The sequence below is a fragment of the Mustela lutreola genome, chromosome X (genome assembly GCF_030435805.1).
Source record: "Mustela lutreola isolate mMusLut2 chromosome X, mMusLut2.pri, whole genome shotgun sequence".
NCBI lineage: Eukaryota > Metazoa > Chordata > Mammalia > Carnivora > Mustelidae > Mustela > Mustela lutreola.
The window spans coordinates 21,439,896-21,554,266 of NC_081308.1; the positions used below are offsets into that span (position 1 = coordinate 21,439,896).

Consider the following 114,371-nt stretch of genomic DNA (forward strand, 5'->3'; position numbering starts at 1 on the left):
TATCTAGCACATTGTATAGATGCTAGAATTGAACCTTAATATAAATGTGAAGAATAATACAGAATTTTCTTAAAATAAGTCAAAGCTCTGAGTTAAATTTAGAAATACACATGTTTTAATTGAAGCACAGTAATCACATATGTGTTACCGTGTTCTCTTCCTTTGTCTCCTGATTTATAGGTTATAGGCTAAGTGTGTACATATTTTTCTTTCCTTTATGTCCATCTCATATATTTACAAAAATGCAGACTGCAAAGTTATCACCGTGATTAATGCAGAGTTTAAAAATTTCCCAGAATATATCCTCTCTCTTTTATATATTCAAATAGATCAAAATCTAGGAATATTTTAAACTTTGAAAATTACTGGAAAATATTTCTCAAATGCATCTGTCTTTAATATATGTGAAAAATACTGATGGCTGGCACATTTGGTTCTGCATCTAGTAATCTATGTATGAGTTAGTTACGTTTTCTGCACTGGTTGGAGGGATTTAATCCCCAACCTTCCATGAAACCTAGCAAGCCAAAAAGTCCAAATTCTGTCACACTACACAGTTGATTTTGCATAGGAATGGTCTTAAAATAAGAACATCTAGTAAGCATTTTAAAATTTGATAATGAAATATGCCACCTACAAATAAGAGCTACCATTTTTGAGCATAGCATCCATGAGAAGCAACTTGCATTCATTATCACATGTAACTGTCGCAATAAATTATCTTGCTTAATTATCACAGTTGTCACAAAGCAGTCATGAAAGGTGTCAGTGTAACTGTTTAAGGATGAAAAACAACTGAAGTTTAGATTCAAGGTCAACACAACTAGTATGTTGCAGAGCTAGGAAGTAAAGTCAAAGATAGCCCCATAGAAAAGTGAGTAGGATTAAATATGTTATTGAGTAAATACAGTTGATTGATTTTCAGATGTTATAGACAAATGCATAGCTATGTGTCATTACATGTCTCTTGAGAATCTACAGAATGTAAGCCAGGGATAATACCTCTGCAGCCCAGCCTACATTTCCTAGACTCCCTTGTCTCTAACCAGGCTCAAGCCATGGCCTGAAACCATTCATCTCCCTAGAGGCAAAGCTGCTGGTCCTAGACCTAGTCTTTCCTCTGTCTGTAAGCTAAAATTTGGTTGTGGCAGAGGCCAAAGTCTACCACGCAGAGGAGGAAACCAGCCCAGCAGGTGGCAAAGCAAGTTGGAAGGAACCTGGTCCCTGCTTGTGGCAATTCTGTCTTCCCAGCCTGGAAAACTCACTACTGGACAAATGTCTACATGGGACAGAGAAATCATTTCCCATCTTATTTGATTCAATGTAAACTACTATCAGTCTCTTAGAAAATTTAGCCTTAACAAATGCAATGTGGTTATTTGATTTTCTTTACTGTCACTCTGTCTTCCCCTCTATTTGAACCCTAACCCTGACCTCAGCCTTATACCCTTTCTTTCTGCTCTTAGATTGAAAAAAACCTAAGAAATGGAAGATAAAAATCACATCATAATATGGGACCACAGGACACAGTTGTGTATTCTATATGTTCACATAGTATTTGACAGTTCTCCTTGTTCTTACTCATTCACGCTTTAATTCAGGTTTCCTCCATTAGTGTTTCTCAACAGAATTTTATTAGTACCTGCTATAGACTAAATGTCTGTGTTCTCCCCAAATTCCCATGTTACAATTCTGTCCCATAAGGTGATGTTATTAAGAGATGGGGCCTTTGAGAAGTGATCAGGTCATAAGGACAGCGCCTCATGAATGGGATTAGTGCTCTTATCAGAGAGTCCCCAGAGTCTCTTTTGTTGTGTGAAGTTATACCAAAGAGACAGCCCTCCAGGAAGTAGGCTCTCATGACACACCAAATCTGCTAGTGCCTTGATCTTGGACTTTCCAGTCTCTACAACTATGCGAAATAAATTTCTGTTACTTATAAGCCACACGGTTTATGGGGTTTTGTTTTAGCAGCCTGAACAGACTAAGACAGTATCTACACCTTCCAGACATGCCATATTGTAAGGGAGAGGAAGATAACTAGAATCCTCTCTTATTCACAATCCAGTGGGATTTCCGACCTGCAAAGAAATAAATACCATCTCACTGTTCGGTAGTAGAGAAAGAAACAAAGTCTTGTGGGAGATTAAAGGAAAGTCACTTATTTATGCTAGGGATTTCAGGAGGGTTTCCCAGACTGAGTTTGTCTGTTCAGGCTGCCATAACAAAATACCATAGACTGGGTGGCATAAACAACAGGCATTTATTTCTCACGATTCTGGAGGCTGGGAGTCCAAAATCAAGATGCTGACAGATTTGGTTCCCTAGTGAGGGCCCTTTTCTTGGCTTGCAGATGGCTGCCTTCTTGATGTGTCCTCACATGGCAGAGAAACAGGGGAGGGAGGGCAAAAGCATGAGCAAACTTTGGTCTCTCTTTCTCTCTTTATAAGGATGTGAACCCCATTATGGGAGCTCCACCCTCACAACCTCATCTAGACCTAAGTACTTCCCCTGGGCCCTACCTCCAAATACCATCAGTTAGCATTTCAAGGTATAAATTTTGAGGTACACAAACATTCAGTCCAAACACAGATGATGTAAAAAGGTACTGACTACTGGAGGTTCACTGACTTCTAGCCTTCGAGTCCAGTTTGTTTTTAAGGACTGGGTGCAGGAGTACCGAAGGCCCCCGTGTTCTCTCTTCATTCTGCAGATATCGTGGTATTTGGTTTACTCCCTGCCTTGGACTGTGTAGAATAACTATCCCTTCACATTTATAAGGCTGGAAATAACTTACTCCAAATACCATCTTTTATTAGAAAGGGCTTTGTGTTAGTTTTGTGTGTTTTTTGTTTTGAAGTAATTACAGGGTCTTAGGAAGTTCCAAAAATAGTATAGTGAGATCGCCTGTACTTTATATCCAGCTGCCTCCTGTAATAAAATAGTGTAGAATTATGGTACAGTATGAAAACCAGGACTACCGAGCTTACCCAGATGTCACCACTTTTTCCAAACACTGTGTGCACGTGCACGCGCACGCATGTGTGTGTATGTGTAGTTCTGAATCTTACCACACATGTAGGTTTATGTAATTACAGCTACGATCAATATAGCAAACTGTGGGGTGCCTGGGTGGCTCAGTGGATTAAGCCGCTGCCTTCGGCTCAGGTCATGATCTCAGTGTCCTGGGATCGAGCCCCGCGTCAGGCTCTTTGCTCAGCGGGGAGCCTGCTTCTCTCTCTCTCTGCCTACTTGTGATCTCTCTGTCAAATAAATAAATAAAATCTTAAAAAAATATATATAGCAAACTGTACCTTCGCAAGCAAGGAACTTCCCTGTGCTTCCCCTTTAGAGTAGCATACTCCCCAGCCCTGAAAACAACTACTATGTTTTCCATCTCTATAATTTTGTTATTTTAAGAATGCTATGTAAATGGAATACTATGATATAAACGCTCCCCTGCCCCCACTTTTCTTTTTCAGGAACAGCAAGGATACAGTACAACACATGTGATCCATCTCAAGCAGATACAGTCTCTTATCTCGCTAGTTGTTGAGGCTTTCCCTGGATCCTTCTTTGTAATATCTGCTCTTGCTACCTCTCCTTTGTTTATGTCTGGCAACAGAAGCCAGACCATAGCTGGCCACTTTGTCTTGACTAAGAGACATGTAGGAACACATTCCTAACCAGAATCACTCTGAAGGGGCTTGCCAGAGTCCAGTCACCTAGTTTATATGTGAAGGGACACTTTTTCCACAGTGAATTTAAGGGGATGATGTAATATGCTCACTAGAAGGTTGGGGCAGCCGTTTGGGTTATTTTTCCACTGAAGGCTAATGATATACATTGACATCGGTGACCACTGTTGCATCTTTGGATGAAGTAAGAGTGAGGGGAAAGAAAGCCAACTGGCAACAAATACCAAGCATTAGCAGCATGGTGCTTCACTGGCTGAACCATCGTGAGGGGTCAGACTAGAACACGGAGACCAGGTTGGCAGTGACCATTGTTGTACCAGGGCTCCTAGTGAGTTGGCAGCAGGTATTTGTCTTACCTCTGATGCACGAAACAAGATGGCTTCTTTGCTGCTAATAGCGTGCTCCTCAGGGCCAAGACATAGGTGTGCTCTTGCTGTGGAAAGGAAAAAGACAAAGGGTGGGTTTTTCTTGACTGACTCCAAACAAACCTTCCTCACATCTTAGAGCTGTATCAGATGGGCTTTATTAAGTTAAAAAGTTAAGTTGTACCATTACTAGAAAAAACATAGACACGTATGTATGCAATTTAGTGTTGGAGAAAACTTTCGAAGTGTCATAATAATATAAAAGAGTGACATTTTCAAAAAGTTTATATAAAATAATATTTTTGGCAACGTTTAATACATAAGTTAAAAGACAAGTGACAGATGGAAAAACATTACATAGTATAACAGGTATATAGTAGACAGATGTGACACACACAAAGGAAAGGGTTAATATAGTTAGTATATAATTATATAATGTTTTATCTATTTCATTTATTAATGCCTCTTGATATGTAAAGAAAAAAGCTATAAATTCTCTAATAGACTAAAAATGATGTAAACAAGCATTTTTTTTAGGATAGCTGACACACAATGTTACATTAGTTTTAGGTGTATAACATAGTGACTCGACAAGTTTATGTATTACACTATGCTCACCAAGAGTGTAGCTACCATCTGTCATCATACAACACTATTACAGGACCATTAACTGTATTCCCTGCGCTGTTTCCTTTATTCCCGTGACTTATTCATTCCATAACTGGAAGTCTGTGTGCCCCCACTTGCCTTCACCCATTTTGTCCATCCCCACCAACCCCCCTGCCCGGCAACCATTATTCATAGGTCTGATTCTGCTTTTTTTAGAAAACAAATATAAGTATCTATCAGTTGCTACTTTGTGCCAGGTATAGTGCTATGTAATGAGAAAAGAGCAGTATATCAGAAATTTAACAATGTATTGGAAGCTTACAGGAAATTCATAGTTTAATAGGAATAATATTAATGGTCTATAAACACCAATAATAAATACAACCATACACTTAGCCAAAGGAGTACAATCCAAACAACCATAAAATGTAGTTTTCAACTCATTAAATTGCCAATGAATAAAAAAGGAGAATAGTCAGTGTTGATTTGAATGTTGGGAAATAGGCATTCTGCAATCTACTAACAACTTCTTGGATGTAATTACCAAATATATGAAAATTATTTAACATATGCACACACACACATATATACATACACCACAAGGTTATAGCATTGCTTAAAAGTGTGAAAAAATGGAAACAACGTCAATATTGTATAAAGGGGAATGGGCCAAGAACTTTATGTTACACTTCATGATGGAGTACTATGCACCATTACAAATCATGACATAAAACTGTTATTTATATACAAGTTTTCAGACCAATGTGCATAGCATTTTATCTGTGTAGAACTAAATACACACGTGCCATGAAAAATGGTGTTTTTCTCTAGGTGGTGAGTTTTCATTAGAACGAAATTACTTTTACTCCTACTCTGTATTTTCTTCTCCTTTTTTTTTAACTTAGAATTAATACTTATTACCTGTAAAGACAAAACAATGAAGAAGAAGAGGCAGATTAAAACACAGGGGTTATAACACATTTAATGTTAGTCCATTAGCATTTCCTTGAGCTCTATTTTGTGTTTTTAAGGCTGTTCAGGAATAGTAGCTAGTGTGACCCTCAAAACAACTCTGTGAGTTAAGCATTATTTCAGCTGAGCAAAAAGAGCCTCTAGAACACACTCACAGTAGGAGCGTCAAATCAAAGATTTATCACCAGTGAATTAAAAGAAAATTGTACACATTAATCAGTGTTGGAAGCCCAAGATGAGACAGACATTGTAGAAAGACCCTCCCACTTTGTTCTCTTTCCCCCAGGAGATGCAGTGGAGGCCCGTGTGCTCACTTCTTAAACCCAGTGGGGTAACTGCGAGCAGGTGGAAACTGCCAAAATCAGGTTCTACACACAAAGCATACTAAATAGGCCACATGGGGAAAACTGTTTCTTCCATAATAAAAGCTGAACTAGTATTGTGTGGTCACATGCTTTCTTCCACCTGCAGTTTGCTGTATAATGCTTCCAGCGAGGCTCCTTGCAGACTTAAATATCGTCCTCCAAATTTCAGGACAGTCCCTGTGATCTGTAACAGGCATTGCCTGGGTGCATATGCCCCTACACATACAGACAAAACACTTTAAAAAAGCAGGGTTTTTACTTTTTAAAATTTTAATCTCCTGGGACGGGTATTAATATTCTTCTTGTGTAGCTACTAAAGTCAAGACCATGTAAATGTGGTTGACTAGATTGGCATAGTGCTGTTGAGTTGCCCAGCCTGGACTTAAAACTGAGTTTCTTGGGGCGCCTGGGTGGCTCAGTGGGTTAAGCATCTGCCTTCAACTCAGGTCTTGATCCCAGGGTCCTGGGATGGAGCCGGCCAGTGTCTCGGGCTTCCTGCTCAGTGGGGAGCCTGCTTCTCCCTCTCCCTCTGCCCATCCCTTGCTCCTGCTTGCTCACATGCACATGCTTTCTCTCAAATAAAATCTTAAAAAAAGTTTCTTGGTTCCAAGGCCCATTAATGTCCTGCCACCTCAGGGGTCCCCAAAATTATTTTTGGCTCTGAAATTCTAAAATTTTGAGTCCTTGTAAGAAGAGAGCTTTAAATTATGCAGCATGTTGCCCTCAGTGAAGAATCAGGGCACGGTAAGAAGAAAGTGATTGGTCAGCCACGTGTAACCACTAAGGACACCATCAACCTTAAGAAATTGTAGGGTCAAGACCAGACAGACAGCTATGTCTGTTCACCATTGTATCTGCCTTAGCAATCCCATAAGTGAAAAACTTATTCTCCAGTTCAATAAACCATGGTTAGCATGACTATATATATACATGTACACAACACACACACACACACACACACACACACACACTCAAATGTGCTCAACTAAATTTTGTTTTCAGTTTTGACAAGTTTCATGTTGCTCCACCAGTAGAAACTGACAAAAGGACCTAAGTTTAGACTTGGCCAAAAGCACAGTATTCCTAATGGATAAATTTTAAGTTGCAGAGCTGTTTTTTCTATGGCAATTTTCTGAGTTATTCAATCACTGGAACTTCTGAAAATTCCTTTTCAGTAGAGCACCAAAGTAATTCTGTTGCTCTGAAATTCTTGATAACTTACTTAATATAGTACAGAGGATTTTTTTTTTTTTTTTTGAGGTAAAGCTTGATTTCTGTGCTCTCGCTGTCCCTGTGTTTTCCACTGTGAAGCTCTGAGTGGGTAGAGAACCCTTTGCTGGGGCTGTAGTGCTCTTCTGAGGAGCCAGGGACTTTCTGAAACTCGCAGGTTTCATCATAAAGAGGATTACAGTGGATTTATTGTACATAGGAAGTGTGTTATGAAGTGTTTTCTGTTAGGCATCGTTTTAACAGAGAATCTTTCTTGAAAATTTGGTGTTGGCAGAAAAGAACACTCTCGCCTGAATGAACAAATTATTTTCTTGAGCAGAGATTTTCCCATAAACTCAGTCTTCCTTGAAGAGTTATCGATTTACTTCTTGGCTTATGAATCACTAGTAAGACTAAAGAAATCAAAAGGAAAATTAAAAACATATACTTCCAAGTGAACAAAGAGTTGAATCTTTTTATTTTTCATCCTCTTTGTTGTGTACATGGTTAGAGAAAGCTCAGGAGCAGCTAAGTAGCCATTTTCTTAGTAGTTCTTGGCATGATCAGACCCCACCCCAAAAAATAACCATTATTGATTAAAAGACCAAATGTGGGTAATATAGACATCGATGCCTGCTGTATTTGTGGTATCTTCAACTTCTGTATTTAAATGTTAGTAATAATCAAATCAGGTAATAGATATTTTTAGTCATAAGGTCATGGTAAATGTGCCCAGAATGTGTTTCACAAGCCTGAAGAAATGAAGAAGATGACACATTCTCACATCCCCTTTCTAGAAAGCTTCAGTAACAAGTTTTATTTTTTAAACAGGATGGGAAACACATTGTTTGTTCTGTTTCTTGAATACCACATGCCCCTTGTAACTTCAGAATGTTTCTGTACATGCTTGTTCTTTGCAGGGAATATTTTTACCCACCTCTTCCTTGTCCTCAGATTCTTAAAAAAAAAAAAAATCATATATATATATATATATATATATATATATATATATATATATATATTTATATATTTTTAAGATTCTATTTATTTATTTGACAGAGAGATATCACAAGTAGGCAGAGAGGCAGGCAGAGAGAGAGGGGGAAGCAGGCTCCCTGCCAAGCAGAGAACCCGATGCAGGACTTGATCCCAGGACCCCGATATCACGACCCAAGCCGAAGGCAGAGGCTTAACCCACTGAGCCACCCAAGCGCCCCTTGTCCTCAGGTCTTAACTTAAATGACAGATACTTACAGAGGGAGGCTCTTTCTGATTCACTTTTACCACTCCCCCACCATTGTTCTCACAGTATTCATACTTACCCTTATATTCTAATATTTGTATGTATTCTACTTATTTGTGTGCTTGTTAAATTGTGTGGTTCCTTTTGTGATGTAAGGTCCTCTAAAGCTATTATATCTCAAGTGTAGGCTAACTGACCATGAACTCAGTGAAGTGTGAGCTTAAGAGGTACTTATATTAGTAAATTTGTATCATTTTCTTCCAGAGGGCTCCCAAATTTAATGAGTACTGCCCCCCAAATCTGCATTTTTTTTTTACCACTATAGCAGATACACTTTAAGAATTCAAAAATAATTTTTAAGAGGATGATATTCAGGCTCCTCTGGGCCCATTGTTGGATTTCAGGGTTCCTTTAAAGAATGGATCTACTGCATTGAAGCAATTTAACTTAGAACTGTTCCTCAATTACATTCTCTTGTTTCAGTTTGTCTCATTGAGCTAAAACTATCCTGAGTTTGGCTTCCTATTCATCTAGAGGACTTAAGTTCATTCATATCTATCACAATACTAGTAGTTTGTGGGTGTTTTTTTTCCCCCTCTTTTCTCTGCTACCCAGTTGTCCGTTATCAATGTTACTTTTGATTTCTGAACTATATCCTGCTTATTTCTTTCACATAGTTTGCAAGATAGAAGAGCAGATTCCCCCCCAAATGGTAAAAGGACTAGGATACGTAGGTTGTCTATCCATGACCTAGGGGAAAATATGAAATCCCTGAGTTAAAATACAGCAAGACCCTGAGGTGCAGGAAATACCATTTTTGCTCAGGTTGCTGTTCCCAAAATGATCTCACCTAGCTTCTCTGCTTGGCTGATTTTTCAATTCTCACAATAGCAAAGGGCCTCCCGAGAGTTACATCTGCTCCCCTCTTCCCACTCCATGAGTTAGGTATTTCTAATATGTAATTCTCTAGCTCTGTATAAAAATCTCCCTTAGAGCACTCTTCCCAACCATTCTTCCTTTTGTTTTCTTACTTGTCCCCATGGAGAGATGATCAGCAACCTGAGAAGTGGAAGAGTATGCTCCATTTCTCTAGCTTCAGCACCATGGAGAATGCCTGGCAGCTTGGATGGCTCAGTATGTACTGGATGACTAACTAGACGGTGAAGTCCATGAACTCTAACTAGACTCCAGTGGAGGATGCAGTGGGAAGGGAAGGCTGCAGGGAATATAGGGCTTGATCTAAAACCACCAAATAAGTTGACATTAACTTAGTGGAGGGGCGACACGATGTGCAGAGGACACAGTGAGAGAAGAGGCACGGAGGTGGGAGTTAAGCACATGGCGCTGCCAGGGCGACAAGGCAGGGTTATTTGGAGCTGTGAGATTATGTTGGCCAGTAGGAGACCACACAGGAGTGGCAATAGTTAAGGTCTTAGACAGGAAATACAGCTTTGTTTTGGATGCACTAGGCAAAAGGGGAGCTACTGCTGTTAGAATCCAAAGGCCAGGGGAGGTTGTAATTGTTTTCACTGAATTTGCTGAGCCTTGCTGTTCTTGTTGTTTATTTAATTATTTTTCATGAGAATGTGAGGCTATAATTTCTCTCTGGTCTTATGCTGTGTGACGTAACTAATATGGCTCATCGGGACAGAACTGCTGGGAGCATTAATTAGAATTATTATGTTATACAAGCATTTAAAGCCAGAGTCAAACGTTTGTAATTAGAAAACCTTGGAAGACATAAGCTTCAAACCATTCTTTATGCTTTAGCATCACATGAAGATACTAAATGAGGAAACCAAGAACTGATGTGATTAATGTCTAACATACTGATCCTGAGTTTAGGGGCAGCTATTATTTGAATCACAAAATGTGATATGTTGCAGGAAAAAAAAAAGTCTCACTTTCAAAGAAGTTTATTTTTCTCCCTTTAAGATACTAATGCAAACTTCAGTTGTCAACTAAAATATATGAGAGGAAAGACTCTGTTCAAACTCCTTTTTAAATGCTTTCTAGCATTAGAGAGTATATTTAGTTGGGGAAAGAAAAAAAGAAAAAGCAATCTTGTACTGAGCTGTCAGTCTTAGAACCACAACTTAGGAACCTGAGGCTTCCAACTATGTCTTCTGAATGAAGTTCTCAACTTGATACAACAGGAAAAGCTGACTGCATTCTACTGAAAATAGTTGGATTTTATTTAATCAAGTGTGCCTGCTTTCATCATAGAATTTGCCATTAAATGAAATTAATATTAAAAACACTTTTCAAGATGATTTTATTGTGCTTTTTACATTGAGGTTTGGGGTCATATTAAAATCATCAAGTACTCATCCCCAAGTGCTCTGTGGTAGAGGCCAGTATATGATCAAAGAGGACTGACAAGCAGGTAAACTTAGAAATTTGAAAAAGCCATGCATAGGCCTGAATTTCAGAAGTATCCTCCATGAAAAGTTTATTTTTTATACAAAGTATCTTAAATTATTGTGTGCTTTTCACAAGAGCAGAAACAATGACTGAGACAGCGGGATACCGCTCCAAGGAAGTAATATTCCTTGTCATCATTCTGACATCTTGGGAAGGAAACAGCAATGGTGAATTTAGCCGTAAGGCAGGCAAGGTATTGTTCCTTAAGTATTTCATTCCTCTAACAATTAAGGGTACTCATGGCTTGTTCTGATGAAAGGTAAAGTCACATCAAAACTTCTACAGATAGGTTTTCTCCCACAGGAGACCTAAGAAACTATACTGGAACTCCCATGAAGTTTCAGAACATGAATTTGCCCAAACATGCCTGTATTCAAGACAGTCAGCCGGGGCTTTGTAGTTGCCGAAATCTCCACCTTTGCCAAAACAAAATAGTCCCAGGTTTCCCTGTGTTTGAGTATCTGCTACTACTAGACAAGTCACTTAGTTGCTTAAAACAACAGCAATGTACTGTTGCCTAGAATTCTCTAGGTCATGAACTGATGCAGGGCTTGGCTGAGCATTTTGTCTGCTCCAGGCAACAATGGCGGTAGTCATGCTCCAGCTGCATTTGGCTGGTGGCTGAGCTAGTGTCGAAGATACAAAGCTCCACTCATATGTCTGGTGCCTCAGTGCTCTTCCACGTGGCCTCTCTATGCTCACGTGATTGTTCATCCTTCAGTTGTATGGCCCAAGTTTCCTTTACATCATGGAGACCAGGTTCCTATCCAGAGAAAACAGAAGATGACTCTTCTGTGTTAGGCCTGGGACTCACACTGTGGCAATTCTGCTCTGTCCTGTGGTCAGAGTAAATCACAAAGTTAGCTCAAATTCAAGAGGAGAGGAAACTAACTCCATCTCTTCATGATGTGCTTTCAAAAAGGGAAAGAACTGATGTGGTCACCTTTGGAGACAAAACCCTGCATATCTATGTGGGTGACTTAGAGTCCCAGACTGGCCTTCCTCCTGCGGGAATTTATAGTGGAACAGATCTGGCATAGAATCATGGTTCTACCTCTTCTCATTTAGGTAATGCAATACAGTAAAAGCTCACCTGATGGGCACCTGAGTGGCTCAGTGGTTTAAGCCTCTGCCTGCTGCTCAGGTCATGATTCCAGGGTCCTGGGATCGAGCCCCACATCAGGCTCTCTGATCGGCAGGGAGCCTGCTTCCCTTCCTCTGCATCTGCCTGCCTCTCTGCCTACTTGTGATCTCTCTCTCTCTCTCTAAAACAAAACAAAACAAAACAAACAAAAAACCCAAAACTAAAAACACCTCATCTGAGCAATGTCTTCTTTATCTGTGAAATTGGGATAATATTACTTCCTTGGACAGTTATGAGAATTAAGAGACTTACATATAGAGAGTGGCATATATCAGGTGCTTAAGAATGTCTGTTGTTGTTGTCATTATTATTTTTATTATTAGATAAATGTTGGGGAAAACCTTCTTAGCATACTTCTTCCTAGAATTCTTTCTAGTCAGAAGGCAAACTGAAAGACTAGAAGAAAATTGTGATGCTCTTCTGAGTGACTCCTGTGAGACACTCTAGCCTTTTCATGTCAGAAACCTCTTGAATGGAACGGAATCTTAGAGAATTAAGGATAAACCACACATTCAGAATTTTAGGCTGATCTTGAAAGAGATGAAAATTGCTGATTTTCACCCCAACATACAAATGGAGTAAAGTCCTGAGAAGAAAGATATAGGACAACATATCACAGACTTCCTATCAATTGCTTTGGTTATGTAATTCAAATATGTAATAGTAATATAATCATCTGAAATAGATTTTCCATTATGAAATACCGTATGTGATATATAACACACACAGATGTATATGTTTGTTTAATTTCTTATATATATTTGCACATACATATGCTAAAAGAGAGTCATTCTGTTAATCTTCCCAAAGACAGTAATTTATTATTTTTGTTGCATGAAAGAAAGAGCATTCTACACATGTAGTACATACTTCAGTCATGGGCACATGACCTGTGCACTTGAACAGGGGCCCATGCTTAGAAGTCCTCATATTTGTCACCATCTTGAGAACCTTAGTAATTTTTGAAGAAGGGGCCCTGCATTTTCATTTTTTTCACTGGGCCTGGCAAATTACTTAGCTTGCCCTGACTTCAATACACTGTTAACTATGAAATCATCCAATTTTGATTAGAGATTTTTAAAAAAATTAATGTTTATTTGTATGTGAATATCAGTAAGTAGATACATGTATAAAATATTCATAGATAAAATGTCTGTCATTCAGCAAATAGCTATTGAGGGCAGACTTTTATGTATGTGGACAGTATACTACTTTTATCATGTATCACTATATTATTTGATATATTTTTATCAGAAAGAGAAATCAAGAAGTTTTGCAATTCCTGAGACAGATGTTCCAAAGAATGTTACTAGAAGGCTCTTTATTAACTCTTCAGGGGTAAGGGGATGACAGATACATCCCTTCTCCTTAAGTGTCAACCCAGAGGTATCTCTTGTGATCCACTCAGTTTCCATGTGCTCACTCAGCCAAGAGTAGTAACCTTATTGTCACAAAAATCATTTGCATCGTGCAGAATAAAGTGACTCAACTGCCAAAAACAATGTTCATGACCAAAAAAATAGTTCTTTTTTCTCTTTTTACAAATAAAATTAAGTATGATAATGGCATGTTGAGCTTGAGGAATGGATGAAGCTCAGTCTTACTCTCTTTTTTCTATATGTGGTTTTAGAATGCCTTTGGCTATGAATTACTCATTCCTTTAAGTAGAAACAGTCTGATATAAAACATCAGACAATTTCCAGAAACTCTGTTATTTTGAAACTTTAAAAGATGAAAAATAAGCAAATGGCCAAATTAAGTAAGTCAATAAAAGCTGTGATAGTGAGGAAGGTCTCCTGGCTTCCAATGGCTTTGAAAATATAAAGTAGTAAATCAAATTTCATTTTGTCCTCATAGAAGCCATCATGAGAGCTCAGTCTCCATGCAGAACTGGCATTACCAAATGTCTGATTCTTAGTAATGATAGCCCTGGTAAGAAAATTGCCAATCTTCAGCTTATTCAAAAATCCCAAGTCCTTATTAAGCCTAGTCAACAAATGTGCAGTTCAAATTCTATTTTTGCATCTCCCTGAAAAATCTCTAATTAAAAATACAATGATTTTTAAGTATCACACTAAGGCAGTGGATTACAGTTTATTCCTTCTTATTTCTAAATGTTAATATGAAATTCCAGCATTTAGAGGGTCCTCCCCACTTTTTATAAATGTTAATAAAGAATTTCAGAAAAACTAAGACTATAAGCAAATCTCTGTATTTATGTGAGAGCTTTGATGACAAAGGCCTGTGGTACACAAATACACTCAAGTTTTTGCATTATTTATGACCAAGAGAAATCTTAACTGCTGACCATAAAATACTTTAAGCTACCTTACTATTTTCTTAGCGTAACAAGTAGAAGATAGTTTGTGTCCTGGGGAATCCATAATAAAGCCTCAAAGGCACATTGCATTTTGGTCAAGCAAATGTTCATTCCCAATATCTCCCACCCCCATCTAGGTGAGAAGAGTATATACATCCATGATCCCCTGATGTTGGATTTGGCCATGTAACTTGACATGACGTAACCTGAGACTTGAAATGTGCTTGTGTGATTCTGGGCTTGGGTTCATTCTGTTCTTATTGTATCACTGCCATGAGAAGAGGGTATAGGTAACCCCTGGTGCAAAAAGAATGAGAGATACATAGAGTGGACTTGGAGCCAGGCCCAAACAAAGTCAGCCAAGATCATAAAACCCCAGCCAGCCTGCAGAAACATGAGAGAGAAATAAGTTCTTGCGGTATGCATTGAATTTGGGTTTCTTCCTTTCTACACAACACAACTGTGACAACAGCAAACTGATTCAACACAATCTTCAAAGAACTACACTGGAATTTTTAAGCTCTTCCTGGACAAACTCTGGTTCAATGCATACACAAGCAAGACATTATATTCATTGCTAGAATTGTTAAACTGAGGCACCAAACAATATGAGATGATCTGAAAATAACATTCTCTACAAAAATTATCTATGCAAAATTACTAAGTGTTTATATTAAAATACACATAAATTTCAGTTATCTTATACTGTCAACAATATGTTCATCCTGAAATTCATCAAATATTTTTTAATGTCTTTTATGCATTACCAAGCACATGTGAGGATCATTTAGATTCCTAACCAGGAGTGCACAAGGAGTGGCCCAGAGTTCAGTAAGCACAGCATAAGATCCATCTAGGAACTTTCTGATATGTTCTCCTCATCACCTTCATCCCTTGTTGTCTCAGTTGGTGTCTCACCTCTTTCCTCCTGACTTGGCTATTTTCAGAAGTTTTACTACTATTACTGTTCAGTACATTTCTCTACCTCTTGTTTTTGACTTTCTGTTTTTACAGCATTTTAAATAAAAGGTCATCAAGAAGAAAATGATCCTAGGAAACCTACCTTCCTAGTTTAGAGCAATTTGGTTCTTGGGAATAGGAGAGAAGAATGGCAAGCTTCTCAAATTTTTACCACGATGCTCTGTTCTATCAGTTTCAAGCAAATCATGTAGCTTTATTGTATCTCAGTTTCCCTCTCAGCTGTCAAATGGGGAAAAGAATAATATATACCCATGCTCCTCAGCACTGAAAACACTAACCTAAAGCAAGCTGTTTCTTTCTCTTTATTTAGAGGCAGTTTTCAGCCATATCAAGTTTTCTTCTTATGAGAAAAGCAAAACAACAACAACAACAACAACAAAAACCTGCCTTTCACTATAATGAATCTCCTGTGTAGCATCTCCCACTAAATGAAAATGCATTTTCTTTTCATAAAAGCAAAGAAAACAATCTCATACAGAAAAACTTTTTTCTAAATTTTTCTTCTAGCATCGCTATTACAGATATGCTGTGAGTTTACTGCTACACAATGGTCCAAATGGCCCAAAATAGATCTTGCTATTGAACAGTTGGCTATTATGATTGATAAGCTCATACCAGTGTTGTGTTTCATAAAATATGTATGTTGTTTTGTTTTATTTGTCTTTGTTCTTTCTTATTTCTCCACGATGTTTTTGTTTGAAGTTGATGTGTCTTGATTCAGCTGTAGCTTGGTCATTGCCATATGACCTTTCTTGGTGTTTGTTTGTCTTTGGGCTCCTTATCTAGTTATCAGTCCAAAAACCAGTAAAAGGAAACAAAAACTGGTTTCATTCAAATAGTAAATGGCTTGACTTAGTAGATGTATGAAAGGGAACTGTTGGTTAAAACCATTATTGAGGGTTGCGTGGGTGGCTCAGTTGGTTAAGTGTCTGCCTTCAGCTCTGGCCATGATCCCAGAGTCCCGGGACTGAGTATTGGGCTCAAACTGTATTGGGCTCCCTGCTCAGCGGGGAGTTTGATTCTCCCTCTCCCTTTGTTCCTTCCCCGCAATTCATGCTCTCTTGCTCACCGTATCAAGTAAAATCTTTTTCAAAAGCCCATTATTGAAATTTTCAGGTATAATTTCTGTATCATATATTTCTATGTATTTTATTACCTATATATCCTCATTGTTATGGATATTTGAGAGCGTTCTTATTCCTTAAGTTTCTTTACAGTGTCAAATCAGGGTACCTGGATGGCTAAGTGGGTTAAGCTTCTGCCTTCGGCTCAGGTCATGATCTCAGGGTCCTGGGATCAAGCCCCGCATCCAGCTCTCTGCTCAGCAGGGATCCTGCTTCTGCCTTACTCTCTGCCTGCCTCTCTGTCTACTTGTGATCTCTCTCTCTCTCTGTGTCAGATAAATAAATAAAATCTTTTAAAAAATAAATAAATAAAGTGTCAAATCATGAAAATATAGTTTAAAAAAATTATCTAGGTGCCAAGATAAAACTCATATTGAATGACCTAGATTAAAACTAAAGTTTAATAGGAAATACTTATTTTTTTTAAGATTTTATTTATTCATTTGACACAGAGAGAGAGAGAGATCACAAGTAAGCAGAGAGGCAGGGAGAGAGAGAGGAAGGGAAGCAGGCTCCCTGCCAAGCAGAGAGCCCAATGTGGGGCTCGATCCCACGACCCTGGGATCATGACCCGAGCCGAAGGCAGAGGCTTTAACCCACTGAGCCACCCAGGCATGCCAATAGGAAATATTTATCTTGATTTAAAAGCCCAGTGTCTTTTATGAATAATTTTCTTAAAATGACAGCAAGTGTACATATGCCTTAATAGTTACCACAACAATAAGAATGCCATAGAACCTGAAATTTAATATTTCTCTAGAGAGTTTCTTCAGTTTTGCAAAGGCACTCTAATTAAGCAGTGAAGAAGTTAATTACTTTATGGCTTGTTGATTCATTCTCAGAAAATAAATTTTTAAATATCATACTCATGTCCTAAGGCTCAGCTCAGTGTTGCATTATACATAACATGGTTGCGACAGACCCCATAAACCACGTGCCACTGAAGATAGGAAAGGACCCCCCTAATGCAAATACCAAATATTACACATTAATCACAATATGGCTTTGCCATCAATTTCACATTCACATGCAGCTGCAATGCGCATAGCCATTTTCTTTTGAATGAATTTTAGGTGCATTTAAAAAATGCATTATACTTATAGACACTGACACTTTTAAAAGCTGTTCAAGTTGAAGTCAAATTAGAACAAACCAATTAATATTTGTTTTAATAGAAACACAAATGACTCAGTGTTGGAAAAGCCAGTAATAAGTTGTTCTACTTTGCTGTTGTAATGCACATTTAATGTGTTGTCCTTCACACAGCAACGCGATGCCACCATTAGCAGAACATCTGCTTTCTGCTTTTTTTCAAATGCGACAGTGAGTTTTTTCTGAAGCAGCTACACTATAGAACTTAATTTCACCAAATTCTCTAGATGCCTTAACTAGAGGTACTGAGTATAAAAGTTTAACTCTTTACAGAATCTATTTTATTCATTACTTTATTATGCTTGTACTTTAACAATATTCTTGAGTGGATTAATTTATTTGTTGACACTGAAGGAGAACTTACTATCTCTGTTAATTAAGAGTAAAAATATTTGGGATATTCATAGGAATTGTAAGCTCTGGTACCAAAATGTTAACAATGTCTATGTATATTCAAGAGAATTATGGGTGTTTAAATTATTTTCTATGTATTTTAAGTCTTCTGTAATGGGTAAGCTTCTCTACCCATTCCTGAAATGCTGGCTTGCCTTCATGTTTATCTGACTCTGTACTCTTTTTCTTGCTGATCTCCTTCATGTTCATTGCTTCCATTTTCAAATATTTGCTCATGACTTCAGATGTGCATCTCAAGGTCAGACCTCTCTGAACATTCGGCTTCATATATATTTCTGCTTGCCTGATACCTTCCCTTGAATATTTATCAAAGGTGCTTCACATGCAACCTTTTTAAAAATTGAACTCACAACCATACCCCCAAATTACATCCATTCAGGTGCCCAGTGTTGGTACACTGTACACTTGCAGATTCCCTAAACTCAGCAGGTAATGCAAGTATGAGTGCACGCCCCCTTACCATGGATATAGGCAGGCATTTGGGACACTGTTTTCTCCTATGCCATCCATATGCAAAGCAGCATGTGAGTCTTGCAGATTCTGTTCTGATGTGGCTTTCTCATCTGTGCAGTTTTCTCCATCTCTAGCATCACAATCCTGCAATACTGCACAAGTGTCCAGAATTCTTTTTCCTACATGTTTCTGTTAATCTGTTTTCTATATTGTGGCCACAGAGGTCTTTAGAAAATACCTATCTGATCAGGTCCTGTCCCTGCTCTAATCCCTTCAGTGGTTCTATTTTGCACCTGAAAAGAAACCCAAACTCCTTACTGTTCTTCTCATTGATTTTCGCATGCAAACAAGAGTGGTCTTCCTTCAGTTTGTTGAGTGCATCAAACTTATTCTTCTTTCGGACCCTTGCACAGGCTGGTCCCTTAAGGAACAGTCTTGAAACCCTACCCCACCTTTGTTATTCTAACTCAAATCTATCCTTTTCCTAGGTTAAAATACAAATTCTTTGGGATAGCCTTCCCAAACTTACTGAATCAAATAGTGTCTTACTATTTTATCACCCTGTCCTTTACCTTCATAATCTTGAACAGTTTGTAATAAATATGTGTGTGTGTGTGTCTGTGTGTCTACTGGATTTATATCTGTCTCTCCTACTAGATGATAAGCTCCATGAAGGCAGGTTGTGCCTTGTTCACCATTTTATCCTCAGTTCTCAGTACATCACATAGACAAATTCTTTACCAGTAAATGACTATTGAATGGAGGATTGTGATATTTTGTATTCAGGAAAATATTAAAGTGGGGAAGTGGGGGGAGAAATATACAAGGTCTGGTTGGTATTCAGAGTGCACAGAATCAGATCATGTTCACTTGCTATGAGAATGCATGAATTTGACTTTGAGATTCCACTTCCGACTTGAGTGAAAAAGACAACAGAATAGTTTCCCCTAAATAAGAGAGCTAAGCTAAGAGTGTATTTCCTAAGGGTCTTCTCAACTGAATGCTCAGGGTGATTCTATCATGAACAATGTCCTTGCAATAAATATCACATGAGTTTTTTGGTTATAATGACTTTAATTGTAGTTTATAGCTGAGATCCTTCGTTTTGATGATCAAAATTTTGAACAATATGACAAAGAGAAAACAAAAGAAAACGTGAAAAGAGAAAGTAATTGACCAGGGCTGATTACAAGATACGATACAGAAGAAAGTTGCTTGTTGCTTATCCACTGGCAAAGAATCTTTGCCTCTTCTGAGTGTAAAAAGAGCTCTTCCAACACCCCTCTCTGTCTCTTGCTCAGTCTAGACCTTCGCTTTTTTTTTAGGACTTTGATCATGTTCCTGGCTATAGTAAATAGAAATTAAATACATAAATGAAAGTTTTTAAATTGCATGAGCCTCCCTTTCTTCGCCTGTATAATCTAGTGACTAAAAGTGACCAGAGTTTTTGTATGATGAGGCACAGGGCACACTTGTAATGCCGGGGGTCCTCAGTAAATAAGGAGTTCTGATGATTTTCATTTTATGGTATTTGTCTTGCCTCCTTCCTTTTTCCTCTCCTATCCCTGTGACTCCACAGCAGACAGATATTTTAGAAAACAGGGTGAGAAAAGCTATACGCCCCATCCCACAACTCAGTCACACCTCAGTTGTAAAAACTGGGAAGCTAAGTTGTAAAAGTCTGGGGAGCTAAGTTAATGACATTTTTACAGTCACAACCCCTTCTTTCTTAGGACACATCTCACTTGTCTTGTAGTGGTTGCGAATTGGTTTTCCATGCTGTCCCTTCTTACCTGCCCCGTGAGTGCACACGCATGCGCTGAGATGCTTAGTTTGACCATGCCACTAAGAGTGAGCATATAAAGAAAACAAATGAACAACAAACCCAAACCTCTTAAACCATCAGATTATAAATGTTTGAAATACCCAATGTCCCTTCAGAACTTCCAAATGGTATTTTCTTTGCAGGTAAAAATCTACTCTCTTGACATATAGCTTAAATGACTGCTAATGTCTAAAATACCCAAACTTTTCTCTTTGCTTGGCAAGCATGCTTTACTTTTTTCCCTTCATTTTGGAAAGAGATTCCCAACAACCCTTCTGTAAAGATTAAATACATAGGCCTCTAGTGTTTAAGTTGACTGAACTTTTGCCTTTGTAGGCATTTTTTTAAATTTTATTTCCTTAAATCCTTGTACTTTTCCTATTTTTAGCCAAGGAAAATTTTATCAACTACCTGGTCAGAACTTACATGATTATGATTATGTATACATTGTTATTATATTTGTTTGGCAGATTACTCCTTTCCAAGTAAATTAATGACATTTCATTTGAAACTTTTATATAACCTACACGTTTCCTGTAGAATCTAAAATTCTTTTCCATTTGTAGTAAGCACCGGTAACAAACAGGCAATACTTGTGATAGGCTAGTCCACCAACCTGTCAGGATAGCATCTGAGGCCTAGACAGGCAAAGGTATGGTCAGGTTGAGAGGCATGCTGGCGGTGAGCCGTCACTGAAGCCCAGATGTCCACGTTCCAGTTGAATGGTCCATGCATCATTCCTCATTTTGTTATATGACCATTGCTACACCTTTGAAAATAGTAGAACATAAGAATAATTTATTGCTGCTTACATTTAAAGTTACTCTGATGGAAAGAAGGATGAATGAGTGGTAAACCTTGTGGATTTCCACGTAGTACCTGAAGACACAGAGGAGTGCTCATTCATTACTGCATACTCCACTCTTGGCATGGTGCTTAGCTTTATATGTATTTGCTAAATAAATGACAAGTAGAAAGAGAGTAGCTGCTGAGTTGATAAAACCTGAATACATTAATGATGAAACAACAGACCCCTTAAAGTTCAGTGTCTGAATGCAGCCTTTCAGTTTGGGAATTAGAAGCCTCAATTTTGCCTGTTGTGCCACATATCCCATTTGAGCAGTGGCCTGATGGATGCTAACAGCTGTGAAGCACAGTTGTTTCAAAGAAGGTAGAAAACCAAACAAACCAAAACAAACCACAGCATTAGAGACTTCAAAACCATTTGTTCTAAATTTAGTACAGTATATGCAACTTGGGAGTTCTAGCTACAGTTATGGTCAAAAATTCTGTAGTCATTTATTTTTTCTAGGCATGAGAGGCAGAATAATTAAGACTACCCTCAATAATTCACATGCCCATATAATCACCTCCCATTGAATGCAGGAAGCATCTGTGTTTATGAAGGGATATCACTCCCATAATAAAGTTATGTTATGTAGTACAGCTGACTTTAAGGAAGGGAGATTATTCTTGATGGACTGGACCTAATTAGGTGAGCCCTCAAAAAGGGCAGGTTTCCTTCTTCCTGGAGAAAGGGATTCAGGTACTGAGGATTCCACATAAGGGAGATTCTCCACTGATGGCTCTGAAAATGGAGAGGGCCAATGGCGAGGAATGCAGTCAATTTCTAGGAGCTGAGAGTGGCCCCTGTCTGACAGCTAGTGAAGATACAGAGGCCCTAACCCTGTAGTGACTGACAGATTAACTCGATTCTACAACAATGAGAATCTTGCAAGTGGTCCCTTCCCAAGAACCTCCTGAAAAGAATACAGTCCAGCAACAAGACACCTTGAGAGTGAGGACCTGAACAGAGAACACAAATGAGTTGCATCTACACTATTGACCCACAGAAATGTGAGATAATAGGTGTTATTTTAAGCCACGGTGTCTGACATAATTTGTTACGTAGAGATGAAAAGCTAAGGTATTGGGTATCTCAAAGGATGGATCAAGGCTGATTTTTAGGACTTTCTCAAAATTTTAATCCAAGAAATATTTCTAAACAGCTAGTAATTTGTGAAACTTAAGAAGTGTGTTTTCTCATATATACTTTTATCTCATCATCCCACCAATTCAGTAAAAAGAATATCCTTATTCTCTACTCTAAATGTTTTTAACATAGTGTCATATAGGGTAATTTTATTGCTCAAGATACAAAGGCAGACAGTGGAATGATGCCTAGAATTTAAAACAAGACCAGGTACAATTAAGTATTACTGCTCTTAGTGTGTGAAGACAGGATCAGTATTAAATCCTTAAGATTCATCAGAACTGGGGCTAGGGTGAGGCAAGTGAGGCTTGAACTCAAAATTTAAGGTCAGGGGTAGATCAAACAATCTCAGTAATCAAGATGAATTATGCTTTTATTCAATATTAAACAGAATAAGGTTAATGCCAAAAATCCATAATGAGAAAGTATCACACTTTTAAATAAAGATACCATCCATGGGCTGGAAATAGTCTTAAACAAGTGAGGCACAGACTGTCAGGGTCATCCATGTGTAGGGTCAGATCCCGTCTCTTTAAGACTTTAATATTTTATTCCCCACTCTCCTCACCTTAATCCTGGTCCTGACTCAATAACATGCACCCTAGATACTTCGTTGTCTAGGTGTTAACACCTCCTAGTAACTGGAAGACAAGGAAGTATCTGAAGGTTATTCAGAAATTTTTATTTTATTTTATTTATTTGAGAGAGAGAGGGAAAGAGGGAGAGATCATGAGGAGGGGGGAAGGGTAGAGGGAGAAACAAACTCCCCACTGAGCAAGGAGCCTGATGCAGGACTCAATCTCATAAACTTGGGATCTGACCTGAGCCAAGGGCAGCCACCCAACCGAACTGAGCCACCCAGGGGCCCCTATTCAGAAGCTTTCTAGTCAGTTGTTTTGGTTGCGTGGCAAGTGGCAAAGTAATGTGTTCAAAAATAGTTTTCCTTGGGGCACCTGGGTGGCTCAGTGGGTTAAGCCTCCGCCTTCAGCTCAGGTCATGATCCCAAGGTCCTGGCTCTCTGCTTGGCGGGGAGCCTCCCCCACCCTATCCCGCCTGCTTCTCTGCCTATTTGTGATCTCTCTCTCTCTCTGTCAAATAAAAATAAAAACAAAATATTTTAAAAAATCTTTTCCTTATCAAACTCAACACTCAAAAAACAAGTAATCCAGTTAAGACATGGATAGAAGATCCTTTTCCAAAGAAGGCCTCCAAATGGCTAACAGATACATGAAAAGATATTCAACATCACTCATCATCAGGGAAATACAAATCAAAACTATAATGGGATACCACCTCACATCTGTCAGAATGGCTAAAATCAACAACATAAGAAACAACAGATGTTGGCAAGGATGAGGAGAAATGGGAACCCTCTTGCACTGTCGGTAGGAAGGCAAACTGGTGTAGCCACTCTGGAAAACAGTATGGAGTTTCCTCAAAAAGTTAAAAATAGAGCTACGCTATTATCCAGCAATTGCACTGGTAGGTATTTACCCAAAGGATACAAAAATACAGATTTGAAGGGGTACGTGCACCCTGATGTTTATTGCAGCATTCTAAAAAATTGCCAAACTGTGGAGAAAGCCCAATATCCATCGCCTAATGAATAGATAAAGTAGATGTGGAATATTACTCAGCCACCAAAAAGAATGAAATCTTGCCATTTGCAGTGGAGCTAGAGTGTATTATGCTAAGTGAAATAAGTCAGTCAGAGAAAGACTAATACCATACGATCTCACTCATGTGTGGTATTTAAGAAAGAAAACAGATGAACATATAGGAAGGGGGAAGATTAAAAAAGAGAGAGAGCAAAACAAACTGTAAGAGACCCTTAATGACAGAGAACAAACTAAGGGTTGATGGAGGGAGGCCGGTGTGGGGATGGGCTAGATGGGTGATGGAGATTAAAGAGGGGACCTGTTGTGATGAATGCTGGATGTTGTATATAAGTGATGAATCACTGAATTCTACTCCAGAAACCAATACAGCACTATGTGTTAACTAACTAAAATGCAAGTTAAAAACAAATTTAAAAACCCAAATAGAGTTCTCTTTATCTGCCAAATTGGCCCCTGGCTATGTTAATCTGAGCATGGTGTCACAGGTATTGTGTTCATCAAAGACAGAGCATCCATTTCCTCTGAATTAGTAACAGATAGAGCCCGTGTCTCCTAAACATAGTTCTCTGGGCTGGAGTTGATGTCTAAGAGAATGAGACATGGGAATGAGGAAGCCTTCAGAAGTTCAGTCCTTCACTGGCAGTGTAGCCATTGAAATGACTGACATGGTATTGGAAGCAGCAGGTTTAAGAGTGGACAGTTTGTCTGAGTTGGACTGGAGCAGAACATATAGATGAACAAGGTCTTGAGCCACTGAAAGGCTAAAATCATTGTCAGGGGCCAAATCAATCTAGGTCCCTTCTGCTTGAGAACGTGTTATAACATCATTCACAGAGGAGCAGGATGGGTGAAGGCACAGGGGAATACAGTTCTAACTTACCCATTCTAACAGAATGGTGACAAACCGGGTTTTATAACCTGACTCCCTTTCCATGGTTTCAGTGTCTTTGCTTGACAACTATTTTGTATTGCCAGGCTTATTAACCTGGAAATATGTCTAAAAGTGACCTACTCAAGAAGTAAATATTCATTCAAAAATCTAAGTATTTAGTTTACTAACAAGTAAAATGAGAAGTTGGAAAGTCTTTTTTAATAAATTGAGAGTACATATTAGCATATTTATTCGAACAATTCAGATGTTTTTGCATTGGCTACAGTAATGAATCGCGCCCTGATTCTATTAGGATAGCCCTATATTGAATAAATTTGTGAACCCAGACGAGGGAGTATACAATTTTATCTTTTACGTACATGCACACAACCTAAGAGAGTAATAACATTCAAACAAGTTGCCATGTCTACATTAGAATTTATAAAGAAAAAAAAAATTCAACTGGCACGTTGACTGGTTAGCTATGTAGAAAGAACACGGAAAGTATATTCCTTCAAAGAAAACTAGCTTTGAGTAAATTATAGTAAAATTCTCTATTTTTCTGAAATTATAACTATCTGTAGGCACAAATAATCTGTAATGTGGCAAAGATTAGGGCCTGAACATGGATTATTTCACTGATGCCCATTAATAATTATTATTAATGGATGAATTATTCTTCCAGTTACTAACTGATTTAGTTCTCAGGCAATATTTCTCATTATTTAAAATTACAAAAAATATAATTCTGAGCTAAAGAGTTTACTGATACTGATTAGACCAAAAATCTAGCTTTCTTTACCTATCTATATATCTAGCTCTCTAGGTAGTAAAATGAGGCAACTCTAAGACTTACCTCAAGAAAACAGAATGGAAGATAACAGAAGATTCTACCTATAGACATAATTCAGCTAATAATCTCAGAAGAAATGACAGAACTCCAGAATTATAATTCAGCAGCCCCTAATGGATTAGTGGATGACACTGATGATCCTTAACAACTGCCAACATTACCACAAAGGAAACAGCAGTTGTTATGTGTCTCCTAATGGACTTAACTTAATGACACTTTGGGGGTGATTTTGCCAGCAAAGAGACAAATAATAAACCTTAATCTGAACAAGCTTCCTATAGCTATTGAAGATAAATGATACTGAGCATCAGGTATATTGAATTATTTTATCCTTTGTAATGTACGTGATGGACAATTTTCTATAATAAAATGATTTTATTAAAAATATGTCTGTAAATTTGGAAACCCAAGTAAAATGGAATCATTTTTAGCAAAATATAAATCACTAAATAGGTCCATGAAGAAGTACAAATCTTTCATTGAACAAAAGAACCCAAAACTGTAGTCCTGATATATTTCCAGGGCAAATTTTGCCCTCAAAATGTAACGGGATCAGCCAGGTTGAAAGGTCATTACACCAAATGATGAAGGAAAAGCTAATCAGCACATTAAGTAAGCGCTTAAAAGCCATTCAAGAAGATGGGAAATCACTCAACCACTTTAACGGGCTAACTCTCCTTGATACAAAGACCAGATGAGTATGCCCCAAGAAAAAAATATTTGCATCAAGCTCACCCATATACATATTCTAAATAAATTCATAGCCTATGCAGTACAGCAGTGAATTAAATGAAGAAAGAGGCTGTGTCCAAGGAATACAAAGATCATATGATATGAGAAAAATCTGTGAATTGGAATTCACTATGTTAACAGAGAAGAGAAAGCATTTTATCATGTTCTGAAAGTAGAGGAAAAAAAAACACCTTTGATAAAAATTCAACACCAGTTCATGCTAGTAACTGTTAGCAAACATATTAGAATAGAATTTCCATATTCTAAAATTAACAGCACACATACATAAGTATGAAATGTTAAAACATTCCCACTAAAGTCAGAACAGGGCATGGAGGTGTGGTATCATTTCTACTATTCTAAGCTCTACTGGTTGACAGAGCCAGCATATAGCCATACATAAGAATACCAAAATAAAATATATGGATTATGAAAAGAGATAATAAGATCCCATAATTAACAACTCCAAAGAAATTGACTGTCTAATATTCAAATGTATAAGGCACTTCAGGAAACTGATGTAGCCCTCTACAGCAAAATCAGAAGTCTATCCACACAAAATAAATGGTAGAATACATCATGGAGAGCATACCATTTGAAACAGTAGCAATATCCAAAATATACCCAAAAAAAGAACTAAGAAATATGTACATGATCTTTATGGAACCAAATGTTTAAAAAGGTTACTAATGGACTTAGGTAAAAGAAATCTCAAATAGAGCAATGCACCACGCTCATTTACAGTGTGCAGAATATTGTACAGATGTCACTTCTACTTAAATTATTTATAGATTTCTGCCTTACCTGATGGATTTGACTCTGGGTCAGCAGAAGAGACACAGCTCAGCACCAACAAGGTGTCAAGGTATGACACTGAGTGAGGACTGAGAGGAGAATCCACCCCAAAAGAAGGGGCAACAGAGAGATTTCCATACACCGCCCCACCCCCCCCCCCGCCCCCGGCTGTCAGTCTTGGAAGGTCCCAGTGATGGCTGCTCAGCTCTACTCCCACCTTACTTCCTACTGGGGGTTCTGAGGGAAATGAAAGCCTTGGTCTGATGTGAGCTAACTTCATCAGAGGAAGAAGTCCCAGACCCTGCAAGTCAGGAGTCAGAAAGGAACCCTGTTTGACTTCTGCATAGTTCTTCCACCACCAGTACTGAGGGGAGTCCTCCAGAAACCCACGCGAGATTTTATGCTAGGAAGGCCAGATGGGTGTGGCCGGAAGTGCTCACCCTGACTTCCGCTACATGCGCAGTGGAGCCTGAGTTCGTTTGAGACGTGGAGAGGTGTGGTCTCACACCAGCAAAGGAGGAGTGCCAGGAGTGGACAGTTGTCAAGGTGAGTAACTTGCTAGGCCTGAAAGGGGTACACTCCTTTCAGAACTGAGGTTCCCCAAAGAGCCTGGTCCAATTCTGGCACACCCCGCCCCCAATGTCCTGATCTTGTGGCCGAAGTACGACTGTTAGGCCTAAGGGCCCTCACTTCTGCCTTGCGCGTTTGTGGTTTGGGGGGTCTTTGGCTGAAGGGGCAGCCTCAAGTCAGCAGAGGGTGGTTTCAGAAGACCAGTTAGGAGTCAAGTTTAGTACTCTGAGTTTGAACTGAGTTCCCAAGCTGCCACAGAAGAGAGCAGGTGCATGGAGTCCTGCTCACCCCTGTTTTGTGGGTTCCTAGAAACAGTACCATTAAGGGAATAAGCAGAGGCAGCTTTTCTTGGAGTCCAGGTAGAATATCCTTATCGAGGCTAGACACACCATCTCTTCTTCCATATTCTAGGGTGACATCTTCATCAACCCAACTGCTTGCACCTAACTCCTGCCTGCCATCTCTGACCAGTGTCACCATGCCTAGAGGTCAGAAGAGTAAGCTCCGTGCCCGTGAGAAACGCCGCCAGGCCCGCTGTGAGACCCAGGCTCTGAAGGAGGCTCAGGCTACCGCAGCAGCAGCAGGAGAGTCCCCCTCTGCCTGTGCTCTCTCTGGGGGTAGACCTGCTGCTGCAGCTCCTAGGCATCCTCAGGGAGCCGCATCTTTCACTGGGGCCGATGCAGCTCTTTCAGGCACCGATTCAGATGAAGGTGCCAGAAGCCAAGATGAGGGAAGCCCCAGATCATCGAAGGGCTCCGAGGTCTCACACAGAGACCCACTAAACAAGAAGGTAGTTTTGCTGGTGCAGTTCCTGCTGCAGAAGTATCAAAAGAGAGAGCCCATTTCAAAGGCAGATATGCTGAAGTTTGCCGTCAAGAAGTACAGGCATCAGTTCAATGAGATCCTCAAGAGAGCCTCCGAGCACATGGAGCTGGCCTTCGGGCTTGATCTGAAGGAAGTGGATCCCATCCGCCACTGCTACACCCTGGTCAACAAGCTAGACCTCACCGATGGCTCCATGCACGAGGACGAGAACATGCCCAAGACCGGCCTCCTGATGATTGTGCTGGGTGTGATCTTCATGAAAGGCAACTGCGCCCCTGAGGAGGAAGTCTGGGAAGTGCTGAATATGATGGGCGTCTACGCTGAAAGGAAGCACTTCATCTACGGGGAGCCCAAGAAGGTCATCACCCAAGATCTGGTGCAGCTGCAGTACCTGCAGTACCGCCAGGTGGCCGACAGTGATCCTCCACGCTTTGAGTTCCTGTGGGGCCAGCGAGCTTACGCCGAGACCAGCAAGATGAGAGTCCTGGAGTTTCTGGCCAAGATCCATGATACCGTGCCCAGTGCCTTCCCGTCGTGGTATGAAGAGGCTTTGAGAGATGAGGAAGAGCGAGCCCGAGCCCGAGCCGCTGCCAGGGCTCGCACCGCTGCCATGGCCAGCGCACGTGCCAGGGCCTTGGCCAGCAGCTTCTCCCACCCTAAGTGATATCCGCGGCCGGTTGACCAGGTGGGTCAGCATTCGAATGGCGAAGGGTCAGGGCGGGGCTGGAGAAGCGGGTGTCCTCTTGTATATTGTATATATTGTATATTGTATATTGTATATTGTATCCTCTTTGTGTTCCTCTTGTATATCAGTAACGTGGAATTTCACCCCTTTTCTTTTTTTTAGGTTTTATATCCAATGTTGAAGTTTGAAGCAGATTCTTTTCTCTGTGGAACGAAAAAGCAGTCTATGTTTTAAGTAACCGACGGCCAGGGTGGATCTAGAAGAAACACAGTGAATATTGTCTTTGTGTTCTTGTTCTATCTCATAAACTTAGAGTTGTTTTTTCTCTTTTCTTTTTTCTTTCTCTTTTTTCTTTCTCCCTTCCTTTTGCTTTCTTCTTCTTTTTGTTATATTTCAAATGTTGTTTCTTTAACAGAAAGTTTACATAATTTTCATATTTAAGTTTAGTCATAATTTTAGTTGGTTATTTCTCTTTAATAGCTTTAGGATTAGGAGTTTTGTTAGTTAGTAAACCGAATTGGGAAACCTTTCATATTTACCAAAACAGAACAAGAAGACATGGCATTGTAACAGGCTTTCCCTTGGAAATGCGAAAAAAATTGAGCGGTAAAATTACCAGGATCAGAAAATGGAGGGGAAAGAAGCAAAAGAGGTTCCATTCTCAGTTTCCCCTATACGTTTTAGTTTGTTGCTCTGTAAGGATAGAAGATACATACATGGATTTGTTTGGCTTATTTAAAGAATGGAGGAGAAATAAAATGTTTAAACAGTAGAATTCATGCTTGCTGGCTCGTTTATTTTCCAGATACTAACTGAGCGTCTGCTCTGTAAAAGTCAGTGTTAGAAATGGGGAAGTCACAGGGTGCCTGGGTGGCTCAGTGGGTCAAAGCCTCTGCCTTCAGCTCAGGTCATGATCTCAGGATCCTGGGATCGAGCCCACATGGGACGCTCTGCTCAGCGGGGAGCTTGCTTCCCCCTGTCTCTCTGCCTGCCTCTTTGCCCACTTATGATCTCTATCTGTCCAATAAATAAATAAAATCTTAAAAAAAAAAAAAGAAAAGAAAGAAAGAAATGGGGAAGCCAGGGTATAAAACACTCCTGGCCTTAGATTGTGCATTTCAGGAACAGTAATCATATGAAGAAGTTGGGGAAGGACCTTCTTAGACCCAAAGCACCGGTAAGAAGGAGTAAAGAGGTAAGGAGGCAGGGGGAGGGTTGGAAGAAGTGGGACAGGGAGGGGTTCTCACTGAGTCATAAGGTATAAATTCCCTGAAGAAAGGCAGTTTGGGGTTCTTAGGAAACTGTGCCCCTCTCGGTGGGATAGACTGTTAACTGAAGCTGCGCGGCAGGCCACACGGGACTATGGGACTGGTGAGCAGAGGCCAGACAGACAGATGGTTTCTTGGTGTTGAAGGACGTGAAATGCAAACCTGCTCTTTAGCGTTACTTTGGTACCATCAGTAAACCGGAGGAAAACCTCCACAGGCAGAAATGGAAGGCATCCTGTGTTCTTGTTCACGGCGGCTGGACAAGGAGCGCAATCTCATCGTAGGCACAGCATCATCGGGGAGTATCTAATAAGGGTGCTACTCCTTGAAGGTGGGATGCCGTGAAGATACTGTGTTGGCTGTCCGTGCTGAAGTGGGTGAGGAACCAGGTCCCAATGCATTGAAAGCCCGGTGGTGGGTATTAAGGAGGGCATGTATTTCATGGAGCACCGGGTGTGGTCTGTAAACAATGAATCTTGGAACACTGAAAAAATAAAATTATTTTTTTAAAAAGGGCATTTTAAGTAGATTATCATGAGTGCAATTTTGCAGAGTGTAAGGGGGGATTAAATTTTGGGTGGTGGTGAAATGGGTGAAAATAAGGGTGGTTTGGATGGAAAGGGCACCTGGGAGCAAAGATCTTGGTCTTTGACACATTCTGGGACATCTGAGATACCTCTGGCTTGGGGGGTGGGGGGAACTCTTCTACTCCCAAGTTAAGTTAACTTACTCTGAACTGGGTAAAATCTTCTTTAGTTTTACTTGCTGAGAAGCATTATGGGCTAATTTGGTGTTATTTGTCCTAAAAGTTGCATATTCTGTGATATCTCCTCAATTTAAAAAATCTCAAAAAATTTTAAAAATAAAATAAATTTCCCCAGAGAGGAGGATGGTGTATCATCAGCAGGTAAAAAGAAAGAAAGAAAGAAAGAAAAAAAAAAAATCAGTTCTATGATAGCTACCATTCATTGAAGACCTACTATTTTCCAATTATTCTGCCAAGCGCCTCATTCCTGTTACATTTATTCGAACAGTCCCATAGGATGGGGCTTCTCAGACATATTTTGCAGCTGAAGAACTTGGAATTTTCTCAAGTTCACATGGCTGGTAAGTCGCAGTGCCAGGACTCGATCCCTGGTTCTATTTGACTGGGCCCCATACTTTTCCATTCCTCCAGCTTGAGGCGACCTTCTGGCTCTTAATTTTCTATCCTTCTCACTACTCCAAGGTGTATCACAGGTCATTAAAAACCCAAACGCTTTAGCCACATGCTAAAAGCAGTCCTGGAGAAGGAAGGTGAATGGGAGAATAAAGCACGATTTGGCGGTTATGTGTGAGGCTCCTGTTATCCCGGCACTTGTCTGCATTATAGCCCTTGTCTCCTGAGCGTTCCCCAGTGTGTCCTCCGGTCCAAACTGGAACCTCATTTGCTAACCAGCTCTCCACAGTCTGCTGGATGCTGCACCCAGCTTCCGGCGATCCAGACAGTCCTGAATCACCTGCCCTCCCCTAAGAGCCTTTCAGCTCCCAGTAGGGGGACCTTGGAGGTCCCAACCCTCAGTGGAACCATAGCCAGCGGAGTTTAGATACTGGATTACCACAGCCCCCTCACCCCCGCCAATCCCTACAACAATAAGGAAGTGTAGTCTAAACAGGTGTTTAGACTCTTACAGAATAGATGGATCTCGGCATGTAACTGAGGTTAGGTGGGGGTCTTGTAAACAGCACAGATATTGTCAGTAGGGTTTTGCAGGAGTGTGGAGTCTGAGACTGGCACTGAACATACACTGAGGACTGAGCTCACATAGTTGGTCGTCAGCAATCAAAGCCTCCCTCGTAATTGGTTAACTGTGGAAATCACTGGGCAGCAAACATTTACTGAGACTGAATTCCTCAGAACCTGGAGCTTTCCTAAGCAGGGGATAAATGGTTTCTTGACAGACACACTTTCTTGGAACAGCAAACACTAAAATAATTTGCCATTCTTCTGCTGCCTCTTATCTCAGTACTCGCCCCAGAGGAAAATGTTGGTTTGTCTTTGTGCCTAATGGCATCTGTCCAAGTGTCCTGCACATTCAGTCATGCTAAGGATTGCTCAGTCTCCCAAGTTTTGATCATGCTTCCATAAAGAGACCCTTCTCATCCTATAGAGAGTCTAGAACTCATTTAAAAGGTGAGTACAGAAAGGTGCCATTGAGTGCAAAAGGTGAGCCCTCTTTACTGAGATTTTACAGGATCCTTTTGAAAATTAAATGTGGGGGCACCTGGGTGGCTCAGTCGGTTAAGCATCTCCCTTCAGCTCAGGTCATGATCCCAGGGTCCTGGGATCGAGTCCCGTATTGGGCTGCTGGCTCAGCAGGAAGCCGGCTTCTCTCTCTCCCACTCCCCATAATTGTGTTCTCTCACTTGCTGTGCCTCTGTCAAATAAATAAATAAATAAAACCTTAAAAAAAAATGTGATCCAGTCTTTGAAAGCACCTGTCACATAGCAGGATTGGAAAAAACCAGAAGAACTGCAAGGCAAACTGGCCTACTTAGAAACTCCAAGAAGAGGGTTGTTTTCATAACAAATTCTAAGAGTTGCTTGTTATTGAGCACCTACTATGTTACAATTAATGGGAGAGGCCGCAAGGGCTTATCACATCATGTCTTGGTCTTCCTGGGCTGATGGGGAGACTATATTGCCTCCCTGCTTAAGAAGGGTGGTGCAACCACTGTCTTGACACTGAAACAAGAACAGACACAATGTTTGTCACCTCCAGGCCAAGGTATTTGGGAGCTAGTACAACTCTGTTTGATTCAGCAGCAAACGGAGACCCTTGTTGAGAAGTTGAGCCATTTGATGGGAGTTGCCTGGACCCCTGGGTTATCTGACAGAGGGGGCCCTCAGCAACCCACATCAGACCATGTGTATGACAAACAAACTTTTGTTGTTTTAAGCCTTGGCAGGTTTGTTCTCAGGATCAGACATTGGTCACTTTATCTGATTAATGCACAGCTACTATCCTTGTGGTGAGATGTATTTAAATATTTTAATAACAAAGGTAATAGTACATATGTTCTTATAAAGGCTTCTAACAATGCACATAAATTACAGTCTCCCCTCTCCTCAAAATTCAGCCTCCTCGGGCGCCTGGGTGGCTCAGTGGGTTAAGCTGCTGCCTTCGGCTCAGGTCATGTATCGGGCTCTCTGCTCAGCAGGGAACCTGCTTCCTCCTCTCTCTCTCTCTCTGCCTTCCTCTCTGCCTACTTGATATCTCTCTCTCTCTCTCTCTGTCAAATAAATAAATAAATTAAAAAAAAAAGATTAAAAAAAAAATTCAGCCTCCTCCTTAGAGGTAATCACAATGGACAATCTGATGTGTGTCATTTTAAAGCTGACCTGAGGCTTTTTCTTATGTAGATGTGCTATAAAAATATATTGAATTTTTAAGGATTGTCATTAACAATGTATATATTGTTCTGCCTCTTGTCCTTCATGTAATAAAGTGAACACAAGGTATTTCCATGACAGGACATACAGACCCAACACACTCTTAACTGATCCCTAGAATTCTTTTTTCTTTTAAAATAGGTTTATTGAGGTTCACAAAAATCAGTTCATACTTAATATGTGTGGTCGGATGAGTTTGGACATATGTATACATCTGTGGAATCATCATCACAATCAAGGTAAGACGTATCCATCACCTCCAAAAGGTTCCTTGTGTCCCTTTGGTTATTTTTCTAAAAAACACGTTACATGAACTCTCTTAAGACTATTTAAGTGTGTAGTATGGTACTGTTAACTGTAAGCCGATCTCCAGAATTAATTCATCCTGCATACCTGGAACTTTCTATCAGTAGATCAACTCCCCATTGCCTCCTCCTCCCAGCCCCTGGTACCCACAGTTCTATTTTCTGATTCTGCAGGTACGATGACGTTAAGTACATCATAGAAGTAGAACCACAGGGCATTCATCCTTCTGTGAGCGGCTTGTTTTACTGAGCATAACGTCCTTCAGGCTTGCCCGTGCTGCTGCAAATGGCAGGATTTCCTCTTTTAAGGCATTTTGGGTGTTGACCCCAAATGAACAAATCTTTTTTTTCTTTTTAATTTTAAAGGAAAAGGGTTTTATTCGAGCCCAAGTTAGGACAACTGCCCTGGATATACAATCTTCAAAAAGAAGAGAGCGCTTCAGGGAAAGAACATTTGGTGTAGGGTCAGATAATTTTTTTTTTTCTTTTTAACAAAAAAAGTTACAGGGCGCCTGGGTCGCTCAGTGGGTTAAGCCGCTGCCTTTGGCTCAGGTCATGATCTCGAGGTCCTGGGATCGAGTCCCACGTCGGGTTCTCTGCTCAGCAGGGAGCCTGCCTCCCCCTCTCTCTCTGCCTGCCTCTCTGCCTACTTGTGATCTCTCTCTGTCAAATAAATAAATAAAATCTTAAAAAAAAAAAAGTTACAAATCATCACAACAAAGGGCATTACAGAAAGTTACAGACTTTATCTTGTGTTTTTAGTATGTGCAAGGCTGTAGGACCTCCATCTTATGGGAACGAGGGAGACTTTTTTTTATCTTTGTTTGGAATGTTCCTTTCCTGGTTGTTTTCATGAAGCAGACAGACGTACTGTGCCCGGGGCAGAAATAGAGCTCCTGTTTCAAGGTCTGGCTGAGTCATTTTGACCTTGGTAAATGGTAAAGCTGCTGTGGGATCCTAGCAGCAGGGCCCGCAAACATAACAAGTGTGAAAATCTTTATCAATGGTGTGTATGAATGTGTATATATTTATTAAAACAGATGGGGCGCCTGGGTGACAGTCGGTGAGGCGGCCAGCTATTGGTTAGGACTCAGGTCATGATCCTTGGGGTCATGGGATTGAGTCCCGCGTGGGGCTCGGGGAAATCCATGCTCAGCAGGGAGTCTTGAGATTCTCTCTCTCCCTTTGCTCTTCCCCGACTTCTGAATGTGCCAAAGACATATATATGTGTATGTATACGTGCACACACACACACACACACACGCACATCACATTTTCTTTATCCATTTCTCTTCAGTGGATATTTAGTTTCTTTCCAGAACTTGGCTATTGTGAATAGTAATTACAAAGAGGGTAAAAATGAATTACTAAAAATAGTAATTACAAAGAGGGTATCTCTTTGAGATCCTAAATTCCATTTTTTTGAGTATTTATACCCAGGAATGAGATTGCTTGATCATATGGTATTTCTATTTTTAATTTTTTGAGGAACTTCCACACCGTTTTCTATAGTGGCTGCACCATTTTACATTCCTGCGAACAGTGTGCAAGCCTTCAATGTCTCCACATTCTTGCCCACGCTTTTTTTTTTTTTTTTTTTTATATTAACCATCCTAACTGATATGAGGTGATATTTCATTGTGGTTCTGATTTGCATTTCCCTCATAATTAATGATGTTGAGCATCTTTTCATAGACCTCTTAGCCTATTGAAGGAGACCTCGTCAGGAAGAACACAGGAGCAATCAGGGCAGTGCAAGTCTTGATTACACGGAGACGTTAATCATGTATTATTGGCAACTCCAATCATCTAGTCCCAAGCTCTCCCCCCAAAAAAAGAATAGGTAAAGATCATCTTACTTATGTTTGCGCAATAATTAATTTAACCATTCTCTTCCTAATAGACATATAAAGTGTTTCCCATTTGTTGCTATGATTAACAGGACTGAAATCAACATCTTTGAACATGAAATCTTGGGCAAAGGTGCATGCTTTCTCATAGGAAAGACATAGCAAAGTACAAGCCTGATGTAAGTGGGTGAGTGTGAAGATTGGGAAGTTTTAACAAGTATTGTTGAACTTCTGCTCCAAAAGTGCTCTACCACTTCATAGTCTGACCAGTGAATGTGTGTGACTGCCTTACATCCTCCTAGGCATTTTATTCATCACACTTTGAAATTTTGGTCAAACTTTGGGGTGAAAGATTTTATTTCCTTTTTTTCTAAAAAGGTTGAATATAAAATTCAGTGACTCCCTTAGAGTGGCACTTCTGCATTAATGTCTTGAGTGCCTGGATTTTTCTCAGCATACTTTTATTTTATTTTATTTTATTTTTATTTTTTTGTTAAGATTTTATTTACTTATTTGCCAGAGAGAGAGAGCACAAACAGAGGAAATGACAGGCAGAGGAAGAAAAAGAAGCAGGCTCCCGCCGAGCAGAGAGCCCGATGTGGGACTCGATCCCAGAACCCTGGGACCATGACCCGAGCCGAAGGCAGAGGCTCAACTCTCTGAGCCACCCAGGCACCCAGCATACTTTTATATTTTGAAAAAGACATTCCTCCTTATAAAAGCAAGGACTTCACAGAAGGATCAGTTGCTGAGCCGTGGAGTGAGGCAGGACACTCTTAGCTAATGAGGGTTGGAGGTCAAAGCAATTGCGAGGGCCCATAAGGGAGAGAGAGACCATGTGTAAAACCTCATCGAGAGAGCCCAGGGCAGGTTGGTGGTCAGCATTCTGGATCGAGAGTTGAGCACAAAGTGGGCAAAGAACCATAAGGACAAGAGCGAAGAATGTGTAGTGGGTCCAAGAATTTCTGTTAGTAGGCTTGGCAAATCTCTGAATTGCCACCACCAGTTGAAGTTCTGAGGTGGTCTCAGTGGGCAGGTCTGCTGGTGGAGAGGACACCCTGCCCTGCCTCTAAAGTCTCCATGCCCAAAGTCAGGCAGACCACAGATGGCTTTCCGGCATCACATGGTGGTGCTGCCTTCTGGATCCCGGGAGGGCCACATCTCTTGGCTGCTGTGGTAGCTCACAGCGTCCTCGCCAGTGTTCCAGGTTGGGCAGGTTTGCTAAGTGATGACAGCTGAGATGGGCCACGAGTACCAGTGAGCAGTGCAAGGGGCCTACCGCTGCAGGGAGGTGGAACTGAAGGGAGATATGCTTCGGCCTATTGCCTCAGTGATTCTACAGATAAAGGGTTGAGTGTGGACATGTCTGCAAGAGATGATCTAGATGGTATTTGCAATTCACACTGTCCTCCCTGGTTCCTGACCTCCTGGCACACCAGAGGCCTGATGTCCTATGGCTTTATCTGGTGGCCTCTATTGCCACCAGCTACTTCCTAGGGTAAGAGGTTGACTCAGAATGCAGACATTTGTAGGATGGATGGAGAATCCGTGACGATGGGACTGTTTATTAAATCGACCATGGGTGACAGGGATGCGTGGAGTCCAGAGCTGTATCTTTCTGGTTATAATAACCGAGACTGGATATACTTGAAAAAAAAACAAAATCTGTACTAGTCCTCTCCAGGTTATCACATGATCTGTAGTGCAATGTAAATCACTACTTACTGTGTAGTATGGGGAGGATTTGTGTTTCTAAGAAAGTTGCGTTTATTGCCTAAGTGACAGCTGAGTGAGAATAATGTACAGTGAACAGGACAGGAAATAAGGTTTATTTCCCTGTATTAGAAATTTAATAGAAGTTGTATATCCTCCCTTGAGCAGGTTTCCCCCTTTTATTTGTGACTGCTGCTTTATCTCCTCCACCAGTCATAACACAGATTACTCCTTGCCTCTCCTTCCACATTTGCATAAGTAAGTCTCCTATCCCACACTCTTTGTAAAGTTCTGTATTTTATTTGAAATCACTACATCTATCAGAAGCATATTATTATCATTTGGCTCAATAAACTGCAGTTAGACCCCAGCAATTATGGCCTAGAAGGACAGAAAAGTGGATATTGGCAAACACTAATAATTGTACAAGTTACGGCCTCCCTATTTAAAGTCTTTCATTTTGAAATAATTTTATACTTACACATAAATTGTAAAAATAGTACAGGGAATTCCTGTGGCTCTTACAACCAGTTCAGCCAAACAAGTCTGTTTACATTGTGATAGTTCATTTAGCAGAACTCATAGACTGACATTGGTAAAGTAGTATTTAACTGCAATCAAATCTGGATTTCATCAGACTTCAAGTAGACAGGCAATCAGTGCTTTTTGTTATGTTTTGTTTTCTTTGGTATATAGCTGGAGACATTTTTATCCCATGTATAAATCTGTATAGCATTCAGACACACAAATTTCCCCAAGCCCCAGAGAAACTCCCTATGTTCCTTCTCTTTTGGGGTTTAGTATTTTTTTTCATGTTATGTGCAGTCTTTAATCCGTACCCTATTTCACCATACCCCCACTCGGCTCCCCTCTGGAACCATCCGTTTCTTCTCTATCGTTCAGAGTCTGTTCCTTGGTTCTTTTTCTCCCCCCTTGCTCATTTGTTGTTTGTAATTCCACATGAGTGACATCATAAGGTATTTGTCTTCCCCTGATTTATCTCATTTAGCATTATACTCTAGCTCCATCCACTCATAAGAAATAGCAAGTTTACATTCCTTTTTTATGGATGAATAATATTGCATTGTGGGTATGTACACATGAATATACATACATGCATGCATCATGTCTTTATCCATTCAACAATTGATGGACACTTGGGCTGTTTCCATAGTGAAGTTATCGTAAATAATGCATCAGGGTGTATCATATTTGCATTATTATATTTGTATATTTTTGGTAAATACCCAGTAGTGTGATTACTGGATCATAGGGTAGTTCTATTTTTAATGTTCCTTCTTTATAATCACAGCAGATGGAATCCTTGGCAACCATTGATCTATTCTCTATTAGTATAATTTTTCTTTTCTGAAAATGTTATATAAATGGAATTTAAAATTACATAATTTTATGAAATGGGCTTTTTCAGTCGGTCTAATGCACTTGGGATCCTCCCAAGTTGTAAGGACAAATAGTATGTCCCTTTTGACTGCTGAATCGTATTCCCAGTTTATCCTTTTATCCACTGAAGGAGGCCGAAGTTATCTCTGGTTTGGGGCAATCACAGGTACATTTGGGTATGCTGTTTTGTGTGAACATCTATTTTCATTTCACTAGGGTAAATTTTCAGAAGGGGATTGTTCTGTCATCTGGTAAGTATATGCTTAACTTTGGAAGAAACGGGTAAGTTGATTTCCAGCGATCCTGGACCATGTTACACTGTCACCATCACCGAGAATCAGATCTACTTGTTCTGTACCCACAGCAGCACTTGCTATTTTCAGTAATTTCTGCTTTACCTATTCTAGTAGGTATGTGGCAGTATGTTGTTGTGGCTTAAATTTACATTATAGTAATGGACAGCGATGTGAATAGTTTGCCATCTCCTTATTTACTATCCATACATCCTCTCTGGCGAACTGTGTGTTCAAAAGCCATATGCTCATTTTCTATGTAGATTGTTTCTTGATGTTAAATGTAGAGAACTTTTTTAGGGCAGTGGGGGATGGTATACATGTGATCAAAGCGTCGTTAGCTAGATACCAAAGAAAACACAACCCAAGTCTTTGATCAGAGAGGTGACTGGTAAGTATTTCTCACCGGTACATAGTGGAGGTGAGCTGTGTGCCTTAAAGCTTGGGGTGATCCTGTGGCCTGCAGTAAATGCATAGGACATCATCAGTGGAGGGAAAATTTTAAAGCTCTGCCCCTGAATCTTCCCAGTGTGCCTTGGGACCAGCAGTTTCTACTGCTTCATCGTGGGACCCTGAGAGACCAATGCTCTTGGTATCCATGCGGTTATGGAAGGACAGCACATCTGAAACCTTACAGGTAAGTACGAGCCTTTATTATTATTTGAATTTAGTGTATGGCTTCGAATTAGCAAATATCACAGTAAATCACATTGGTAAGGCCAGTATTTCTTTTCAGTAACCCTTGAGCATGGATGCGTGCTCGCAGACCACATGACTGGTAGATGTCGGTGTGCATAGTCACGCCGAGACCTTCCCAGCAAGAAGGTAACGTTGTTGGTATAGTCCCTCTTGCTCAAATATAAAATGAACAGTCATGACGAAGGCAGACATGCTGAAAAGAATACAAAGAACTCTTCTTTGTGGCCTTCTGAATGCCTCTGAACACTTGGCAGGTAGTCTTTTGCCTTAAGTTCAAAGACATGCACTCTGCCAAGCATTTCTATGGCCTTGTCAGCAAACTGGTTGTCACCAGTGACGGGAGCTTAAATGGTGGCAGCAGCTGCCCGAGACTGGTCTCCAGAAGACTCTCCTGGGCGTGACCAGGAAGGGCTACCGCTCTGCTGAGGAATAGATTGAAGAATTCCTGAACATAATGGCGCTGTAGGCTGGGAGGAAACTCTTCACCTGTGGGAGGCCAGGAAGCTCATGACCAGACATTTGATGCAGGAAAAGTACCCCAGGACCACCAGGCACCAGATGGACATCCTCCATGCTCTGAGTTCTTATGGGGCCCGAGAGCCCATGCGGAGACCAGAAGGAGTCAAGTCCTGGAGAAAGGTTTGAGAAAAGTCACTTAGAATGCCCACAGTTCCTTTCCTTACCAATATGATGAGGCTTTCAGAAGTGAGGGAGAGAGAGTAAAAGGGATGTGTCGCAAGGGTTGGCTGGTTTCTTTAGTTTTTTTAGTTTGTGGTTGAAGACCACAGTCTTGGGAGTCCCTCCCCACCGCCCCCATACACAACTGCACACTCTTTGCCCATTTTCTCCTTCCCCTGCACCACACACAAGGCACCATCCCATTTCTGCCCTTCTCTCAGCCACACCCACACTACACTACCCCTGCCCATCTTCCCCTTCCTTTCCTGCTCATCCCTACTACTCTGTGCACATGCAACTACACTGGAAAGTTCCATCTTCTTCCTTCCCTGTCTCCACCTGTGCTGTGCTTTCCGTTTGTTACCCACACTCTTCTCACCCTTACCCCCCGCTTCCTGTTGACCCCCCCCCCTCCTCCGCACACACACTCACTACGGCAGCCTTCCCACCCTCACTTTATCTACCGGTGGGCAGGCTCCCTTGTCTTCCCTTACGCACTTACACACATTGCTTCTCCTCTTGTTCTCTTCCCTTTGTTTTCTGTACACACACTACACTGGACTCTCCCTTTCCTTCCCACCTCCACACACACACAATAGAATCCCTTCCTTTTCCTTCTCCCTACACACTACGCTTTCTGATTTTCTCTTCCATTCCCTCTTCCTCGACACTACCATGTTCTGTCCCTCCCCCTCTTCCGTTTCTGACTCTGCCATCCTTCTCTCTCACACACACCGCAATCCTTTGCCATTGGCCCCTTCCCTCTTCCACAGCCCACACCGCCCCGTTCCCACCCCCTCTCCCCCTCTCCCCCTCTCTCTGTCATCCCCTCCTTTACCTTCCTTTTTTTCCCTCCACACACACTGTACTCTAACTGCTCTTCTCATTTTTTTCTCCACACCCTACTGTTATTTCATTTCCCTTCCATTCTCCAAACACACACAACGCTACACCAGTCCTTTTCTACACGCACTACACTGTTCCTTCCCCTTCCTTCTCTGTACCAACATTCTACAGGATCCTCTCTCCAAACATACACGCTACTTCATTCACTCCCCTCCTTTGTTTCCGTGTTCTACAAACACACGCCACCCTATCCATTAACTTCCCTAGCCACAAATTCTACACTATTTCCTCCCTTCTCCAAATATGCACACATTACCATATCCCTACCCATTCCATCTCCACACACACACACACACACACACACACTATATTCTCCATTTTCTTCTCTTCCCTCAGCCACACAAGAACACAAACTACTCCATTCACTGCCCTCCTGTGATTCCCTGTTCTACATACACACACTGCCCTATCCATTCTCTTCCCTAACCACGAATTCTACAAAACTTCCTCCCTTCTAAATATGCACACAGTATCCTATCCCTACTTTTTCCTTCTCCAGACACACTATATTTTCCCTTGTCTTCCCTTTCTTCACACAAGAACACAAACTGCTCCATTCACGTCCATCATTTGCTTCCCTACTTCACACACACCACCGATCCATTCTCTTCCCTATGCACAGATTCTACAGTGTTTCCTCTATTCTGCAAATATGCACACAGTACCCTAACCCAAGGCTTTCCTTCTCCAGAACACTATATTCTTCGTTTTCTTTCCTTTCCTCAACAAACACACATACATTATTCCTTCTGCTTCCTCTCTGTGCAAACATTGAACACGATCCTTCTACAAACACACACACCCCATCCATTCTCTTCCCTATACACAAATTCTAGACTATTTCTTCCCTTCTCCAAACAGACACACACTACCCTAACATTACCCTTTCTTTCTACACACACACACACACGATATGCTCCCTTTTCTTTGCTTTCCTCAAAGACAGTAGCGCACACACTACCCTCCCTTGCTTCCCTGTTCCACAAACATTCACCCCTATCAATTCTCTTCCCTATACACAGATTAGAAACCATTTCCTCCTTTCTACACGAAGATACATACTACCCCATCGCTACCCTCTCCCTGTCCAACACACACGATTCTCCACATTCTACACTATGGCTTCTCCAAACACAGACTAGACTATTCACATCCCTCCTTTGCTTCCCTGTTCTACACACAGACACCACCCTATCCATTCTCTTCCCTACACACAAATTCCACATAATTTCCTCCCTTCTAAATATACACGTGGTACCCTATCCCTAATTGTTCCTTCTCCAAACACACTATATTCTCCCATTTCTTCACACAAGAACACAAACTGCTCCATTCATGTCCATCCCTTGCTTCTGTGTTTTACAAAGACACACCGCCCACTCAATGTTCTTCCCTATACACAAATTCTAGACTATTTCCTGCCCTCTATGTACATATCTTTCTCCAAAAACACCATACTCTCCTTTTTCTACCCTTTCCTCAACCACACCAAAACACGTACTACACTATCCATTCCCCTTCCTTCTCTGTGCAAACCTGCCACACTATTGTTTCTGCAAACACACACACAACTCTCTTAACGTGACTCCTTTGCTCCCTGTTCTGCAAATACACACCAGCCTCGCCATTCTCTTCCCTATACAGAAATTATACACTATGTCTTCCCTCTCCAGTTATACACAGATAACCCTGACCTACCCTTTCCGTCTCCACACACACAATATATTATCTCTGTTCTTCGCCCTCCTCAACCACACAAACACGGACAATAAACTTATCCCTGCCCTGTACCAAGATTCTACACTATCACGTCTCCAAACACACACAGTGCACTTACTCCATCTTTTGCTGCCCCATTCTAAAGACACATAAAAATCGATTCATTCACTTCCCTATAAACAAATTTAAGACTATTTCCTCCCTATTCCAAATGGACACATCTACCTATGCCTATATTTTCCTTCTGGAAGCACAGTATAGTCTGCTTTTTCATCCCCTTCCTGACCCACACAAACACACCACTGCAAATTCATGTCCAGCCGTTGCTTCGGACTAAAAAACACACCACCCTGTCAAATCTCTTCCCTATACATAAATTCTACCCTATTTTCTCCCTTCTACAAGTATGCACACATGGATTGTCCCTTTGCTTTCATCTGCCACACACTAGCACTGTCTTCTCTCTTTTCTTCCCTTTCCCCATACTCACAAACACTCTACTACACTATACACGACCCTGCTTGGCTTCTCTTATCTAAAAACACACACCACCCAATCCATTCTCTACCCTACAAATTCTAGAATATTTCCTCACTTTTCCAAATGGATACACACGTACCTATGCCTCCAATGTCCTTCTCCAAAAACACTGTACTCGGCTTTTTCTTCCCCTTCCTCAAACACACAACCACACAATTCACGTCCCTAATTTGAATTCCTCTCTTGGAAACACACAACCTCTCAGTTCTGTTCCCTATACCCAAACTCTACTCCATTTTCGTCTTTCTCGGAAAATGCACACACGACACTTTCCTTTCCCATTCCTTTGCCACACATTGCACTGTATTTTCCCTTTTCTACCCTTTCCTCATTCTCACAAACACTCTGCTACACTATTTACGACCCTGCTTAGCTTCCCTGATCTACACACACACACCACCCGATCCATTCTCTTCCCTATACACTAATTCGAGACTATTTCCTCCCTTTTCCAAATGGACACACACTATCTATGCCTCCAATTTCCATCTCCAAAACACTATACTCTCCCTTTTCTTCCCCTTCCTCAACCACACAAGCACACAACTACACTATTCACGCCCTTCCTTTGCTCCCTATCTTAGAAGCACAGCACCCTGTTAATTCTCTGCCCTATACACAAATTCCACCCTATTTTCTCCCTTCTCCTAATATGCACACCTGCCACTATCCTTTCACATTCCTTTGCCCCACACATGTGCTGTCTTCTCCCTTATCTTCCCTTTCTTCATCGTCACAAATACTCCATTACACTATTCATGACCCTGGATGGCTTTCCGGATCTACAAATACACCACTTGCCATCGATTCTCTTTCCTACACAAATTCTGGACTATTTCCTCCCTCTTCCAAATGCACACACAACCTATTCCTCCAATTTCCTTCTCCAAAACCATTTTACTCTCCTTTTTCTTCCTCTTCCTGAACCAAATAAATACAGAACTACCCGATTCACGTGCCTATTTGCTTCCCATCATAGAAACACACCACCCTGTCAATTCTCTTCCCTAGACCCAAATCGTACCCTATTTTCTTCCTGCTCCAATATGCGCACTTGGCACAATCCCTTCACTTGCCTTTGCCACACTCTTGCACTGTATTCTCCCTTTCCTATTTGTACAAACACACTACTATACTATTCACGACCCTCCTGGTCTTCCCTGTTGTACAAACACACCACCCTGCCAATTCTCTTCCCTATATGCAACCTCTACCCTATTTTCTCCTTTCTGCAAATATGCACAGACGACTCTTTCCTTTCCTTTTCATATTCCACACACTTGCACTGTCTTCTCCCTTTTCTGCCCTTTCCTCATCCTTACAAACGCTCTCCTACACTAACAAGACCTCTTTGGCTTCTCTGATCTACAGGCACACAGCAGACGATCCATTCTCTTCCCTAGACACAAATTCGAGCCTATTTCCTCCCTTCTCCAAATGTATCTACACTACATATACCTCTCATCAGCTTTTCCAAAAACATGATACTCTTTTTTTTCTTCCCCTTCGTCAACCACACAAACGAACTACACTATTCACGTCCCTCCATTACCTTCACTCTCCTAGAAACACACAACCTGTCAATTCTGTTCCCTACACAAAAATTCTAGGCCACTTTCTTCCTTCTCCAAATATGCACGCACGACTCTATCCTTTGCCTTTCCTTTGTCACACAAATGCACTGTCTTCTCCCTTTTCTTCCCTTGTCTCATCCTCACAAACACTCTACTACACAATTCACGACCCTGCTTGGCTTCTCTGATCTACACACACACATGACCCGATCTATTCCCTTCCATATACACAAGTTCGAGACCACTTCCTCCCTTTTCCATATGCACACACACTACCTATGCCTTCAATTTCCGTCTCCAAGAACAGTATACTCTCCTTTTTCTTCCCCTTCCTTAACCACACAAACACACAACTACATAATTCACATCCCTCATTTCATTCTCTCTCTTGGAAACACACATCATCTCAATGCTGTTCCCTATATACTAATTCTACCCCATTTTCTTCCTTCTCTGAATATGCACAGACGACACTCTCCTTTCCCATTTCTTTGCCACACAAGTACACTGTCTTCTCCCTTTTCTTCCCCTTCCTCATCCTCACAAATACTCTACGATACCATTCACGACCCTACCTAATTTTCAAGATCTACAAATACACACCATGCGAACGAATTTCTTTCCTATACACAAATTTGAGACTATATCTTTCCTTTTCCAAATGGACACATAGTACCTGTGCCTCCACTGTCCTTCTCCAAAAACACTGTACTCTATTTCTTCCCCTTCTCACCCTCACAAACACAAAACTACACTATTCACATCCCTCGCTTGCTTCCATCTCATAGAATCATACCTCCTTGCCAATTTTCTTCCCTATACATAAATGCTACCCTATTTTCTCCCTTCTCCAAATATGCACACATCGACTGTTCCTTTGCTTTCCTCTGCCACACACTTGCATTGTCTTCTCCCTTTTCTTCCCTTTCCTCATCCTCTAAAACACTCTACTACACTATACACGACCCTGCTGGCTTCTCTTATCTAAGAACACTCACCACCCGATCCATTCTCTTCCCTACAAATTCTAGACTATTTCATCCCTTTTCCAAATGGACACACAGTACCTATGCATCCACTGTCCTTCTCCACAAACACTGTATGCTCCTTTTTCTTCCCCTTCCTCAACCACACAAACACACAACTACACAATTCACATCCCTTGTTTGATTCCCTCTCTTGGAAACATACAACCTGTCAATTCTCTTCCGTATACACAAATTCTACCCCATTTTCTTCCTTCTCCGAATATGCACACACGACACTCTCCTTTCCCATGCGTTTGCCACACACACTTGCAGTGTCTTCTCCCTTTTCTTCCCTTTCCTCAATCTCACAAACACTCTACGACATTATTCAGGACCCTGCTTTGCTTCTCTATTCTACAAACACATACCACCCGATCCGTTCTCTTCCCTACAAACAAATTCAAGACTATTACTCCCTTTTCTAAATGGACACACACTATCTATGCCTCTATTCTCCTTCTCTGAAAACACTATAGTCTCCTTTTTTCTTGCCCTTCCTCAACACACAAACACACAACTACACTATTCACGTCCCTCCTTTTCTTCCTTATCGTAGAAACACACCACCCTGTCATTTCCCTTCCCTATGCACAAATTCTACCCTATTTTCTCCCTTCTCCAAATATGCACACAATATCATATCCTTTCGCTTTCCTTTCCTTTCCATTTCCAAGGAAAATGGAGGCATAGGTAGTGTGGGTACAGTATTCACGATCCTGCTTGGCTTCCCTGATCTACAAACACACACCACCCGATCTATTCTCTTTTGTATATACAAATTTTAGACTATATCCTACCTTGTCCAAATGTATGCACACTAGCCTATGTCTACATTTTTCTTCTCCAAACACATTACTTTCCTCCTTTTCTTCCCTTTGTCCCTATCCACAAAAATATGTAATTTACTATTCACGTTCCCTCCTTTGGTGCCCTATTCTACATACGCACTCCAGCCCATCCTTTCTCTTCCATAAACACAAAATCTACATGATTTCCTCCCTTCTCCCAATAGACACGCAATACCCTAACATGACCCTTTCCTTCTACAACACAGAATATATCCTCCCCTTTCATCGCTTTCCTTAGAGGCACTAGCACACACACTACTCTTTTCATGTCCCAACACTGCTTCCCTGTTCTACAAACACTATCCATTCTCTGCCTTACAAATATATTCTATACTATTTCCTCCGTTTTCCAAATATACATGCACTAACCTATCCTTTTACACTAGTACATTAGTGCACACACTACCCTTCCCTTTCCTCAACCACACTGTCGTGTCTGCAAATCACAGAGTACTCGATTCATATCCCTTCCTTTGATTCCCTGTTCTGGACACACGCCACCCTATCCATTCTCTTTCCTATAGATAATTCTACACTATTTCCTCCATTCTCCAATTGTATACACACTACCATATCCCTACCCTTTCCTTCTGCACACAGACACTATCTACCTTTTCTTCCCTTTCCGCAAACACATAACCACACAGAATACACTTTTCCTTCCCATTCCTTCTCTGTGTAAACATTCTCCACTATCCCTTCTCCAACACACACCACTCTTTTCAAGTCCCTCGTTTGCTTCCCTGTTCTACAAATACACATGACCCTATCCATTCTCTTCCCTATATACAAATTCTACAGTATTTCCTCCGTTCTCCAAGGGTAGTCACTAGCCTATCCCTACTTTTTCCCTCTCTGCACACACTGTATGCTCCTTTTTCTTCCCTTTCCTCAACCACACAACTACACTGTTCACGTCCCTCCTTTGCTTCCCTCCCAGAGAAACACACCTCCCTGCCAATTATCTTCCTTATACAAGGAAGGAATACCCTATTTTCTTCCTTCTCCAAATATGCACACAGGACACTCTCCTTTCCCTTTCCTTTGCCCCACACTTGCACTGTCTTTTCCCGTTCCTTCCCCTTTCTCATCCTCACAAACACTACTACGCTGTCCATGACGCTGCTTGGTTTCCCTGATCCACAAACACACACCACCTGATCGATTCTCTTCCCTATACACATATTCGAGACCATTTCCTCCCTTCTCCATATGCACACACACTACCTATGCCTACATTTTCCTTCTCCAAATACCTTATATTCTTCATTTTCTACATTTTCCTCAACCAAACCCCAAACACACACTACACTATTCCTTCCCCCCTTCCTTCCTTCTCTCTGCAAACATGCCACACTATCTCATCTGCAAACACACACACAACCCTCTTAACATGACTCTTTTGCTCCCTGTTCTGCAAACACACACCAGCCTATCCATTCTCCTCCTTATACACAAATTCTACACTATGTCTTCCCTCTCCAAATATAAACACTCGACACTGTCCCTACCCTTTCCATCTCCACACACACAGTATTTTCTCTGTTCTTCCCTCTCCTCAACCACGCCAACACATACAATTCACTATCCCTTCCCTTTTCTTCCCTGTACATTCTACACTATCACTTCTCCAAACATACACAGTATACTTACTCCCTCCTGTGCTTCCCTGTTCTACAGACACACACCACCCGATCCGTTCTCTTCCCTAAACACAAATTCTACAGTATTTCCTCCCTTCTCCAAATATACACATACACATACATATACCATACCATTTCCTTCTCCACAAAGACACTATATTCTCCCTTTGCTTCCCTTTCGTCAACCACAGAAACACACAATACACTATACCTTCCACTTCCTTCTTTGTGCAAACATTTTACACTATCCCTTCTGTGAACACACACTACTCTATTCATTTCCCTCCTTTGCTTTCTTGTTTTTCAAACACCTACAACCCTGTGCATTTTCTTCTCTAAACAGAAATTCTACACTATTTCCTCCCTTTCCCCTATAGACACACACTACCCTATTCCTACCCTTTTCTTCTCTACACATACACTATATTCTCCCTTTTCTTCCCTTTCCTCAACCACACACAGAATACACTATTCCTTCCCTGTGCAAACATACTACACGATCCCTTTTTTACACTACTCTGTTCACTTCCCTACTTTGCTTTCCTGTTCTACAAACATACTCTACCTTATCACTTTTCTTCCCAATACCCATATTCTATGCTATTTAATCTCTTTTCCAAATATACACACACTGCCCTATCCCTGCACTTTCTGTTACCCCCCACACACTATATTCTCCCTTTTCTTTCATTTCCTCATCTGTACAAACACATGCAATTCCATTCCTCCCCTTTCTCTGTGCAAACATTCTACACCATCCCTTTTCCAAACACACACACTACGCTATTTATTCACGTCCCTCCATTCTTCTAACCACACACATACACACAAGATACTTCATTAGCCCTTCCCTTCTTTTTCTGCTCGTTCACACTCCACTGTCCCTTTTCTTCCCTTCTCCCCTCCCCATCACAGAAACATTATGTTTGCCTTTCCCTTCCCTTCTCTATGCGAACATGATACTACGCCTTCCCTTGTCCACACCCAGCTTCTACGTTATGCTATACTTGCATGCTGTCCCTTCCCTTTACCACAGACACACACACAGTCCCTTCCCTTCCCACACACAAACAATAGAGTACCTTCTTTTCATCTCTCTTGCCACTCTCTTCATGGCCTGTCTTCCGTTCCGCAGAAGGTGTTCAGTCAGCACTTAGTTCGGCTCCAGAAGGAATTGTTCTATAAATAGGTGTAGATTTGGTATCTCCATGGAGGAGGGGACTTCAGCGTCTTCCTCCATCACCTTCTTGGACCAGAGCACTCTTATTTCTGTGTGTCGCATTTAAGAGTAGGAGATATGTAGTTTCAAAAGAAATTTGGCAACACTTCCCTCTGATTTTGTGATATGGAACAGGGTATCACTGCACTGAGTAGGTGTTTCAAAGACAGTTGACTCATTGCTTTCCTAATACTTTCAGTCAGTCACTCTCTAAAATTAAGATACATATGTGAATTTGCTAAACTTATCTAAGAATGCAGGAGAAAATAAAACTTAAATTAGATAACATGTTCATTGGTTCACTTATTTTCTGAACATTAGCTGAACATGTGCTCTCATGGAAGATATTCTTGAGGATGCTATGGATTTTTTGTCTAGGAGCAGCTGGAAACTATGAGGTATCAGGGTACTATAAGAAGGATGGAAGATTTGTACGTCCAGCTGAGAGTAGGTAAGTGCCCATTTGGACATTTGGGAAATCAGTTTTTCAGTGGAAAGAAAGTTTTAAGCTTAGCTATGTGGCGGGTGAGGTAAGGTGAGGTAAGGTAAGGGTGAGGTATGTGGGAGATGCTCAGATGGAGAGACCAAAGCGTAGGCTGCAGGATGGCCCTTCATAGTTACTTGTGAATCCTGGATAACCTAGGAAGTTTCCAGGGGGAGAGGCAAGGTAGGTGTTATAAGTACCTGTGTCTGTGCATTTGATGACGGTTTGCGAAGTATTTGTTTTACCTTCTTAACTCCAAATATATGCTATCTTCCATAAACAAAAGAAAGGAAAGGTGTGGGGCACCTGGCTGGTTCAGTTGGTAGAGTTTGTGCCTCTTGATCTTGGGGTCATGATCCATGTTGGATGTAGAGATTAGTTAGAAAAATAAAAAATGAGGATGACTCAGAGAATGGATACAAGAACCCCAAGATGGAGGTGAGAGCCTGGGGAATTAATCTTGGGCTTTGAATTCTACTCCAGGAACTGACAATAGTTGCTCAATGGTATTTCAGAAGTGCTACTGTCCACTGACTTTCATACTTCTCATGTGCCTATTTCTAAACAACAGTGTCTATAGACAGGATCCTACTCCTCTCCTGCCATTATACATTGGATGTGTTAGGACAGATGAACTACCTTCTTGCTTCACAGGTCTACAAATAGAGACTCATTCTTCCCCAGTGGTATGCTTAATAAATTTCCTCCCAAGAGCCTCATCATCTGCAGCTAGACTTAGAGATTTAGATGATGGGACTTGGATTTTGAGCTGATTTGTAGTGGGATAAGATGTTTTGGGATTTGGGGAGAAGGTGAATGAATTTTACATAAAGTAGGAACATGAGATACTATGGCCTGGAAGGTGGACAGTGGCAGACAGAATCTCATGGGATTCCTATGATCCCCACCTCCTGGTGATGGCCCCTTTGTGTACTCCTATCCTTAAGTTTAGGTAGGGCCTGTGACTTGCTTCTAACCATACATTCCAGAGACAGTGATGAGAGATGTCAGCTGCATGATTACATTATATGTGTTGGGGAAATAATGAGAAGCAGACTATCATGCTGACTCAAAAATTCGTCTCCACAAAATATATGTACAACAAAAAACAAATCGAACTTAGTAAGGAGAGATCATAAGAGATCTCCTTAGTAAGGAGAGATTATAAGAGATCCCTTCCTTCATAAGGGATACCTGCAAAGATAGAAAGGGAACTATTGCATTAGGGAGAATCTATGTCCCTACGATCTGCATGGATATCAAGCCTCCGTGAGGCAAAAAGAGTTTTCCATTTGGAGAGAGGATACACAAAGCTGTGTATGTATAGAAGCAGGATAAAGGATAGTGTGATTGGACATAAGATCAGAGAACGTTTCGCCCTGAGGCCAGTCTGTTCTCAAGAGGGGTTGTGTGTTGGCTCACCTGAGGGCAGGCCTGGAGGAGGAAGAGAAGCCTAACCAAAGTTGGGCTACCAAGCAGCTGGGTTAACCATTTTATGAGGCCAAGAATGGGATTTTTGAGAATCTGTGTCTGGCCCTGTCATAGGTAAACAAACGAGCAGCTACATGTCTTACCTAACTCATACGGAGAATGGACCTTTGAGGTGAGCTGTTTCCTGGAATTCAAAGGAGGTGGACTTCCTGACGTTCACTGCTGTCCCGGGTCACGGGGCTCGGACAGTATTCACCATGATCATGGAGGAAAGAACAAAGTTTTATGGCTCAGTAAGCAAAAGCAAAGTCGAAAAGAAACGTTCCTCTTCTATGTCACCAAGCTGATACAACACATTCTGTACATTTTCTCAAGAGGAAAGAGAACTAGTCTGCCAGGAAGAGGATGTCATGTGTCCATTTGTCACACCTATTTCTTCCTAACTGCGCATGCTCACTGGGGTGGTCCTCTGTGATAGCTTTATCCGAACGAAAACATTCCTGGGACGTAAAATTGTTGAGAAGTTTCTTCAGCTTTTCCAAGAGAAAGGTTTTCTATTTACATCTTTTTAAAGTAAATGCTTTTTAAAAAGGTGAGGGTGATGAGACTCCCCCCCCACCCCGCCATTTAGTGGCACCAGAAGAATAAAACTTTTTTATTTTTAACTCTTTTATCCTTATGATACCCTACCTTTGTTACTACAAAATAGTAACAGTACGGTTTTACGAATTCTCTCCATTGCCACTGCTATCTTTCTCTGGGCAAACCGCAGCCATCTATATAGCCAGTAAGTCCATAGTAAATTATAAGGCAAAGCAATTCCAAAAATAAAGTAGGATAAGTTCAGTACATTATTTGCCTTGGGGGAAAAACCTTTAAGTATATCATACTAATAGTGGACGGTTAAAGCAAATTCTTGATTATCAACATGCAAAACTTCTCTATCATATACTAATTTTACAAATTGTTGTGATGCTTTATTGCCTAAGTTATCTGAGTACTACTGTATAATTCCTTATAAAATATTACCCAACTCTAGAGCCTGGTAATCTAAATTTTTAACTAAGAGTTGTGTTTCTCCTGAGTTTCCCTTAGTCATGTGAGTAACATCTGCACAATGGCTTAGGCCCTTCAGTAACTGCTCCATCTCCCCAAATAACTTTCTCACATGTGAGACACAGACACCCATGGCCATTATCTAGTTTCAAAATCTGATTAAGAGATGCCTATCAGCATCAACATGGTTGGAGCTGGAGGAGATCATGTTAGGTGAAGTAAGTCAAACAGAAAGATACTTACCATATGGTTTCACTTATTCGTGGAACATAAGGAACAGCATGGAGGACATTAGGAGAAGGAAGCGAAAAATGAAGGGGGGCAGAATCAGAGGGGGAGACGGATCATGAGAGATTCTGGACTCCGGGAATCAAACTGAGGATTTTAAAGGAGAGGGGAATGGGGGATGGTTGAGTCAAAGTGAATGCGGTGACACTTGGTCTGTCCTCCTAAGAAACAGATTTGTTCCAAGCCCTACCTCTCAGACCAGGGGGCCTGGGGTGAGGGAAGCCTATTACCTCAGCTCGTAGCCCAGCTTCCCCGCTGCTCGCAGCCACTATATGTCTGGTCAGTAAAGGGGCTGCCCCACCTGAAAAAAAAAAATTGCTGGTGGTCCCGGTACGAAGGGCTGGTTTTCCTCATATTGAAGTCAGAAAAATATAAGTTCTAGGATCTTTTGGTTAACCTACCCATACTGACATTTAGCAGCTTAACACCTTTTTTTGTTTGCTTTGTCCCAAGTGACTAGTTCAACTACTCTTCATCCTGTTGCCTTTATTGTGAGTGCATCACCTTTTATTCAAATTCTGTTATTTTATAATTATGTTTATCATACTTCTTTCCTAGCTACTGGGTGTGTGGATGACATGGGAATCTTGTAGGTCGAATCTTGGCTAAGATATAAAGGGGACCCAGGCTAGAGCATGACTTGCCCAAACCTATGTCCTCAAACAGGGCAGGTTATTCATTAGCAGTTAACAAAGTTATGCCTTCATTCCTCTGTGCAGGGAGATCCGCAAAGGAAGGCAACAATACAGCTAGAAGATCACTGCCTCCTTCCTTCCAGGACTTGATTTAATGTGGAGAAAAATAAAGAGAAGCAGGGAAGCAGAGAGTAGGGATAGCTGAGAAAAGGGCCTTTAATTCCTTTACTTCCTCTCCCCCCCCCCCCCCCCCCCGTTTTTCCTTCTGGCTATCCAAGTCATATTGAACTTTCCTATATGAATGATATGAATCCCATACATTCCAGTAACTCGTTTGGTTGAGATGAGGCCCTTTTGAGAACTCCTGCAAATACGTTAATTTATACAAATTAAAAGAAGTGTCCTCAGGCCACTGCAAGACAAGATTCTTCGAGGTATGCGATTCCTAATGTGACAGAGAGAGGACATATTAAAGACAAAGAACTGTAGGTAATAATTCCAGCTTCCCATATTTTTCTATAATCAAAGCTAATGGTGATCCTAATGGGATTTTAGAGCCCACAGTCTCATGCTTAATTAAGAGAAAAATCTCGAATTCAGAGAGGTTGGTTTTTCTGACAAGTATTCCAAAAGAGCGGAGAGCCAGAAGGGAGACTTTATAAGTTAAAGTCTCTTACCTGACTATTATGTGTCCACAGAACCTCTTACGTGATTCAGGAACTTCCAGAAGTTTTACTCTCATTGCCAAATTTGCTGGGGTATTCACTGGAATCAGAATCTCCTGCCAACTCAGAAATGCTTTTCCACAAAACACAGAAAAGAGAGAAAACAGTTTTATTTTTTAATAATAACTGAACCAGAATGTGACACCCATCACATTGCCAAAGAGAGGAATAAGACAGAAAGCTATCTCCCCCTTTTATGGTAGCCAAATAGATACAAACCATTACATCCATGATCTTAAGCTAATAGTTAACTATTCCTCAAGTAAGAGGACTTGACAACACCATTTACTACACATCGTTCATCCAAAAATCGCCTGGTAATTTGGGGCGGGGGAGAGCATCTTTGTTAGTTCATTGCCTTTATCCAAATAAATGGAAAAAAGAAAAACAACTTCTCATTTCTTGGTGACAAGAGACAGTTTTTTACAACTGGGAGACAGGTGCTGAAGTGAAACTTTCATGGAGACTGGGAGACAGGGGTGCTATTTTACTTAATGTTCACATTTCAAGGGCCTGACTCCCAGTTACTTCAGAAAAAATTCCTAGGCTGCAAACTGGCAAGAAGTGTAATCAGCTCTTAAGAGTAACAAAGATCTCAGAGGGGCAGAGAAAGTATTTACAAGTTTGTTAAAATAAATGCTCTACAAGGAGTCTCATTTCTTGATCTGCATGAGGAAGAACTGAATTTTTTCTTTTCTTTTCTTTTTTTTTTACTGGGCTGTAATTGACATATCATATTTTATTAGTTTCAGGTGTACATGATTCAATATTTGTACTTTTTTCTTATTTTAAACTTTTATTTGCCCTTAGGCCCTAAAGGGGTATGGGACTCCCCTAACTCTCGATATTATATAACACTCCATTTTGTTAACATAAATGCTCTTGCTATGCGGGGGACCCTGAAGAAAAAGCCTGTGATACTGTCAAGTGCCTGTGGAGAGGGCCCATATGGGTTGGGTCTCATGTCGTGGAACTGCAGCCTAGCCTTTAGCCAACAGCCGACAACAACCACCAGAACAACAAAACCACATCAGCTTCTGAGCACCACTGCGCACAATGTGAGGGAGCTCAGATTTATTTCTAGTTTAGCCTTCAGCTGACCACACAGCTCACATGACACCCTAGATGCCGCTAGGTAATACTCTAAAGCAGAGACCAAAGTCAACTTTTACCTGGACATCTTACCCCAGAAACTGTGAGATGATAAAGTTGTGTTTATCCTGCTAAGTTGGTGCTGATTTGCTATGCAGCAGCAGTACAAAATGAAGACAAGGGACACCTGTGTGGCTTGGTCGGTTAAGCATGTGCCTTCAGCTCAGGTCATGATCGCAGGGTTCTGGGATTGAGTCCTACTTGAGGCTCCTTGCTCAATAGGGAGTCTGCTTCTCCCTCTGCCTGTCACTCCCCCTGCTTGTGTTCTTTCTCTCTCTCTCTCTCTCTCTCTCTCTCTCTGGCAAATAAAATCTTTAAAAAAAAAAAAAGAAAAGAAAAGAAAAAGAAAATGAAGACAAAAGGAGCTAACCATATTTACTTGGATGTTAACTCTTTCTTTCAGTCTTCATCCCTTGTATACCAAGGTTTTAAGCCTAAAGTAGTTACCTGATGACAGGTAAAAATAGGTTCATGAGGGGCGCCTGGGTGGCTCAGTGGTTAAGCCGCTGCCTTCGGCTCGGGTCATGATCTCAGGGTCCTGGGATCGAGCCCCGCGTCGGGCTCTCTGCTCAGCAGGGAGCCTGCTTCCTCCTCTCTCTCTCTGCCTGCCTCTCTGCCTACTTGTAATCTCTCTCTGTCAAATAAATAAATAAATCTTTTAAAAAAAAATAGGTTCATGAAACATTTGAGTAAGTAAGTATGGAGAAACTGTTCACTCTGTCAAGGTTGAGGGAGGGTACCTGGAAGGAATAATGTAGATCCAAGGTAAAGGCAGGCCTTGTTCTGGGCTGAGAGCTGCCCCTGATCATATCAATGAGAAAACCAAAGCAGCACTATCTTCCTCCATTTCTCCCCTACGTCAGATCCTCTGCACTTAACTTCTGGATGACTCTTTCCACACTGAAGGACAGACTGGTAGAATTAAGTCTTTCTCACTAGAATTCCAGAGACCATTTAGACTGTGGAGAGTCCCCATTCACACACCTCCAGACACAAGTGGTAGTTCGCTTGCTGGAGGAGGAGGTACTCACAGTGAACTCAGTCAACGCCATCTGCCCACTATGGAATCATGGCCACTCCCTGCTTCCTGACCTCCCTCTGCTCAGAGTAGCCCTGATGACAACGAGGAGAAGAGAAGTCCTCCTTGCTCCCAAAGTACTCTGAACCCTACTGTGGGTCTCCCCATGAGACCAGATAAATAGAATCTACGGGACAACTCCACAGGTGTAAAAAAAGGTGAGAGGCCAAAGAAGACCTAAATAGACATTTTGCCAAAGCAGACATCCAGATGGCCAACAGGTACATGAAAACATGCTCAACATCATTAATCGTCAGGGAAACGCAAATCAAAACCACAACAAGGTATCACCTTACACCTGTTAGAATGGCTATCATCAAAATGACAAGAAATAACAAGCGTTGACAATGACGTGGAGAAAAAGGAGCCATCTATGTGCTGTTGGTGGGAACATAAATGGGTACAGCAACTCTGAAAAACAGTACAGAATTCCTCAAAACATTAAAAACAGAAATACCACAGGGTCCAATAGTTCTATTGGGTATTTATCCAAAGTAAACAAAAACACTAATTCCAAAAGATATACGCACCCCTATGTTAACTACATTATTTATAATGGCCAAGGTATGGAAGCAACCTAAGTGTCCATCAAAAGATAGATGGATAAGGAAAATGTTTTACACACACACACACACACACATTACTTAGCCATAAAAAAGGATAAGCTTCTGTCATTTGAGACAACAGAGATCAACCTAGAGGACATTATGCTAGTGAAATAAGTCAGACTGAGAAAGCAAATACCATATGATTCCACTCCTAAGTAGAACCTAAACCAAAACCAAATGAAAACAAAGCAAACAAAACAAAAAACCCCAACCAAACAAAACAAAACCCCAAAAGAACAAAGGAAAAGCGGTATCAGACCTATAAATATAGAGAACAAACTGATAGTTGCCAGAGGGGAAGGGGATGGGGGTTGGGCAAAATTGGTGACGGGGAGCTATGGGATTCCAGTTGTGAAATGAATAAATCATGGAGGAAAAAGGCACAGCATAAGAAATAAAGTCAGTGACACTGTACTATTAATAGGACAGACAGCAGCCACACTTGTGGCAAACATAGCATAATACATAAACTTGTCAAATCACTAAGCTGTACACTTGAATCTAATGTGACATTATGTGACAACTAAACTCAAATTTTAAAAAAAGGTAAAGTATTAAAAAAAGGTGCAGAGGGGAGGTGGAGAGTCCCCGGCTCCCAGTGTTCTCACCCCATAGCAGGAGTACTCATTCTGCTGGAGGAGGAGGTGGGACACTTCTCCCATCCCATCTGCAAGAGCTGGAACCTTCTCTAAATTCCAAATGCCTTCTTGGTTCTCTTTAGTGTATCTGTAGTCAGTCCTACACCCCTGGTTACTACTACTACTACTACTACTACTACTACTACTAGTACTAGCACTACTACTACTACTACTACTACTACTACTACTACTACTGTCTATAACACTAGGGTCCAGGTTATGCTTTCTTAAGGTCCAGAGATGGACACGTCAGTCAGGGACTAGGGCAGGGGAGGATAGGATGGATGGATCACCAGCCCAGGGAGCTTTCTCCCAAGCTGGCACTAAGTACATAAGCACTCCTCTTTGAAAGTGAAGGCCCATAATGGTAACCAGGCCAGATAAGCAGGGGACAAGGGGGCTGAACAAGCTGCCATGTCTTCTCTTCCTCTCCAGCTCACATCATCTCCATTCCTTCTGTTACTCAAGTGACTGATGTCCCCAAGTTCTTTCATCTCTTTCCATCCAAATGTTTTACCTGACCCATGCTGGTGTCCTTCTAGTTGACAGACTATACGATCTTTTTGCTCTTCTCACCTGTGACGTAATACTGAAAGCTGTCATAATATAAATAATGGAAAGTGTTTTTAATCCCTTCCAGAACTGAATTTTGTGTCTAGCATGAGGGAAGTGTTATAGTGGTATTCTTTTTCAGTTTGGATTTCTAGTTGCTCCAGTGTCCTTAGTTTAAAAAAAAAAAAAAAAAAAAAAAAAATCTGTTCTTTCTCTACTTCTCAACAATGACAGTTTTAATAATCAGAAGTTCACATATAAGTGGGTGTTGTGGGACACTCTATTCAGTTCTATTGGTTTCTTTGTTTATACTGACACATAGCACACATTTTTAATTACTACGGTTTCTAAAAAATGATTCTTAATGTCTAGTAGAGTAAGTCCTCCTATTTTTCTTTATTAAGAGCTCTTTGATTATATTTGGTAATTTGTAAGTAAATTTAAAGCTCAGAATCAGCTTGTCAGACTTCATATACAAAAGCTATGTAGTTTCTTTTGGGGAGACTGGGTATTAATCTACCCTGTAGATTACATTTGGGCAGAATTAACATGTTTACAATATTAAGTACTTCTTTCCATGAACAGGATAATCCTCTTTATTCAGGTTTTCATTAGTTTGTTGATATAGCAGTTGTATATATTTCATTTTTATTATGTATTTTATATATAAATACATATATTAGATGCCAGTATTTGTTATGGTACTTTACAAGCTATTGTTCCTTAATTTCATGATCAAACATCTTGTTGCTGCAGAATTAAAGTGCATGTTTTTATCCTGATCTCTTACTCAAGAACTTCTACAAATACTTTTATTGATATAACAGATTATCCTTATTTGTGGTTTCTGTAGGTATCCTTTACTTGTAACATACATTTTCTTAATCATGAATGAGTGGTAAATTTTATAAAACACTATTATTGATTTTTTTTTAAATTTGAAATCCTCCTTTCATTCCTAGGAAAAACTTCAATCGATCACATATGTGTGTGTATATATGCATACTAAAAAATTTCAGGAGTATAATGGAGAGACTTACTCAACTTAAAAAAATTTCAAGTATTACACATAAAGGTCTATACTGTTAGCTGTGGGAAAGAGCCCAAATGCTACTTGGGTATGATAGCACTAAACAGATTTACCAGAAAAATATTTAAAGCCTCCAAATGATTCAAGAGTTATTGAAACAGCAGCACATTACATCCAGATAATTAGAAGGCAGAAATAATGAAGACGAATGCAGAAATGATGACGCAGATGACAGCAGAGTCAACTAACGAAAGCCAGTTCTTTACAAATATTTCTGTAGCACCTTCTGTAGGTCTTACCAGTTACAAAAGAAAGAAGCAGAAACAAATGATAGTAAATAAAATTCTACCAAGTGTGTGTGTAGAGGAGATTTACAGGCTGTAATTAACACTCTAAATACTTTTACCGTGATGTCAGGATAACAAAAGGTAGATAAGGAAAAGATTCTACCTAGAGAGTTATTTTAGCTAACAGAGAAAAAGGAAAGACAGAACTACCATTGGGCAGCCCCTGATGGATTAACGGATGAGGGTGATGCTCCTCAATGACTGCTAACATCACCATAAAGGGATCACAGACATTATGTACTTCCTAATGGATGTGCACAGCGGCCCTCTGGAGAAGTGTTACCACTAAACAAACAAACAAACTTTAATCCGATTAAGCTTCTTCCTGTTACTGCTGAGACTTGTTGATGCTGAGAACCAGGTACATGGGGTTCAATATTCCGTTCTCTGCACGTTTGAGAATTTCAGTGATAATGTGATTTTCTTTTAAATAGCATGCCTTTAAATTTAAAAATCCAAGAGAAATGGACTATTTTTCAGCAAAAGAGAAATGGTTAAATCGGTTCATACATAAATAGAAAACTTATGTTAACCATATAAACTAAAACTGTAGGTAAAACACAAGGAACCCTCAAAATGTTCCCGGACCAGCCAAATGTGAAGTCTCCTTACACCAAACGGTGAAGGAGAAACGAATAAAACTTCTATATAAACTCTGTCAAACTATACAAAAAGGGGAAATGACTTGCCTGCTCTAATGCCTTAGCTGTTTTTGATACAAAGACCAAATAAGGATATCCTGAAAAAAATAGCACTTGACCTGGGCTCACTCCTACTGAGACAAATCACATAAACAACTTCACAGCATATGCAATACAGTGGCCAATAAAGACGGAAGTCCAAGGAATGCAAAGACGGTATCATGTTAGAAAACATGAATCAGAATTCACTACACGAAGAGGGGGAGAAGCATCTGACAATGTGCAGGGGTAAAGAAAGAACTTTTGACAGAAATTCTGCACCATTTCATGATAATAACTTTTAGTAAACTTCTTCAATGGAATTTCCATGTTGTAAAATCATGAGTAAAATGTGAAATATTAGAAGCATTCCCAATAAAGTTTGCAAAAGCAGAATTATAGTCCCACAAACTGGGACATGAATGCATAGCAGGGCACAGCCATGCACAAGAATGAGAAAATAAGAGGTATAAATAATACAAAGAAACAGATAATAATACTAATGTCATAGCTAACATATCTAAGTAATAAGCAAACATAATATTCAAATATATAAGGAATGTCAAATTGCTAGTATATACAAAATCCCTGTAGTAAAATCAGAAGTCTGGTCACACAAAATGAATCCCGAATCAGGACACGTAGGGATGACGTACCATTTACAACAGCAACAGACTTAAAAGGCACCAAAAAATGAAACCTCACAAAACTGCAGGTATTTATGGAGGCAACTAAAAAAATGTACTGATAGAGAAAGAAAATGTTCCAAATGGAGCTGTAAAATATGTTTATTCAGGGGAAGAGAATAGTGTACAGATATAAATTCTCCTTAAATTATTTAAAGATTTAGAGCCTTACCTGTAGCTTCCAAGATGAAAACTGATCTCAGGCCGCTGTTTCCTGTGCCCAGAATCAGCCCTTGGAAAAAGTAAAGGAATAAACAAAACAAGATCAACAACAGTAATACTGCGAAAGCCCTGAGGGGCACCAAGTGTGCACTGAACTAGGACTTGTGTGGGGGCAGGCCCTGAAGTTGAGACAGGTCTGTAGAATACAGCACTGGTGGGTGGAAAGATTTTAGGTTTATCCTTGATTTTCCCAGCTTTGCCCTGGGAAACTCAATTACTGGTGCTTCACGGAAGGAACCTCTCTGAAGGCAGCTAGCTCCTCAGGGCCCATATGCCAGGACTCTAGGGTATACCAGGACGGCACCAAAGTTTGGGTTGGTTGAGGCGGTCCGAGTCAGTGGGTCCGGACACTGCCTTAATAACTACTATAAATTTCTTTTGTTGGGGAGGACTGGACCTTTATTTCTTGTAGCCATCTCAGTAGATTTTAAGGCATGAATGAAAATAGAACACTTGAGATCTAGTCTCTTAGCAAATTTCAGGTAAATAACACATTATTATTAACTACAGTCACTGTGCTGTACAGGTTTCCAGAACTTACTCATAACTGAAAGACTGTACCCTTTCCTGAGTATCTCTCCCTCTCCTGTCACCACCCAGCCTCTGTTAACCACCATTCTCCTCTGTTACTGTGACTTATATCTTTGTTCTCTCTAGATTCCACATGTAAGTGAGATCATATAGTATTTGTTTTCCTGGGTCTGCCAGTTTCACTTAGCATCATGTCCCCCTGATTCATGCATGCTGTTGAAAATGGGATTTCTTAGAATACACATGAAAATGGTAACTATGGAAAGCCATAGGTTAACTAGTTTTTGATAATCATTTCAGTGTATGCTCATATGAAGGCATCACATTGTGTGTGCATATAAAATTTTTATATGTTCAAAATGTATATATTGAAATAGAATACAAGTATCATAGTAGTTATACAGAAGGCAGAAACTCACCCCTGAAACTTTCAGAAATGACAGTGATGTCAGCCAGGAGAGGCCCTAGGGTAAGCGATCAGGCTTAGAAGTACCCCAGTTTCTCCACAGGGTTCTTGAGGACCATGCTGGGGTGGGGGTTGGGGGCGGCACTGCATTTACAAAAGGGAAGAACTCTAGGACTGTAAAGAACTTCATTCAAGATCCCTATCCCAGAACACTGGACCCCAGAGGATTCTCATTTTCCTGCAGCCACCTCTGGAAGACCTTAGGGAGGAGTAGCCCAAAGAAGTACACCTTTAGTTCACATCAGGAATCACAGGGACTTGATGGCATTTATATGAGAGGTTGACCTCAAATCAGCAGACGGAGATTGCCCAGCACCCACAAGCGATCAAGGAAAGACACTGAGAGACGATTCAGGGAGTGAAGTCCTCATCAAAATGCAGAGCCCCTCCCCCAAAAGCTACCAGCTTCTGACTGTTAGACTGGGGAAGCCCCGGGCATGGCAGCTAAGCTAAGACACCCAAATACTTCTTACCGGAGGTTGGGAATGAAACGACACCCTTGGTTTCAGGCCAGCACACTCAGCACAGCAGAGGAAGAATTCACTGGACCTGTTAAGACCCAGTGAAAGCCTTTGTGAGTCCTGCGGGACTCGCCCCTACAATCCAGCACACCACACACTACCCACATCACTCCCTACCCCGCCCAAAGAGCCCCGCCCACAGAGCCCCGCCCACAGAGCCCCGCCCCCATCTCCCAGGGTCCTCCCCCGGGGCCCAGACCCACATGACCGGAAGTGGACCTCATAGCCCTCGAGAACTTCCTCCGGACGACGCTGTGGGTAGTGAGGCCTTGTCGGAAAGCTCCTGCCTAGGGTGAGCCCAAACTGGGGACCTGTACACAGTTAGGGGTTGAGGTGCGAGGAGTCCCGGGTTACAACTTTGGGGATACACCTTCGACAACTCCCCAGCCCCAAATCCCCCGGAAAGAGAGGTCCAACAGGCCCTGTACCGCTCCGCCCCTGCTCTCGGGGCTCGGAGGCCCCAACATGGCGGTTAAGCCCCAGGTCCCTTCGCTTACCTCGCGGTGTCTCAGGGATTGCAGGCCTTGTCCCGGGACTGCCAGACTCTGGCTCAGCTCAGCACAGGCAGAGACCCCCCAGGCCTACTGGTGGGAAGGAGACGGCCTTTGTGACGATTGGGGGGAATCCATACCCCAGAACAGAGGCCGCATGGAGTCTCCGCTTTGGCCTGGGAGGGTCTGGGCTGGTCTAAAGACTGAGGTGCTGCCTCACTTTGTGCTCCAGAAACTCGGGGAGGTAGGGGCCCGGGTCTAGGGGGCTGGCTGCCGGTCAGCAGAGGGAGGATTTCCAGGTGGTGCCGGGACTCAGGGTGAGGACCTTCCGGCTCCTAATGAGTCTCCAGCACCTGCCGCCATTAGCGTGAGTGGCCAGAAGCGGGGCAAGGGAGGACCCGGAGTGAGGACCGCGGGAAGCAGGAACAATAGGGCTTGTCCTCTCCTGTCGATCCTTAATAGGCCCAGAAAGGGATGTCATTCTGAGACATCCCATCATTTCTCCCATCAGGTCTCAGGCAGGTTTCAGCTTTAATTCGCAGGGGCAGCCTGCAGTCAGAGGAAGGAAGGGTCCCAGGTCCTACACGGAGTCAGAGTGGGGGTTCTGTGTCATTCCGAGGATCCCAGGAACTCAGGGCAGAGAAGCCCTCCCATCAGTGGTCAGCACTAGGTGCCCCTGACTTCAGTGGTGGGCTGAAGGCTCCCTCCTTCCCTCCTTGAGGGTACCATGGAAGATCCCAGGTCGCCTTCAGAGCAGGGGAGGGGGTGGGGGCCCAGGTCTTCCCAACACTTAACAGGGGACCCACCCCACACCTTACATGGACACTGGGGTCTTCACTGTTAGGAACACTGCCGTCACCCTGGTAACATCCAGGCAGGGCTGGCTGGCTGGGGCCCAAGGCTCACACCACCTTCCTCCTCAGGGCCCAGGCTGACCAGGGTAACAAGAGCCCTGTGGGGCCCTATTGCAGTGTCCTGAGGGACCCTGCAGGGGCGGCCATGGGCAAAGCCAGGGTGGGATCTCTCCGCTGAAGGGGCCTCCCCCACCTCACTGCCCCCCCCCCCCAGGTGTCCTCGCTGCTGACCAGCCCTGACCAGTGTCGCCATGCCTCGGCGCCAGAAAAACAAGGCCCGTGTCCGGGAGAAACGCCACCAGGGCCGCGGTGAGGCTCAGGGTGTCGGGGGTGCTCCTGCTGCTGTAGTGGCAGCAGCAGAGGAGGAGCCCCCCCGCGCTCCCCCGGGCTCCCCAGAGGAGGCGGGTCCATCTTCACCATCCGAAGGTGGACCCGCCCCTGGGTCTCCTGGCGCAGGGTCCCCAGGCCTGCCAGGCAGCCAGGGCGCCGAGAACCCGGCCGCGGCCGCGGCCGCGGCTGCGGTCCCGGCCGCCCCTCTGGCCATTCGCAAAACACCCCTGATCCGCAAGGCTAGCATGCTGGTGCAGTTCCTGCTGGAGAAGCACAGCTCCGGGGAGCCCCTGATGCGCGCGGCGCTGCTGAAGATCATCGGCAGGAAATACCGCGAGCACTTCCCCGAGATCTTCAGGCTCACCTCCCAGCGCATGGAGCTGGTCTTCGGCCTGGAGGTCCGGGAGGCCGACGACCGCGGCCAGTCCTACACGCTGGTCAGCAAGCTGGCCCAACCGGGCGAGGGCACCCTGGGCGGCGGCAGCAAGGGGCTGCCCAAGTCCGGCCTCCTGATGGCGCTCCTGGGCGTGATCTTCATGAAGGGCAACCGCGCCAGCGAGGAGGAGGTCTGGGAGTTCCTCAACGTGCTGGGCGTGCAGGAGGGCAAGAGGCACCTGGTCTTCGGTGAGCCGCGCAAGCTCATCACCCGAGACCTGGTGCGCCAGGGCTACCTGGAGTACCGCCCCGTGCCCTCCAGCGACCCTCTGCGCCACGAGTTCCTGTGGGGCCCGAAGGCCCGCGCGGAGACCAGCAAGATGCAGGTGCTGCAGGTCCTGGCCAAGATCAACGACACGGTGCCCAGCTCTTACCCCCAGCTGTACGAGGAGGCTCTGCTAGACGAGGAGGAGCGCGTGGGGGCCAGACCCCAGGCCAGGGGGGCTGCCACGAAGGGGGCCCGTAGCAGGCGCCGCGTCTAGTCAGGCAGTCGGGGCGGTTGCTTTTCCCTGGGGTGGAAGAGGGCACCTTTCCAGTAGTGCAGAGCCCTAGGGATCGGAGGGAAAAAAAGCATAGATGTTCCTCCTGTTTGTTCTAAACTGTTAGCTTCTATAAGCATATATAGTTATACTTATTTAGGTGTTCTCAATTTTTTTTTCTTGTAATAGTTCATTTTGCTCTAGAATATAAACTTAAGAATGGCATGGATCTCATTTATTGCTGTCTCACAAGGGAGAGTTATAGGTTTGGTATATGAAAAAGAAAGTCACAAACCATCTATACTATATGATCCAAAAGCAGATAACATGGCATTGCAAATAGGCATTTCATGAAAATGTGAAAGAAGAACACAGTAAAATACTTAGGAACACAAAATAGAGAAAAAAAATTGTTAAAATGTGTTTTAAACAAAAATAAAATAAAATGTGTTTTAATTCATGGTTTGCCTCTTCCTTTTGGTCTTAGTGAAAAATAAGATACTTTAGTTAGCTTAAGAATGTCTGTTTTTGTCCTTGTGTACTGTACATTCTCTGCTATCTATAGTATTAAAAATAAACTTAGATGGGAGGGTGGTATTTTGGGGGTTGATAATAATAACTGCCATTCATTCAGACCCAGTATTTCTTAAAGAGTATGCCAAGTGCTTTATATAGTACAGAAATGCCAATGTTCCTATAGGATAGAGCTTAGCAAACTTCATTTACAGATAAAATGACTTGTAAGTATCTCAAGTTCAAAGGAGTGGTAAGTGACCTCGCTGGGACTGGATCCCTGGTCTGGATTGGTCCCGATCAGTCTAGAGACCCATGCTCTGCCTCTCCTTCAGCCTGAGCAAGACCTTCTTTTATTTTGTTTTTCTTCCTCTTACTCCAAAATATATCTCATGGATAAACAAAACCCTGACCCAAAGTAGTGTTTTGGAATACACAGCCACAGTAATAGTAATGCTAAGTAAATGAGTAGTGTGAAGAAAGAAAAGAAATGATAAGAGAGTCTCATAGGCCTTAATTGAATTTAAGGTGAGGACAATGAATGCTGATGAATGGACCCCCATAACAGAAAGGGCCATACCGAGGCCACAGGCAGGGTAAGCCACAGAAAGCAGGCTGACTTCCCCCTCTAGTGTCTCAGAAAGATGACAACCTTGGTGAAAGGCGGGCAGACTTAGGCTACGCATAGTCAAGGTCAAAAACCTGAGCAAGGACTAAGGGGCTACGAACTCCAGAAGACTAGGGTGTCCTAAAATTCTGCCCCTACTATCATCTTTCAGAAGATCCTAACAGCCCTGTGCAGATAGGATTCATTCTTCCAATTTGGAGCTTCCAAGCAGGTAATGGCCTTAGTCTGAGGAGTATGGCCTTTTCAGGCGAGTGGAGGGTAGAGCCCCACGTCTAGTCATGAGTCAAGATGAAGGATGAGGAGCTAGGGGACCACTCACCCCAGGATCGAGGAGAATGCCCAGACTCCCACCCTTGCTGTCAGACCTAGGAGGCCCAGGGCAAAGCTTTCCAGCTGAGGTGTCCATTTCCATGGGACGTGGACTCATGGAGGAGAGGGTCTTTGTCTAATGGGAGCAGCCTTCCTCAGTAGAAGGTGGAAACCTACTTCCTCATTGGAGTCAAGCTGATCACTCCAAAGGAAGATAAGTGGACCCCAACCAGAACAGAAGGGGCCACACAGAGCCCCACTACTGATGTCTTCCCTCAGTAAACCCAGAAATGGCAGCATGATGAGGCCTACTCACTTCCTTTAAGGGCCATCTCAGTGAGGTGGGGCACTTGGCATAAAGAACAAACATTAGGTTAGCAAAGGAAGATATTCCCCGTCACACCAAGAACCAAGGACAGGGCCCTACGTAAGAGGGAACCATCCAGATCATAACAGTGGTGACACAACAGGATACCTCTCCTACTGTCAGCTATGTGGCCACAGGAAGTTTTGCCACGTAAGGCAATCCTAGGTGGTCAGAGGGAATGAAAGGAGTTAGTGTGAGAGAACAGGCTCCCAGGTCATAGAAAGAATCAGTGTAAAGACTCTGAGTGAGGACTAGGGAAACATGAAAACACCCAAGCGAAGACAGAGAGAGGAACAAACTTGCCACCATCCTCTCAGACCTGAGGAACTCTAGGAAGGAGTATTCATATGTGTCACCCGCTGGCTTCCAGCCCCGGGGGACTTAGGTCAGTAGGAGGAGGCATCATAGATCTTGAGAGAGTGAGGACTATAGGTATCACCAGCCTCAGAACAGTAGAGTCCCATAGTTTTGTCCCTTGCTATTAGCTCTCAGAATCTCCAAACAGCTGTGACTAGATGCAACTTACCTGACTTCCACTTCTGGGGACTCAGGGCAGTAAGGTCCATGGTCTGAAGCTAGCATAGGGACAATTTCTAGGTTGTGCCAGAGTTAAGGGTAAGAAGCCTGCAAATGGAGCAGCGCATGAAATCCATAACAATGGGGGCAGGGCTGTCAGTCCTGGGAGATATTTGGCTAGCTGGCAAGCAGAGCAAAAGAGCAACTCTCAGTTCTTATTGGGGTGACAGAGATATGAGGACAGTAATAGGTCAAGAGAGGAAGGAACGAGGCCACCTCTGAGTCAGTGAGGAACCTGAGTGAGGACCAGTGAGGCAAACCATCACCAGCTCCAGGTTTGCCTACTGCAGGCAGGTATGGCCCAATATGGCTCTCCTCACTCTTTCTGGTGGGTCTCCGAGAGTTGTGGCCTTACTATGAGGAGATGACTTCAGGCCTCCGAAGATTCAACCTGAGAACGCTGACTGAAGACTGGGGGGTGGGGGACACAGCCCAGCCCCTGAATAAAGGAGACAACAAAGAGTCCAGCTTTGCCCCTGCTTTCAGCACTTTAAGGCTCAGGGCAGGGGTGACAAGCCGGAGGTCCCCTATCCCTCCTTTACCCCATGTCTAAGGAAGGTAAAATCCTTAGTCAGAAGGTGAAGCCACTAGAGGACAGAAGGGTGGGCCCCAGCCCCTAGGTGGCACACTGAGTAGACTCCTTACTCTAGAACACAGGAGACCCCATGGCCAGGCCCTGCTGTCACCCCAGTAATGCCCAGACAGGGCTGGCTGGCTGGGGCCCGAGGCTCACGCCACCTTCCTCCTTAGGGTGCTCCGGGCCCAGGCTGATCAGGGTAACAAGAGCCCTGGGGGGTCCTAGAGCAGTGCCCCTGGGGGACCCTGCAGGGGCGGCTGTGGACAAAGCCAAGGTGGGATCTCTCCGCTGAAAGGGCTCCTCCCGCCTCACCATCCCCCTCTCCAGGTGCCCTCGCTGCCTGCCAGCCTGCCCAGTGCCCTCAGGCCTCAGGCCCAGGACAGCAACCTTCACCTCCATGGGAAATGCCCCTGGGCTCTTGAGGGTATGCAGTCTACTGCAGCAGCAGCCAAGGAGTCCTCCATCCTCCTCGTTTGGGGGGTACTCCCCAGAGGTCCCCTGTTGCTGGCACTCCCCTGGAGCCACAGAGAGCCTATCCACCACTATGGCTACTGTAATCTAGGGGCTGCTGCCACGTAAGGGAGACCGTGAACTGCACTGTACGTTGCACAGAAATGTCAAATTAAAAGAATGGGTGAGGCAGAGGGGAGGTTCCTGATGAGAGCAGCCTCAGGCAAATGTTCTGAAGCAAGGCACTGTGGAGCCTGGTGACACTGCCCCTGTCTTCCAGGAGGTCATTTTATGTTAAGCAGGGGAGCGGACCAGATGAAGTTGTGAGAACTGTAAGTGAGGAACTGACCCTCAGATGGTGGGTCTCAGAGTTGAGAGACTGAAGACTAGGATGAAAAACTGAAAAAAGTAACGTACTAGTTACTTTGGGATGGTGCGTAAAGCAGAGAACATCCCTCCCTGGGGCAGGAACAGAAAGGGTCCTGTGCTCTGGTCCCAGTGCATGTGAACACAGTGCACGAACCAGGGATTTTATGGACATGATCTCTAGGAAATTTCTAAGAAACAAAGGTGACACTCCTCTGAAGGGAGATGTCACTTTACTATCTTTGCTCTGGCCCGGGAGAGCCAGAACCTACTCCATTAAAGGCGCAGTCTATTCATTAAATTATTTTGAGAGTAATCTGGCAAACCTCTAAAGAAAGGCTAGACTTTCGGTGGTGGTGAAATGAATAAAAATAGGGGTGGTTTGGCTGTAAAGGCATCTGAAAGGGAAACTGTTGGCCCCTGACACAAATACTAGGACCTCTGAATTACATGTAGTTGGGGGAGACTCTTCCACACTCAAATTAAATAACATATTTTCATTCCTTCCAAAGGCATAGCATGTTTTCTGACATCTCATAAAATTAAAAGAAAAAATCCCAAAGGAGTTGGTATTATTCTCTGGGGTCATATTTATCATAGCAACAAATCCCGTTCTTTTAAAGATCACTGTATCACGCGCTTTGCAAACATCGCATCTACTTCCAGGGTCCTACCAAATGGGACACCTCAGACTCACTTTGCAGATGACAAACCTACAATTTTGTCAAGTTCATCTGGCTTGTAAGTGACAGTGCTGGGACTAGAGCCCTGGTCTGAATGTGTCCTGAGGCCACACTGTGCCACTCCTCCCAGCTGAAGACACACCTAGCGTCCCTTATTCCACTTTTCTTCCCACTACTCCACAACAGGTCACAGGCAATATGATGTATTTTATGGGGACTAACATAGCACAACAAAAACAAATAAACAAAAAAAGAAATGAAATAAGAAAAAAAGAAAAAAGAGGAACTTGTAGCCAAACGTCAAAAGCAGACGTAAAGGGGCATCGTTAATATGAGAAGAAACCACAGTGTGGGGACTCGCTAGAGGCTGCATTTATCAAAGAGCCACCTACACCGGCCTTATGGGTTCTGGAGAGCAAGCTGCACCCTGGTTCCCAGCACATGTGTTCAGTTCCCATGCTGTCCTGCATTACAGCATTCCTGCGCCAGGCCTTCCCTGCTGTGCCCTCACGTCCCACTCTGGAATCCCTTAATGGTGTGGTATTTGAGACTGGCCTCCGAACAAAGACACGGATGAGGGAGCTTAACCAAGTGGTCAATAACCACAGCCTCCCTCGCAATTTGGGGATGAGGAACGACCCGGGATCTCACTATGCAGCAAGCACCTGCTGACGCTGAAATCCTCAGAAGCCCAGAGCACTTCTGTAAGAAGAAAGTGGTTCCTTGGGAGACACGCTGTCTTGGAACAGCAAAGATCAAAATAGTTCAGCACCGTTCTGTTGCCTCTTATCTCAGTCCTTGCCGCAGAGGAATACCTTGGTTTTTCCTCGCCTACTGGGGCTTGTGAAGTGTCCTGCCCGTCCAGTCATGCTGAAGGTTGCCCGGACCCATGAGCAAAGCTTCTGACTATGCTTCAAGAGGAGAACTTTCTCACCCTATTGAGACTCTAGACTCTATTCAAGAGGTGAGTGCAGAAAGGATGAGAATGTTCTTTTATTTACTATATGTCTATACTTGTTTCATTTTTCCTCTTGTGTTTTGAACAAATGGAGTAATCATAGATCTTGTGAAGCCTCATCTCATTGCTCTAGCATGTTTCACTTCTAGATCAGTTTTGGTTAATTCTTGTCCACACTGCTGGACATATTTTCTGCTTCTTTGCACGCCTAGTAACTTTCAGCTGGAGGCTGAAGACTGTGAATTTTGCCTTGTTCACACTTATCCAGCCTAAGAGACCTCAATGGTTTGTTTGTTTGTTTGTTTGTTTTAGTCCATCTACCCTTTTGAGCTCTGTTCTGATACTCAACTATGTTACCTGGAAACACTCTGATCTTTTTGGTTCTTGATTTTAAGCTCTGTTAGGTGAGACCAGAAAGCAAAAATTTAAAGCTAATTTTATATCCCTAGAGACACAAAACCCTTCTGTGGACTCTATGTAATGCTCTGAGCATGATACAGTTTGGCACTTTGATAAAGGGAATAAGAAGTATTCTGTGCCATGTATGGACTCCAATATTTTCTTTCTGGAGAATTCTCTCCTCTCTGCTGCTTTGCCTTGTGGACGCTAGTCCCATGGTCCTCCTTGGACTCCTAGCCTCTCCAGAAGACCACCAGTTTCACCTGAACTACTCAAGGCAGCAAGCCAGGCCAATTCTAGACTTGCTTCATTTTTTTTCAATCTCTCAGGAGTCACTGTCTTTCCTTGCCTGGTGCCCAATATATTGAATATGTATTTTATCATCTGGCCTTTTTCTTTTTCTTTTTTTATCATCTGGCCTTTTTCTTTTTCTTTTTTTGGTAGATGTATGTATTTTATCATCTGGCCTTTTTCTTTTTCTTTTTTTGGTAGATGTTTCGGGCAAGTGGTTAAATCTGTTCCCTGTTATTCAATCTTTGCCAGAAGTAGTAAGACTACAAATTTAAAACCCAAGTTACTACGGCACGCAAATGTCCCAAGGTAAAAGCTCACATTTCAAACACGTTCAAATTAAAACAAGGATCAAGACAATGTGGGACATGCACAATAATATATATGTTCATATGGGCATATTTACACATAAGTTGGAAGTATAAACCTGTAAAACAAAATATAAGCAGGGTTCCTATCTTGATGGTGAAAATTGCAGGATTTTAAAAATCACACTTATGTTCAATATTTTCCAACACTGCTGAAACATCTAGGAATTACATTTAAATTATAAAATAATATAAATATTCAAAATGTGATTTGGAGACCAAAAATAAACACATATTCTCTAGATTTTTTTGGTCAATATTGATTAACCTCTTGCCTGATTCTATTTGGCATCTAATTTACTTATGCCTTTCTTCACTAGGGAAAAAAATGAATCACCAGTAGTAGGATATGTATATTCAACCAAATTAAGAGCCTCCCTCCAGAGAAAAGTATTTTAAAAGCAGAAATTATATTTATATCTAAAGCACAGTCCCTGAGATGACTATATCCTTCAACCACATGAAGGACTGTATACAGGTGATGTAGGCAGCAATAAATAGCACTAATTATTTTCAGTGTTGTAAATTTTAAGTTTATATATTTTTTGGAAAAGCTCAGTATATGAAAAAAAATGTTTATCATCATTAGCCATCAGGGAGATTCAAATCAAAATCACATTGAGATACCACCTCACACCAGTTAGAATGGCCAAAATCAACAGGACAGGAAACAACGTGTGTTGGAGAGGATGTGGAGAAAGCAGAACCCTCTTACATTGTTGGTGGGAATGCAAGTTGGTGCAGCCACTTTGGAAAACAGTGTGGTGATTCCTTAAGAAATTAAAAATAGAGCTTCCCTATCACCCTGCAATTGCACTACTGGGGATTTGTCCCAAATTTACAGATGTAGCGAAAAAAAGGGCCATCTGTACCCCAATGTTCATAGCAGAGATGTCCACAACCGCAAAACTGTAGAAAGAACCAAGATGCCCTTTAACATACAAATGGATAAAGTTGTGGTCCATATATTCCATGGAGTATTACGCTTCCATCAGAAAGGATGAATACCCAACTTTTGTATCAACATGGACAGGACTGGAAGAGATTATGTTGAGTGAAATAAGTCAAGAAGAGAGAGTCAATTATCATATGGTTTCACTTACTTGTGGAGCATAAGGAATAACAGGGAGGACACTGGGAGATGGAGAGGAGAAGGGAGTTGGGGGAAATTTGAGGGGGAGAGGAACCATGAGAGACTGTGGACTCTGAGAGACAACTGAGGGTTTTGGAGGGTTTTGGGAGGTTGTGTGAGCCTGGTGGTGGGTATTAAGGAGAGCACGTATTATGTGGAACACAGGGTGTGGTGCATAAATAATGAATCATTGGATACCGAAAATAAATAAATAAATAAATAAATAAATAAATAAATGAATGGTGTTATTTAAAAATATGTTGTTTCCTCGTAGCTGCCATTAATTCTAAGTAGTAAGACTGCAAATGCACTTTTATTTTAATATTCCTTAATTTTCCTAACAACAGTGCAAAGGAAATCCGTGTTTCTATCTTAGGCTATTATTCCACGAAGTGTTTCTTAAGATAACATGTGACAGTATTTCACAATGTATGATGTGAACAGAACTGGAAATCATGACTTTCTTAATTTGTTCTTCTCTCTCATAAACGTTGTTACCTTCCAAGTCAGCGACATCCCATATACTTTTCTACACTCAAAATTCCTTTATAAAAGTTTTCTATCACAAACAGTACCGCTAACAAAGTCATTAATGATGTCACTCTTACTATTAAAATTCTCTATTTCTTTGTGCCTCAGACATTTTATCCTCACGGTATTATCTACGGCATGTTCTTTCCTTTTTAAAAAGCAATATATTCTCTCTGCTCCAGTGAGCACTTTAATCTTTTTTGTAAACCATGCCCTCTTTCCAAAATTCATTAATCCCTGAGCTTTCCTCAAATGTTTCTGATCCAAAGGGGATACTCCACACTTTCCATTACAGAAGGTCTGTACATTATTTGTTTATAGTGCAATTGTCTTTAACAGTTTTACCTTTCCTTTTCAAAATAGAGGTTGACATACTCCAAAAAGGATAAAAAGAAAGGAATAAACACCAGTATTTGTCCCAATACTGTTATAGACCTCAACCCGTACTTCAGCCTTACCAATAAAACATGTTCCTTGGGGCACCTGGGTGGCTCAGTGGGTTAAGCCTCTGCCTTTGGCCCAGGTCATGATCTCAGGGTCCTGGGATTGAGCTCTGCATCGGGCTCTCTGCTCAGCAGGGAGCCTGCTTCCCCTCATCCCCTGCCTCTCTGCCTACTTGTGATCTCTCTCTCTCCATCTCTCTCTATCAAATAAATAAAATCTAAAAAAAAAAAAAAAAAAACAAACCACGTTCCTTATTTTGACACTTTTTCGTCTTACTTCTTGAATATGCCTTTGCTTAAGGTCTAAATGATTGGCTGGAGCTTATATACATTTAAACAGTTATATAGTAATAGTGGATCACCAGGCAGTTATCATTAGTTTGCTATCTCATGTATTCTGTCATTTTTGCCCTCTTTGCAAGTCCTATATTAGATATTCCTTGCTGAGCATAGACAGTTTCCTATACATAGAGCTTGTAAGCAAAATAACTGCTGCTCAATGTCCTTCTTCTTCTTCTTCTTTTTTTTTTTTTTTTTAATTTCTCAGACTGGCATCAGATATTCAGCTTCTGTGTCCCTGAACACCCATCTCTCAACAAGAAAATTCTTTAACTCTTCTGCATTTTACTCTGATTTGAACTTCAAGCTTTGGCAAACGCTCACACCACCTAAAATTACATCTTCCTCCAAGTCCTCTGTAGCCTGTGTTTTTCGGAAAATGTTTCTATACTTTTTCACATGCCCCTTTACCTATTCCTTCCCTTTGTGATACTACTGGAGTTATTCATTGATGTGGTTGGGCTCCATTAGTCCCAGAAATGCTTTAAGGGGATTTACATAACAATAGACTATATAGCAATATACCTTTTTCAAAATATGAATAATTAAAAACAGGATAAAAAATGAGAGTAGAAATAGCAGGTAACTCAAGGAGGTAGCATGGAAAATGTTTTAAGTGTAGTCCCCTTCATTTGGGCCTATCCTTTCTAACATCCAAGCCAAAATGGAAATACAAATAAGTAATTTATAATGTCCAAAAGATAGAAACTGAGGGCACTGTCTGGCAAAAAGTACTCCTTTCCCTACTATAAGGAGAGTGCACCAGAGAAAGAAGCAGCTATATATAGAAATAAATAATACGTATAGAAATAATTATATACAAAAATTACTAAATATATATCTCTTTCCCTTCTTTCCTTCAACTTCAGAGGAGGAAACAGCGTAGGTGACACGCGCTGCTCTTACATCGTCCTTCCCATGAAGGCGGCGTGTGTCACAGCTCTCCCAGATGCTCAGCTCGCAGTCTGACTAGTGGCTTCAGCGGCTCAGAGGAATGCAAGACTGTGCACCTTTCCAGGCAGTCTCCCTCTCAAGTTACAGTTCTCCTGCTCTGGCGAGCTTTTGAGGAAACTCCTCATCTCCAAAGCTCCCCTTAGGTTCACTTTCCTTCTTGTCCCCTCCTGTGTTGGCCCTAATCTTCCTCCTTGAGGGAGAGTGCCTCCTGACGTGTCCCCTGATGGGACAGAAGCCTTCCTGTCCTGCAGTTCCATCAGTGTTCTCAGAATCTAATGGGACCTAGGCTAGCTTCTTCTTCCTCTTATTGTCCATATGGAGGAACTGCATCCCCAAGAAATGTTGCGTGGCTGTGGAAAAAGAAGACATAAAACCCCATCTTCGTTATCGTAACAATGCTGACTTTAGGCATTTGATAATTAAGAAAACCTATTATGAAGCAGGCATTCCCCACAGTGTTCACAGGATCTACTGTAAAATGTAAATCATCTCTCCCTGTTTGCCATGTTACTGCTGAATGAAGAGTTCTCTTGAGGGACTAAAAATGTGGCACCCGTGGCTGACACATGCCAACAGAGTAAGACTGCTGAACCACAAGAGGCGCGAGCGTTAGGCTTCTCTCTGTTGTTTTTGCTGTTTTAAGTTGATAGATTCTCTCTTTAGCAAATACCCTACCCCTTTTTTTCCCCTTACTTTTCCCATTGCTTGTAACTCAGGTTATTCCTTGCCTCTCTAAGTTTACACACAATTTTCTCATATCCCACTGTCCCTGTGTGGCTCTGCATTTCGTCTTAGATCACTGCCTCTAGCGGAAGCATATTCTAATCAGGTGGCCAGTTCACTGCCATGGGCCCCAGAAATGCTAGCCTACGAGGGGAGAACTGAACCCTGGTGGGCACTGATAATTATACTACGAGTGGTAGCCCCCTATTCAGTTTAAACTCTTGTGTATAAAACAGGTGTCCCGCTGGTCCTATCCCTGCAGGGAGAATCTGTGCCGGCTGCTGGAGACGCATAGACCCATCTTTATCGTCTGCGAGGGACAGAAGTGCAATTCCACACACCCCACACTCCACCTGCTGTGCCAGCACTGCCACCTGGTGCCCCTGCTGCTCTGGAAGCCCAGCTCCGTGGAACCTTCTTTGGATTTTCGGAAAGAGCTACAGCTGGCATTGCCGTGGAAGGTGTGGTGCAGAGTAACGGAGGAGACCCCCAGACCTGGCTGCTGGATAACAAGGACCCCATGCTAATTGTGCCAAGGCCACATCCTCAAGGGTCAGACCCTGCAAAGGGAGCTGGACCCCCAATCCTGATAGAGACCTGGGTGTTTCAGGTCCTATCTTACCTAGATAACAGTCATATTGGTGTGACTGACCCATAAAATAACCTGAAGACTGGCAGAACAGACCTTCCACAGTCAATTACAGAGAGGGGGCCATATCAGAAAGGGTAGGAAGGGCATAGACACAGCCAGGGACCAAACCTCTTGTAAGATTAATCACAAAGGGAAAGGGCACCAAAGGTATGGAGAAGGGGGAGGAAGAGACCCCATACCAGGCATTCCAAAGACAGGGCCCCTGCAGGGGAAAGATGAGTCTCCATAACATTTGGCTTTGAAAACACTGGGGCTCAATTTGGGGGTTTACAACCAGTGGGGCTTAACTATGGGCACTTTAAAAATCAATGTGTTTAGCTCTGGGAAACTGAAAGGGCAAGAGAAAACGGAGTCCCTGTCCTTGAAGAGAGAGTTTAACAAACAGCTCCACTGAGATAGAAGCATAGAGGCAACAGTTTGAAAAACACCTAGAATATCCATGAAGACAAGTTATTATTTACAAATTCTAGAACTGTACTGGAGGGGCAGGGATCTTTAGGGGACTTCTCCAAGGAAGAGCTAGAGACTTCTCTCCTTATCCCCTCCCTAAACAGCTGGATATTTGTAAAAATCAGCATGAACACTCTTCACCTACCTTGTTAACAAGGCCAGCCCCCACATTCTTCTATGGATTAGCTTTACCCAAAAAGCTCTTGCAACAACACATCCTTCAAACAGCCCCAGCAGGGACAAGCACAACTCAGAAGTTACTCATGTCCTAAGGAGAGAAGGTAACTACACACAACAGTGTGACTGCAGTCCCAGTAGATGGACTGGGGGCAGGCATCTGGTTTGACTGCAGGCTCCACCCACCAACAAGAGCTTCTCAAGGGACAATACAGGGAGAGTGCCCTTCGGTTAAGTGCAACCAGAACCCCAGTGGACAGGCTGAAAGCAGACATCTGGTTTCAGTCTGAACACCATCCAACGACAAAGCTGTGGCAGCCACAGACCAAATGCTGCCCAGCGCATGCACGATAGGCAAAGTGGGCCACTGCAGCAGACCATGCTGAAGGCAAATGTGGCGCAGCCCCAACAGCAGGGTACATGCAACCTACAATGGAGACAACCCCGAGGCACCTAATTCAGGTTAACAGGAGACATTGTGTTATAGGCAATCACAGGACCACTTATCCATAATGCCACTACTTTCAAAATTGGGACATGCAGCTAACTTTTCTAATGTTTAGAGACACAAAGATTTAGACAAAATGAGGAGACAAAGGAATATATCTCAAATCAAAGAACAGGATAAAATCACAACAAAACAGCTAACAGAACATAAATATGCAATATATCTGATAGAGAATTCAAAGTAATGCTCAAAAAGTTCTCACTGGACTTGAGAAAAGAGTGGAGGATTTCAGTGAGACCTTCAGTAGGAAGAAAGAAAATGTAAAAAAGAACCAATCATAGATGAAGAATTCACTAACTGGAATTAAAAATACACTAGAGGTAGTAAATAGCAGATTAGAGAAAACTAAAGAACAAATCAGCAGCATGGAAGACAGAGTAATGGAAAATAACCAAGATGAACAGCTAAAATAATAAATAAATAAATTTCAAATAAAATTAAAATAAGATAAGATAAAAGAATTAAAAGTGAGAATAGGTTAAGGGAATTCAGTGACATCATTTAGGATAATAACATTTGCATTACAGGGATCCCAGAAGAAGATAGAGGAAAGGGGGCAGAAAATTTATTTCAAGAAATAATAGCTGAAACTTCCCTAATCTAGGAAAGGAAACAGACATCTACAACCAATAAGCACAGAGAGCCCCCATCAAAGTCAACCCAAGGAGGTACTGATTAAGACACATAATTAAAATGGCAAAATCAGCAAGAGAGAAGAGTTAATGCAAGGTAAACCCAATATGGCTATCAGCTGATTTTTCCACAGAGACTTTGCAAGCCATAAAAGAGTAGCATCATATAATAAAAGTACTGAAAGCAGAATACCTGCAACCAAGAACACTCTGCCTAGCAAGATTATCATTCAGAAGAGAAGGAAAGATGGAGTTTCCAGAGCAAACGAAAGTTAAAGGAGTTCATCACCACTAAGCCCGCTTTACAAGAAACATTAAAGGAAATTCTTTGAGTGGAAAGAAAAGGTCATAATCAGGAGTAAGAAAATTATAAAAGGCCAAGAAACAGACTCTTAATTATTAAGAACAAACTCATGTTTACCAGAGGGAAGTGGGGGGAGGGGATGGGTCAAACAGGTGATGGAGATTAGGAAGTGCACTTGTGATGAGCACCAGGTGTTGTGTGGGTGTTGAATCACTGTATAGTACACCTGAAACTAATATAAGACTGTATATTAACTAACTGGAATTCAAATGAAAAGTTAAAAAAGAACATTACGAAGGTAAAATTTCAAATGTAAAATAAAAATAGTAGGTTATTCACTTATAAAATCAGTAAGGAAGAAAAAGCACAAAATCAAAATATGTATAAAAATCTGTCAAGGGAGTCACAAATAAAAGGATATAAAGATACAAAGTATTATATCATATAGATAAAATATGAAGGGGAGGGAATTAAAATTTAGTGGTTTAGGATAGGTTGAAACTTAAGTGACCCTTGACGTAATATAGACAGCTATATGTGTAAGATCTCCAAATGAACCTAATGGCAACCACACATCAAAAGGAATCCAAGTATGTCACTAAAGGAAGCCATCAAACCACAAGGGAAGAGAGCAAGAGGAAAAAAAAGGAACAGAAAAGAACTACAAAAACAACTATAAAACAACAAAATGGCAACAAGTACATAACTATCAATAATGGCTTTCTTTCTTTTTTTTTTTTTAAAGATTTATTTATTTATTTATTTATTTGACAGAGAGATCACAAGTAGACAGAGAGGCAGGCAGAGAGAGAGAGAGAGAGAGAGAGAGGAGAGAAGCAGGCTCCCCGCTGAGCAGAGAGCCTGACGCGGGACTCGATCCCTGGATCCCGAGATCATGACCTGAGCCGAAGGCAGCGGCTCAACCCACTGAGCCACCCAGGCGCCCTCAATAATGGCTTTCAATGTAAATAGTCTAAATGCTCCAATCAAAAGACCTAGGGTGACAGAATGGATTTAAAAAAAAAAAAAAAACAGGGGCGCCTGGGTGGCTCAGTGGATTGAGCCGCTGCCTTCGGCTCAGGTCACCATCTCAGTGTCCTGGGATCGAGCCCCGCATCGGGCTCTCTGCTCAGCAGGGAGCCTGCTTCCCCCTCTGTCTCTGCCTGCCTCTCTGCCTACTTGTGATCTCTCTCTCTGTCAAATAAAATAAATAAAATCTTTAAAAAAAACAAAAAACAAAAAACAAAAAACAAGATGCCTCTATTTGCTGCCTACAAGAGACTCACTGCAGACCTAAAAAGGCACATGCAAAATGAAAGTGAAGGCATGGAAAAACAGATATCATACAAATGGAAGTGACAAGAATGATGGGGTAGCAATTCTTACATCATACAAAACAGACTTTAAAGCAGACTGTAACAAAGGACACTACATAGTGATAAAGGGAACAACCCTATAAGAATATTTAACAACTGTATATACTTACGCTATCAACACTGGAGCACCTAAATACATAAAGCAACTATTAACAAACGTAAAGGAAAAAACTTACAGTAATACAATTAAAGTAGGGAACTTTCACATCCCCTTACATCAATGGATAGATAATCCAGACAGAAAATCGATAAGGAAGTGGCTTTGAATGACATACTGAACCAGATGGATCTAACAGCTATATTTAGATCCTTTCATCAGGAAATGACAGAAGATTCTTTCCAAGTACATGTGGAACATTCTCCAGAATAGATCACATGTTAGGCCATAAAACAAGTCTCGGGGTGCCTGAGATGATTTTGAGGAGAGTTAGTTCTGAGGGAAGTAGGAGCTAAGTAAAATCAACTTGACACAGTAAGAAAGCCTTGGTTATTAGAAAGAATGGTCAAGGGGCGCCTAGGTGGCTCAGTGGGTTAAATCCTCTGCCTTCAGCTCAGGTCATGATCCCAGGGTACTGGAATGGAACCCTGCATCTGGCTCTCTGCTTGGCAGGGAGCCTGCTTCCCCCCCCCCCCTTCTCTGCTTGCCTCTCTGCCTATTTGTGATCTGTCTGTCAAATAAATAAATAAACTTAAAAAAAAAAAAGAAAAGCCTCAATAAATTCGAAAAGATTGTCATACCATGTATCTTTTCTGACCAAGACTGTATGAAACTAGAAATCAATCACACAGAAAAATCTGGAAAGAACATGATACATGGAAGGCTAAATAACATACTACTCAACAATGAATTGGTCAACCAAGAACTCAAAGAGGAAATTAAAAAAAAAATACACAGAGACAGATGAAAAATGAAACAACAATGGTTCAAAATCTTTGGGATGCAACAAAAAACTCTTCTAAGAGGGAAGATTATAGCAATGCAGCCTACCTGAAGAAACAAACAAAAATCTCAAATGAACAAACTAACCTCACACCTAAAGGAGCTAGAAGAAGAACAAAGCCCCAAACTAATAGAAAGAAGGAAATAATGAATATTAGAGCAGAAATAAATGAAAAAGTGACTTAAAAAACAATCAGACAGGCCCATGAAACCAGGAACTGGCTCTTTGAAAATATCAGTAAAAAATGACATGCCTTTAGCCATACTCATTATCAAAAGAGAGAGAGAGAGAGAACTCAAATAAAATTAGAAATGGAGGAGAAATAACAACCATCACCAAAGAAATACAAAGGATTATAAAACAATATTATGAAAAATTACATGCTAACAGACTGGACAACCTAGAAAAAAAAATACATTCCTAGACACATAACCTTCTAAAAATGAATCATAAAGAAATAGAGAATTTGAACAGACTGATCAGTAACATTGCAGTTCAATCAGTAATCAAACAATTAACAACAATAACAAAAATCCCAGAACAGATTGCATCACATTTGAATTCTACCAAACATTTAAAGAAGAGTCAATACCTATTCTTCTGAAACTATTCCAAAAATAGAAGAGGAAGAAAAGCTTTCAAAATCATCCTATGAAGCCAGCATTACCCAGATACACAAATCAGATAAAGACAGTACAACAAAAGCTTACAAACTGATATCTCTGATGAATATACATGCAAAAATTCTCAACAAAATGCTAGTAAACCAAATTCAACAATACATTAAAAATATCATTCATCACAATCAAGTGGTATTCCTGGGATGCCAGGGTGGTTCAATATTGGCAAATGAATTAAAGTGATACATCACATCAATAAAAGTTAAGGATAAAAACCATATGATCATTTCAAAGAATGAAGAAAAAGCATTTGACAAAGTACAACATGCAATCATGATAAAAGGCATCAACAAAGTAGTTTTAAAGGGAACATACCTCAACTTAAAAAAGCTATCTATGAAAGACCCACAGCTATCATTGTATTCAAAGGTGAAAAACTTGAGAGCAATTCATTTAAGATCAGGAACAAGACAAGGATGTCCACTCTTACCACTTTTATTCAACATAATAATGGAAGTCCTAGCCACAGTGATGGGACCAAAAAAAAAAAAAAAAAAAAAAATCAAAGGGCATTCAAATTGGTAAGGAAAAAATAAAACTTACATTATTTGCAGATGGCATGATATTATATATAGAAAACCCAAAAGACTAAACCAAAAACCTGCTAGAACTGATAATGAATTCAGTAAAGTCACAGGATACAAAATAAACTTACAGAAATCTGTTGCACTTCTATAAACTAATAGTGACTTAGTAGAAAGAAAAATTAAGAAAACAATCCTACTTAAAATATCACCAAAAGAAATAAAAAAAAATTTTAAAAAAAGCACCAAACGGAATAAGATACCTAGGAATAAACTTAACCAAGGACAAACGTAACCTATACTCTGAAAACTAAAAAACAATGATGAAAGTAATGGAAGACAACACAAGCAAATGGAAAGATACAACATGTGTATGGATTGGAGGAACAAATGTTGTTAAAATATCCATACTACAGGGGCACCTGGGTGGCTCAGTGGGTGAAAGCCTCTACTTTCAGCTTAGGTCATGATCCAGGGTCCTGGGATTGAGCCCCGCATCGGGCTCTCCGCTCCGCGGGGAGCCTGCTTCCTCCTCTCTCTCTCTGCCTGCCTCTCTGCCTACTTGTGATCTCTGTCAAGTAAATAAATAAAATCTTAAAAAAAAAATCAATACTACATAAAGCAATAGATAGATTCAATGCAATCCCTACCAATGTATCAATAGTATTTTTCACAGAACTCCAAAAAATAATACCAAAATTTTTATGGAACTACAGAAAACTCCAAACAGGGAGAGCAATCTTGAAAAAGAAGAACAAAACAGGAGGTATCACAATCCCAGATACTACAAAGCTATCATAATAAAAAAATAACATGGTATGGCACAAAAGCAGACATGTAGATTAAGGAACAGAATAGAGAGCCCAGAAATAAACCCATGCTTGTATATAGTCAATCAATATATGGCAAAGAAAGCAAGAATATACAATAGGGAAAGACAATCTCTTCAACAAATGGTGCTGGGAAAACTGCAGAAGAAAATATCAGCAGTAATTTCTTTGATGTTAGCCATAAAAACATCTTTCTAGACTTGCCTCCTCGGACAAGGGAAACAAAAGCAAGATTAAACTACTGGGACTACATCAAAATAAGCTTTTGCATAGTGCAGGAAACCATCAACAAACCAAAAAGGCAACCAAATGAAAGGGAGAAGATATCTGCAAATGATATATCCAAGAAGGGGTTAATATTGAAAATATACAAAGAATTTAAGCACACACACAAAAAACACATACTCTGGTTAAAAAAAGGGCAGAGGACCAGAGTACACATTTTCCAAAAAGACATACACATGGCTGACACATGAAAAGATACTCAACGTCACTTATCAGCAGAGAAATGCAAATTACAATCACAATGAGATAACACTTTATGGGGTCAGATTGGCTAAAATAAAAAACACAAGGAAAAAGTGTTGACGAGGATATTGAGAAAAAGAAGCCCTCATGCACTATTGGTGGGAATGCAAATTGCTGCATCCAATGTGAAAAGTTCCTCTAAAAATTAAAAATAGATGGGGCATCTGGATGGCTCAGTTTGCTGAGCAGACTCTTGATTTTGGCTCAGGTCATGATCTCAGGGTCATGGGATTGAGCCCCATGTTGGATTCCAGGCTCAGTGGGGAGTTAGCTTGAGGACTCTCTCTATCCTCTGCCCCCAACCTCCACCCACTGGCTCTCTCTCAAACTAATTAATTAATTAATTTTTTAAAAAAGACAACAACTACCCAGCAACCAGAAACACCATAAGATCCAGTAATTCCACTACTGGATATTTACCCAAAGAAAATGAAAACACTAATTTGAAAAGATATATGAACCCCTATGTTTACTGCTGCATTATTTACAATAGCCAAGATATAGAAGCAACTCAAGTGGTACTCATATATATATCTATATATATGCCACCTCTTTATCCATTCGTCTATCAGTGGAAATATATATATATACATATATATATATAGTATATATATATACTATATATACAATATATATATATGTATATATATAAAATAAATTATTCAGCCACAGAAAAGAATGGTATCTTGCCTCTGTGACAACATGGATGGACCTAGAGGGTATAATGCTAAGTGAAATAACAGAAAGAAAGACAAACACCATATGTTTTCATTCATATGTAGAATTTAAGAAACAAACCAAAGAAACAAAGAGACAAAAAATAGACTCATCTACAGAGAACTGGTAGTTGCCAGAGGATAGATAGGTGGGGAGATGGGTCAAATAGATAAAAGGGATTAAGATCACGCATTTTTTTATATGAACACTGAGAAATGTATAGAATTGTTGAATCATTATGTTGTCTATCTGAAAACAGAACACAATGTGTTGATTATATATTAATAAATTTTTTTAATGTTAAAAAAGAGTAGAAGCTATGATATTTTGTAAATCAAACTAAGAATTCTTACATTCTATTTATGATTAGAAATGTAATAATGTGGGTTGCCTGGGTTGCTCAGTCTTTAAGCGTCTGCCTTCAGCTCAGGTCATGATCCCAAGGTCCTGGGATTGAGCCCCACATCAGGTTCTCTGCTCGGCGGGGATCCTGCTTCTCCCTCTCCAGCTCTCCTTGCTTGTGTTCCCTCTCTCACTGTCTCTCTGTCAAATAAATAAAATTAAAAAAAAAAAAGTAATGTGATACTATAATACGGCCTTCTAATAGGCCTTTCTTTGGAAATATCAAACAACTCAGCTGTAAAACTGTTGTGCTCATGAAATAGAGGAAAATAGAATCAAAGACTGTCAACTCGTGGATTCCCCAATACTGTCATTCTGTAAAATTTAAAAATGCATACTTCGATTTGTTTAACTTATCTGATGGACCTATAATAAATCTTAATAAATGGCATACCATATTCACTGGTTCATTTATTTCCTTAATATTGAGTATCTGCTCTTTGGAAAACACCATGGTATTGCTGGAGATGTTAGGATTTAGGATAGGAGCAATTTTCAGTTGCTGGGATATCATGGTAGCCCAGGGGGACAAGGAGCAAAAAGGAGGGAGGAAAGTAGATTTCTGGTGTAAACACCCTGAGACAAGTCTATTTGGGCATTTGGAAAACTGTATTTCTTTAGTGGTACCAAAGATTAAGAGTAGCTATGCAGTGGTTGCTAAGGTTGTGGGAGGGATAAACAGGCGAAGGAATCTTAGATGATGGTGCTTGCATATTTGAGAGACTAGAGCCTAGAATATAAAAGCGAGTCTAGAAACATCGACAAAGTCAAGGGTAGCAAGGACAAAAATGAACTAGGAACTTCATCGAGATAAAAAGCATTTGCAAAGCAAAGGTCAACAAAACCAAAAGACAACTGACAGAATGGGAGAATATATTTTGCAAATGATATATCAGACAAAGGGCTAGTATCCAAAATCTATAAAGAACTTATCAAACTCAACACCCAAAGAACAAATAATCAAGAAATGGGCAGAAGACCTGAACAGACATTTCTGCATAGAAGACATGCAGATGGCCAACAGACACATGAAAATATGCTCTACGTCACTTGGCATCATGCAAATACAAATCAAAACCACAATGAGATACCACCTCATGCCAGTCAGAATGGCTAAAATGAACAAGTCAGGAAAGGACAGATGCCGGCAAGGATGCAGACAAAGGGGAACCCTCCTACATTATTGGTGGGAATGTAAGCTGGGGCAGCCACTCTAGAAAACAGTATGGAGGTTTCTGAAAAAGTTGAAAATAGAGCTACCCTATGACCCAGCAATTGCACTACTGGTTATTTACCCCAAAGATACAAATGTAGTGATCCAAAGGGGCACATGCACCTGAATGTTTACAGCAGCAATGTTTATAGCAGCCATGTCCACAATAGCCAAACTATGGAAAGACCCTAGATGTCCGTCACCAGATGAATGGATAAAGAAGATGTGATATATATATATATATATATATATATATATATATATATATAATGAAATATTATGCAGCCATAAAAAATGAAATCTTGCCACTATAAGGTATTATGCTAAGTGAAATAAGTCAATCACAGAAAGACAATTATCATATGATCTCACTGATATGGGGAATTTGAGAAACAAGACAGCAGCTCACAAGGGAAGAGAGGGGGAAAATGAAACAAGATGAAACCAGAGAGGGATAGAAACCATAAGAGACTTTTAATCTCAGGAAACAAACTGAAGGTTGCTGGAGGGGAGTGGGGTGGCTGGGTGATGGACACTGGGGAGAGTATGTGCTATGGGGAGCGCTGTGAATTGTGTAAGACTGATGAATCACAGACCTATACCCCTGAAACAAATAATACATTATACATTAATAAAAAAAAATGTGAGAACCGTATAAATTATTTTACCTCTAATAAAACATTTCTAGTAAAAAAAAAAATAGTGACTCTCAGCGGTTACTAAAGAATTTCAGATAAATTAGAAAGAAAGCTTCCACGAAGAAGGAAAGGGAGGTGTTTTGAGCATTAATCCGAGTGCATTTGATCACTATCTGCAGAGTAATTGTTTTACAATGAACACGTTACCTTCCATCACAAAAGAAGGATAACAACGAGGCTAAAACCAGGAACCCACAGAATGAAGCTGAGAGCCAGAATTATTCTCAAACTTCGAAATCTTATCAAGAAATTGACAACTTTTGCCTCATGGAATTTCAAAACAGCTATTTGATTCTTCTGTACTTCCCAAGACACCTGTTTTACACGGGAATTTCTATAGCTATTTTCCCATTCCTGTCCTAGCACTGTACACTGAGTATGTTAGAACACACAACTTTTAGCAGGTTCACAAATGGAGAGGTATGGTGTTGAGTTGGTGAGTAGAGAAACTACACAGCAAAAGCTTCATCATCTGCAGCTGGAGTTTTGAATACTGAATTCATGTTGTGATGGGATCTGGCTTATTCTGTATAAGGCAGGGATTTGAAATAATAATGGGTGTAGGGAATGGAATGTGGCAGACAGAACTGTACTGGGCCCTCATCAAGCACGTCTCCTTCCTGTAAGTCATACCTCTGTGGACGTCTGTGCTGAAGTGAGGGTAGGGCATGGTGGCTAGTTTCTAATCAACAGACAATATCGAGGCGATGGGTGTCCCTCCACTTACTACACTACAGTATATGCCAAAGATATGACATCAGTTCTTTAATTAGAGACATTACATAAGATACTGTTCTGCTAGCAAATAAGTTCTTGCTTTCCCACCAGCCTTGAATAAGAAAACTGCCAAGTTTGAAACTACTTATGGACAGGATTATGTGGCATGGAGGTGGGGAGTTTGGGAACCAAGAACTGCAAAAACTCTTGGCATGAATGACTCTGCCTAAACCCCCGCACTAAAAAACTTGACTGAACTCAAGCAAGGCTTTTAGCAGCCTAAGGCTACATCTTAGGACAACCCAGCTGTCCATGAGTTTCTATTTGGAAAATACCGAGTCTACAAAAAGAATTACCATTTGTTCCAGCCAACATCTGATGATAGCCCCCCCATCTTCCTTTAGAGAATCTATTTAAAAATCAACGCCACAGGAACAATAAAACCTTTTAATTATAAATCCATCCTTCGACCCTTTGAGGTGTTTATATATCTCAAACAACCCAGGAATGTCTTTTTCAAAGATCTGAAAGACTTCCCATTGAAATGTAGTCATCAGAAAAGACCAGGCCTGTCTCTCCATCACTGTGGGAGGAAAAAAGCCACAAAACAGAAAGACCAATAACAACTTAAAAACAAAAACAAAAAACCCCCCACCGTATTTCTCTAAAAAAAATCTACCAATGGCTAACATGAAAAGATGCTCAACATCATTAGTCATTAGGAAAATGTGAAACAAAGACACAATGGGATAGCATTTTACTAGGGTGGGGAAAAAAATATGGGGAAAAAAATGGGGAAAAAACAAAAAACAAAACAAAACCAAAAAACCCCACGCAAACAAGTGCTCACAAGAATGTGGAGAAATTGGAACCCACATACAGTCCTGGTAGGAATATAAAATGGTTCAGGCTCTTTGCAAAAGTTTGGCAGTCCCTCAAATTTAAACAAAGAATTACCATATGACTCAGCGGTTGTACTCCTAGGTATATAAATAATCAACATTATTTTAAGAATAATCAAAGAAACATTGGTGTACAAATATTCACAGAAGCATTATTATTCATAAGGCCCCCAAATGCAGACAACCCCAAAATTCCATCAACAGATGAATAAACAAAAACAGAGTATATCCTTGCAATGTAATATTATTTGGTCCTAAAAAGGAATAAAATACCAATACATGATAGACCATGGATGAACCTTGAAAACACTAGGATAGGTGAAAGAAACCAGACACAAAGGGTCACATATTGTGTGACAACAAGTATAGGAATCATCCAGTCTAAGCAAATTCAGACACAGGGAAAACAGAATGATGACTGCCAGAGGCTAGGGAGAGCAGTGAATGGGAAGTAACTTTTTGAAGGGTAGGAAGATGTTTTTTGGAATGATGATTGTGTTTGGAATTAGACAGAGGTGGCTGTACAATGTTATGAGTGTACTAATGCTACTGAATTGTTTACTTTAAACGTTATATATAAAATATACACACACACACACAAAATCGGTGGAATGATCGAGGATACCATTCTATAGCCCCTAATGGATTTACAGAAAAGGGTGAAGATCTCAGTCAACATCACCACAAAGCAGAAACAGATATTAGGTATTTCTGAATGGTATCGCTTTGTCTCAGAAATGGACATGTCAATAAACTGATAAATAAATCTGAATTTGAATAGTATTTGTCCTGTGACATTGAGGATTATTGATGCTGAGTTTCAGGTACCTTGGGTTCATTATTCTCTTCTCTGTAATGTGTGTATGATTGCTTTAATTATAAGTATCATGCCTTTAAATTTGATAATCTACATAAAATGAATAAATTCTACAATACATAAACCACTGTACTGAAGATAGTCAAAACCTATAGCACCATCAGAATTTTCCAAGACAAGTCAGGTTTGGAAGCCGATTATACCAAATGGTTAGGGGAAAACTAAACACCATCTTATTTAAATTCTTCCAAATCATACAAAATGATGGGAAATGGATCAACCATTAACAGAGTAGCTCTCCTTGATAAAAATGCTAGGTAAGAATGCCCAATAAAAGAGTACTCAAGCAAAGATCACGCACATGGAGACAAATAATCTTTAAAGTAAATTTACAGATATTCAATATAAGCATGAATTAAATGAATAAACAGGGTGACTAAGAAACACAATGACTGTTATCACAGAAGAAAATACTGACAAATGGAAATTACTACATTCACAGAAAAAGAAAATGCGTTTGTAAAAGTAAATATTTTTCTCTACACCTTTGCTTTCAGTGCTACAGACACCAAATGAATGAGGTTTTGGGTTTTTATCCCCCACACCAGCTAGGTATCTACAACTCGATTCTATTCTGACAATATTTACCTGAAATTAGCATCAAATCTCACAAGTTAAGGGCTCATTCCCGTAAGACAATCATATACTTAATCACAAATCTGGGCCCCCCATACTTCTCACTGGCTATAAATCAGGGGTTCCCACAAACCCGTCTTTGGGTTTGAAAATTTTCTAAAATGGCTCACAGAACTCAAGAGAACGATTTAATTACTAGGCTACTAAGTTATTATAAAAACAGAATGAGCCAGTAACACCCAAACGTAAGAAATGCTTAAAGCCTGGTGTGGGGAAGGGGCACAGGGCTTCCATGCCCTCTCTCCAGCGGCACCCCCCCCCCCCCCCAGTACCTCCAGGATTTCAGCAAACTGGAAGCTCTCCAAAACACTCTGGTTATGTTGTTGTTGTTTAAGAGAAAGAGGGTGCAGGGGGAAGGGCAGAGGGAGAGAGGGAATCTTAAGTCTGATCCAAGCCCAGCATGGAGTCCAAATGCTGTGATCCATCTCAGGACCCCTAAATCATGGCCTGTACAGAAATCAAGAGTCTGACGCTTAACAGACTGCACCATCCAGGTGCCCCTGGTTAGGATGTTTACTGAGGCTTCATTACATATGCACAATTAAGTAAATCACTGGCCACTGCTGAGTAAGTGAATCTCCAGTCTCTCTCCCCTTCCTGGAGGTCAGGAGGTGGGGCTGAAGTTTCCAACCCTTTAAATATGTAGTTCAGGGGCTCCTGGGTGTCTCAGTGGGTTGAAGCCTCTGCCTTCGGCTCAGGTCATGATCTCAGGGTCCTGGGATATCCTGGGATAGAGCCCTGCATCGGGCTCTCTGCTCAGCGGGGAGCCTGCTTCCTCCTCTCTCTCTGCCTGCCTCTCTGCCTGCTTATGATCTCTGTCTGTCAAATAAATAAATAAAATATAAAAAAAATATGCAGTTCATTGCCCTGGCAGGCAGCGCCCATATTTAGTGGCTTTCTAAAACCACCTCATTAACATAACCACCTCATTAACATAAACTCATTAACATAAACCACCTCATTAACATAAACTCAGATATGGCTGAAAGGCACTTGTTCTGAATTATGCAAAAAGCACTCCTGTCACCTTTATTGCTCTTATCATTTAGGAAATTTCAAGAGTTTTGGGTGTTATGTGTCAGGAATGGGGATGAAAGCACAACCCGTATTTCCTATTATAAATCATGATATCACAATTTAATGATATGCAAGAGTAAGGAAAAGGCCTTTGATAAAAACTCATCACGAGTTCAAGTTAAGGAATTTTAGCAAACTTAATTAGAGGTGAATTTCCACTTTGTATAATCTATAGTAAACATACATAAATGGAGAAAGTTCTAAAAATGTCCAATAAAGTACGAAACAAGATATGGATGTTTGGTACCAATTTTACTATCTGAAATTAAACAATTTTCCTGCTTTGACATGTAAAGATGTTAGAAATCATCACTACCATCCTTCCAATAAGAAAAAAAAAAAGCCAAGCAAACCAAAAAGTCAATAATTGTTCTTGACCTATTAAGAGAATTGAAGTTACACGGCAAATCAATGCCCCCTAGACTGAAAGAGACAAGGGAATCACAACTTACTGGGAGCAGAAGCCCCTGGATTCAGGAAGGGGTAGGAAACCTTACACTGTAAACATCCCCTGGCATCAGGGCAAAACCGCAACGAGATACCACCTCACAAGGGGGGAATTGGAAATACTCTGGTGTAAGACACTTGTACTAATAGTGACAGTACAGTGTTATTTGAAACAGGATTTGAATAAGGTGTAAATGTCTAATGAAAGCTCTGGAAGGTCACAGGAAGGAGTGGTCAGATGAGGGGTACCCACATGATTTATCAGGAGGACTCTCAGAGAGTTGAAGTCATTGGTATGAGGCCTTAAGTTAGCAAAGGGGAGGTATCACAATTCCCACAAGAAGTCAATGAAAGACACTGAGAGATGATTAAGGGAGTCCCCACCAAAGTGAACAGACGCCCCCCCTGCCCCCACCCAAGCTACCACCTGCTGTCAGACCTGGGAAGCCCTGAGAATAGCAGCTAAGCTCAGACACCCGGAATTCTTACTAGAGGTTGGGTACGAAATGACACCATTGGTCTCAGGCCAGCACACTCAGCACAGCAGAGGGAGAATCACTGGACTTGCTAAGAGTCACTGAAAGCCCCTTTGTGAGTTCTGAGGGACTCCCCTCTACAATCCAGCACACCACACACTACCCACATTCACTCCCCACCCCAACCACAGGGCCCCGCCCACAGGGCCCCGCCCACAGAGTCCCCTGCAGCCCACCCCCACTCTCCAGGATCCTCCTTGGGGCCCAGACTCACAGGAACGGAAGTGGACCTCCCGGCCCTCAAGAACTTCCTCCTGACCCCGCCGTGGGCAGTGAGGCCTTGTCGGACAGCTCCTGCCTAGGGTGAGGCCAGACAGGGGTCCTGCGTACTGTTAGGGGTCGGGGTGTGAGGAGTCCCGGGTTACAGCTGTGGGGACACACCCTCGACAACCCCCAGCCCCTACTCCCCTGGAAAGAGGGGTCCAACAGCCCCTGCCCCGCTCCGCCCCTGCTCTCGGGTCTCAGAGGCCCCAACATGGCGGTTAAGCCCCAGGTCCCTTCACTTACCTCATGGGGTCTTGGGGATTGCAGGCCTTGGCCGGGGACTGCCAGACTCTGGCTCAGCTCAGCACAGGCAGAGACCCCCAGGCCTACTGGTGGGAAGGAGACGGCCTTTGGGGGGAATTCATACCCCAGAACAGAGGCCACATGGAGTCTCCGCCTTGGCCTGGGAGGGTCCGGGCTGGTCTAAAGACTGCCTCACTTTGTGCTCCAGAAACTCGGGGAGGTAGGGGCCCAGGTCTGGGGGCTGGCTGCCGGTCAGCAGAGGGAGGATTTCCAGGTCGTGCTGGGACTCAGGGTGAGGACCTTCCGGCTCCTAATGAGTCTCCAGCACCTGCTGCCATTAGCGTGAGTGGCCAGAAGCGGGGCAAGGGAGGACCCGGAGTGAGGACCGCGGGAAGCAGGAACAATAGGGCTTGTCCTCTCCTGTCGATCCTTAATAGGCCCAGAAAGGGATATCAGCCTGAGACATCCCATCATTTCTCCCATCAGGTCTCAGGCAGGTTTCAGCTTTAATTCGCAGGGGCAGCCTGCAGTCAGAGGAAGGAAGGGTCCCAGGTCCTACACGGAGTCAGAGTGGGGGTTCTGCGTCATTCCGAGGATCCCAGGAACTCAGGGCAGAGAAGCCCTCCCATCAGTGGTCAGCACTAGGTGCCCCTGACTTCAGTGGTGGGCTGAAGGCTCCCTCCTTCCCTTCTTGAGAGTACCATGGAAGATCCCAGGTCGCCTTCAGAGCAGGGGAGGAGGGTGGGGGCCCAGGTCTTCCCAACACTTAACGGGGGACCCTCCCCTCCATCCCCCACTCCTCAGGCCTACCTGGACACTGGGGTCTTCACTGTCAGGAACACTGATGTCACTCCCGTAGCGCCCAGGCAGGGCTGGCTGGCTGGCTGGGGCCCAAGGCTCACACCACCTTCCTCCTCAGGGTCCAGGCTGACCAGGGTAACGGAGCCCTGCGGGGTCCTAGAGCAGTGCCCTGGGGGACCGTGCAGGGGTGTCCATGGGCAAAACCAAGGTGGGATCTCTCTGCTGAAGGGCCCCCCCCACCTCACTGTCCCCCCTCTCCAGGTGTCCTCGCTGCCTCCCAGCCCTGCCCAGTGTCACCATGCCTCGGGGCCAGAAGAGCAAGGTCCGTGCCCGGGAGAAACGCCATCAGGGCCGCGGTGAGGCTCAGGGTGTCGGGGATGCTCCTGATGCTGTAGCAGCAGCAGCAGAGGAGGAGCCCCCCCCTGCTCCCCCGTGCTCCCCGGAAGAGGCGGGTCCATCTTCACCACCACAGGGTGGCTCAGCCCCTGGATTTCCTGGCCCAGGGTCCCCAGGCCTGCCAGGTGACCAGGGTGCAGAGAACCTGGCCGCAACTGCGGCCCCAGCCGCCCCCCTGGCCGCTCCCCGGGCCGCTCCCCAGGCCGCTCCCCGGGTTGCCCTCCGGGCCATCCGCAAAAACCCTCTGATCCGCAAGGTCGGGATGTTGGTGCAGTTCCTGCTGGAGAAGCACAGCTCTGGAGAGCCCATCACACGGGCGGCGCTGCTGAAGATCGTTGGCAGGAAGTACGGCGAGCACTTCCCCGAGATCTTCAGGCTCACCTCCCAGCGCATGGAGCTGGTCTTCGGCCTGGAGGTCCGGGAGGTCGATGCCCGCGGCCAGTCCTACACGCTGGTCAGCAAGCTGGCCCTCCCAGGCGAGGGCACCCTGGGCGGCGGCGGCAAGGGTCTGCCCAAGACCGGCCTCCTGATGGCGCTCCTGGGCGTGATCTTCATGAAGGGCAACCGCGCCAGTGAAGAGGAGGTCTGGGAGTTCCTCAATGTGCTGGGCGTGCAGGAGGGCAAGAGGCACCTGGTCTTCGGTGAGCCGCGCAAGTTCATCACTGAAGACCTGGTGCGCCAGGGCTACCTGGAGTACCGCCCGGTACCCGCCAGCGACCCTCTGCGCCACGAGTTCCTGTGGGGCCCACGGGCCCGCGTGGAGACCAGCAAGATGCAGGTGCTGCAGGCCCTGGCCAAGATCAACGACACCTTGCCCAGCTGCTTCCCTCAGCTATATGAGGAGGCTCTGCTAGAGGAGGAGGAGCGCGTGGTGGGCCGTAGCAGGCGCCGGTTCTAGTCAGGCAGCTGGGGCGGCTGCTTTCCCCTGGGGTGGGAGAGGGCACTTTCCCAGTAGTGCAGACCCCTAGGGATGGGAGGGAACAAAGCATAGGTGTTCTCACAGTTAAGAAAGAATTCAACATTTTAAGTAGTGGGGTTTGAGGTGGATGTAGTTTTAACAAAGCATATCTTCTTTTTGTCACTTCCTCACATGAGTTATTCAAGGTAAAGATAAACAGATATTAGCTGAAGATATTTAGTATTTTTTCAAAATTTTTAATAGAAATTTTACTTAGCTTCATAGTATAAATATATAAACAACGTGGGCCATATAGTTTTTGCTGTTTAAAAGGTTTTAATGTTCCAGTTTTAGTATTTATGAAACAATTTAAAAATACTCAATAATTTGTTCATGATCCAGACAATACAACACGCCATCAGAACACAATTTACATGGAGATGTGAAGGAATCCAATAGCAAAATAGCTGGGATCACAAAGTGTATGAAAAAGCTTTTAAAATTTAAGATGTTCAATTCTTTATTTCTTTTAGTCTTTTATCCCTAATATTAGAAGTTATCTACCCTGGATTTGTGTGATTTATTAAAGACTGTTGAAGAGCAACTGTATATTCTCTAATATCTACTCGACTAAGAACAAAAAAAATAGGAGGTTGATAACTTGGGGTTTCAAAATAATCATACATATCAATGATTAAAGATCCAATATTTCCCCATAAGAATGCCAAGTGCTTTACAATACAGTGTGTATTCCAACATTCCTACAAGACAGGACTTAGGAGACTCCCTTTTCTGACAAATAACTTGTACATTTCTCACTTTCATAAGGTTGGCAAGTGATAGAGCTAGGGATGGTCACAGGGATGTGAAATCCTTGGAGTAACACAGGGAGGCCCCTTCCAGAAGAGGGTTTTAACAGAAGTCAAGGCAGTAACACTGAGTAACAATAAGAATACTTTTCACAGAAAGAATGAAGCTATATACAGCCCTCTCCCTTGTTGGGCCTGAGAGACCCAGGTGTGGAAACATGATGAATCATACTCGCTTCCTCCCATGGCATCTCCTATAGGGGAGAAACCTCATCAGGTCAGCAGAGGGAGTATTTCTAGATTGTAGCAGGAGTCAAGGTGAGGACCCTTAAGACTGAGGAGACCACCAACCCCATAACAGTGGGGGCTGAGGCACCAGTCCAGATCCTGACCAAGTGAGATCTAAGGGGGTCACCAGCCTCAGAACAGTGCAGTCCCATAGAGCCTCACCCCTTCTACCAGTCTAGAGAGAATATAGACTGGTGGGCGGTGGGGAGCAGATGGGGCTCATGCTTGCTTTAGCCTCTGAAGTCTGGAGTGTGAGCATCTTAATCTGATGTGAAGTTCCTCAGTAGTGTTAGAAAGTTGTACAACCCTTTATATTTTCTATTTACCAGAACGATATAACATGTTATTGGCATAGGGACTGTCATGAAAATGTGAACTAATTCTATGGGAAAATTACTTAGGAATCACGAAAAAGAAAAATTGGACAGTAAATGGTTAAATTCTTGGCCAGGCTCATTTTAGTCTTTAATATGTATCTGCATCTCTACCTGTCTATATATATATATCTATATAAGATACATATGTAGATATATAATAAATGATTATATACATATTAAATATATATGTATAAATATATAAATATATATGTATAAATATATAAATATATATACATATATATATATACATACACACACACACACACACACACCACACACACACACACACACACACACACACACACATACCTGGATTTTCTCTGCTTATTCAGGATTATGGGTGAAATGAAATCATAATACATTAGAAACCCTGCTTACTGTCTAATTACCAAGTATTAATTCACCATCTTCTCTTTGGGAAACTTCATTGTAGTATGGGGGAATAGAAAGAAAAAGAAGACTGAGCCACTGTCCATAGATTTACAAGTCTAGGAGAAGCTGTCATCGAAGGAAGATGGTGAGATATACTCTAAGACCTAAAAGTCAACAAAAAAGAAGCAGTGAGGAAGAGGAGGAACTTCCAGATGAGAGCAGTCAAGTGTAGATTATGTGAGGCCAGGTAGTTTGGAGCTGTGACTCTGGAGGTCTTCAGAGGCAGAATGTGTTGGGCTACGTGAGGCTAAGCGAATTCTAAGCAAAGGACAGACATCAGATTGTGTGTCTGGGAGTGGACAGACTGAAGCCTGGAATGAATTCTTCTTTTTTAAAGATTTTATTCATTTGACAGAGACACAGCAAGAGAAAGAACACAAGCAGGGGGAGCGGGAGAGGGAGATGCAGGCTTCCCACCGAGCAGAGAGCCCAATGTGGGACTTGATCCCAGGACTCTGGGATCATGACCTGAGCCGAAGGCAGATGCTTAACGACTGAGCCACCCAGGTGCCCCTGGAATGAATTTTTTTTAAAAGATTTTATTTATTTATTTCAGAGAGAGACAGTGAGAGAGAGCATGAGCAAGGAGAAGGTCAGAGGGAGAAGCAGACTCCGCATGGAGGTGGGAGCCTGATGCGGGACCCGATCCCAGGACTCCGGGATCATGACCTGAGCCGAAGGCAGTCATCCAACCAACTGAGCCACCCAGGCATCCCCCGTGGAATGAATTCTTAACAGCAACCTTGGGAATGTGGGAAAACCAGAGACACCTCTCCACCTGAAGCAGGAATAGATGGGGTCCTGCACTTTTGTCCCACTGCTGATGAACACAGTGGACAAACTAGGTGTTTCGTGTACATCATATCTAAGAAACTTCTAAGAAACAGGGTTCTATTCTCTTAAAGTATGGTCAAGAAGCCACCAAGTTCACACTCTGCCTTGGATGAGGAAAGCCAGAGCCCACTCCATTGAAATGGCATTGTAATTAGGTTTTCTTGAGTACAATTCTGCAAATTCTAAGTCAGGGACCACTGAGCTGCATCTAACTGGGTAAGACTCATACTGAAATTAAAATTACATACCCCTCGAATAGGGACAATTTTCTTGCCAGGAAACATATTGGCTATTTTGGTGTTTTCTGTCCTGCAGTGCATATTCTCTGACATAGGCTGAATGAAAGCAAACAAACAAAAGTATTACAAAGGTGTGGGTGGTATCACCTGGGACCAAGATGATCTGAGTAAAAGTTGTCATTAATAAGAGACCCAATATTTGCCAATCAGTGTAGTAGGTGCTCTATATACATGGATGGATGAAGGCCTTGGCCCTTCACGTCCCACTCTGGAATCTCTTAACAGTGTGGTATTTGAGACTGGCCTCCGAACAAAGACACGGATGAGGGAGCTTAACCAAGTGGTCAATAACCAAAACCTTCCTCGCAATTTGGGGATGAGGAATGACCCGGGATCTCACTATGCAGCAAGCACCTGCTGACGCTGAAATCCTCAGAAGCCCAGAGCACTTCTGTAAGAAGAAAGTGGTTCCTTGGGAGACACACTGTCTTGGAACAGCAAAGATTAAAATAGTTCAGCACCGTTCTGTTGCCTCTTATCTCAGTCCTTGCCGCAGAGGAATACCTTGGTTTTTCCTCGCCTACTGGGACTTGTGAAGTGTCCTGCCCGCCCAGTCATGCTGAGGGTTGCCCAGACTCACGAGTTAAGGTTTTGACTATGCTTTAATAGAAAGAGAACATTCTTTTCCTACTGAGATTCTGGAATCTACTGCAATGGTTAACCCAGAAAGAAGCTTTTATGAGAAGAAGATGTTCCTTCCCTGCTTAAGTTTTATAGGATCCTTTGGATAAACCTGATGTGATCTTGTATTGTGAAGCCCCTGTCACATGGTAGGGTCTTAAGAATGTCGTAGAATTTTAAGGCAGACTTAGCCTTGCCAGAAACGCCACCAGGAGTGGAGGAGATTGTTTTCATACCAAATTCTTTTCTTTCTTTTTAGATTTATTTGAGAGAGAGAGAGAGAAAGCATATGCAAGGGAGGGGGCGAAGGGAGAGGGAGGGAGTCTTAAGCAGACTCCCTGCTGAGTGCAGAGCTAAAGTGGGGCTTGATCCCATGACTCTGAGATCATGACCTGAGCTGAAATCAGGAGTCCAAAGCTTAATCGACTGAGCTACCCAGGAGTCCTGTGTTAGAATTTGTTATAATGCTCTTTTCCTGAGCATCTACTGTGTAAGTTTATGGGAGAGACTAGAGCTACTCATCCATAGGTGTCTTGCCCTCCTCTTTGGCTCACCAGTAGACTACGCTGCCCAGTTCGCTTGTAGTTAGGAAGGGTCATGTGACTACCCATGCCACTGAAATATAAGTGGAAACATTTTTTTTTTTTCTCATTTCTGGGCCTATATATTTGACAGAGTGTATTCCACCTCCACACTTTTCTTCTTTTGCTCTATAGCGAGCACTGAAACCCATGTTTAGGTTATGGATAGAGCCTGAATCACTGGGTCACGTAATAGCACAGACCCCCCCCACCCCCCGCTTCCAATCCACATCCAGAAATGCGCCTTCATTCGATGAAGCTGTTCAGACTTCACATTGTGTCTGTGGCATCAGCTAGCAGTTGCTTTAGTACACACCTCCTCTTTCTGTTGTTAGACTTATTTAAGTATTTTAATTACCAAGATAATGGTGATATATTCTTGCATCAAAATAATTCAATACAGAGAAATCACAACTGCCTACTCTACATCAAGCCTAGTAAATTCTGTAACAGCCTCTGTGGTGAATAAAATTAGCCCATGACAGGTATTATCTTAAAAATAATTCTATACTTTTTTTTTTTTTTTTCCTATCAGGACTCATTTATTTTACAACTGGGAGTTTGTACCTTTTGACTACATTCACCCATTTTTACCCACCTTACTTTCCACCTCTGGCAAAAACCAATCTGTTCTCTGTATTTAAGCATTGGGGATTTTTTTTTTTTTGGTTGCTGTTGGTGTTTTTTAAAGATTCTCACATATAAGTGAGATCATATGGTATTTGTCTTTCTCTGAATTATTTCACTTAGCACAATGCCCTCAAGGTCCATCCATGTTGTTACAAATGTCAGGATTTCCTTCTTTTTAGGAGTATGTAATATTTTATAGGTTATATATGATATATATAATAATATATTTAATTATAATAATTAATATAATTAATATAATATATTTTGTATTATGTTGTATATTATATTAATTATTATAATATATTAATATATATTGTATTATATATTGAATATTATAATATTTTATTACATTTATTTTATTTTTTAATTTTATTACATTTTATTTATCCACTCATCCATCAGTGGACACTGAGGTTTCCATGTCTTGGTTACTGAAATAATGCTACAATGAATGTGGGAGTACAGATATAGTTTTGGCTTAGTGTTTTCATTTCCTTTGGAGACACAGATGTGCTATAAAAACTTATTGTGGGGGCGCCTGGGTGGCTCAGTGGGTGAAAGCCTCTGCTTTCGGCTCGGGTCATGATCCCAGGGGTCCTGGGATTGAGCCCCACATTGGGCTCTCTGCTCAGCGGGGAGCCTGCTTCCTCCTCTCTCTCTGCCTGCCTCTCTGCTACTTGTGATCTCTGTCAAATAAATACATAAAGTCTAAAAAAAAAAAAAAAACTTGTTGTGACTTCAACATACACTAATCTTTTCTTCTGTCATATCTAATCTGTCATTAGTCCAAAAGAGTGTATGTTTTTATCTCAGGCACAGAAGTTAGTACCACAAAGTTCATTTGTGTTTCTTTGTCTTACGTATCTCTGTTTAACATGTTTTATTTTTATTTTTGTTTTTGAAAAAAAAAATGGAATATAGTTATAACTCTTTTGATGTAATTGTCTACTCATTCTATCAGCTATATCCTTTCTAGATAAATTTTAATCACTTAATTTTTATTCCTGCTAGTGGACATATTCTCCTGCTTCTTTGCATGCTGGGCAATTTTTGATTGGATGCCAAACATTGTGAATTTGGCCTTGTTCACACTTATCAAGCCCTGGTGTGTCAGATACTGTTTTTTCCCCAATACCTATATATTTTTGAGCTTTATTCTATAACTCAGACAAGATTCTTAGAAACACTTTTTTTTTTTTCATTTTTTGCTTTAAAGGTTTGTTGGGTGTTGCCAAACTGCATAAATCTAAGACAAAGCCTGCATCATGGCAGAAGCAACTTTCTGTGTACTCTCTTTTATGCTCTGGGCATGATATGGTTTTCCATTCTGACTTGTGCAAGTAGGAAATACCCCATGTGGAGTCTGAAATTCTCTCCCTGTGCACCTCTCTCAGTCTGGGACTTTGCCCTGTGAACTCGAACTTCCTGGTCACCCTCTGACCCTCAGTCTTATCTTCTCAACTCCTAAGCTATGGGTTTCACTTTAACTACCAGTCTCTGACCTATAGATTCAAGGCAACAAGCTGGTGCAATTCTAGGCTCACTTTTTTCTTTTCAGTCTCTCGGGGGTCACTGTCTTTCCTTTCCTGATGGCAAATATATTGGAAATGGTTGTTATATATATTTGGCACTTCTTCCTGTTTTCTTAATTGTTTCTGGCAGGTATCTAGATCCATTTCCTATTGTTCCATCTTCGCCAGAAATATAAGTAATATAATCCAAATTTAAAACCTTAATTTTTGTGATCAACAAATACCTTCAAACTGTAAGCCATCCAATATTTGAAATACATTAGAATAAAAACTTGGATGGAAAGACTGTGGAACACACACAAGTATGTTTGTGTGTGGATATATGTATGTATGTGTATGTGTATACATATGTACATATATTCACAGACACATTTATGCATAAGAAGCAGAGTATAAACATTCAGGGCAAAATATCAAAAATATTCCTTTCCTCCTTGTGGAAAGGTATATGATTACTTATTTATGATTTCTATATTTTCCAACACTGATAAAATATATATGCATTTCCTTTATGTTTATAAAATTCTATAAATATTCAAAATGATTTACATACCTTGCAGAGAAACTGAACCTATAGGATGTTTGTTTGTATATATATATACACACACACATACATACATCTCTGTGTATCTATGTATCTATCAATCATTCTAGAGAGATTTATTGTAGGTAATTGACTCACATGATTATGGAGGCTGATAACTTCCAAGATCTGCAGGATGAGGTGACAAGCTGGATGCCCAGGACAGCTGCAGGTTTAGTTCCACTATGAAGCCCAGCAGACTTGAAACTCCAGTATTTCGAGTCTAAAGATAGGGGGAAAAATGTCCAATCTCAAAGGCAATCAGGTGGGAAGAAATCTCTCTTAGACCTTGTTCAATTCAGGCCTTCAAGTGATTATAAGAGGAGTACCCACATTAGGGAGGACAACCTATGTATTTAAATGTTAATCTTATACAAAAACACCCTCACAGAAGCACCCAGAATCATGTTTGATCATGGCACCCCATGGCCCAGTTAAACTGACACATAAATCTAAAATATCCTGACACTAAAATTAAACACACATTCTCAAAATTTACCTTTTAATAATTAGGAAAAAATTTTTAAATCTATGGATTGGGCTATATGCATTCAACCAACTTAAAGGACTCCATCTAGAAAGTTTTAAGTTATATTTTAAAAGCAGAAATATATACATATGCATATACCTACATATAACTTACACAAATCTTCTCTGACATGATTGGATTCATTCACTATATTCAATATTTATATGAATTGCTGCTAGGCAACTAATCATGGCAACAACATAAAACACTGATCGCTTTTATTATATATAACAAACATATTTCTATGTTTGTTACCCGAGCTCATATAAAGACTGTGCTCTTTATTTTTTTAATTTAATTTTTTTTCAGTGTTCCAAAATTCATTTTTTATGCACCACAACCAGTGCTCCATGCAATACATGCCCTCCTTAATACCCACCACTGGGCTCACCTAGCCCCCCCCATAAAACCTCCTCCCCTCTAAAACCCTGTTTGTTTCTCAGAGTCCACAGTCTCTCATGGTTCCTCTCCCACTCTGATTTCCCCCAACTCACTTCTCCCAATGTCCGCTGTGTTATTCCTTATGCTCCACAAGTAAGTGAAACCATATGATAATTGACTCTCTCTGATTGAGTTACTTCACTCAGCATAATCTCTTCCAGTCCCATCCATGTTGATACAAAAGTTGGGTATTCATCCTTTCTGATGGAGGCATAATATTCCATTGTATATATGGACCATATCTTCTTTATCCATTTGTCTGTTGAAGGGCATCTTGGTTCTTTCTACAGTTTGGTGACAGTGGCCATTGCTGCTATGAACATTGGGGTACATACATACATTGGGGCCCTTCTTTTCACTACATCTGTATCTTTGGGGTAAATACCCAGTGTGCAATTTCAGGGCCATAGGATAGCTCTATTTTTAATTTCTTAAGGAATCTCCATGCTGTTTTCCAAATTGGCTGCACCAACTTGCATTCCCACCCAGACTGTAAGAGGGTTCCCTTTTCTCCGCATCCTCTCCAACACACGTTGTTTACCGTCTTGTTGATTTTGGCCATTCTAACTGGTGTAAGGTGGTATCTCAATGTGGTTTTGATTTGAATCTCCCTGACGGCTAATGATGCTGAACATTTTTTCATGTATCTGTTGGCCATTTGTATGTCTTCTTTGGAGAAGTGTCTGTTCATGTCTTCTGCCATTTTTTGATGTGATTATCTGTTTTGTGTGTGTTGAGTCTGAGGAGTTCTTTACAGATCTTGGATATCAGCCCTTTGTCTGTAATGTCACTTGCCAATATCTTCTCCCATTCCATGGGTTGCCTCTTTGTTTTTTTTTTTTTTTTTGACTGTTTCCTTTGCTGTGCAGAAGCTTTTGACCTTGATAAAGTCCCAAAAGTTCATTTTCACTTTTGTCTCTTTAATAAATGGTGCTGGGAAAACTAGACAGCTATATACAGAAGAATGAAACTCGACCATTCTCTTACACCATACACAAAGATAAACTCGAAATGGATAAAAGACCTCAACGTGAGGCAGGAATCTATCAAAATCCTAGAGGAGAACATAGACCTCTTCGAAAACGGCCACAGCAACTTCTTTCAAGACATGTCTCCAAAGGCAAAGGAAACAAATGCAAAACTGTGCAATTTAAAATATGTAATATTTTCACTGCTGCCATTAATTTCAAGTAGTAACTGAAAATGTATTTCTTTTTTTACTTATTTTCATGAGGATGATGTCAGATAAAGCAGATTTTCCCTCACAGACTATTATTTAACACATCTCCTAAGTTAACATGTGAGTATCTCTCACAAAGTAAAAACCATGGAAACAGAACTGGGATCCATGATTTACTTAATTCTCCTCTCCTACTGTCAATGCTGCTAACCTCTCCATTGTTAGTTACACATCACATACTTATTTTCTGGTGTCGAAATTCTTCTATTACAAAGTTTGCATTTATAAATTGTCCCGATAACAAAGGCACTAATGATTTTGTTCACATTGATATAAATTTCTATTATTTCATGCCCAAGTAATTTTCTCCCTGTGGTATCACCTGCTCCGTTAGTTTATTTTCCTTTATTAAAGAATTCTATTTTCTCTTCTCCAGTGAGCATGTTTTATTTCTTTGCGTTTGAACCATGGCCTTCTTTTCAGAACTCATCAATTCTCAAGTTTTACCACATGCTTTTGATCTGAAGGTGATTCCGCAGATTCGCCATCACACAGGGCATATACATATTAGTTGGCAGTACAATTCTTAAACTACTTTACTTTTTCTCTTTAAAAGTTTGCCCGTATTCTCTAAAAAAGGTGAAAAAGAATGAATAGACATCAGTATTTTCCCTGATACCATTTTATAGTTAGAGCAGCACCTGAATATCGCAAATGGAAACTCGCCCTTCTTTTTCCAATTTATCACCTTGCTTCTTTAGCATGCCTTTGCTGCAGAGCTAAATGATCTGCTGCTGCATTCTTGCTTTTAAGTAGTTATACATTCCTACCAGATCATAAAGCAGTTGCTGTTATTTTTTAAAAAAGATTTACTATTTGGAGGGGGAGACAGAGGGGGCCGGGCTGAGTGTGGAGCCAAACATGGGGGTACATTTCACGATCCTGAGATCATGACCCTGAGATCACAACCCAAGTCAAAACCAAGAGTCGGGCGCTTAACTGACTATGCCTTCCAGGAGTCCTAGCAGCTGTTATTATTTTACATGATTATAACATATGCTATCATTTTTGCCCTCTCTGAGACTTGTGTGTTCCATATTCCTTTCTGAACATGGGCATATATATGTCTGCTGTATTGAAAACCCACTTTGCTCAATATTCTGTTTTGTCAAACTGGCATTAGATATTCAGATTCCATGTCTCTGAACACCCAACTCTCAATGAGCAAGTTTCTTAACACCTCTGTATTTTACTCAGATTTGAACATCAAGGTAGGACAATCCTCTTACCATCTAACACTGCATCGCATCTTTTATATCTATAGTCTTTGAAAAATGTTTCTGTGTCATTTTCTTACACACTTTCACTTTCCTTCATAACATGGCTTGATTTACTCATCAATATAATTCAGTCCCTTGAGTCTCAGAAACAATTTAAGGATATTTACAGTAAAAAGACTTTACAATAAAATAATATAATAATTTAAAATTTGAATGATTAAAGATAGCTTTTTAAAAAAAATTAGAGTAGAAATGCTATGTTGAATTCAATGAAGACCTAATACACAAAATATCTGATGTAGATCCCTGTTTGGGAACAAAGTTTGGTCCTGTCCTTTCTAACATCCAACGTGAAAAGGAGATCAAAATACAGTAAGTAATTGATAAGGCCCATAAAACAAAAACAAAAGCCTTTATCTGACATAGCTCTTTTTCACACTACCAAAAGTGAAGGACAGAGAAAGAGAAAAAGAGAGAGATCCACTTGCCTTCTGTCCTTCAATGTCTGAGGAGGAAAGAGCGTAGGTGGCTCACCCTGCTCTTACCTCCTCCTTCCCGCGAATGTGGCATCTGTCACAGCAATAACATTGTCGCACAGGATTATTAAGTAAATGCAATCTAATTCAGATGGTAAAGTTTGAACACGCACTGATCTGACAGGGGGTAGAATTCCTGTTTATTTATTTATTTAATTTTTTATTTTTTATAAACATATATTTTTATCCCCAGGGATACAGGTCTGTGAATCAGCAGGTTTACACACTTCTCAGCACTCACCAAAGCACATACCCTCCCCAATGTCCATAATCCCACCCCCTTCTCCCAACCCCCTCCCCCCAGCAACCCTCAGTTTGTTTTGTGAGATTAAGAGTCACTTATGGTTTGTCTCCCTCCCAATCCCATCTTGGTTTTATTTTTTTAACCCCACATGTATTGATTCATGTAACAATAACCATAATCAGGATACAGAACTGTTTTCTCACCATATAAAATGTCTCCAGCACTCCCTACCTGAAGTCTCACCTTTCCCCCAAATCTTAAACCTTGACAACCATGGATCTGTTTCTATTTCCTATAATTTGGTCATTTTGAAAATGTTATAGAAGTGGGATTTTATGGTATGTAAATTTTACACTCAGGCCAGCTTTTCTGCTCAGCAAATAATCTCAAGATCCACCCAGAATGTTTCTATCATCAATTTCCCCTTCTCTTGGGCTCGCTTCGGCAGCACATATACTAAAATTTCCCCATCTCTCTCTGTTTTTTTTTTTTTTTTTGACAGAGAGAGAGATCATAGGTAGGCAGAGAGGCAGTCAGAGAGAGGAGGAAGCAGCAGGCTCCCCGCTTAGCAGAGAGCCCGATGAGGGGCTCGATCCCAAGACCCTGGGATCATGACCTGAGCCAAAGGCAGAGGCTTTAACCCACTGAGCCACCCAGGTGCCCCTCTCCTTCTCTTTTTAATGCTGAGGAGTAGTCCATTGTATTGATGTACCTGAGCCTTTTATACATTCTCCAGTTGAAGGACAGTTGGGTACTTAAGTTCTCTTAAATTCCAGACTGCTACAAAAAAAGCTGCTATATGCATTTGTTCGTGACGTTTTAGCTGCTGCTTGATCATATGGTAGGTGCGTGTTTAACTACACAAACCTGGCAAATTGATTTTAAGAGATCCTGGACCATTTTCCTTTCTCACCATCCGTGTATGAGCAATCCAACTGCTTGAAATCCTCACTAATACTCGGTATTTTGAGTAATTTCTATGTCAGCTAGTACAGCAGGTGGACAGTTGCATGTCATCACTGCATGAATTCACAGTTCCTTAATGGACCTTCATGCAGAACATAATTGCATCTGCCTCTTTTCCATTCATAGATCCTCTTCTGTGAGATGTGTTCAAGTTCTATGCATCTTTTCTAACTGTACTCTTTTTTCCTTATTGTTGTTCGGCATATTTTTTCTTATTTCGTTTGGATCCAAGTGTTTTGTCACACATGTGAGTTGCAAACATATGCAAATCTTCCCGTCTATGGTCTTTATTCTCTGTCTTTCACAGTGTGTCTTGTAAAGCAAAAGGTTTTAGTTTTGAGGAAGTACAACTGATCAGTGCTTTCGTTATGGATCAAAAGTTAGGTCCAAAAATGCTTCACAGTGGAGGGAAGGCGGAAGCCATACACAGCTGTACTGGCTCTGGAGCCTGCTGTGAAAGGTAGATGGTGAGATCCCAGAAGGAAAAGGTCTTAAAGTTCCGCCCTTTTTTCTTCCCAGGGAGCCTTGGAAGACTGACTTTCTACTGCTACACTGTAGGAATCAGAAGAAGCACTTCAGCCTACACAGAAGGAAGTTGTGGCATGGTGACTCCAGAGAATATAAAAACACCTAAAAACTATAGGTAAGTACTAGAATTTTTAATTATCATTTTAATAAACTATGAAGAATGGATGAAAAATAGAATAGTTATTATCATAGCAAATCACATGGTAAGACAAAGTAATTCATGGAATTTTTGAGATGATGCCTACATATATATGAACATGAAGTCACTAACACACACAGTTGGTAGATGTTCTTACTATTCCATATATATCTTACTATAATTGAGGGCCAAAGGCACTGTGGCGGACATTGTGATGTTATGTAATATCAAAAGACTGGGAGCTCACAAAACATCCGGTTCAGCACCTTATCTTTAGAAAATAAGTATTTTTTTTGAAGAGGATACATAAAGTCTGGCTGGTGAAGAGAAAGAACGGATAAGTCTGTTTATTATCTGACAGCCAGCTAGGGCGTGAATGTTTGTGTCCCCTCCAAAATTTATACATTGAAACCTAGCGTCATTAGGCCTTGAGGGAGGAGCTCTAGTGAAAAGTCACCTGAGGGATCCCTCACCCCTTCTACCATGTGAGGACACAGTGGGAAGTCAGCAGTCTGCCGCCTAGAAGAGAGCCTTCACCAAAGCTACCACACTGGCATCCTGATCTGAGACTTCCAGCCTCTAGAACAAGAGAAATTTCTGTTGTTTACAAGCTGCCTAGTCTAGTATGTTGTTACCAGCCCAAATGGACTAAGACACGACACTTCACCTGTCTTGTGCACTATGCCTTTTGCTGCAGATTCTTTTTCTTTTTCTTTCTTTCTTTTTTTTTTTTTTTTAAGATTTTATTTGACAGAGATCACAAGCAGGCAGAAAGGCAGGTGGGGGGTGGGGGGAAGCAGGCTCCCCGCTGAGCAGAGAGCCCCATGCGGGGCTCGATCCCAGGACCCTGAGATCATGACCTGAGCTGAAGGCAGAGGCTTTAACCCACTGAGCCGCCCAGGCACCCCTTGCTGCAGGTTCTTCTTCTCACATCTGGCCTGAGCAAAATCTCAGAGCTTGGAGGGAGGTGACATTGCTAGAGAGTCTTACCAAGGGGCAACGGTCACATAGGAGGACCTGCCTGGGGGAGGACTGAAGTGACCACAAACTGCAGAACAGAAGCATACCCACATCCTTGCCTCTGCTTTCAGATCTGAGAGGAGCCAGGCAGCTGTACTCAGCCTTGGATGAGTGGTAGCCAGGATCTAGAAGGATGTCAGGTCACTGCAGCAACAGCAGAAGCATCCTTCATTTCCTCCTCTCCTCTTTTCTGGTGTTCCCCAGACGCTGCCTGCCACTAGGACACAAAGCATTCTCCAGGCCTCTCAGATTCCCCCATCCACCACCCAGGGCACTGCAGATTCGTCATGCAGCAGAAATGAGGAAGATGCCAAAAGCCAAGAGGATGAAAATCCAAGCACTTCACAAGCCCCACCTGGCACAGAGAACTCATGCAGAGACCCTTTAACCAAGAAGGTAGCTTAGTTGATGCAGTTTCTTTTGCTCATATAGATGATAAAGCAGCCCATTACAAAAGCACACGTACGAAAAAAGGTCAACAAAATGTGTAAGGACCATTTTCTTATGATCCCGTGGAAAGCCTCTAACATGTGGAGCTGGTCTCTGCCCTTGACTTGAAGGATTCTGACACAACTAAACATTGTCCTCGTTAGCAAAATGGATTCACCTACCATGGAAACTAGAGTGCTGCCAGTGGTTGCAAAAGACTGGTCTCCTGATGACCTTCCTGAGCATGACCTTTGTGAAGGGCAGTTGTACCACTGAAGAGAGAATCTGCGAATTCCTGAATATGACGTAGATATACGCTGGGAGAAAGCCCTTCATCCATGGAGAGGCCAGAAACTCATTACCAGAGATTTGGTAAAGGAAGGGTACTTAGAGTATCAAGTGAGCTCTTGATAGTGATCCTACATGCTATAAACTCCTGTGGGGCCCAAGAGCTCAAAGGAACCAACAGGATGAAAGTCCTGAAATTTCTGACCAAGGTCAATGATATGGCCCCATTTCTGCCTATGCCAGTATGAAACCTTGGTGAGATAAGCAAGGGAGAGCCTGAGCCAGAGCTGCTGATGTTACGGCTATGGCTCAGATACAGTCTGGGGTCACATCCAGCAGCTTCATTAGCCCTAGTAAGGTCTTAGGCCAGTTCTTCACTTTCTGGTTGAATAGGTCCATCAACCATATAAGTAGTGAGGGGCTGCTGCTGGGCGGGTGGGAACACATTACACACCATCATCATATTTGCTTTACCAGGTAACTTGGGAGATTTTTCTTCCTACTTTCCACCCTTCCTTCCTTCATTTCATTCTTTCCACTTAGTTTCTATATGTTGTTCCTTTAAATAGAAAATTTAAACAGCTTCGGAACGTAAGCTTATGAATCACCACTTTGATTATACGTTATTGTTTTGCATCAAGTTTAGGAGTAGAAGCTATGTGGTTTCGTAAAACCAACTGGGAAAATTTCCATCTTATTTTGTGATCTAAAACAGAATAATGTGGCAATTGAGTAATTGCTTCTTTGGAAATATGAATGGATTCAACAGTAAAATTGTTGTGCTTAAGAAATAGCGAGGAAGTGAAAAACAAAGGCTCAACTCTTGAATTCCCTAAACGTTCAGTTTGTTGCTCTGAAAAATTTGAACACCCACAGATCTACTTAGCTTACTCAAGAATGCAGGAGAAATTAAATTTTAATAAATTAGATACTGTGTTCATTGGCTCATTCATTCCCTAAGCATTAACTGAAGATCTGCTTTTGGGAAAACACCACTCTATTTCTGGGGATGTTTGGATTTCTATTATCGGAGCAGGTGGATGTTGGTGGGGTATTATGGTAGTTCAGAGGGATAATATAAAAGAAGAAAACAGGAGGTGGGAATCTAAGCAAGAGCAATTTACTTTAAACATCCTGAGACAAGTCTGTTCAGGGTTTCGATAACTGCAATTCTTCTGAGGTTCTGGACTTCAAGTTCTGCCCTGTGGTCTGAGAGGTAAGGCTGTGGGAGTGGTGAACTGGTGCCAAAACCTCACATGATGTGTCTCAGAGTTGAGAGGCTAAAGCCCGCAATGCAAAGTAGCTCTCACAGTTATACATGGATCCTGAATAAGCTCGGGAGAATGTTTCTATTGGAGTAGGCAAGGTATGTGTTATGGGTACCTGTCCCACTACATGTGATAACCATTTGCAAAGTATTTCTCTATAGTCTCCACTGCAAACACAGTCTGCCTTAAATTTAAAAAGGAAGGATAACATGTTTCATAGATCCACACATAAAGATGTAATGTGGCCAGGGGGTATCCTTAATTAACAACTACACCTAGAAATCTAATCATTGGTGGGTGGACCTCATTTAAATGATAATATTTGAATTTTGAGGTGTTGTTGTACTTGGATCAGGCTTTTAAGGATATTAGATGGGAGAGATATATTTTGTATCAGGTAGGGACATGAGACAATGGGGCCTAGAGGATAGAGTGTGGCATAAAGAACTGTACTGGGGCCCATGATTCCCCACCTCCCAATGGCCATACCTTTGCATACTTGTACCTTCAAGTGTAGCGCTTATGGTTGGACTGACAAAAGTGTTGGGATGTCACTCCAATAATTACATTACATGACATGACATGTTAAAGGTAAGACAACACTCCTCTGATAACAGACACTATGTAAGACACCATATTGCTGTCAGATTTGCTCTTACTATCTTGCTTATTTTTGAAGAGGAAATCTGCTGTATTTTAAATGGCCTATGGAGCCGGCAAAGTGAAACTGCAGGCTAGGTTTAGGTACTGAGGTTAGTCCCTAAACAACAGTCAGCAAGGAAAATACCTTCTAAGTCCTAGAGACAAAAGGAAATTAACTCTGGCAAACAAAATGAGTTTGAGAGTGGATTTTCCTTGGTCACTTCCAGTTTCCAGTCTAACAAGTAAGGAACGTACCTTGTCACTCCCATTCTCCCAACAAGAAAACATTTGAACCAACTGCGAACTGGCGATTCTTCTATCCATCAGAGAACTGAGGTCACAACGCTAACTGCTGCCCCCCAAAATGAAGAGAGGAACTGGATGAATAGAAAATCACAGCTCAGGGCGCCTGGGTGGCTCAGTGCGTTAAAGCCTCTGCCTTTGGCTCAGGTCATGATCTCAGGGTCCTGGGATTGAGCCCTGCATCGGGCTCTCTGCTCCGCAGGGAGTCGGCTTCCTCCTCTCTCTCTGCCTGCCTCTCTGCCTACTTGTGGTTTCTGTCTGTCAAATAAATAAAATCTTAAAAAAAAAAAAAAAATCACAGCTCACTGGATCATAAGTCCAAGAGCAGAAACCAGGGCTGGAGCTGGCACCAGGATTGGAAAACTTAAAGTGTATTTCACAAATTTCTGGAGACTCACTGCAGAGTAGCTTCAAGTTAAAAACTCTAGGCAGGTCTAGTCTAATAGGGACCCCAACACTTTTCTAAGTTTTACTTCCAGGAGCCCAACCAGGTTCTTACAGCAATAATAAAGGTCAGATATGCCATTGTATTTCTAGAAGGAGAAAGGACAAAGCAGCCAGTTTGAAAAATGCCCAAACTGATCTGTTTTTCATCAGAAGACTTTCCTACAGAGAAACTATTTACCAGAGCCAAACTGAGTAGGGTTTTATTAGAGCCTAAGCCATGTGGAGGAGGGGAAAATGCCAATTCTAGATCCTCTAGCCTTCTAAGAGGAGAAAAGGAAATGCCACAAAATAGGCCCTCTTTACTTACTGCTTTAACTAAGGCGTGAAAAAACTGAGAAGTACTTGTGAAGTCAGAACCGAGGGGCACAGGCTCACTATAAAACCAAGACCTAATCAGATTACAGAACACTCCCCCCCACCTCATGTCCCATCCATCACTACCACATCAACAGGGCTCCTGTCTAATAACAAAGGATTACAACTGAAGAAGCTGTACATCTTGGGCCTTATTTAAGAAAAACAGAGAACATGAAAAGGACACCAGAGAAAATTTAGTCTCCGACAATTGCAGCTATAGCGAGCAATAAGCACTGCCTGACTCCAGGCCAGAGAATCATAAAATCTTTCACCCAGTACATTACATTTCAACGGCAACAACAAACATTATAAAGCATACGAAGAGACAAAAAAAACATAGTTTGAGGAGGGAGAGGGCAAGCATGAGATCTAGAATCAGATATGGCAGACATTATGGCATTGTCATAGCAGGAATTTAAAATAACTATGAGTAATGTGCTGTGGGCTATAGTGGAAAAAGGAAAACCAGGCAAGGATAAGTAAGGGGTAATACGGGCAGAGAGATGTAAGATCTAAGAAAGAATCATAAAACAATGCTAGAAATCAAAAACATTGCAAAAGAAATGAAGAAAGCCTCTGACGGGTTCATCAATAGGCTGGACATGGCTGAGGAATGAAATCAATAAATTTGAAAACATGTCCACAGAAATATCCAGATGAAGCATAGAGAGAAAAAAGAATGAGAAAAGTGGAAGAAAAGAGCCAAAAACTGTGGGATGACATAAGATGTAACATTTGTGGGGGTGCCTGGGTGGCTCAGTGGGTTGAAGCCTCTGCCTTCGGCTCAGGTCATAATCCCAGGGTCCTGGGATGGAGCACAGCATCGGGCTCTCTGCTCTTTGGCTGCTTCTCTGCCTACTTGTGATCTCTATCTGTCAAATAAATAAATAAAATCTTAAAAAAATATATGTTACATTTGTGTAATGGGAATACTAGAAGAAGGAGAAGGAGAACAAGAAAGAGAACAAACATATGAAATAAAGACAACTGAGAATTTTCCAAAATTAACAACAGATCCTAAATCAACAGTCCAAGGAGCTGTAAGAATGCCAAGCAGTATGAGCAACAGAAACTACACCCAGGCTTGGCATATGCAAATTGTGGAAAACCAGCCCAAAGCAGAAATTCTTGAGAAAAAGAGAGACACAAGGGTAAGAATCACATCGGCCTTCTCCTCACAAACAGGCAGGCAAGAAGAGAGTTAAAGTTTGAAAGATTTGAAAAACAGAACCCTACCAACCTAGAATTCTATATTGAGTACAATTCTCCTCTCAAGTGAAGGAGAATAAAAGATGCTCACAGACAAACACAGACCGAGGAAATCTGGTACCAGGAGACCTCCCTTGCAAGAAGTGTTAAGAGAAGTTTTTCAAGGAGAAGAAAAATAATATAGGTTGGAAACTCCCATCTATATAAAGACAAAGGGAATGCCAGAGAAGGAATAAATGAAGGTAAAAATTTTTTTTCCTTTATTTGCTCTAACAGATACTAGTCCAAAAAAGAAGAGACAATCAATTCCGTAATTATACCTTACAAGGAAGTGCAATGAATGACAGCAAGTTTATGAGAAACAGGAGGGAGGGGCTGGCACTACCTGCGAATCTGCGGCCCATCATTAGAAAGTGGACTTGGGTGAGTTCTAAATGCGTATTCCCGAAGTGAGAGCATCCACTAAAAA

The 114,371-nt window shown here is 41.7% G+C and overlaps 3 protein-coding genes, 2 long non-coding RNA genes and 1 other non-coding gene across 6 annotated transcripts; 3 read left to right on the forward strand and 3 right to left on the reverse strand.

Moving 5' to 3' along the window:
• Window positions 1–27,634: 27,634 nt before the first annotated feature.
• On the forward strand, window positions 27,635–29,999 carry LOC131821530 (melanoma-associated antigen B18-like). Its single transcript, XM_059157691.1, has 3 exons — window positions 27,635–27,707; window positions 28,143–29,241; window positions 29,404–29,999. Exon 2 carries the CDS (start codon window positions 28,210–28,212, stop codon window positions 29,218–29,220), a length of 1,011 nt encoding a protein of 336 aa, XP_059013674.1. The 5' UTR covers window positions 27,635–27,707; window positions 28,143–28,209; the 3' UTR covers window positions 29,221–29,241; window positions 29,404–29,999.
• Window positions 30,000–35,976: 5,977 nt separating this feature from the next.
• Window positions 35,977–36,112, reverse strand: LOC131822390 (U8 small nucleolar RNA). Its single transcript, XR_009350251.1, has one exon. It is a non-coding gene; the product is annotated as a U8 small nucleolar RNA (small nucleolar RNA).
• A 4,035-nt stretch (window positions 36,113–40,147) lies between these two features.
• On the reverse strand, window positions 40,148–63,807 carry LOC131821634 (uncharacterized). The gene is made up of 7 exons (XR_009349953.1): window positions 63,692–63,807; window positions 63,441–63,516; window positions 61,921–61,980; window positions 54,930–55,050; window positions 52,417–53,918; window positions 50,222–50,408; window positions 40,148–40,832 (listed from the first exon to the last, which is right to left on the reverse strand). It is a non-coding gene; the product is annotated as an uncharacterized LOC131821634 (long non-coding RNA).
• On the forward strand, window positions 63,696–66,080 carry LOC131821630 (melanoma-associated antigen B17-like). The gene is made up of 2 exons (XM_059157851.1): window positions 63,696–63,780; window positions 65,048–66,080. The coding sequence occupies exon 2, from the start codon at window positions 65,085–65,087 to the stop codon at window positions 66,078–66,080; it is 996 nt and encodes a 331-aa protein (XP_059013834.1). The 5' UTR covers window positions 63,696–63,780; window positions 65,048–65,084.
• LOC131821635 (uncharacterized) lies at window positions 65,670–93,648 on the reverse strand. The gene is made up of 3 exons (XR_009349954.1): window positions 93,016–93,648; window positions 65,973–66,146; window positions 65,670–65,750 (listed from the first exon to the last, which is right to left on the reverse strand). It is a non-coding gene; the product is annotated as an uncharacterized LOC131821635 (long non-coding RNA).
• Window positions 93,649–94,056: 408 nt separating this feature from the next.
• LOC131821632 (melanoma-associated antigen B17-like) lies at window positions 94,057–95,673 on the forward strand. The gene has a single exon (XM_059157853.1). The coding sequence runs from the start codon at window positions 94,115–94,117 to the stop codon at window positions 95,108–95,110; it is 996 nt and encodes a 331-aa protein (XP_059013836.1). The 5' UTR covers window positions 94,057–94,114; the 3' UTR covers window positions 95,111–95,673.
• The last annotated feature ends 18,698 nt before the right edge of the window (window positions 95,674–114,371 follow it).

Bases quoted from the DNA above. Each gene is read 5' to 3' on its own strand.
- LOC131821632 (XM_059157853.1), top strand. From the start codon at position 94,115: ATGCCTCGGGGCCAGAAGAGCAAGGTCCGTGCCCGGGAGAAACGCCAT.
- LOC131821530 (XM_059157691.1), top strand. From the start codon at position 28,210: ATGCCTAGAGGTCAGAAGAGTAAGCTCCGTGCCCGTGAGAAACGCCGC.
- LOC131821630 (XM_059157851.1), top strand. From the start codon at position 65,085: ATGCCTCGGCGCCAGAAAAACAAGGCCCGTGTCCGGGAGAAACGCCAC.